At 38.0% G+C, this 144,179-nt stretch overlaps 5 protein-coding genes and 1 pseudogene across 6 annotated transcripts in view; 4 read left to right on the top strand and 2 right to left on the bottom strand.

The window, feature by feature from the left end:
- The window catches only part of LOC140166266 (mediator of RNA polymerase II transcription subunit 23-like), a 52,763-nt gene extending 16,949 nt beyond the window's left edge, over positions 1-35,814 (top strand). Inside the window, exons 15-34 of the mRNA XM_072189673.1 lie at positions 3,241-3,317; positions 4,086-4,254; positions 5,398-5,546; positions 6,483-6,657; positions 9,475-9,638; positions 11,207-11,404; positions 13,191-13,254; positions 13,889-14,051; positions 15,718-15,789; positions 16,696-16,866; positions 17,295-17,411; positions 18,911-19,010; positions 26,365-26,500; positions 26,874-26,980; positions 29,230-29,395; positions 30,030-30,102; positions 30,571-30,800; positions 31,617-31,737; positions 32,994-33,079; positions 33,708-35,814. Coding sequence (XP_072045774.1) covers positions 3,241-3,317; positions 4,086-4,254; positions 5,398-5,546; positions 6,483-6,657; positions 9,475-9,638; positions 11,207-11,404; positions 13,191-13,254; positions 13,889-14,051; positions 15,718-15,789; positions 16,696-16,866; positions 17,295-17,411; positions 18,911-19,010; positions 26,365-26,500; positions 26,874-26,980; positions 29,230-29,395; positions 30,030-30,102; positions 30,571-30,800; positions 31,617-31,737; positions 32,994-33,079; positions 33,708-33,900 — 2,731 coding nt within the window. The 3' untranslated portion in view covers positions 33,901-35,814. The remainder of the gene's footprint in view (positions 1-3,240; positions 3,318-4,085; positions 4,255-5,397; positions 5,547-6,482; positions 6,658-9,474; positions 9,639-11,206; positions 11,405-13,190; positions 13,255-13,888; positions 14,052-15,717; positions 15,790-16,695; positions 16,867-17,294; positions 17,412-18,910; positions 19,011-26,364; positions 26,501-26,873; positions 26,981-29,229; positions 29,396-30,029; positions 30,103-30,570; positions 30,801-31,616; positions 31,738-32,993; positions 33,080-33,707) is intronic.
- On the top strand, positions 1,597-1,771 carry LOC140167051 (U2 spliceosomal RNA; annotated as a pseudogene).
- Positions 35,815-49,667: 13,853 nt separating the features above from the next.
- LOC140166265 (hephaestin-like protein) lies at positions 49,668-73,860 on the top strand. The gene is made up of 22 exons (XM_072189672.1): positions 49,668-49,969; positions 50,992-51,236; positions 52,212-52,424; positions 55,369-55,521; positions 56,128-56,282; positions 56,647-56,770; positions 57,248-57,416; positions 58,560-58,843; positions 60,540-60,745; positions 61,450-61,603; positions 62,018-62,230; positions 62,674-62,866; positions 63,045-63,679; positions 64,187-64,369; positions 64,625-64,741; positions 65,119-65,357; positions 65,843-66,016; positions 66,614-67,325; positions 68,009-68,319; positions 68,985-69,129; positions 71,018-71,157; positions 73,325-73,860. The coding sequence occupies exons 2-22, from the start codon at positions 51,128-51,130 to the stop codon at positions 73,532-73,534; spliced, it is 4,839 nt and encodes a 1,612-aa protein (XP_072045773.1). The 5' UTR covers positions 49,668-49,969; positions 50,992-51,127; the 3' UTR covers positions 73,535-73,860.
- Positions 73,861-86,130: 12,270 nt separating this feature from the next.
- Positions 86,131-107,955, bottom strand: LOC140166263 (hephaestin-like protein). The gene is made up of 19 exons (XM_072189671.1): positions 107,807-107,955; positions 107,428-107,582; positions 106,950-107,073; positions 106,330-106,498; positions 105,377-105,660; positions 104,011-104,216; positions 103,335-103,488; positions 99,596-99,808; positions 98,676-98,868; positions 97,860-98,494; positions 97,048-97,230; positions 95,811-95,927; positions 94,070-94,302; positions 93,416-93,589; positions 92,216-92,921; positions 89,871-90,181; positions 89,219-89,363; positions 88,339-88,484; positions 86,131-86,667 (listed from the first exon to the last, which is right to left on the bottom strand). The coding sequence occupies exons 1-19, from the start codon at positions 107,889-107,891 to the stop codon at positions 86,467-86,469; spliced, it is 4,434 nt and encodes a 1,477-aa protein (XP_072045772.1). The 5' UTR covers positions 107,892-107,955; the 3' UTR covers positions 86,131-86,466.
- A 1,042-nt stretch (positions 107,956-108,997) lies between these two features.
- LOC140166829 (hephaestin-like) lies at positions 108,998-113,891 on the bottom strand. Its single transcript, XM_072190317.1, has 3 exons — positions 113,594-113,891; positions 112,305-112,549; positions 108,998-109,224 (listed from the first exon to the last, which is right to left on the bottom strand). Exons 1-3 carry the CDS (start codon positions 113,776-113,778, stop codon positions 108,998-109,000), a joined length of 657 nt encoding a protein of 218 aa, XP_072046418.1. The 5' UTR covers positions 113,779-113,891.
- A 6,853-nt stretch (positions 113,892-120,744) lies between these two features.
- LOC140166261 (kelch-like protein 21) lies at positions 120,745-143,628 on the top strand. 2 transcript variants are annotated; one of them, XM_072189668.1, is made up of 7 exons: positions 120,745-120,780; positions 129,666-129,940; positions 131,212-131,870; positions 132,778-133,011; positions 134,334-134,623; positions 140,550-140,699; positions 141,651-143,628. In XM_072189668.1, the coding sequence occupies exons 1-7, from the start codon at positions 120,765-120,767 to the stop codon at positions 141,905-141,907; spliced, it is 1,881 nt and encodes a 626-aa protein (XP_072045769.1). In that variant the 5' UTR covers positions 120,745-120,764; the 3' UTR covers positions 141,908-143,628. The 2 variants fall into 2 exon arrangements, with proteins under 2 accessions (XP_072045769.1, XP_072045770.1); XM_072189669.1 differs by lacking the exon at positions 120,745-120,780 and having other exon boundaries at positions 129,784-129,899.
- The last annotated feature ends 551 nt before the right edge of the window (positions 143,629-144,179 follow it).

The following is a 144,179-nucleotide window of genomic DNA, read 5'->3' as shown; positions in this document are numbered from 1 at the left end:
GATCCAACACATAATAATGATAAAATTGGATGCTTTACGCCCAATATTTATTGGTCTCGCTATCAGTTGTAAAATATAAAAACTCATAGCTCGACCAATAAATACGGGCTCAACCTATCCAATTTTATATCATAAGAATATACCTTCATTTTTATTTTACTTCCTCGCATCAATTTTAAGTACAAAAAATATTTCATTGTGAAGAAGAGTAAAATTGTTTAAAAATTGTAAAACTCACCCCAGAAACAACTTTCTTTGAGGTTTTCTATAATTAAGTGTAAGAATTTCTGGTTTATAAATCCGTACATGGCAGCTTTTAAAAACAGTACTCTGCAAGGTAAAAAAATATTGTCTGACAAACAACATCTTAAAACTGTGTGGTCTTCATATGTATCAAAGTGTTATTAGAAATTATTTTATCATGAAGAAAATTTATTTTTATTTTGCTTCATTTTATCAATTTTAATTTTAACAGGAAAAAAACTGAAGAAGAGTAAATTTGTAGCAATTATTGAGATTGTAAATATTTGCTTTTCCCCGGCTTTTTCACTATTAAACACCAATTTTTGGATGAATTTTGTAAAAAAAAATATTAACCGACAAACAACATTTTAAAACAGTGTGGCCTTTCTACAGCGTAATGTACAGTGTGCATGTACACATTAGTAGCCACGCCCCATTGTGTGGTTTGCGATAAGCCACACCTCCTCATTAATAATCCATATTTTACTCCCACCCACAGCATAGTGCAATTCCTAACATCTGTCTTCGAAGTGTAAAGCCCAAAAGGAAATAAATTTGAAGTTAAAACTAATGAAAACGTAACAAATGTTAACAAATATGTAACATTATCAAATTAAATGACAGATAAGTAACATTCTGGGAGATTTTTCACGATTTAAATCGATAAGATGAAAGACTAAATTTGACACCATGAGTTGTATGAATATTGACACCACAGAATATATATTTTATTTTGAATTAGGTCAAATTTTCGACTTATTACATTATCGCTTAAAACACATAAGTTGTTTGTAAATCTATTATCATGAGTAGAATCAAACAGGAACTTACTTTGAATACCAATGATGAACAATGGCAAAAATTGAAAGGATGTTTTTAAATAATTATTTTCTATAAAATAGTGTTTTAAAACACACACGAAGGACATGCCACCTGTATAATAAGAACTGTTTATTGCACTATGCATGACTCATCTCAAAAATAAGATGATTGCTCAACACGTAACTACAATAAGATACTTACTGTCAGAGCCTACTTTACAACTGTAACAAGGCAGATTTATGTTTCACTAATTTCAAACAATTGAACTCTTATTTTCAATTTTCACACAGATATAATTTATTGTAAAACCACAGGTATGTTAATATAATCTTGGAATGTACTTTTCATTTCAATTAAATGTAACCTTTGATCCACTTTACTATGTATAGAATGTATAAACATGTCAACATTTTGTACTGATTATAAGAAAATACTTTATTGTGAAAAATGAGAAAACAGTAGAATATAATGATAATAAATGCACTAGATACCGAAAGGTGCCTGGTGAAATGCAAAAAAAAAAAAAAAAAAAAAAAAAGATCATGTGTAGTATCTGTTCTTTTCAGCTTAATATCTGAAACGTCCCTCATTGAGGGACTTGTATATTAAACTGATTTTTGAACTTGGGCCATGGAATAGGAGCTTGCTCCGTCCTGGCCACGGGTTGGCCCGGTATTGCACTACCTCCGGGATCGGCCCACTCCCTTAGGGGAGAATAAACAATACAAAGATAGAATCATGAACAAACTTCCCTATGTGCCATCTAGTGTGTCTTTATCTTTGGACAATGAGTAAAAGGTTGTCATGTCTCAGTACTTTCACTAAGGTTGTCTAATTATTTATTCATTAAAGGAAACCAAATTGTTAAAGATACGGAATACCTTAGTAGCTGGAGAAGAAATAAAAATCTATCCACTTCAGGAGAGTACTGCAGAATGTGTCTGATTGTCATTGTGTGATAAAAGAGCATTATATTTCCGGACCTCTTTAATATGCATCTCTGTTTGTTTGTTTGTTTGTTTGTTTGTTTGTTTATTTATATATATTATTCTTTCTTTATCCAGGGCCCCCATCTTTTCAGTATCTTGTACTGGTCTTCAAGAAGGCCATGCACTTAATTACAAATATATAAAATGATATAGAATAATCAAAATAAAACCTACACTGTCTACTTTCTAATACATAAATAACCGAAACATAAAGTAAGAAACAAACAAAAGCAGTGTTTGGTGATTTTTTGATAGACAAATCCAATGTTTTTTACTCACTTTTCTGAGCTTTCGATGACTGGTTATGTCATCTTGTTCACAGATGTCCACGCTCACTGCACTTCCCGCTGTGGGTCTTGGTAGTCTCATTCCCACAGGTTGGTGATTGGTTAAGTAGTGAGTCAAAGATGCGATCCAGAGAATACATCCTATGTCTCGATTCATGTTTTTGTCGCCCCTTCTCCTGATCTACATGGTTTCACAGATTTTTCTAGTGAATTGGTTTGAGTCTTTGTCTATTATCTTTGCCCCCTCCCAGAGCAGAAACTACACCAGAGCCAAAAGAAAAGAATCTCTTAACAAAAACAAAACAAATCCGCCATAACGGGCCATATCGTGCAAGAAAACCATGTTATCAACTGGGTAATCTCCACATATTTATTATTGTGCTGTTGTGCCAATTACAAAGCATCTGACATTTAGTGCCCCTTGAGCGCTCTTAATTGAGTGGATATGTGCCTTGTCGCTATTATTATTATTATTCGATACAAAATTACACATGCAGTATTCTGCCTGATTAACATCTGTCTCCTAGTAAGCGCCCCCTACATGATTTTGTCAAGTGACAACTGTCTGAAAGTATCCCCCACAAGTTATATTTACTAGTCGTCGGTCGCAAAGGTTTAGAGCCAGCTATATTCTATACTATTAACTAAAAGATACAGTTTAATAGTTTGAACCTAAAACTTCAATTTCAAATGGAATCGGGCCACTGAGAGATAATAGTGGAGGAGTATGGACTCTGTTATTAATAACATATCCTTCAAACACATCCATTATGTGTTGCGACCGACAAAGTATGTATGATGTCAAGTATTGCCCAGCCATAAACCATACTAACTGTTCCCAATTATGCAAATTAGATGTCTAATTTGCATATTTTTATCAATACTCTATCAATATGCAGATTTTTACAGCAGGCATCCAAGTCAGCCCAACAGCTTCCATTGACGGATTTCAGGATTGCATTGTTATGCAATGCATGTGAGTATTAGTATTGTACAATCAGTCATTATCATGTACTCTCTTTTTCTCACCCAACGTATGACTTAATCAATGCCAGTTGAAATGCATTTTTTGTATGTTTATTGGAAATGATGTTTTAAAACAACTATAGTAGAAATTTATTTTGACTGAAAACAGCTGCCAACAGCGTGGCGATTGTCTGCATACACTGTGTTATGAACGCGCACGTGTGACGTGTATGGTGAATCTAACCCACTCGTGATTGATTAGTAAATAGCAAGGTCTTGTGTTTGCATTGTATTTTGAAATTAGATACAATTTCTACTGGGAATTTCTGTTCAATTTTAATTTTAACAATAATGATAAAGTAAATATTAATTAACAGTCAGGAATTCCATATTCGTTCTAAGCCAAATTATGCAGCTGGCATTTGAACGTACATTACCTTTACTTAACCAAGGCTGCTGAGAGCTGGCCCAAGCCCAGGTGGTAGATGAAAATTTAGGTGTCTAAAAGGCAATTGGGCACACTTTTGGCCTTTGTGTTTCTTACGGTAGCAGTCTGATGCCCAGGGGTGGGGGTTTCCCTTTTACCTCCTAGTATAACTGCAAGTGCTCAGCAATTGAGCTAAACAGTCTTCTTAGCATTATTGATTTATTAGTTGCCTTACTTAATTCTTGAAAGCGCCCTCTGATTGGTCTGTCCGTCTATATGTGTACAGGTCTGTCTGTTTGTCTAACTATCACTATTTTTGTGATTTTTGTGATGAATTCTTTGCTTTTACAGTTAGCACCAATCAGGAGCTATTCTCTAAGCCAGTGAGTGTGCTGTATGCTAGTGTCTATATTGTAGGCAAGAACACAGTGCCTATGCCTGGGTCATGTGTGGCATCAGTACCAACTGCACCACTGCCACTCAACTTCTTAGACTCCCTCACAATCCATGCCAGAATGAGGTAAGAAGAGGCTACTGCTCTACTTTTTAGACTCTCTCACAGTTAATGTCAAAGAATGAGGTTAAAATACTCTACCATTCATTTTCTCAGACACGGTCACTGTCCATGCCGTAATGAAGTAACAACAGGGTTTCCAATTTAGGCTGGTCTGGTGGCAATTGCCAGCTGAAAATGTTGCGAACCAGTCCTATGAGGCCAGCAAAGTACTGTTTTACCCAGTAGTAGATTTTAGAAGATTAGCATAAAGACTTCAATCCACACTATTATTAAGTGGGAATGAAGGCTTTAATATGTGGTAGTAGTAGGCCTGTTATCAACTGTCGTATGTGTCGTATTATCGTCAATATGACCCTAAATCCGACATGTCAAAATAAGCTGTCCTTTTTCGACACTTTACGACACATATCAAAAAGAAGAAAAAATGAAATTTCCATGCAATTTTGTCGAATAAGCTTACCGTACGATCACGTTTTAATCGGAAAGTCGAAAATTACCTCCCGAAGTTGACCTGAACCCGGAAGTAGAACAAATCAGGAAGTATATTTATACTGGAAGTCGGCAATCGTAACTCATATCGGCATGATTTTTAGCTTATCTATCAACTTTTTTCAGCATTTTAAAATCCCATTACGAGTTTCGACATGTGTCGATTGTCGTATTTTTGTCACCAACGAAGTGTTGAATTAGAAATCATGTGTCGATAACAGGCCTAGGTACTAGGAAGCATGCATAGATAAGGTTAACACTAGTTTTCTGCACTCACCTAGTTTTGTGCTGTGTCAGCGTATCCATACTCCATTCTCAATGGTTTGTTGAGTTGGACTGACGATTAACTCACAGCTGATGAGGTTACTGAATTCTTGACAATGCCAGCATCAGACCGGTTCATAGGGAGGAGAGGCCGATGCTCCAAAGGGAGACTAACCTCTCCTTGGATCTAAGATCTATGTCTCTAAGGGAGTCTATCGTCAGGCCATCTCAAACCATTGCTGAAACGTCTGGAACAAAATTTGGTCCAAAATGCCATCACTGCTTATTGTGAAAATATCAGGTATTTTAGCCAAAAATAATGACAGGTTGTTGAGCAAATCTTACACATGTAAATCTTTTAATTTAGATCTTTTCTTATTAATTTTTTTTTAGTTTAATTCATCACATTTCTAATAAAGTGGTGTCTCACAGCAGACCCAACATGGCACCTAACATAGGCTTGTCACCGGCTTTGGTTGAGACCTACAGCAGACTATTGGTTTATATCGAGATTGAATCGCTGGGAATCAAGGGATTTATAAGTGAGTACTTCAAAATACCGCAATAATTTTATGGGATTTAAACAATTTTATCCTGTTTTGCCAAGTGAAATATATCCTTAATCCTAAAAGTCAAAATTGTGTATTTTGTATTTTTGCAATAAAAAGGGCAAAAATTCAAAGACTTAACACAAGTCTAAGCACCAAGATCTGGATTATAGGCTAAGATATTATTTGTAATTTTGCTATTTTATGTTAATTTTTTAATAATTGGTTATAGTTAAGTCTTGAGCTGAGGCTTCATTGTCATCTCATACACAAAACACCAAACATTGCATGTTTTTGGCCAAATCTTAAAATTTACATTTATTGCCAGTTACTTCCAACTGAAGGATTAGGATTGAGCTGTGTTATATTTGGCACAACAACAGGATAGTATTTTTTTAATCCCCCAAAATTGTGTTTGTAATACTGTATTTTCCTGGAATCAGGATCAGTTAGTTTACAAACAGTCTGCCACAACCAGTGATGGTGATTGTAGGTGAGCACCCCAAAGAGATTAGACAGAAAGAATACCAACTCAAACTTGCCCTGTGTGTAATACTATGGTAAATCCCAAAGAGATTATACCAAAGAGTACCAACTCACAATTGCCCCATGGGTAAGGCTATGGTAAATCCACCATAGAGACTATACCCAAAGAGTACCAACTCAAAATTGCCCTGTGTGTAATGCTATGGTAAATCCCAAAGAGATTATAGCCAAAGAATACCGACTCAAAATTGCCCTGTGTGTAAATCCGTCATTTTGGTTTGTTGCTCATGGATGGCAAATAGTTATCTAGCTTTTATCGGTGCTTACATTCTCATTTTCCTTGGAGCCTTTTCAGCTGGAAAATTGAAGAATGATATTATCTTTTTCATGCATGTTTGCTAAATTGGAAGATTTAAATCCCCTTTTCAACCATTAATTATGCAGGTCAAATTTTGCCAAAGGTTTGTGAGCACAACGCATGGGGAATACTACACACCATGTTGGAACTCTTCAGCTTTCGATTACATCATGTACAGCCTCATTTCAGGGTGTCACTGCTGACTTATTTACACACAATCAACAAGATGACACAGTCTAATCACAACCAACTCTTCCAGTGGTAAGTAACAGATGAGAGATGCAGGGAGCAAGTGGAAAGGGGAGGGGGAAGGGTGCTTTGGCAGGGTGTCAGTCAATAAGATGACACAGTCTAATCACAACCAACTCTTCCAGTGGTAAGTAACAGATGAGAGATGCAGGGAGGAAGTGGAAAGGGGAGGGGGAAGGGTGCTTTGGCAGGGTGTCAGTCAATAAGATGACACAGTCTAATCACAACCAACTCTTCCAATGGTAAGTAACAGATGAGAGATGCAGGGAGGAAGTGAAAAGGGAGGGGAAGGGTGCTTTGGCAGGGTGTCAGTCAATAAGATGACACAGTCTAATCACAACCAACTCTTCCAGTGGTAAGTAACAGATGAGAGATGCAGGGAGGAAGTGAAAAGGGGAGGGGGAAGGGTGCTTTGGCAGGGTGTCAGTCAATAAGATGACACAGTCTAATCACAACCAACTCTTCCAGTGGTAAGTAACAGATGAGAGATGCAGGGAGCAAGTGGAAAGGGAGGGGAAGGGTGCTTTGGCAGGGTGTCAGTCAATAAGATGACACAGTCTAATCACAACCAACTCTTCCAGTGGTAAGTAACAGATGAGAGATGCAGGGAGCAAGTGGAAAGGGGAGGGGGAAGGGTGCTTTGGCAGGGTGTCAGTCAATAAGATGACACAGTCTAATCACAACCAACTCTTCCAGTGGTAAGTAACAGATGAGAGATGCAGGGAGGAAGTGAAAAGGGAGGGGAAGGGTGCTTTGGCAGGGTGTCAGTCAATAAGATGACACAGTCTAATCACAACCAACTCTTCCAGTGGTAAGTAACAGATGAGAGATGCAGGGAGGAAGTGAAAAGGGGAGGGGGAAGGGTGCTTTGGCAGGGTGTCAGTCAATAAGATGACACAGTCTAATCACAACCAACTCTTCCAATGGTAAGTAATGGATGAGAGATGCAGGGAGGAAGTGAAAAGGGGAGGGGGAAGGGTGCTTTGGCAGGGTGTCAGTCAATAAGATGACACAGTCTAATCACAACCAACTCTTCCAGTGGTAAGTAATGGATGAGAGATGCAGGAAGGAAGTGGAAAGGGGAGGGGGAAGGGTGCTTTGGCAGGGTGTCAGTCAATAAGATGACACAGTCTAATCACAACCAACTCTTCCAATGGTAAGTAACAGATGAGAGGGATGCAGGGAGGAAGTGAAAAGGGGAGGGGGAAGGGTGCTTTGGCAGGGTGTCAGTCAATAAGATGACACAGTCTAATCACAACCAACTCTTCCAATGGTAAGTAATGGATGAGAGATGCAGGGAGGAATGAAGGGTGCTTTGGCAGGGTGTCAGTCAATAAGATGACACAGTCTAATCACAACCAACTCTTCCAATGGTAAGTAACAGATGAGAGATGCAGGGAGGAAGTGAAAAGGGGAGGGGGAAGGGTGCTTTGGCAGGGTGTCAGTCAATAAGATGACACAGTCTAATCACAACCAACTCTTCCAGTGGTAAGTAACAGATGAGAGATGCAGGGAGGAAGTGAAAAGGGGAGGGGGAAGGGTGCTTTGTCAGGGTGTCAGTCAATAAGATGACACAGTCTAATCACAACCAACTCTTCCAATGGTAAGTAATGGATGAGAGATGCAGGGAGGAAGTGAAGGGGGAAGGGTGCTTTGGCAGGGTGTCAGTCAATAAGATGACACAGTCTAATCACAACCAACTCTTCCAATTAGAGAATAAGCGATAGGAATTTTTATTTTGCCTATCCTCTACCGTGTGATAGAGCGACAGGCAGGTCCAATATTTTGAGTAGTGGATGCCGGCGCAGCGGTATCCACTACGATAAAAATATTGGACCTGCCTGTAAATCTATCATAGGTAGAGGATAAAAAAAAAAATTCCTATCGTTTATTCTCATTCTTAGTCAGTTAAATATTATTTTAATAACTGTAAACAATTTTTAAAGCAAAAACTAAGTTACCGCCATAAAAACTCCCTCATTATAAAATGAAGCGAAACTTGTTTACAACTTCACGTATTCTGTTGCGCGTACTGCCAGCGCGTTTGCGTATTTCGCACTAGTCTACGCATCCAGCGCGATACCTACGCGCACCTCTACACGCGTGTGGCGCATTATCAAGACGCATGATGACGTGGGGGCGTCTACGGCCTGATAGACGGCACCTGAAATCATTCGATTGTCCAATCAGAAACGTGTCTACGAACTAGACCACTCCCACTGACTAAGAATGGTAAGTAATGGATGAGAGATGCAGGGAACAAGTGGAAAGGGGAGGGGGAAGGGTGCTTTGTCAGGGTGTCAATCAAGGGAAAGGTAAAGTAGAGAAGAGAAGAAAGGGAAGGGAATTAAGGAAGGGGAGAAAGCAAAGGGGAGGGGGAGGGAATGAGAAAAGAAAAGAGGGAATGGATGGATGAAGGTAGAAAATAGTAAACAAGGGAAGCAAGGGAGGATTAAGGAGGTAAAGAAGAGGGAAGAAGAGTGTGGTTGGAAGTGGAATGGATGGAAGGGAGAAATTGGGAAGGGAAGGGGAGGGTGGAAAACGGATGACCAAAAGGAATGTGATAAGTAAATGAATACAGAATGTGAAAAGAGAAAATAATGTATATTTATACCATGTCACCTTGTCACCTTGTACTGTTTACTTTGGTAAGAAAGCATACTGTCGTGTTTGTCAAGAACATCGTATCTGCTGTATTTTGGTTGTATTTTGCAGATATCAAATAATTGATCTCGGTCTCTTCCATGATTTGTCTTAAGCAACCAAGTCTACTCATGTTTGTCAATATTTTCCTGTTGTCTGATGTCATCATTTTTTGTTCATCCATAGCATTGAAAGCACAGCCCTTCGGATCATCACAGGCCTTGGCAGTGCTGAGGTACAGCCTCAGCTGTCCAGATTTCTGCAGGACCCCAAGCAGTTATTGTCTTCTGACTCAGAGGAATTGAACAGAGCATTGGTGCTAACATTGGCAAGGGCCATGCATGTCACAGGTAGGGACAAATTAAATCTTAATCAGAGATTAATAAACGTAGGGATAGATCCCTTGGCAAAGTCCTGCCAATTACCAACAGATGTATTACGAATTGTGTAGACGACATTGCATTATTATGTATCGGTTCTCTACTGTATAACATAAAGTAATTCTGCCTATACATATTAGGTATCTAGTGTGTCAGTCCTTGTTTGGTCAATGCATGGTCACCATATCTAACTCCCAGTGGCTGCTTTATGTCACACATGTTTTCTTAGGTAAAATCAAATTCTTGGTTGACTAATCTGACTTATTTATTCAAACGTTTCCATATATGGCATGCAAGAGGGCTAAATAAGTATATGGTAAAAATTCAAGATATTTGAGAATGAAGATAATGCCGGGCAAGTGATTTATAGTTTAGGCTGTCCAGATCTAATTGTTTTGAAAAAATATGTTTGAAATTGAGATCGGGGGGGGGGGGGTAAATGCATTTTCCAGTGCATTGCCAACCCTACCTGAGTGCACCAATTCCAAAATAATTGCTGAAGTTCACTGTACCTTTGCAAGAGGAATAGAATAATTATGATCAGGCCTGTAAAAAAATGGCAATTTGACAATCTCTTTGCTGGGAAATTTAGTAATTTGGAGGGAAATTTTGCTCTTCTGGATAAAGAAATGCATAAGAAATGGTGGGAAATCCTGCTAAGTTGGAGGGAAATTTATCTCTCTTGCTGGGAAATGAACATATTCTCCAGGCCTGAATATGATATGGAATCTTTGGTCTATGTAGTTCATTCAGCATGTTTCAATGCTACAAGTTCATGTATATAGTTCAGTTGGGAGAAATGTTGTTAGTGAGATCCAGAGGTTTCAGGTTCAAATCACAGCCAGAGATATTTTTTTCTTCATTGAGGGACATAAAGTTAGGAATACTTCATGATCAAAAATGAACAATATTTTCAAAAATTCCAATGTGTTTTGTTGCCAAATCCCATATTTGTATATGGATATGTATCCTGTGATTTGTCCTCAGAGGGTCTTAGGCTACATGCACAGAGAGAAAATAACTCATCACACAGCCAATTTATGATACCACCCAATTAACTTTTATTTTTATGCGGAAATAGCTGAAACGGTCAGAGCACCACTCTGATGCAAACGAACCTGACCGCTTCAGCCGAGAAAGTGAATGAGGAGGAAAGGGAAAAAAACGTGAAGTACCAGACACTCGCTAACAAGAGATCTGATTGGTCCAAGCCTGGCAAGGTCGTAAGGCAGCCAATCAAGAAGGGGAACAGCCCCGCTGCAGTTACTACCTCATGAGGGTGACATTACTGATATGGCTTGAGCTGGGGCAATTAATACACACTGCCTTACTCCCCCCGAACAGCGAGAAAAAACCCAGCCAAAACAAAACCAAACAGAGAGACCCCATGAAAACAAAAACGCTTTTGAATATACAAGCTATTCAAAACCGCACATAATTTGAATAATAATAATTTGATGGAATTTTGAGGAAGGAAAGATTGTTTCATTTACTAATCAGTGGATCACTGTGTTGAATTTGCTTCTTATGTTCTCCAGGTTCTGAAACCCTTTCAGGCAACTGGTGCAAGGACATCCTAGCTACCCTGTTCAGTAACACCCCACACAATTGGGCAACTCATACCCTACACTGCTTCCCATCAGCTCTGCAGCAATTCTTTCATGATAACCAGGCAACTGCTGAGAACAGGTCCTTCTTGAAGAAAACTGTAGAAGATGAGTACAGGAAGTGGAAAGGTAAGCGGAAAGTTAGGTGTATAAGTTAGACTAGTGTAAAGACTCCATTTAGGAATTAAGCAGCTTAAGGAATAAAAGCGGTATAATCCTTCAATACAAGATTTCTGTGCTGCTAGGCTAATTCCGTGTGGTTTTTCACACAGGATAAACTGAAAGTTAGGTATCATGCTACATAGTGGACACGTGACGTTGCTTCTCTTCTTTGTCAAATTCTTTTATGGAGATTGAAGAATCGAAGAACTGCTAAAAACAAACCTGGTTTTAAAATGAAAAATTTGCATTTGCCTGTCCTGTAACAATGCACCGACATGCTATCAATGGTGATTCCCCTTCACCTGATCACTCGGCCTGGTTGAGGTTTGTCATCTTTTTCCAACTGATTGCAGCTGTTAATGCTTAGGTATGGTTGATATTAAAAAGTATGACATGATCTGATCCAACTATACCAAAAAAGTGAGTTTGATAACAAAAGAGTTGTCATCGCCCCTTACAGCATGAAATCCTTGTATCCCTAGTATACTTGGTTGCAAAGTTATGAACTTTTACAAGGCTTATGTATCTATGTTTCCTATTTATGTTACTGTTTCTGCTCAGAGTTACAATCTAAGTTACAGGCCAGCCGGGCCTGTAACTCTGAAAAATTACAGGCCCAGGTGAAAAGTTACCGGCCCAAACATTTTGGATTTTTAAACAGGAAATTAAGCTGGGACACATATATCTACATATTTTGGTCAATTACAAGTTTCTTTTTATGCTGGGACAGCCGGGCGTGTATTAGGCTTAGTCTTCAGTGTGTTTTTTAGCTGGTAGGGTGGCCCACCCCCTGCTGCGAAAATTGGCATTATGATTCTGGATGAACTTAATGAATGATTATACAGTAGATGTGGTTCTTATTTATTTTGTACAGCATGATCACAAAAGAGCTCATATCACACGGGCTCCATTAGCCTCCGTTTAAAAGGGCATTTCGTGATCCACAGCCTCATCCCCCCACTTTTCTCAAAAAAAGTTGAGATTTTTATACCACTGGAAACCTCTGGCTGCCTATTAATGTTTATGTACAAAAAATTTCTTGCAGATTAATTTGTTTCGCAAAGATATTGTGAAATTTGAATTTCGTTCTGGTATACCAGAACAAAATTACAACACATTCTCTGTGGAGCAGTGTAATACACATAATCATGCATAACTCGCAAACGCAAAATCGGAATCAACTGAAATTTTGGGAATGAGCTTTTTTCGTGGATATCTACTGAATAATATCATAAAAAGAGGATGCTAGGATCACGAAATACTCCTTTAAGAAATGTCCGACTATGCTGATTCTGACTCGCCTTGCCTATTCTTCTATGCGTGAAGTCTCTAGTTTCAGAGAACCATTGACCAAAGCATACAGGCTGTTGAAAACGGGTATCTCGTTAATACAAATCAAGTATGCTAAATATGCTGATGCGAACGTTGTTTCTATTTTGAACAATATTTCTGCTCCTTATTTTTGCCTGTATCACAATTGCTGTCTTTGCTCTGGTTGTCTCAAATCACATACATCAGAATCATAAGTGTTAAATAATATAGACCATTGTACCCAACCAGAGTTTACTAATACCAAACCAAAGGAGTGATTTTATAGAATGTTGTATCGGTTTGAATGGAAAGGGGTCCATCAGCATAATTTATAATCATTACTCATTATTATCATCAAAATTTAGTAGAAATTTGAGATTTTACACAGCAGTTTTCTTAATGTTCAATTGTGTTTGTTCTTATTCCATTGTTATCATTGCAGGTATGACCAATGATGCCGATATAATGACTCACTTCATGCAGAGTCAACCTCCACTGTTCCTTTGGTAAGAATCAGGGACATTTTTAAAAGTTGGGGAGGGGGTGGGGGAAAATTGCACTGATCCATTACTCAAATGGCTTTACTGGGATATATGCACATAACAAATACAAACAGTTGCTAACTGTTACGCTGGTATTTTGAGACAGATGGGGTGTCCTGAATCTCCAATCTTCCAAAACGAGGTTCTCCCATGCAAACGCATGCACAAAAAATGCATTTTTGTTTGGTATGCTTTTCTTTAAAACTGTAAGTCTGACTGATGTGTTCTACAGCCTGTGGAGGAAAACAAAACCAATCATGTGCTGTACACACTATTGTGCAGAAGAGATTAATGTAGCACAGAAGGACCTAGGGGGATAATGCAAGGGACCCCATGTGACAGTTTATTTCAGAATTACAGCCAATATTATTTTTTTTGCATGGCTTTGGTCTTTGCTCCTCCTAATGCTAATTTTATATTGGACAATATCAATACAGGCAAAGATTCACATGTTATCCATTATTATCCGTCAATTAATTAATTTCATAAAAAATAAGGATCAACCAAGCAACCAAGTTCGGAAGATCGAACCAGTTTGTTTATATTGCCTAAATGGTGTTAAAATGATTTCTGGGTTTCCTCCTTTTATTGTCAATAGCCTTGTGTGGAAGATGTTACTGGACACAGAGAGAATGCGACCAGTGACCATCAAGATCCTAGAGCGTATTGGACCAAGAGCTCTGGCAAGTCACATCAGAACATTTGCAGACTTCTTGGTTTATGAGTTCTCAACATCTGCAGGAGGACAGCATGTTAACAAGGTATGAAGATGTTGTAATTTGTTCCACAACCGTAGACGGCAGGGATTGCCCGCGTAAATTTATATATTTGGAAGGACATTGATGCGGTGACGTAGCAAAGTTACACTCTTATTTGGTTGGAAGCTTTCGACTTTATTTAGTCTTCATCAGCCAATATACATACCTGTACAAAAACACACACAAAATACCTAATGATAGAATACCTTATGATATACCATGAGATAATATTTTTCTTAAAAACAGTCTAATTATACATGATAAAGTGAAATGTGATAGCATATAAACAATAACATAGGATAGCGTATAAACAATAGCATGATGATAATTATGACAGACGACCGGAGCGATGGCTAGACGGAGGATGCTGTAGTATTATATACACGTAACAGCTTGAGCAAGCAAACAGTAGATTAGGGTCTTATGTGAAATACAAAAGATGAAAAGAGGTGATTGACTAGAACTTAGTGATGCGATGATGAAGAAAACCAGGTGGTTCAAAAAGAACTGACCCAAAGAAATTAGTGAGGAATACGGTAGTACCAAAAATATTATGACCACTCAGGTGAAAAGCCGAAAAAAATGGTGTGTGAACCATCAGCACAAATTAAGCATTCAACATTAATTCTGTTCGGGTGAAGAGTTTGCAGTTGTAATAGGATTCTCTCAGGATTGTTTGTGAATTTTTTCTATGCCCATGATGGCGATATCGTTGAGTCGAGTGATCTGGAAGATTAAAGTGGCGGCCGGTGGGGAGGTTCTTGCCTTTTGATGTTGAATGTAGCTTGATGTCACTCTTGCGGTTGGTAAATCTTGTGTAGAGAGTGTTCTTGGTTTTACCCACGTATTGTTTGCTACACTTCCTGTAAGTGATGAGATAGATAAGCCAGCTCATTTGACAGTGAATGTATGTATTTATGGAGAACCGTTGATGTGTGACAGTGCTGGTGAAATAGTTTACTTCCGTTATCAAGGCTCTTACCAAACATTTTTTTGCAGGGCATGAGGTGAAGCCTGGGGTTTCTTCCTGGATGTTTGTCTTACTAGAACGTGGTAATTTGGTGGAGACCAGGAGGTCCCTTAAGTTCCTTGATCTTCTAAATGATCTTCTAAAATACGCTCTACAAGAGCACATGCCGTTATTACACCAATTGGACAAAATAAAACATGTCTTCAAAGAACCATCACTTGTTGCATTTATTTTGGCCCATGATCAGGGGTGAATTTTTATGGAAAAGGGGCTCCTTGCTCCTTTTCTTTGCCTTTGCCCTCCAGATTTTCTCTTTCATTTCTTGTCAGAGAGGCACTTTTGTCTTCTCTTCTCTTCTCTTCTCTTCTCTTCTCTTTCTCTCTCTCCTCTTTATCCTTCTTCCTCTTCTCTTCCCCTTTCTTTTCTCTCCTATTTTTTTTTTTTTTTCACCCGGGGGGCGCGTGCCCCCTACGCCCCTCCCCCAGGATACGCGCCTGAAACAGCTGCCTAAACGCATGGACATCACTGCCACATCAGGGTGACAAATGGTACTGTCATTAGGTAATAAGTAGCATTCATTTGGTAATAAGTTCCAGATATTTGTAGTTACTTACTGTCACCCAAATGAATGACTTCCCTGTTTTAGTAATTGTACTTTTAATCAATCTCTCACAAGGTTTATAAATAATTGTTTTTCAGTGCATTGAAACACTCAATGACATGGTATGGAAGCTGAATCTGGTGACACTAGATAGACTGGTGCTAAGCCTGGTAAGTTGCAAAATGTTGCTCTTTATTCTGTTAGGCATTATGTAGACTATTGTCAAGTCTTGTAATATCATAGCTTGGCTTATCGAGTGCTCAGTGCCAGAAGTGGGTAAATGCAATTGCTACCCTGTGAACATTTTGGCAATTTACACTGTATATTGTACTCATCTACACATGGCATCAGCTATTGCACTTACCCACTTCTGACACAGAGCAGTCTTTGTGTATTGTGATGTAAAAGACCCGATTGGTAGCCCTTTCTAAAAGCCAAAACAGTGAAATAATTATTTTTTTGGGTCAAAAAACAAAACCAATCCTGTTCTTTGGGTGGATGAACTTTCCAAGTCATAACATGCTCAATCTGAGGCTATTGACGGACGTGTTGATACTACACTTTATTCCGTACAGTATGTGTATTGTTATAGAGGGCTGTACTACAGGCTGTATGCATTGTTGTACAAATAGTAGCCTGGGTTCGGAACAGTAACCTCAGATCGTGCACTGTCTATTACAAGTAGTGTAGGTTGATCAGGACTTTTTTCTCGAAGGGGTTAAATGACCCTAACAAATCACAGAAAGCTTGAAAAATCTTAAAAAAAAATTGCAAACATATTTTGAAAAATTTTCAGTCAAAATGAATCCACTTAGGCAAATAAAAATGCTGCTCATACAGCTTAATAAAAACCCAAAACGAAGACAACATCTGGGTTGGTTGGACCGGTAGAACAGGTTTTTTTTTTCATCACGTAAGTGTTGAAGGTTCAAGTATCTGAATAACCTTAAGACATAAATGAAAAAATAACCATGTCTAAATGACCATACAAACACAGTATTAAAAAGTGAGAATGTGAGAAAGGAAATGGTACAAGTAGCAACATTATTGATTTAAGATTTTTTCCCACTAAATAGGCTTTGAGGAGTCATGAGGGCAATGAAGCTCAGGTTTGTTTCTTTATCGTGCAACTCCTGCTGCTCAAACCAAGCGAGTTCAGGAATCGTGTGAATGAGTTCATCAAAGAAGCACCGTCGGATCACTGGACGCAGAGCGATTGGCACAACAAACATATCAACTACCACAGGGTGAGTTATCGTAGCCTACTGAGGGCAAACTTTGACTTTGGTTTATTTAGACTTGTAAAAATTAAGCATTACTAAGTGATACACTTTGTACAGGCTCAATACCCTAATTAATCTAGACCTAAAATAACCGTCACAGCCAGGATCACTTGACATGCCAAATGTCGGAATAATATTTGACTTGTATCACAATGTTTTATATGAAAACTGATATTTCAATTTTGACAGAAACTTTGCTTTAGGAGAGAATGAAAGAAATGAAGAAACAAACAACAGGCCCAATGCCCTATTTAATCTAGACCTAAAATAACCGTCACAGCCAGGATCTGCTTCGTAAGCCATTGTATGGGTAGACATATCCATATGGGATTGCTTTTAAAGATGATACTCAAGTATGTGATTCTTTCTTGATTTTGATTTTTTTTTCCCAGAAATTTCCTGAGAAGTTTTTCTATGAGGGTTTACTAGAGCAGACAGGAGCCAAGCTGAGTACTCCACAGCATTATCTTCCCATCTACTTCAGCAATGTCTGCCTCAGATTTCTACCGGTAAGTATATATAATTAAAGACAGGGATAAAAAGAATTTATCGCGTCTGATGTCACTGTCAATTACGATCTTTGATTGGTTTACACAGGTTAATAGCGCGTAAAAGGAAGACCGATCTATCTGGTACTGATTGGAGAAAAGGAATAGCAGCAAATGGCAAAAAATTACGTACTTTTACAAGGCAAAAAGCAGCTTTTCTAGGCATTGTTGACATGGTGCCTTCGCCAAAGAAAGTTTCCTACTATCAAGACCTAACTTTTGAGATGGTTTGCATGTTTGAAGGTGCAAAATTAACAATAAGGCGCCCGGTTGTACCGCCGCGTTCAGCAAGTCATCATCACGACACTTGTAAACAAACCGTGCTCGAATTTGATTGACAGGTGACGTCAGACGCGATAAATTCTTTTTATCTCTGTCTTTAATTATAGGTGGTTTCTTGTTGTCATGGAAGAAAACAGGGTTAGTCATGGAAATTCCATGAAATAATATTACAGGTCAGATATTTCTTAAGGGCTCAGATAGTGACGTTTTCACATATCTTTGTAGGACGGGAGAGCACATCAGACATATCAAATTGCATTTTTGAAACGAAGAACGTCCTTCTGCAGGATATCAAATAATTTAGATTTGTGAAATTCACAATATAATACACATTTTATGGCATATGATTAGAAATTGATATTTTTGAAATTTAACAGTCCTCGAAATAAATTGTATAAGTCTAATGATTGTAGCTTGGATGAAAAGCTGTCCTTTTTCTCGAAAAGGTGTGTGTATACAGCGGAATCGTTAAGCCTTATTGAACTGGGGCGATGATGTCGGTACATCTGCTAGTGGAGAGGTTGTTTAGTCTCTCCTCACAGGTCAAGAATACATAGCCAATTCAAGATCAGTAGGCCTGATGATGTGTCATGGATATGACGTGATACCGTAGCCATCAAAACAGTAATTCCAGTTGAACAGAATTATAATTTAGTCCAGCTATTTTTTTCTACCTGGATGATTGATAATATTCATCAATATATCTCATTACTAAATTATGGAATAATGTTGATAACAACATTAAAAGTTTATCATCGGTCAATCAATTCCACGATGTATTTAAAATGTATCTACTTTAAAGTTACTATTAATTCCAATTGTCTTTGTTTTATATGACCACATTGGATATTCATATTTATTTATACTATTTAGTGCATTTTCATGAGTTCCTATTGTTTATTTTATATTTCATACAGGTTAATTCATATTAGGATATGACAGCTTGTTGTTAGTTATTCACTGAACTGACAGTCTGCTGCCATGTCCATTGATGAATTAACCAAACAAGGTTTCACAGACTTTCAAGCCTCCATGTGTGCTTTCCTGTGATTCCCTCACTCTCACACATTGCATTTGTGATTTTTTAAAATATTATGTGTTCTATTATTATTATTATTATGAATGATATGAGGGAAAGTAAATGAATGAATGGATGTTATTTTTCCAATTTCTTTAAGGTGTTTGATATCTTGATCCATCGATTCCTGGAATTACCACCCGTCTCCAAGTCTCTAGAAACACTGCTTGACCACCTAGGAGGACTCTACAAATTCCATGGTAAGTTACTAATTCAATTATTTTATTATCAATCGTGACCCGCTCTGGCAAAACTAGGAACAAGTTGCATTTTTGACATTTCATGATTTGAATACAAATGTATGCACTAGAAAATAAGCTTTAAAATGAGACTGAAATTATATAAATAGCATCAATACTTCTTAAGATATGGATAATTTTGTAAATGATACCTTGATATTTTTGCCAAATTGCTCTTCTGAGTAATGGGCCAATTAGTTTCCTGCATTACACAGGATTGATTAGGTATTATCATAGTTCAACTGTTGTTTATTGATTGAATAAATCTCTTTTTGATAAGTACTTTCTAGGATTTGAAAGTCCACTTAATCCCACAGTCAAATACCATGAAATTAAGAATTCCAAAATTTGATTTTTTTTATGGGAATGCTATCTTTAAAGGCGTATAACTCAAAAACATGTCTGGTGACTTGTTCCGGGTTTTGTTGGAGCTGGTCACAATTTTACCATATATCAGTTATTGTCCCTGACAAAGTGGTTTAGTTTAATAGGACAACACACTGACATGATGAGGACCTCATTCACAACAAGGACATAAACATGCAGCCTCCGAACTGTAGTCCTCAGAAAATGTTGAAAAACTGGGTCCTATACCCTACTACCCCCTGCTAATGTCCTATGAGCGTTAATGTTGCGAGATGTATTTGGAGACATTTGCAATGTCCAGGCAATGATGAAAATGTGTTAAATATACTAATTTATGCAAATTTATATTAATTGTTATTGAATCAAGCTAAATAGTATGTTTAATTCAATAAAAATGAACATTTAAAAAAAATTCAAGTCTTGATAGCTGCCCAAAAAGTGAAGTAAAATGACATAAATTTGGGAAGGCCACTATCTCTCATCTCCAAAAAGCAACTACAACCTGAGATTTGGTACTGTGTACATTTGCAATTACCCAGGCCTTCTTACAGCACAAGGCTCCAGACCCTTGAGATTCCCACCATTCTTTCTCGTTTTGATTATCTTTGCATTATGTTTGCTGTTGGGTATCTGTGGAATAAATGCAGTATTAGCTGGTCTGACTATATCAAGCATAATACTCTTTTCTCCAGGCAAACAAAAAAATGCTAATTTCCCGGGAAGCAAGCTAAATTTCCCCAAATTAATAACATTTTTTTATTCGAGCCATATGAGTCAACATCTCAACTAGACTGATGCTTTCCATAATCCTCTTTGTCCCATTCCCTAGGTTATGGTCCATCTTATCAAATGATGTCTCTAGTGAAATTGTCTTCAATTTGTTTTCTTTTTGTCTAGTTAGTTTGCTTAAAAGTTACCTTTTTCAGAGTCTTGGTTAGCAGCCACGTAGCTTGCGACACCATCATGGCGTCTTCATTCAGCGTAGTGTTTACAATCCTCCGGTCACATGACCACCCAATGAAGACGCCGTGATGGTGTCGCAAGCTACGTCGCTGCAAACCAAGACTCTGAAAAAGGTAACTTTTTAAGCAAATGTCAAGAATGACAGAGTCCAATATCAGTATCCATGCTGCTGTCTAGTTAATTGTATGTATCAGCAATATGTTGTTTTTTGTTGTTTTTAGAAATTATTTTTCTTTTTCGTCAACGGGCTGTCGGATACCCAATTTAAAGTGATTTAGTTTGCTATTATTGAATCCACCCTCTTGACTATATTTTTCTGCTTTTGTATGTTTGCTTGCATGGATTATCAATAAATCAAAATCAAATTAAATCATGTTTATGCTGCAATTTGGCTATTCTAGTTGAAATTCTTACACTCTCTATGGACGACATGACCTTACTCTCCCACTCAGGGGGTGTAGATTTCAAATGTAGTCACCCATTCAGGTAATCTCATTTGATAGTCTAGGAGCAAGGGGTTTTGAAAAATGGTTGAGTTCAACACCCATGTCAACCAATCTTTGATACCATGGGGTGTTAATTTAGGGCAAAATGGTAGCAAATTGTTTGTGTAGCTGAATAGATTCAGACAAAAGTATAGTTTTGCCTATCTACTGTGTTCACTTACTGAGATAAAGTGCAAACAAGGTCAAAGGACGGTGGCCGGTGGCCATAGGCCACCGTTGATCTCTGATTTCTTTTGCACATAACAAGTAAAGTAAACAGTTTGAAGGTAAGTTCTATACCGTTTCTTGATTCTTATATCAAGATGAGCAATTTGCTACCATTTTTGCCCAAATCGAAGTAAGTTGAAATTTTGACTCCTGTATAGCCTAAAACATGTCATTTTATCTAAAAATTAGGTTTTTGTAGAATAACTCAATAACGATAGGTAGTAGATAGTACAAACTCTACATTTTTTTAATCCTTATCATCAGACGAGTAATTTGATATATCTTTCAACAATATTGAAGCAATGTGGGTTTTTGTGAAAAACGTACCCTACAATTTGAGTCCACTACCCACTAGCAGTGATCTAGAGGGTCTATCCTAACACCTCATGGTATTAAACATTGGTTGACATGGGTGTTGAACTCAAACTTTAACTATAGTATAAGGCCTGTATGAGATTTAGCTCCTAGACTATGGAATTCACACACCTCTGTGTGGGAGATTAAGGCCATGTCTTCCACAGGGTGTATGGATTTCAACTGTAATAGCCCAATGACAGTTTTTGCATGAGGAAAATGAGTTTGACCTGTTTGTTTCATGATGTGTGAAATTGTTTAAGACATGACGGAGTAGTCATGGTTGTTCAACTCTCCAAAAAACCCACCAATTTTCATCGTGTAGAATAGGGGATTAATGAAAAGTTGTAAACATTGTTTATATAATGTGGTTCTAGAGATATGTGTTGTATATGAGGATGTTTCATATCGACACTTGATATTTTTTTATATATAAAATGCTAGAGTGAACAATAGCCCATGAGGAGTGACACAGGTCAAGAACTTAAATATGCACCTAGGCACTATAAAAAACAACCACATGGGCCAATCAGTGGTTCACACTCTTTACATCATAACTTAAGAACCACAAGACCTGCAAAAGTGCAGCTGTGATATTTGAATTCCTCACCATGCCTGATTCAAAATAAGGCCAAAAAAAGACTTGTATTGCCCTTTTAGACCAACTCTAAAATCTGAAGAAATAGGATTACGTTTTTGAATTTTCATATTTGGTATAAAATACACAAAAATGTTTTGAAAATGTTTTGCCTGTTTGTAATTTGAACCGCACAACTCAGATAGATTAAGAACAAGTGTAAAAAACTGTATAAATCATTGTTTATCGTGGTATTTTGTGATGAACAGTGCATTTCTTGATATTGTATGTGGCTAAAAAAAAAAAAAAAAAAAGACCTAAATCTCCTAGCCACAGAATTTTTGCCAGAGGTCGTTACTATTCACAGGATACTATGATTCAACCAATTCACAACAGTCGCAAGGACTACAACTACTGCACTGGAAATTTTATTTCAACACAGACAACAGTTGTGGAGTTACAGTCAAAAATGAGGAAAACCAATATTTGATCAATAAATCAATAACTTGAGTTGCTGAATTTTCAGTGCAGTAGTTATAGTCCTTGCCCCTATAATATACATATCTTACTTGTCACCAATACACTATAATGTTTGAGAAAAATGCAGAAATAGGCTTAAAATTGGCCAGGGGTGTAGTACCCCCTTAATAAGTCAGAAAATATGATTGTTTGATGTGAAGTAGTTTGTTTTAAAGTTCACAGTGGAACAGATAGAGTATACAATGGATTAGATGGCTAATTGAGACTTGTGTGACCATGGTACCATGCACAATTGCACATGCACAATAAATGAAACAAATGATATGGCCTTGCCATGACCTGAAGGGAATTGTGGTGGGTGATTCTCAGACATAAATTTTGAATTAAATCTTTTTCTGGAACTTACTTTTACAACTTGCGTGTAGCTGCCTCAGATACAACACTCTTGCAGGAAAATAGCTCCTGTGTCAAATCAATCTGGTCTATTCATTTAAATCTTCAATCATAAGGCCAAAAAAAAAAAGGTTTGTTCTCCAAATACCATGAAAAAAGTCGGGAATAAAAAAAAAAAAAATAAAATAAAAAAATCGCATTTCGCATTTGTTTTCAAACCACTCGTGAGCTTTGAGACAAACCATTATTTTTTTTGGCTTAACAAAGAAAAGTATTTTCCCCACCTATTTTAAGAGTCTTATAAGAATTGTAACAATTCTTATGTTTTTCTTCATTTTGTGATAATTCCCTAAATTTGGACAGTTTTTGATTTTAGTAGCCCACAAGGAAGGTGCTATGGTCATCAAACATTCAGGGATGGTAAATAAGTTTAATACTTAAATTCTCTTGCCAGGATATTTGGATAAAGTGTTTACTTTTTGGAAAAAAAAAAATCCATTTTTTATTTTAGGGAATGTTAGAAACACTACCTTAAAATAGAAACACTTATTTGGAAAAAAGCTGGTGAGAGAATTTAGATATTAATCTTACTTACCACCCCTGAAAGTTTGGTAACCATAGCACCTTCCCTGTTGGCTAATAAAATCCTAGAATTTTGGTAATTTAGTGTTTCTAAAAAAAATCAAGAAGATACAAAAAAGTACCAACATTCCTTTTAAATAATAATTAAGTTTAAATACAAAGTTACCAAATTAACTTGGTTTGTATTATTCTGTGATATATTGGCAGCAAAATGAAACTTAAATCATTTATATACAACTGTCATAAAGGAGAGAAAAATCTGTTTTAATAAAATCTTTAGTTTTCAAAAGTTTGGCTATGTTGAGAAATTGGCAAAGTGCCAAAAACCCTTCCCTGTAGTAATTCAATGGGATTTTGAGATGACAAAAAAATTGCGCAAGTCAAAAACGCTTTTTTGGAAAAAATTAAAACTTGGCAAGTAAGGTTTTCTCATCAATAGACACATCCTATATCATTTTCAAGGAGTTCCGTGCATGGCACCGTAGCCAATAAAGCCACCTTGACGACTGGATGACTGAGAATATTCACTATTTTGATTCACAGACATATTGGTGGGAAAATGATATACTGACCAACCTGCTTTGTTTCTTAGCTTTCACAGAAATAGAAATATTTTAGAATTGTTGAAATTGAGTTTTAGTGTTACTAGCACACCATATTACTTATCAAAGCACTAATTTGATACAGATTGCAAAAGCAATCAGGTACCAGTTATGATAACCCCTGTATATCCTAAACAAAGATTAATATGTCAAAATTAAAACCGGCAGCCAATTACCTCTGATACAGCGGTCGAATTCGATGGTATCGCATCGCATTTGCCTCAAAAGTCCCCCAATACATCGCTATTTGCGAGGCAAATTCCACGACACGTCGCATTTTAATACCTCAAAACACATCTGGATGATCTGGAATTCCCCGAAAATCAAAAACATCACACAGTCGGTATTTGCTAATTCTTGTTACATCTAAGATATGCTGTATTCCGTTGCAAAAATAAGACAAAGCAATGTTGGGTACCATATTGCGGAATCTGTCGTGGTTGATTGCTTATGTCATGCTTATGTTTACTAGCGTTACTCCCCCCAATTATGCGAGAGAATGTCGGCATTGCACGCACTAACTATACACAAACTCATAACACGTGTTCCTGGTGAAGGGAGTTTACCAAAACCATAAGATCAGCGACCTTCGGAAGCTTGCAATATTTTTACTGGGATGAGATAATGTCGAGATAATGTTGAACAAAAATTAGGTGAAGAGTTTACTGAAGACCTAATCTGGTTTTATCGTTTTTGAAGGTTTTCTTTTCATCTGTGGTATTTTTGCTGTTCTTTATGGTCGTGGAGCGACATTACCAGGTTTGCAAAATTGCAACATTATTTTTCAATGCTCATTCCTCGCGGTAAAAGTATAGGCCTACACTTTTTTTTCAAATGCTATGATCCTGCTTCGCGCATATACATGTAATTATATTTCGTAATTGCTCTCAAACTATGCCCTCGAGCGTGACATGTGATCGTCTGGGGGCTTTATAGACGAGATTTGATGACAATGGCAGAAGTTGTAGATTCGCTATGCAAATACAAATATTGCATCGCAATATGCTACGCATTTTTCTTCTTTTGCATAGCAAAATAACTGCTATGCAAAATTTGGAAACTGCTATACAAACATGTGTTTTGCATCGCACAAACAGCTATGCAAAAAAATGGACTGAATTCGAACCCTGCTCTGATATAAGACCTCATTTGTTGAAAATGGTTAAGAATTAAAACAGTGATGAGAACAAAATCAAAACACATTTGGAGTATGAATTTCAGATGTAATTAGCACATTAGGCAGCTCCATTTGATTTCCATACACCCTCTGAGAAAGATTCAACCTGAAGCTTCCACAGAGGGAGGATGAATTTCAAATAGAGTTAATGTGCTAATTCCATTTGAAATCCATACTCCCCTTGTGGAAGATATTTCCAAAATCTTCCACAGGGGTAGTGTGGATTTTAAATGGAATAACCCAATTTACCAGGACTCTCAGGAGGTATGGTCCCACAAACTTTTCATTAATCCTTTCATCGTTGTCGCCGTCGATCTACTCATATATATCTGAGTATTTGTGACCTTTCTGATGAAGTTTCTCCACTCATGTCAATCTTGTGCTTTGGTGTAACAGCAGTAAATTAACATTTTGGTTAACGAGATAATCCCATCTGTCCACCTGAGTCTCTGTCTTCCTTTGCTTCTTTTCCCCTCAACTTTTCCAAACTTACTCCTTTACCATTCAAAGGACTTGTGGTACAATATTAATGTATTAAATATCTATAATGTGATTAAAAAACAACAACACTTAAACTTGGATAAAATGATTGAATAAAAATAATTGTCACTTACATGATTCTGTAATACTCAAAGCCCACTTCTTGCTAGCAACCCACTTTTAAGCACAGTGATTTATAGTGCGCTGCGCACAGGCATAATGTTTAGACGTTGATCCACAAGCCTTAGCAGACTTTACAGGTTGTCACTGACCACTAGGCCCCACATCATTCCATAAACCATTTAACAACAACACAGGGACTTTGCAGCTTCAAGAGCGCACACCCTAGACATTCCACAAATGACCATCACAACCTGGATCAGCTCCCCAAGTTTTGTACGGGTTACAACAAGACAATTAGCAGTAAGTTCCTTGTCCAGGGGAATTTCAAGCTAAGAGCGTACTAAACCACTGCCAGGGTTCAAACCTGCAATCTCTCGCACCCTAGTCGAACGCCTTACTGATTGAGCTAACTTGACTGCTTAATCAAAAAAAAAAAAAAAAAAAGAAAAAAAGGAAAATTGCACCGACATCATATCTGACTCGACTTAATTTTTCTTGTTTGCAGACCAACCTGTGACATACCTGTACAACACATTGCACTACTACGAGAAAAGGTTACGCCATGCAGAGCGCCCTCTACTGAAAAGGAAATTGATCAGTGCAATAATTGGTGCGCAGAAAGGTATCAAACCTCCAGGATGGTAAGTGACATGTTGAAGGCAGCAGTATTAAAGAAGTTTTTTTTTTCAGATCCAGATTTTGATTCAGATTTATTTTTTTATTCAAAACACCCCCCAAAAAACTTTAAAAAATCCACCTAGATTTGTAGATGATCTGCACAAAGCTTGTTTTATTTTAAGGATTGGAATAACATTATTTTGCTTACCAATTGTGTAGGATAGAGGTTTGACAGAAATCTGAATTTAACCCTCCTGCAAGGGCTCATAATTAGTGCACAGTTGTTTATGTCCAAAGGACTTGATTAATATAAAACACCCTGGGCTGTAAGAATGTCTAACACAGTAATGTAAACTTGTATCATTTGAAAGAGCTTCAATATTTTATCTTCTTCAGGTGTCTCTCCCTAGCCTACTTGGATTACATCAACAGGACAGGTGATGATGTGACATGGGAACCTGAGCATGAGTACTATGTCAAAATTATTGGCAGGCTTGTGGACAATATCCTTTTTTTAATGATTACCGTACTCTAGTAATACGTTTGTGAAGATTATCATTCTTCCAGGTAGTTAAGAATAATAATATTTGTACTATAGTCTAGTCAACTGGACTTAATATTTTTGAGTGGGATCTTCTGGCGGTAAGAGTTCATTGTCCTGTGAAGCGGATGTTTTTGTATCATAGGTCACATACCGTCTATTCGCATTTTTTGGACATTTCCAAACATTTGTTTGACAACAAGGATGTTAAAATCTGGGACAGAGAAAGCAGATGGTTTAAGAGAGGGGTCAAAGAAGCAATTGTGACGTGTCATGTCAAAAGGAGACACTTTTGGGCAGGTTATCAATTTTGAGGTTTTTACATATCTTAAATATAGAGATATTTTAGTCCACAACGCCATTTTCCCCAATGAAATTGGACATTCCTAAGCGAAGATATTGAGTTCATAAGTTTTGGTATTATAAAATTGAAAATTGAGATATCGTCCTTTAAAAATATCATTGACAATGTTGAAAGTAGGAATTACCTTGAGAAATGTCTCAAAAAGTACCAGATGCCAGTTATATTCTGAAACTATCAGACAATATTTTTAACATTAATAACATCACAAATTTGCAACAAACCCAAATTGTGAAAAATCTCCCCCGGGCAGATTTTTGGCTATTTCTCCATTTACGATCCTGCCCAAAAGTGTCTCCTTTTGACATGACACGTCACAATTTATGTGGACAGTTGACTAGCTATAGTACAAATATTATTATTGTACACTAGAAATATTTTGTTATGGGATCAATTCTTCTTATTTACATACGTTAGTTGCATGAAACATGGATTAGATATATAGAAGCAGACAAAGAAATGGTATCCTCCCTTTTATGTGGTGATGGGGGAGGTCCCCTGGGCTTTAATGGGATGTGGCGCACTCAAAACATTTTCTGGCTCCCTACGCATGCCAAAATTAGTGGACCAACATTTTTCCTAGGTTGTGAAAAAACTGAAACTCTTTAGGAAACAAACAATTTTAACATATACTGACCCCCCTCTTCCCCAAAGTGGAAAGTGGAATTATGGATTGAGGAACACTCGCTTTGATAAACTCATTGTAAGAGTGCACACCAGTAAATACAAGTCTCCTACACCCTGGGAGAAAAAAATCAGTGTTTCAAATGAGGAAACGTGCAATACGACTGAATTAAATCCATTAGAAAAGGCTTAAAACCCAACTATTAGGCCCTGATTCATATTTAATCCTCATTTAGGCCTGGGAAATAGATCATCTGTGAAAAATGAGCAGGATCTGACTTTTTATTACAATTTGGCTAAACTTTCAAAATGTGTTACATTTCAGAAACACCAAGCTATTTGTAAGGTGGCGTATGCTGTATGGGCTATAGGGTGATCTAGTCGGCATTTTTCTGGAAAAAAATGCTGGACTCGTATATAATTTCTACAATAGATGACTTCATCTGACCTTTGACTTGCAGAAAGGGTAAGTTTTGAAGAACTGAGTCGCTCTGGAGTCAAGAAAATAACGTTTTCCTGGACCCTGTTTGTACAGAAAGTCAATGGGAGCTATTTACTGGTGTGCACCCTGTAATCAGGCCATAGCCCTTACCATCTGCATGGTTTTATTAAAATAATTGCACATATACTATAACTTTTACGATGCTCTGTGATTAAGAAACAGGCGCATAGCAAGCGGGGGGACAGGGTGGACGAAGTCCATGGGCCCCGAGGGTTCAGGGGCCCCGAGCACAAAAGCGAAAATTAAATAAGGGCTGATAATGGAGAACAGGACCGGAATTTTATACCAAAATTGCCCTATGCATCTTTCTTTAAACCCCTATAACAGCATGTTTTTTGGTCAAAATAGGGCAAAATTGTAAAAATTTTCGTGCTTTGCACGCATTCAAATACCAAAATTTATGTTGATCTGAGGCTGAAATTGAATTGAACAAAATATGTTAGTCCCCCTTGGTCCCCCATTAGTTAAACCAAAACTTGGCCACTGACTTAAGTGGACATACCTTCCTCGGCACGTGATTTGGGGCCTCCAAATTTTGGCCTGGCCCAGGGCCCCAATAAGGTAGGCTAAATCCTGCCCTGCATGGTTAAAAGGGCCCGTACTGCTCCTTGTCCATGGGCCCCTGATGCTCTTGCTACGCCCCTGTTAAGAAAATGCATTTTCTTTCAAAATTGAATGCAGTTTTTAGTAATATTTCAGTGAATTTGCCTTAACAAAGCATCACCGATTGCTGGGAAGATTCCATCACCATTTCCTGCCATGGATTGGCGCTTCAATGAGTTCCCTAATCCAACAGCTCATGCCCTCTATGTGTCGTGTGTTGAATTGATGGCCCTACCTGGTACTGGGGAAACAGTCGGCAATGCACTCCTGGATGTTGTACTAAAAAGGTAGTGTATTCTCCCTTTCTCCTCATCCCTCGTTTTCTTCTTTCTCTTTCCCTGAGAGAGGGGTTGTTGAAAAGATACGTTTTGTGAAATGTTCTCAATTCATTCTTTTCAAAAAGTTTTAAAAACTTTTTTTTTTTTGTAACTTGATCGTAAAAAGATCATAACTCAGTCACTTGATAGCATACTTTTGAATGCTCAAAGTTACAATAGGCTACCAAATATTTGTAAGAGATCTATTAAAATTCTATATGGGGGTATTTTATGAATAATAAAGATTGGGAAGTCTGGTTGCTTTCACCTCACAATGAGTCATTTTTTTGCATGATTTTCCTCTTGATGTCTCCCCTAATTGTGCAAATATTGAATCAGTCATAAGTGGCTGATGAAGTCAAGTCAATCAGAGGTTTTTCCTAGATTTTGTCTTAGTTTGCAAGAATCTAAATCCATCATAGTCACTGCACTTACTGTATGATACAATGAGAGTAGTTAATTCTCTTAACCGAATCTTATGAGAATCATTATGAGAATCGAATCTGTGATTCTCGTCGAAGTCTAGGCCCTGGAGTGACCATGGTATGCATTCATAATTTCTTCACTGTTGTATCTAAATGTTATTATTTTATTTTGATAACAGTCCAGCAGAGGTCCCACATGATGATGTGATGAGCTGGATGAATGCAGTTGCTTTGGTCATAACTGCACTGCCAGTAAGTATCTTGGGTTTCCTAGTGTGTATATTAGTTTAGCCTAAATGAACCATTATAAAGTACAGATACTCTTTGCTTATTATTGTAACTTTACAATGCACATGAACTTCTAATGCCCCCCAAATTATGATGTTAACCACAGAGCAAATCAGTCATATCATTGGCGTGGAGTCGAGATTGGAAAATTATATTCAAATTACTGGGGAGTGAGAGGCTCAAATTGGTTGAAATGTGTAGGCTAATTATGCAGATTTACAGGGGGACTAGAGCTTGCACAAGACACCCCTTGATACACTCCCGGTACAAGTCACTTTAGCCAAATAAAATATGGTAGGCATCATGATTCAAACTGATGTTTATACATTGGCAAAACCGTTTTGCCAGTGTGCCATATAGTGTTTTATTTTCATTTAAGGAAAGTTTGATAGTTTACTCAGTTGTGTGTATATCTTGCTCTCAATTTCTTAGGAATGCTACTGGAAAGTCATAAACGACAAAATTCTTGAAGTCCTGAGTACGGATATACCATCAGTAAAGACCGCCTTCAGCGGCGATCATTCTTTAGATCGCATATTCTCGGTGTACAACTTCTCTGGAAGTCACGCTTCCCATACTGAGCTGATGTGTTCGTACGTGTTGGCACTTACCCATGCTGTGTGGCATCACTCCAATATTGGACAGCTTACACTTCTTCCACCGTAAGTTTGAATTTATTTGAATAAAATAAAACTGATATAACAATGCACTGGAGTTTTGCATTCACTAAAATTAAGAGTACAATGCCTGTGTAATTGGGCCATTCCATTTGAAATCCACCACCCCCCTGTGAAAGATGTCACTGTTATCTGAACTCTAGTTGAAATACAGTGTGCAAAAGAATTAAGGTACCAGTTAAGTTCACACCCTGTATATCCGAAACAAAGACAACTAAGACATAATTGGAACCAGCAGCCAATAGCTGCATCGTTTAGCTCGAATTTAAGACCTCATTTGTTGAAATCGTTCAAGAAATAATGACACAGTGATCCAAAAGCCCAAGGAAGATGCAAATTCAAAGTTGCAGTTTGCTCCATTGCATGCCCTATTGATTTGTGCAAAAAGTGTTCTCAAACAAGAGAACTAGCGCCATGCTTTCCATTGATTAGCACATTAAAACTAGGACGGTGCTTTCATTGATTAGAACACAAAAGTGCAGCTTTTGATTTTGTTCCTTCCTTAGGTTTTAGATCAGTGCCCCCTGGGCCCTAGATGACTTTGACTTCACACCTGTTGACATCACACATGTCAATATACCCAAGGGTCATTGTGTCCAAGTTCCATCAAAATCCATCAAAGTATGTGTGAGAAATCAACAAAAGAAGCTAGGGTTAACATAACAAGGTCAACATTTTCATACATCAGAGCTGGTTTTATAGTCCGCTTTCCAAACTTCATTTGGTGGGGACAATAGAAGTAGCAACAAACTTTCTGAACATAAACATCAAGATTTGTATCCCTTGTCCTTCTTTTTGTAGATTCTTGAGAGACCATGTCAAGCCAATTGTGCAGACAGAGGAGCAATTCCTGTATGTGTGTCACCTTGTGGGACCATTTCTTCACAGATTCCATCTAGAAAGAACTCGCTGTTTACTCGAGGTAAAGTTCATTCATATCTGATCAATATCTCTTTATTTGTATTTGCTAAAGATGCCCATATTTGCACATTTCTGGGTGTTGTCATAGTTCTAAATTGTCTAATAACCCTAACTCTTATAAATCTTACAATTAAGCAAAACTACATGCAATCAGCCCAAATCATAAATAGGCACCCTTTTGTTGGCTGGGCAGCGACAGACCTATTACTACAGGTTGTGATCTAGTGCTTGGCACCTGAGGGGTCCAAGGGTCGAATGTCGGGGGTGCCAAGGAACCTCTTTGGTCATCTTCTCTCCTCTTTCATTCCTTCTTTCCTTTCCGATACCCAAAAGCCACTTACAAATACGATAAATCTACACAGCCTTTTTGACCAAGCTGTATTCTTGTTCATATACACAATAGCCCATTACCTCTTACGCATTTTTGTTTACTTCCTTTATCGATTGGCTTTGTGCAGTCAGTGCCCCTAAATGCTTAGTCTGTGTAAACAACTAAGATGTTACATGAAGCACTGTAGTAAATTTTGCTCCGATTTTGAATTCACAATTTCTTCTTTATTTAACAATCCCGGGATCTAAATCCGGAAAGCCCTCATTTGTGAGGAAAATTCACTCAAGAAAACAAAGCGATTAGATGGCGCTGATATTGAAGATATACATTTTTCCCAAAGAGACCTAATTTTTTTGATGTTTTGGGGAAAAAATCCATATCTTCAATGTGAGAGATCAAATCAATCATCTGCTTTTCATCCAAGCTTCATACACTTAAAGTACATATCCTTAGATTTATAAAGTTTACTTAGAGGAATTTTTATTCATTTGTAAAATGTGTATTATATCGCAAATTTCAAAAAAATCAAAATTATTTGATATCATCAGGAGATTCTTATGCAATTTGATATGTCTGATATATGCTCTCATGTCCCACAAAAATACTGTACCCCACCCCTTAATGTGCCAGTATATGAAACTGTTTAACTGTCTGATTATATGAATTCAGGGGTTTGATTCTTCAGGATTTTTCTTGATTTCAGGATTTTTTGTGGTCAATATTTTCACATTTTTATTGATTTTCAGGTCATTTTGGGGGGGGTATTTTAGTCCAATTTCACACTGTTTTTCAGAATTTTCTACTACTTTCAGGATATTTCACAACTTTGAATCACACCCTTGTATGATTAAAAAAACTTGACATTTATAGAGAACTAAAAGTTCACATAGTCTTGACAATAAAATCATTTTTCTTTTCATTTTCAGATTGCAGTGGAGTTGTATGAGATGTTGCAGACAGTAGACCAGTCTAGCACACAGATTGTACATGCAGACACCATCAGTGATTTTCTGTATCCTTATATCATTGTTGTTCTTGGTTTCCATTATTTCCTTGTTTCTGTTTTTCTTGTAATTGTAATGGTTTGTCTACGCTGTAAATCAAAGTATACTATACTCCGCCAAAAAAGTATCTTTACACTTGGAAAAAAAATTCTTATTTTAAAACTAAAAAATACTTAAATTTATCTAATCCTGCACATTATGACACCCCATTGAACAGAATATTGTTAAGGTTTGACACTATTTTAAACTGTTACGATTTGGTAGTTCACAGCATCTTGTGAATGTAGTCAGCTTTGGCAAAAATCGCATTGCTCATTTCATAGCGAGTGTGTAGAAGAATTAAAATATCATATACTTTTGTAGGTCCTGTGGTTCTTGAGTTATGTTGTAGTAGGGCTGAAACGCCTGCAACACTTACATAACTCATTAGCAACGATAAATCAAGCAAGGTTTGAAAGTATTTGGTTTGTAGAATGAACTTTTGCAAAACATCAAAGTGTTATTTTTCAATAATATATTGATTTACATAATGAAAATCGATATTTTTTGGCTGCTTCGATCAACAGTACCTTGTCTACCCTTAAAAAAAGAATAAAAAACCTGAAATGTTTTAAACCTTAACTAACATCTACCCAGCTACCACATCAAGTACATGTTTACAGGTGATAGTATCAAAGGAGACGCTGAGAGGGTCATCAAAGGTCTGCGTGCGTCATTACAGAAACGATTACGATTCATTGCCAAAGGACCAGAAGTGACAGGAGCAGCACCCCGGCTGCGTCGTAGCAGTGCTCATCAAGGAAAGAAGAATAAACTGATTTTGAACTAAAGAAGGCTCTGCTCTTTTTAGCATTGAGAGTGATAGCCAGTATAATGAGCACCTAGTGCAGTGTAGGCAATTTTGCAGTAATTCCAACTAGACAGCCGGACAGGATGGTCTTGAAAAGATATTCATCCTTGTTGAAAGTTCCCAACCACATCATTATTCGTCATGGCAGATGGGGGTGGTTGTAGGAGGGGTAGGGTAAATGCTTCTACACAAACTTAGGCTTTGTGCCCCTTTGTCCCCCAATCAGAACAAAAAATAACTGAAAATTGTCAAAACTTTGGGTAAAAATTGCCCGATTTAAGCAAATTTGGTGATTTTGACCACCCTTGGAGAGCCACTTTAGACCCGTGACCATCACAAAGGGATATGCTTTCAGAAAGAAAGAAATGAAAATGTGACATAAAAGTTTCCTGTGGTAGTTGTTTGCCAAGTTAAGGTTGAAAGCCTCAGCAGAAATATTTATTGAGAGCTCTATGTGGATTAAAATGAAGTATGATTGTGTATACCCAATATTGTAGCACAATTAACTCAGAAGTGCAGGGTTTTTGTCCATTATTCACCAGAAAAGGGACTATTTTGAGTGACTTCACCGATTTGGACCGCTGGCAGAGAGTGAAGGGCATAATGACAACCTCATGCATCAACTTTGCACCATCAAAGTTGAGTTTGGTGTCGACCAAAGAAAGCTCATTATTTTTTATATGTACCATAAGTTTAAAACTTAGGTCTACAAAAAGTGCAAGAAAGGTGGCACCTTAACAGCATGTATCATTGTGATAGAGTTTTACATCTAGACTCTAAACCACAGGAGTAGTTGAACTCAAAACTTGGAATAAGAATGCTTGAGTGATGAACCTACAAACAAACAAAAAACCTGCGATAAGAATTTGATCACCCATCTTTACATTAGTAATATTTTGGCACAGTTTTATGCATTTTATCATAATAATAGTCAAAGTTAAAATCATGAAATGAAAGAAATGTTGCTTTGGCTGTGAATATGTGAAAGGGTCAATAAGTTTCGAAGATTAGTTGTAAATGAAATTGGACAAATAGATGGTTTTGAGCAGCACTTGGTACTGGCTAACTTACCAGAAACTTGGCGAGACAATGTTGTTCTATGTGATCACTTGAAATGTGCTCAATCAGAGAAAGCAAAATTAAAATTCTACGCTACTCAAATTTGGTACAATCACCCGAGTGCTTTCATTGGTTCAACTGGCGTCTTCAGCGGATGTTATTGTGTTCTCAATCATGTTTTCAGGTTTCAAAAACCTTTCATTATTTGTATTTTTACAAATAATTTGTGAATTTGTATTTGCTCAGAACTAGGAGCCTAAACTTGTGTAGGGTTACTGGTATGTAACATTTATGGAGGGTGGGGTTAAGAAAGGGCAGTGATGCTGCAGAATTCACATTTTTTCTTGACAACTGAGAGATCAAATATTAAAGGGGTATTTTGTGATTTTTGCATCCTCTCTTTTAGGCATGACTCAATAGATGTCAACAAAAAAGTTTATATCCACAATTTCATTTGATTTGGACAATGAATTCGTGAGCTACATGTACAATTACAGCATTCCATAGGCTACTTTGTTCTAATTTCGGATTTTTGACAGGCCTGAAATACAAATTGGACGATATCTTTATTGAACAACAGAATTTGCCAGAAAGCTTATGCACACACACATGATGTAGTCATAGTTTTCTGATGGTATTTTTGGAGGGGAGATGAGGCTGTGGATTACGAAGTACCCCTTTAAAAAATGTGGTTAAATTGTCACCCAAAAGGAAATACACATACCCTACATGAAACAACAGTTTTAAACTTTATAATGTATACAATACTTGCAAACATCATGTGTTGGAAAGAATTATCTGTGCATTAATAAATGGCTGTTATTAATAATAAAAGTTTGGCACTGCAACTCTTTATAATATATGTTTATATTGTTTCTTTACCTTATTTAGTCGTATATTTCGATAACTTAATAATGTGTTCTGATGTTATAATTACATTACATGAGTAGGCACCAGATCAGCTTTGTGAAAGGTAATGAATATGGCCTATTGGGCTATTCTATTAAAATCCACACTACCCCTGTGTGAAGCTGTCCACAGAGGGAGTATAAGTTTTGAATAGAATAGACAATTGGGTAATATCCAGACAATTGGTAAATACTCCAGTTATGAAAGATATAGCTCAAGCCATAATAAGGGGGATAGTGGGTTTCAAAATGATTAAACTCCATCATGTTCATACACACTAAGCCAAAAAAGAATTCTGTGCATCAAAATGAACCAAAATTACACACAGGATTACTTCAATACGCTGCTCTAAACACATGTCAGTAACCAAGCAGTTGTGCAACTGACACGACAGCAAAATGCACGGACATTGAACAGCTTCCTTGACAATATTCAGTCCAGTAATTGGCACCCAGCACAAGAAATCTGTGAGAATGCGTATAAGATCCTTACACAGATGACAATTTCCAAAGAGTAAGTGGAATAGTGTGGAAAAGGGCTGATTTCTTCTTGTCACACATTCCTTTTTCAAGAAACAGGTCTGGTCTTGTTCTACACTATTCCACTTAAAGTGCAAATATTCTTTAAATGAATTATGTTTGCAAAACGAACAATTTTAGACAATTTTGGTCAAAATCAGACAATCTGTAGAGCCTAACATTTGACCCTTTGGCTTATAACTCAGGAATCGTACATCACAGATATGGCAAACTATATTCATTACTCGTTGATGGTCGATAAACGTCCCAATAAATCGGACTTAGTCACCGGTCAGTTCTACAGCATAGATATCCATGGCTAACGATGGTTAACTATGGAAACATGTTAAAGGACATCAAGAAAATTTTCTAAGTTATTTATTTTGAGCTCTTTCGAGACGAGTAATGGATATATTCTGTAGATTTAGGTTTTGTCTGTGACTGCTAATGTGAGGCCGTCGTAGGTCGTAAACGGGGCTCAAACTTCGGTGGGTGGGTGGGTGTAGTTCTGTCCTGGCAAGAAGAAGTTTATGTTCGTTAAGTCATCCGACCCGGGGCCCCCTCAAGGGGTCATTTGAGGTCAAATGACTAAAACTGCCATATGGGCATGAAACTAGGTGATACGGGACTCAAACTCGGTGGGTGGGTGTAGTTCTGTCCTGGCAAGAAGATGTTTGTGTTCGTTAAGTCATCCGACCCCGGGGCCCCCTCCCAGGGTTCATTTGAGGTAAAATGACTAAAAACTGTCATAGGGGCATGAAACTAGATCGTACGGGGCTCAAACTCGGTGGGTGGGTGTAGTTCTGTCCTGTCAAGAAGATGTTTATGTTCGTTTTAAAGTCATCTGACACGGGGTCCGCTCCCAGGGGTCATCTGAGGTCAAATTACTAAAAAGTGTCGTATGGGCATGAAACTTGGTAGGTACAGTCAACATTTAAAACAACATTTTTTGAGGGTCATTTTGGGGTCATTCAAGTTCACTAGGGGATATCTGAGGTGAAATTAGTAAAAACTCATATATGGGCATGAAACTTGGTGGGTACAGTCAACATTTAGAGTTATAAGTTTAGATCATTTTGGGGTCATCCAAGGTCACCCAGGGGTCATCTGAGGTCAAATTACTAAAAACTGTCGTATGGGCATGAAACTTGGTTGGTACAGTCAACATTTAGAGCCAAATTTTTGGAAGGTCATTTTGGGGTCGCCAGGGGTCATTTGAGGTCAAATTAGTAAAAACTGTCATATGGACATGTCACCATCAGCCTGGTAATCGCGCCCAGCCGAGAACCGCCAAATATGGTAACCGCCTAGTCTATTTTAAAACTGATGCATCAATGACTATGTTCATCATGTCATTATTGTATCATTCTCACTTACAGTAGGAAATGAATTTGGAGAAAAGAGGCCTTGCATGTGACATATCATCCCGTAAATATGGCGGACTACTCAAATGCATTCAACAAAAGCATGATTGCAATCAAATAGGTTGATGACAACATTTGATTGAATGGACTGCACTCCGCCATAACTACGGTGACGGACACCGGCTCAAATCCTTTGTTTGGAGCCAATCGATAATTTCATGTAGGGCCTCTATACCCGGGCTCTATACTTTCTGTTAATAAAATACTATGCTGACCTCACACTCCAGTAATTTCAGATCATTGAGCTCAGTAATACATCAAAGAATGTCTTCCAATTCATGAAAACAAATAGCTAATCTGCATATCGGATTAAAAGCTTGAGGCATTTCAATACGCTGGCGAAGTTACGTAATAATCGGATTAACTACCATAGCAATAGGTGAAAACAATTTTTGAATATACCGCGCTGCACTGATACTTTCACGCGGTACCTCTGCATTGAACCATATCATGCTGATCACTTGCACCTGTAAGATTAGTATCTTTGAAAAGACCAGTATTGTGTTCAATCTATGATTGCAGACATACACAGGTGATTAGTTCAATCTGCTTGTAGTGCAGCGCGATATGTTCAAAATTGTTTTCACCTATTGCTATGGTAATTAATCAGATTTATTACGTAACTTCGCTCAACGTATTGCAAGGCCCATTACTTATACACCAACAACAACATAGGCCTACAAGTGTATATAATGTAGCATGTGCACACATTATCATGTTGTGGATGGTGAATCAAGCTGCAGTGCCTACCCATTCCCAAATAAATGCAGTGACCAACCGGTGTTCACTCATGATTGACGTACTGATCATTATGTATGATTTAAACTCATAGGTTTTGGTAATTTGGGAGGGGGTGGGTTCAAAATGACCCCATAGGATTATACGGGGGTAAAAATTTCAAATTGCTCAAATACCCCTTTCAAATATATCAAATTATTTAAATAAATAAATGAATGAATGAATGAATGAATGAATGAATGAATGAATGAATGAATGAATGAATGAATGAATGAATGAATGAATGAATGAATAAATAAATAAATAAATAAATGAAAAAAATTGAACAAATTGTAGCGTAGCATTAAAATCATAATAACCATTGCTGACAGGCGGATTCGAACCAACGATATTGACATTACCAGTCTGATGCTCTAACACTGAGCTATGCCATCATCTAGTAATGAGGGTCGAGTTTTTAGCGTGTGAAAATGCCGCCTTGTGAAATAAATAAATATAAAGTCTCAATTGTTAATTTAAATTTATTTGATAAGTTTCTAACCTATATTTTCTTTAGAGCAGGGACAAATATTTCCCCTTTTATCCAATTTGGCCGCTAAATAAGAATCTACTTCTTTTATTACTGATTTAATTCCGCGATTTGTTCCATTCAGCAATATCAAAGATTAATGTCAAGCATCTCACGACAGATATTTAGTTGGCTTAGTGGTTTTGCACAGTGCTTTTTAACCGGGAGGTACCGAGATCGATTCCCACCTCTGCCTGCAATTTTTTTCAAGACTGGGAAATAATAACCTGACATTCGCCGCTGACATTCGTACTGCAGAAGCGGAGTTGTAACTTGTTAAACTTTGCTCCTTCCGTAAAAGGGTACATTATTTTGGCACTACATTATTTCTTTTTTTCCACATTGCTGGTAGGCCCCTATTAAATATCAAATGGTCATAATTGGCGGTCACTTCAAATCATCGCCAACTGAACGAGGTTCAGGAATGTACTCTCATTGTTAATTGTTGGTTAATCCACCACTTGAACAGGACTTAACCAAAGCAAACAAAGACTTAAGCTTTTTTACGAATGCTATACATAAGTATAAGCGTATTATCCTCTTCAACAATAGGATTAAAGATTGGTGCTTGACTGGAATTACGTGCTAGTGTCATTGGTTATTGTTAAAAGGCAATAAGGTGTGTAATTGCAATATTTCCTCTGAATAAGAAAGACTCTCTACATCGAACCATGGATGCTGGTGGTTCGAATTAAGCCCGATCCTGACTCCACTTCGCAGCGGTATGCGATGCTGCGATGCTTTTCAAACATCTCAGCATCCCGCGATGAAATTAAAATGTACAGGTGGAGTCAGTATCGGGCTTTAGGAATAAAAACTCAATTCGAAATGATGCGCTTGAGAATTCAACAATATAAATAATGGTAGCTCTATTATAATACACATTAATGATAAAATTCCAAAATATAATACGTTTTCTGTCTTTGCTTGTCACGTGGTAGCGATTATATTTTTAAATAAGTTTCAAATTAAATAACAACAAGACAAGTGGTCGAGTGGTCTAAGGCGCTAGGCTCATAGAGTACTAAGCGTTGCGCCGTGAGTTCGAACCCCGCCTCTGCCAAACTTTAAAAGAAGTAAATTAAAATTTGACTTTTTTAATTTCATATTTGGGAAATGTGACTGGGAGAATTTATGTATGGTGTGGAGTGGTGTGATAGGGCATGTACTTTAACTGGCCGGCGCGGTCCGGTGACTAAGTCTTTATTGGGCGTTTTATCGGCAGTCAACGAGTAATGTTTTCTGAAACCTTATGACAAGAGGAATAATTTGGTATAGTTTTTAGAATGATTAGAGCAATTTTGAAATTGGTCACGTGTATGACCTTTTCCTGCCAAAAACTAGATTTCCACCAAGTATATGTGAATTCAAGGGGGTAGGCTCCCTCTGCAGAGTGTCCTGCCCATATGCAGTAATGTTTTGAAGGAACAAGCTTTCAAATGAGACCAAATTCATTACCGTGCAACAAAGTAGCATACATTTACACTTTTTGACCACCCCTCGTACGTGCCAAAAATCTTAATTTTTCTAACTTCTGAACAAAATCATGATGTTTCCTCGATAAGATATTTCCTCGCTGGATTATCAAAGGTGGTAAAATGGCTACGTGATGCGCAACCTTGCTTTGCTCTGCTTACCTAACCCCTCTTTCTCCTTGCATGTCCTTGCCTTTCTCCTGCATGCTACTTACCCTTCGTTTGCTTTTGCTATTCTCATTATACAATAACATTGTAGGCATAGGAGGCATTTCCACCAGTCCTGTTCCTAATCGACTCTCTTTAGGTACTAACCCCCACGTTCACCAAGATTGCAAGTCAATCGCGTACCACCTGTTACGGCTTTGCCTTGCGATAGAGTTAACAGACAGGGGCTCTGGGGACAATATTCTGTGACATGGAAAGCCGTTGGAGTAGTTTGGAGAGATACAGAGTATTTTCAGCTGTATAACATCTTCAAGAACACCAAGCCTATGCCTCCAGGATTATCTACACAAGAAGGAGAGTAAGGGGGAGGTAACCCTGGCAGGAAATCTCAATCGACAACACGCCCTGCCAGCGCGTCGATTTAAGACAAAATACCCTCCAAGCATTATGGATATTACTGACACAAGAAGCCGTAAAGGCCGTGGCCGAAATGAGCACCGAAGTTGTAGCAATAGATCCAGGGACCGCTCATGAGCCCATGCTTTGGATGAAACCGTACAGTCAAAGCCGAACGGAAGCTGTGAGGTAAAAGAAAGTATGGAAACTGGAAAACTGACTACAATTCACGTATGTACTTAATGTTAGAACGTTGAAAGATGAAGAAAAGCTGGAAATCCTAATGGAAGACCTAGAGGGTTTCATGTGGAATGTTATTGGTCTGGCAGAAACAAGACGGGAAGGCTAAGGACTAATACAACTAAAGGGAGGTGTATGGCTTTTCAACCATTGTAAAACAGGACAAAGTAAATGCAAGAGGAGAGGGTTTTCTCATCAACCCTAATTTCAAAGATTATACACAGGAAATTAAAAGCTATTCAAACAGGATGGTAGCTTTAAATATTCAGCCAGATTAAATCAAGTAAATTGAAAAGTACAAAAGGCATTTGAAAGCTAAGACTGCGCCCTTGACGTTGATAGCTGTATGTCACAACAGTATTTCCTAATTGCCAAAATTGTTTTTGAGACAGGCTGTAGAATGATTAGTGCAACAATATGCATCAACACTAAGCTTGCAAGGCTTAAGGTTATTAATTATTTTTAACTGTTGTGATTTGGTAGTTAACAGCATCTTACGAACAGTAGTAAGCTTTGGCAAAAACTGCATTGCTCAATTCATAGCGAGCGTGTAGAAGAATTAAAATATTACAGATATACTTTTATAGGTGCTGCGGTTCTTGAGTTACGTTGTAAAGAGGGCTGAAACAACAACACTTTTGTAAAACGTACATAACTCATTAACAACAATAAATTAAGCAAGTTTGCAAAGTATACGATTTGTAGAATGGACGTTTGCAAAACATCAAGGTGTTAATTTTCAATAATATATTGAACTAGATAATTAAAATCGATTTTTAGGTTGCTTCGACCAACAATACCTCGTCTACCTTTAAATTCATCAATAATAAAAAGGAGAAAAGAATTGACATTCTAAAGTTGGAAGAGAGGAAAGAGGAATTCCAACTGAATTTGAAGAACCGCTTTGCTGGTCTGGAGATAGATATGGATACAAGATGCGATCACCCAATAACATCACGGTTGGAGGAAGAAGCATAGCACCGTCAAAGAAGAGGATGGAATCAAATCTGAGGAGCTCCTCTGATTTGATTCCATCCTCTTTCTTTGACGGTAATATAGGCAGTTGAAGACCTTGATACAAGATGGGAAGCTCTCAGAATAATATCAACTAAATTAAGAGCTGAGAAGATTGAATACGCTGAAATTGTAAAAACAGTAAGGAAGAAGAGAAAACAAAGAAAGAAAAAGTATTCAAGCATATTCAAGATTTTGCAAAATGGAAAAAGCCCCAAAACTATCATAAAACAAGACCGCAAAAAGTCAAGAATGAATAAATTAAAGTACAACGATGGAACTGTTACATCAGACAGGTCAAAAATTCTGCAAATGTGCAGAGTTCTACCAAGACCTGTATACCCAACTTCAACAAAAACTACAGAAACTCAAGAGAAAGCCAAACCAAAAAGACATTAATACAAGCGTTGAAGCAACGGAAGCTAACAGAGGTACCTCCAATTCTACAGAATGAGGTAGTAGATGCCTTAAGACAAATGAAGGACAACAAGGCACATGGCACTGATGAAGCTACAAGCGACACAATCAAAGCCAGAGGAAAAGAGTCAATATCACAGCTAACAAAACTTTACAATGAAATACTGGAAACAAAGAAGATACCAAAGAAATTGAAAGAAGCTAAAATTATTTTACTTCACAAAAAGGAGGACAAGGCAGACATAAAAACTACCGCCCAAACAACCTTCTGTCACATGTGTATAACAAGATATTCACGAAAATCATCCAAATCAGATTTAGAGGTACGTTAGAGCAAACAGGTTTTAGGAGAAATTCTCAACCACAGATCACTAATGCAGACAATAAATGAACTGATTGAAAAATCAAATGAATACGAGCTCGATTTATTCTTGGATTTATAGACTTCCAAAAGGCATTTGACTCCATAGAGCATATGGCTATGTTTGATGCACTGAGGAACATCGGAATATATGGAAGTTACATCTGCATCCTAGAAGATATATACATAGATAATGATGTTTCTAAGGAGGTGAGAATAGAGAGAGAGGAGTGAGACATGGAGATACAAGTTTCGAGATGTAAGATTTGTTGTAGATGAAATTGGCATAATAGAACAGATGTCTTTGAGCAGCACTTGATGCAAGCTTAACAGAAACTTGGTGAGACAAATGTTGTTCTATGTGATCACTTGAAATGTGCTCAATCAGAGAAAGCAAAATTAAAATTCTACGCTACTCAAATTTGGTACAATCACCCGAGTGCTTTCATTGGTTCAACTGGCGTCTTCAGCGGACGTTATTGTGTTCTCAATCATGTTTTCAGGTTTCAAAAACCTTTCATTATTTGTATTTTTACAAATAATTTGTGAATTTGTATTTGCTCAGAACTAGGAGCCTAAACTTGTGTAGGGTTACTGGTATGTAACATTTATGGAGGGTGGGGTTAAGAAAGGGCAGTGATGCTGCAGAATTCACATTTTTTCTTGACAACTGAGAGATCAAATATTAAAGGGGTATTTCGTGATTTTAGCATCCTCTCTTTTAGGCATGGCTCAATAGATATCAACAAAAAAGCTTATATCCACAATTTCATTTGATTTGGACAATGAATTCGTGAGCTACATGTACAATTACAGCATTCCATAGGCTACTTTGTTCTAATTTCGGATTTTTGACAGGCCTGAAATACAAATTGGACGATATCTTTATTGAACAACAGAATTTGCCAGAAAGCTTATGCAGTATGCACACATACATGATGTAGTCATAGTTTTCTGATGGTATTTTTGGAGGGGGATGAGGCTGTGGATTACGAAGTACCCCTTTAAAAAATGTGGTTAAATTGTCACCCAAAAGGAAATACACATACCCTAATGAAACAACAGTTTTAAACTTTATAATGTATACAATACTTGCAAACATCATATGTTGGAAAGAATTATCTGTGCATTAATAAATGGCTGTTATTAATAATAAAAGTTTGGCACTGCAACTCTTTATAATATATGTTTATATTGTTTCTTTACCTTATTTAGTTGTATATTTCGACAACTTAATAATGTGTTCTGATGTTATAATTACATTACATGAGTAGGCACCAGATCAGCTTTGTGAAAGGTAATGAATAATGGCCTATTGGGCTATTCTATTAAAATCCACACTACCCCTGTGTGAAGCCGTCCACAGAGGGAGTATAAGTTTTGAATAGAATAGACAATTGGGTAATATCCAGACAATTGGTAAATACTCCAGTTGTGAAAGATATAGCTCAAGCCATAATAAGGGGGATAGTGGGTTTCAAAATGATTAAACTCCAATTACATTTGAAAAACATACTCCCCTGTGATGTATATTTCAAAATCTTCCACATGAGGAGTGTGGATTTTAATTGGAATAGCCCATTGCAGGGATCCTCAACTAAATCCTTTAGTGACACTTAAAATGTAGAGAATTCTAAAGTACCACTATATTCATGAGAGCGGAGAGGATTGACTTTCATCATGTTCATACACACTAAGCCAAAAAAGAATTCTGTGCATCAAAATGAACCAAAATTACACACAAGATTACTTCAATACGCTGCTCTAAACACATGTCAGTAACCAAGCAGTTGTGCAACTGACACAACAGCACGGACATTGAACAGCTTCCTTGACAATATTTAGTCCAATAATTGGCACCCAGCACCCAGCACAAGAAATCTGTGAGAATGCGTATAAGATCCTTACACAGATGACAATTTCCAAAGAGTAAGTGGAATAGTGTGGAAAAGGGCTGATTTCTTCATGTCACACATTCCTTTTTCAAGAAACAGGTCTGGTCTTGTTCTACACTATTCCACTTACTAGTGCAAATATTCTTTAAATGAATTATGATGGCAAAACGAACAATTTTGGTCAAAATCAGACAATTTGTAGAGCCTAACATTTGACGCTTTGGCTTATAACTCAGGAATCGTACATCACAGATATGGCAAACTATATTTTTTTCTGAAACCTTATGACAAGAGGAATAATTTGGTATAGTTTTTAGAATGATTAGAGCAATTTTGAAATTGGTCACGTGTATGACCTTTTCCTGCCAAAAACTAGATTTCCACCAAGTATATGTGAATTCAAGGGGGTAGGCTTCCTCTGCAGAGTGTCCTGCCCATATGCAGTAATGTTTTGAAGGAACAAGCTTTCAAATGAGACCAAATTCATTACCGTGCAACAAAGTAGCATACATTTACACTTTTTGACCACCCCTCGTACGTGCCAAAAATCTTAATTTTTCTAACTTCTGAACAAAACCATGATGTTTCCTCGATAAGATATTTCCTCGCTGGATTATCAAAGGTGGTAAAATGGCTACGTGATGCGCAACCTTGCTTTGCTCTGCTTACCTAACCCTCTTTCTCCTTGCATGTCCTTGCCTTTCTCCTGCATGCTACTTACCCTTCGTTTGCTTTTGCTATTCTCATTATACAATAACATAGGAGGCATTTCCACCAGTCCTGTTCCTAATCGACTCTCTTTAGGTACTAACCCCCACGTTCACCAAGATTGCAAGTCAATCGCGTACCACCTGTTACGGCTTTGCCTTGCGATAGAGTTAAGAGATAGGGGCTCTGGGAACAATATTCTGTGACCTGGAAAGCCGTTGGAGCAGTTTGGAGAGATACAGAGTATTTCCAGCTGTATAACATCTTCAAGAACACCAAGCCTATGCCTCCAGGATTATCTACACAAGAAGGAGAGTAAGGGGGAGGTAACCCTGGCAGAAAATCTCAATCGACAACACGCCCTGCCAGCGCGTCGATTTAAGACAAAATACCCTTCAAGCATTATGGATATTACTGACACAAGAAGCCGTAAAGGCCGTGGCCGAAATGAGCACCGAAGTTGTAGCAATAGATCCAGGGACCGCTCATGAGCCCATGCTTTGGATGAAACCGTACAGTCAAAGCCGAACGGAAGCTGTGAGGTAAAAAGAAAGTATGGAAACTGGAAAACTGACTACAATTCACGTATGTACTTAATGTTAGAACGTTGAAAGATGAAGAAAAGCTGGAAATCCTAATGGAAGACCTAGAGGGTTTCATGTGGAATGTTATTGGTCTGGCAGAAACAAGACGGGAAGGCTAAGGACTAATACAACTAATGGGAGGCGTATGGCTTTTCAACCATTGTAAAACATGACAAAGTAAATGCAAGAGGAGAGGGTTTTCTCATCAACCCTAATTTCAAAGATTATACACAGGAAATTAAAAGCTATTCAAACAGGATGGTAGCTTTAAATATTCAGCAAGATTAAATCAAGTAAATTGAAAAGTACAAAAGGCATTTGAAAGCTAAGACTGCGCCCTTGACGTTGATAGCTGTATGTCACAACAGTATTTCCTAATTGCCAAAATTGTTTTTGAGACAGGCTGTAGAATGTTTAGTGCAACAATATGCATCAACACTAAGCTTGCAAGGCTTAAGGTTATTAATTATTTTTAACTGTTGTGATTTGGTAGTTAACAGTATCTTACGAATAGTAGTGAGCTTTGGCAAAAACTGCATTGCTCAATTCATAGCGAGCGTGTAGAAGAATTAAAATATTACAGATATACTTTTATAACTCATTAACAACAATAAATTAAGCGAGTTTGCAAAGTATACGATTTGTAGAATGGACTTTTGCAAAATATCAAGGTGTTAATTTTCAATAATATATTGAACTAGATAATTAAAATCGATTTTCCAACTGAATTTGAAGAACCGCTTTGCTGGTCTGGAGATAGATATGGATACAAGATGCGATCACCCAATAACATCACGGTTGGAGGAAGCAGCATAGCACCGTCAAAGAAAGAGGATGGAATCAAATCTGAGGAGCTCCTCTGATTTGATTCCATCCTCTTTCTTTGACGGTAATATATAGGCAGTTGAAGACCTTGATACAAGATGGGAAGCTCTCAGAATAATAACAACCAAATTAAGAGCTGAGAAGATTGAATACGCTGAAATTGTAAAAACAGTAAGGAAGAAGAGAAAACAAAGAAAGAAAAAGTATTCAAGCATATTCAAGATTTTGCAAAATGGAAAAAGGCCCAAAACTATCATAAAACAAGACCGCAAAAAGTCGAGAATGAATAAAATAAAGTACAACGATGGAACTGTTACATCAGATAGGTCAAAAATTCTGCAAATGTGCAGAGTTCTACCAAGACCTGTATACCCAACTTCAACAAAAACTACAGAAACTCAAGAGAAAGCCAAACCAAAAGACATTAATACAAGCGTTGAAGCAACGGAAGCTAACAGAGGTACCTCCAATTCTACAGAATGAGGTAGTAGATGCCTTAAGACAAATGAAGGACAACAAGGCACATGGCACTGATGAAGCTACAAGCGACACAATCAAAGCCAGAGGAAAAGAGTCAATATCACAGCTAACAAAACTTTACAATGAAATACTGGAAACAAAGAAGATACCAAAGAAATTGAAAGAAGCTAAAATTATTTTACTTCACAAAAAGGAGGACAAGGCAGACATAAAAACTACCGCCCAAACAACCTTCTTTCACATGTGTATAATAAGATATTCATGAAAATCATCCAAATCAGATTTAGAGGTACGTTAGAGCAAACAGGTTTTAGGAGAAATTCTCAACCACAGATCACTAATGCAGACAATAAATGAACTGATTGAAAAATCAAATGAATAAGAGCTCGATTTATTCTTGGATTTATAGACTTCCAAAAGGCATTTGACTCCATAGAGCATATGGCTATGTTTGATGCACTGAGGAACATCGGAATATATGGAAGTTACATCCGCATCCTAGAAGATATATACATAGATAATGATGTTTCTACGGAGGTGAGAATAGAGAGAGAGGAGTGAGACATGGAGATACACTATCACCAAAGATTAACACAGTAACACTGGAAGAGGTTTTCAAAAAGTCCATAGAGTGAACAGGAATCAACATTGACGGGTAGATGCTAACGGATCTTAGATTTGCAGATAATGTTGCCCTAACTACAACATCGGTGAAGAATATGGAAGATCAATTGAACAGCTTGTGCAAAGAAAGTATACATGTTGGACTGTAAATGCACAAAAGAAAACACAGTTTATGACAAACAAGTTGAAACAAAAGAAACAATCGCAATAGTAAATCACCAGATCGAGAAAGTTGACAAAAAGTACCTAGGACAGACATTGAGAATGGATACCAACACAACTGAAGAGATCCTAATTCGCGCACATACACCTACTAAGAAATATTCAACCTGAATCTTCCCTTGAGGGAGAGTGAGTTTCAAATGGAGCTGATAATGTGTTAATTCCATTTGAAATTCATAATCCCCGTGGAAGATTTTGGAAATAGCTACAATCTCTACAGCACATGGCATCATGTTGTGACGTCATTTGGTGAATTTACCCCCACTACTTTCCTAAAATGTTAGAATTGTAATATTTTTATGCTTAGCAATACATCCACAGAGCATAACTTTCACAAAAAATGAGCACATCAGCGTTCATTCTAAACTTTTTTCCCATTAAAATCAACCAGTGTGGTCAGCGAATGGAAACACTTACTCATTATTTAAGACTTATTCTCACGAGAAGGGTAATTGCAACTCACCCTGGCTATTAAGTCAGATAGGCGGGGACCTGATTTAGTGGTGTGACCACGCGTAGCTCGGTCATGGTTTTCAACTTGGTTAAATAAGTGCGGCCTGACTGATATCGTCATGGTCCTGGTTTCAATCAAATTTGTACAATAACGATATTTTTAAAATTCTGTAGTGAGCTTAGTTTTTCTTAATCTTTTATTGGTTCATTATTAAATCGGGTTGCCACACCCGCGTTTTGGTAACCCAATTAGGCGACTTTAAACTATATCGTGCCGCGACTTGACAAAAATATCCCTTGCGATTTCGCGACTTTTGGGCTACTTTTGAACTCGGGCGGGAAAACGTTAATTTTTGCTCATTTTCTGTTAAGTTTACACCAAAAACTTCAAATTATTTATGAAGTTTTTGAAGATGATTTTTTTGGATAAAATTTGTAAAAAATAATACAGTTTTAGACAAACTTTGCCCTCAAATCGTGGTCTCGAATGCCCTCTAAAAATGATCCTGACAAGCTATATGTTGGGCGTATTTTTGTAAATTTGTGCAGGGAGGTAAATAGCAAGTGAAATCATACATCTGGGTGGGCAGCTCCATTGTTAAAAAATTGTTCCCACGATGTTGAAAGATCTCAAGTGTTCTTTACCTGCGTGGTCCACGGCAAACCAGTTTAGAAGCATTTAGCGTGTTCAGTAGCACATACTTGCAGAAAGAACTATAGATATTCATACGAAGGCTGGAAATAAACTTAAACGCTGCAGTTTAAATAGCGTTTTCTAACATGGCACTGCGTTTCGGCGCAGAATTACTGCTGCTGGCGACGATCTTACTACATTATCCGGTATGCGCCCAGAGGCAGCAGGCTAAACATGGGAATGAACGGGTGTTTTCATTGCAACAACCGACATCGTATGGGACTATGCTCCATTGGGACGAAACGGAATCACAGGGCAACCATTTGATGAAAATGGGTATGTCGAGATATTTTCAATATTTGCCATATTTTTTGCCTTAGAGTTTCATATTTCAATCATTGTCAACCAAATAGAAAGGTTATAACAGCTATCTAGGCGCCAACCCGTCAGCTTTACCGTATACGCGTAATGATAAAAGTGGCTAATATTCCTTGACAGGTCTTGAATAGAAATGCCAGTGCAGGATATGCCAGTGACCTTGCCATTCAATAAAGTGTGGAAACCGTGCAATGAATGAGCCCGTAAAATCGTTCACTTAGCGAAGAAATCACACTTATCAACTTTTCCAAGAAATAATCGTTTTTTGTATCTTAAAAGTAAGCATTAGACTTGATAACTTCAGACAAGTAGAACAAAAGTACACTTTATCCTGTCCTAAATTTAAATCTTAAAAAATATATTAAAATTTCGATATAGTGTATATAAGTACATTTTTCGAATTTTACAGTCACGACTTTCAAATCGAGCAAAATATGGACACAGTCATATTAAACGTTTCCGTCATATGATATTTATGTTCTAGATAATGTTACCAGTATACGTGCAAAATTATTTAGGTGAGACTCGTTTGTTCGAAGAAATGGACGTTTTTGTAACACGCAATTCACTTCTAGTAGGCCTATAGTTTAATTTCTGCACTTCCCACCATAGGTTGATCGGCTAATCAACACTAGGGCGCGTTTAGGTTTTTTTTCTTCAAAATGTTCTCGATTTTATCAGAAAAATTATAGATCATTGTCCACTAAAATGTTGGTGACTCTGAAACAAACTGTTCAGTTGGACTGTGCATTGTCCACTGAAAGGTAAGGTTGGTGGCTCTGAAGAGAGTTGTTCACAGTAAGCGCCCATTTAATTCCATCTAAAGATGTGTTGGCTCTGAAAAGAGCCGTTCAAGTGGACTATCACGTCTCAACTGAAAAATCGCTGTTTCTTGAAAAGAGTTGAAAAAAGTCGCAAAAATGATATTCTTTTTTTATATTTTATTTGTTATAATGAATGATTTTGTCTTTCTTTTTTAGACCAGAAGCTGAATTTGTTCTTCCAGGACCTAACAGAATCGGCAGGGAATATAAAAAGGCCGTCTACCGGGAGTACACCGATGATACATACACTGAGCAAATTCCTCCGCCAGAATGGCACGGGTTATTAGGTCCGATGCTGCATGCTGAAGTTGGAGATGTAATAAAAATTCATTTCAAGAATCTTGCATCGTATCCTTTTACATTGCATCCACATGGAGTGTTTTATCGGAAAGACAGTGAAGGTAATTAGCAAATGCCAATAAACATAAATATCTTGTTATAACAGGTGACAATGGATATTAAGCTGCGCCAGCCTAGGGCTGTTGTCGACAAGGTTGTTGTCGACAAATATGGTCAACAAAGCTATTTTCCTGATTGTTGACAAGCATGTCGAACAATTGTCGACAAAAAACTAGTCACTAAAATATTAGAGACAAGCTTAGGTATGACACCATTATTTACCATAAAATCACTGCATCAGCATGATCAGTCTTCTATTTCATTTGAAAGTGCTGCAGATTAACTTTTCATTACAATCACATATTCTGATGATGCGTATGTGTATAAACGACAAAATGAACTTAATATTTGTCGACAACTTGTCGACGTCGGATCATGAGATTTGACGATTGTCGAAAATGTAAATTCTACTCAATAGTCAAGCTGCAGTTCAGTCGCTACCTAAAAAAAATCACGACCTAATCACGAACTCACGTGGTTCTTAGCCCATTGAAAAGATTTCTATAATTATTGAAATTCATAAACCAATCAGCGATTGTTATTTCGAGGCTGTTGCCAGACGGTTTGTTTAGTGACGAAGGAGCATAAACCGCCTGGGACCGAGACTATATCGCTCTTTGTCTCCCATTTCAGAGACCGCTCCCACTAAAAAAATTGACGAAACGGTTGCGAACTCAAATCTAACATGTTGATCATGTCGAAATCAGGTTCAATTTCCCCTTTTAAAAATAACTCAATAAATGTTTTGCTGTTCCAAATTCATAAGGTAGGGGGGGGGGGCCTATGTCAGATGTGTCACTTGACTTCATATAGAAGTAACACTATAGGCCTACATGCAATATCTCAATGGGTACGATTGTATTCGGTCAATGGCACATGAGGACTTTGCGAACTGGCAATGAGCTCATTGTCACTGCGCGAGGAAAAAAAGGATGATACGAGAGATTTTAATTGTTTGTTTTGTGATTTTTCTATAGGAGCAATGTATCCTGATGGTACAAGAGGAGCTGACAAACTAGATGACAAGGTCCTTCCTGGGGCAAACCACACATATACATGGAAGGTACCTAAAAGGGCAGGCCCTACTGATGATGGGCCGAACTGTATTCCATGGCAGTATCATTCACATTACCATGCTGGACCAGAAACCAATTCGGGGACTGTAGGAGTAATGGTAATTTGCAGAAAAGGTGGGTATTTGTAACATGTTTAGATACATTTTTCCCCCAAAGACCCAATTTTTTTGTGTGTGTTTTGGGGAAAATCCATATCGTCAATACGAAAGGTCAAAATTTTCAATTGATCGTCGGCTTTTCATCCCAGCTCCATACACTTAAAGTACATTATCATTAGTTCAGAAAGTTTACTTTGAGGACTTTTTGATATCAAATATATCAAATTTTTAATCATTTGCCATAGAATGTGTATTATATCGCGAATTTCAAAATTATTTGATATCAGAAGGACATTCTCCATATCCACAAAAATACTGTCCAAACGTTCATACCCCAGCCCCTAACCCACCACTAAATTGCAACAGAATCCATTTAATACCCATTTATTTCAGAAAAGCGTATTTAATAACACATGAAAGTCCCCAAAATCCAAGTAGTGGAACAGTCCCTAATTTGCATAAATTCAAAATGGCCGCTTCTGCAGAGGCGAAATTTCAAAGTTGGTCAAATCTTCTTAACAACCATACCAATGTATTTCTCTCATTATACATGTTATAAGGATTAAGAAAAAGTATACTTTGACCAGTAACCGACGATATAGTTTTTGAGTTATAGGCAAAAAGGTCAAATGTCAAATTGTGGGGCTCACGGGCATTTACAATTAACATGTGCTCCAATTTTAATCCAACTGTTTTGTAACATAGGTAACACCACAAAATAGGTCAAGGTCAATACGCATTAATGGAATTTGATCTATTTTGCCATGTTACCAAGGTAACAAACCACCTGAGATATGGCAAACTATTCTTTTTATTAAATGTTTTTCCAAGCGGAACAATATGAGAACATTTTTTATCAAAATCAGAGAATGTTTCATTTTTTGTCCCCCTGTGGAGTCCAAATTTTGAAATTTGACCTTTCCCCATATAACTCAAGATTGGTATGGCCGTGTGTACTGAACTCGCCACCCTTAGCGTTACATGACAAATATTATGAATTTTTACACCAACCGGGTTTCTAATTAGATTATCTCGACAATCATCAACCCTAAACTAGCAAAAATATACATTTTTGGAAAGCTGAAGGCATAAGCAATTCAAATATATACATTTTTAACTCATTATACAGGGTGACCTGCAAGTTATACAGGGTGGAATAAAAAAGATTTTGATAAAAAAATGGGTCACTCAATGCATTGCTTATTACCAACTTACAGTAATAAACTGGAAGTAAACAACATTCATTTGGTTAGAGGATATGGAGAGCCAACTGACTTTGGAAGAAACCAAAATCACAGCTGTTTGGTAATCTAGGAATATAGGGTGTCCCAAAGTATGTTAGATCTTTTTACAATTCAACATATTTTGAACCTAAACATTTTCCCCCTAACCCATACAGAAAAAATATGTCCATATTTAGATTCCTCGTCAAATTTCCCTTCAGAAAATTTTTACAGTAACTTTTAGATTTTGATGACATCTGCATTACTTACTACAGTGTTTAATATGACAACGGGTAGTTTTGTATAGAAAAGTTTGTATTTTCTAGACTAAACCAATCATAAATTATTAAAAACAATTAGTAGAATTGTTTAGCTGTAAGACCATGAGTGGTTTAGATGTTAAATAGAGTCCAAATCCAATTTACAGCCTTTACAGAAGCAGATTACGCACTAAAAATACCAATCCCATAGAGTTTGTGTGTTACACATCCCCACCACCACATCCCCACCACCGCCACCCTGCCCATTCTGAATTCTATGAAGCACAGTGTCAGTAAAAAGTTCAAGTATTTCTTTTTACAAGGTTGAAAGTGCATTTTATTTAGCAATAAAATGAGACCACAAGCATGACAATACCTTCTTGCTTGACAGAGGTATCATTATTTGCTTTGAGTCGACTTTGGCAAAATGTAACGTCGAGCTCAAGACACACGACCGTATAGTTTTAACCAAATTTGAAATTGCACTTCTCCATAAGCGGCTTTATGCAAATTAGGCACTGTTCCACTACTTGGGATTTTTTGGGACTTTTGATATGTTTCTGTGTGAGCTTTTGGGAGATGAACGCATGCGAAATGGAATCTGTTGTTATTACTGGTGGGTGATTTTTTAATCTGACGATCCTACAATAGAAAAATTCGAGCCAGGTATACCAACTTGGTGTGGGGAACAAAGACAAAGACAAGATAAAAACTTGTACATGAACTGTTACGTCTGCATTAGAAAAAATCCAAAACCGCAAGGTATGGTAGACAAAGTTATTAAAATACAACCAACGTTTCGAGCAGATAAACTGCTCTTCTTCAGGGAAAGACAACAAAATATAAAAGCAAACAACGAAAACTACATACTGTAGTTTAAAAAAAAATTAAAAATAAAATTCAAGTCAAAAACTGAAGGCAAGTTCAAATACAATACAAAGTTAGTGATACATTTATACACTGATCGAATGGTTGGTTAATATTCGACGATGAAGAGATGCTATAGGCCCGTATAGGCCAAAGCAAAATCAGTAGCGTAGCCAGGGGTGGGTCAGGTGGGACCTGACAAAAAATGACAGAAAAAAGTGCCACTCTGACAAAAAATGAAAGAGAAAATCAGGAGGGCAAAAAAAAAAAAAAAAGGACAAGGCGCCGCTTTTCTGGCAAAATTCAGGGCCAAAATAGTGTAAAATACAAAATTGTCCGCGTTACGCTCGCACATTGTAACGACAAAGCCCTTTTCAACCGGATAGGCCCTAATGGGCGAAAATAGTGTAAAATACCATTTTTTCGCGCTACGCGCGCACATCATCCAAATAAGGCCTATTTTGGGAAGCTCGAAGGCATACAGTCTCTATGTATTGTATGATGCAACTGCATTTTTTTCTTCTGTGCCCCCGAAATTTTATTTTGCCCCCCGACCAAGAAAGCTGGATATACGCCCCTGATCAAAATCGTCTTAATCTTTTTTGTTCAGGCTTCTTGGATTCAACTGGCCGTAGTCGTACTGACGTGGATAAAGAGTATGTTCTTATGTTTACACAAATGGATGAGAATAGGAGTTATTACCTACATGACAACTTACTTACTTATTTAAACAGGACGGACGGAGGCGGCATCCCCCCTAAAGGTAAGAATTACTGATTTGCGGACATGATCCAATTCAATAATTCAAGAACTTGCTTACTGCGGGACCTTACTTGCTTAAAAGGTGGAATGGGATGACGGGAGTCCGGTATTTCTAGTTATAGTTTTAGCAAAAAAAACTTACATTTCCATATTTCTTGAATTAAGGTGGTACTACATCCCCTCATAAATTTGGTGACTAATTTTGCATTTTTCTCAAAAAATAACTACACACTGGTATCAAAAGTTATGTATATTATAGGGGCAAGGAATCCAGTTACTACATTGAAATTTCAGTGATTCAAGACAAGTGGTTCATTATATATGTTAAAAAATGAGGTACATTCTAACAGTACCTCATTTCTTATCATAAATAACGTACTTCTTGTCTTGAGTCACTGAAATTCCATTGTAGTGAGTAACTGGATTCCTTGCCCTATAATATACATAACTTTTGTTTTTGAGAAAAATGCAAAAATAGTCACAAATTTATCAAGGGGTGTAGTACCACCTTAAGGACAATAATTAAGCATTATGTATAAATTACAGATCGCAGAGCAATAGTTTTATCCACCCGACTTCTTTTATCATTTTCCTCCATGTTATTTAGGTGTTGATAGTAACCGGATGGATGGAATTAATGGTTACGTGTATGGTAATCTTCCTGGAGTCGAGATGTGTCAGGGGGATAGAGTAGCTTGGCATCTTCTTGGCATGGGGACACAAGAAGATGTACATACTGCTTTCTGGCACGGAAATACATTGGTGAGTATTTTGCACAGTCTGATATTCATTTTAAGGAAAGTCACTGACATAGTACGTTCATAACACAAGAAAGGTATGAATTTTCCTTTTTCTATAGTTTGTACCTATAAATTTCCACGGTCCAGACAGTGGCATGGCTAGGATGTTGAGAGGGGGGCGGTGGGTTCAAGGAGGGTAAAATTTGATCAAAATGGGCAAAAAAGGCTTACAAATCTAACATATCTCAGCGGCCATCATCCCAAAGAGGTGGCAGGAGCGAACCCGATGTTTATATTGGCAACACTACAACATAGATTACATTTTACCGAAACATTGAAAATACAAAACTGTTTTGCTATTTGTATGTTTCTCGCTGTTTCTGTAGCTCATGGATGACCATCGTATAGATTCCATAGGTGTAATGCCTGCAACCTTCAAAACAGCGATGATGAAGGCCGACAATCCCGGCATATGGCTGATAGCGTCAGAGGTTTCGGATCATCTAGCAGGTACTTCTTTGAAATTGAATTTTTTCCAGAGCAATTTTCAGGTCTAAAGAGGTTCTTTCTAGCCTTGACAGCTTTGCAGTTCTTTCTAGCATAGTTAAAGGTTCTACATATACAGGACTTTTTATGATGTTTTAATGACATCATACTTGTGTCTATCCGTTGTAAACATGGTAAAGATGCAAACAAGATTTAGGATAAATAGCGCCATCAGTGTTCAACTATGTTTAAAAATGAATACATTTCTACATTCCATCAAAGACAATGCATGCAATCCAAAGCTTATTATTATCTCGGGTCACTTGTTTGGACACAGTAGGCCCTTGGCCTAATATAGGTCTTATGTATAATAAACTTATTGTTTTACTGGTATATTTGAGCCTTTTTGAAATTTTATATTATTTTAAATTCTTTGACCGTGAGCAGTATTATTTTGGTATTTTCAATATTTTTCTTTGATATTGTGTTTTATATTGGTAGCCGGTTCACAGGGTTTGTACACTGTACAGTCCTCATGTGGTCACCCAGTAGAGTTGGAATTGAGTGGAGTCGAACGGGAGTTCTTTATTCAGGCAGAGGAATATGTGTGGGACTATGCCCCACTTGGAAGAGATAACTGGAATGGACAAGACTTATCAACTCCAGGAGGGTAGGTGGCTCCTTTTGTATTCACGGTGGGTGGGGGGGGGCACTTTAATATGAAATGGATTTAGGTGTAGGGCTGGCACTTTAAGCAAGCAAATTTAATAAAACAGCAAAAAGAATTTAAAAAAGATGGCGGAGATGTAACAAAAGGCTAAAGCCTGAATTAAGCGTTACACCTTAAAAGAGATTTTATAGGCTAATTATTATAATACTAGAATTAAGAATTACACACATTTACACAAAAACAGATGTTTTAAGCAATATCGCAAGTAATAGAGGAAAGTACAAAAATAAATCGTTTGATCAATAAGTCAAATTTGTGATAAGAACACTGCACAGTTTCAACAAATCCTAACTACTAGGGGAGCTAGGACCACCTCCTTTGCACCCCTAAAGAACGTACCGTTCTTGAGTTACAACCAAAAAGGTCAAAGGTCACGTCTTTGGCTCTATGGGGATCAAAAACATCAAAGTGCTCCGATTTTGACAAAAGATGGTGTCAAAATGTTCTTTTTGATAAAACAATTCAAGTAAGGATAGGATGTTTTGATACCTAGGATGTTTTGAAGATCCTGATTATGTTTTTGGGTCATCTCAGTAACCTAAAAAGGTTAGTTTGGTTCGATTCTGTGGAGGTTCAAAGGAGGTAGCCCTAGCTCCCCTAGTAAACCAATTATATATGTATCAAACACTGGTACTCTGTGAGAGCTACTGGTATTCTGTGGGAGCAAAATATAAAAAGAATATGGTGTCATTGGGTGAGAATATAACCTGTTTTTAAATGGGATATCCCACATGCCACAAACATTGACTTTTTAGTTCTAAATTGTTTGAAATTGCTTTGTTATTTAAATGAAAGTTGCTGTTCAAATTATTGTAAAATAAGGACCTTTGGGTGTCAGATCGAATAAGGGGTCTATGGGTAACAGAGTCTGTTTTCGAGAAAAAAATGGGGTCTTGGTGACGGCGATGCTGAAAAAGGGATCTTAGCAGCTCTACATATTATACGCATCACCTCCAAAGTGAACAACGCTAATAGGCCTTACTCGATGACCGGTCGTGGAACAGGTATGTTATGCGCTTCCTAAATGCACTTGAAGTCATTTTATCCATCAGTTTACCTTTCTTTTTTTCTCCTCTGCTTTAGTGAAGCTTTCACTTATTTCGAAACGGGCCATGGGGACCGAATCGGTGGATCCTACATAAAAGCGAGATATAGGTTGTACACAGACGACACTTTCGTTCATCCCGTAGAACGCGCTCCAGAAGAGGAACACCTGGGCATTCTTGGTCCCGTAATTCGCGCTGAAGTTGGTGATACTTTGAAGATTACTTTCAGAAACGGCGCTAGTCGGCCTTACTCAATGACCCCTCACGGGGTGTGGTACGATAAGTCTAATGAAGGACGGGCATACGAAGACGGGAATACAGGTATTTTAAATTTCATTGTTTCTGAATAACTATTTTGGCTTATAAATCCGGCATTTAATTAAAGGAGTATTTCGTGATCCTAGCTTACTCCCAAAATTTCAGTTGATTCCGATTTTGCGTTTGCGAGTTAGGCATGAGTATTACACTGCGCTAGAGGCCACTGTTGTAATTTCGTTAGCCAGAGGTTACCAGTGGTATAAAGTTCTCAACTCTTTTTTGAAAAAAGTGGGGGATGAGGCTGTGGATCACTAAATGCTCTTTTAAATAGGCCTATAATATCAAAATACAAGACATTTATCCAATGCTGATGAATGTGGTAACATCAACCAGACAAGCAAGATGTAAATAATTTGACAGAAAAGAGCAAGACAGCCAAAAGCAAGGGATGGTAGCCGAATTGAAAGCTATACAGACACCGGTTCTTTTACACTTGATGGAATTGGAGCAGCCACAACAAGGAAGTGGAAAAATAATAATAATTAAAAAAAAATGTTGGTATTTATACAGCGCCTTTCACATGTGCACATGTACCAAAGCGCTTTACATTTTTGAAACCAATCTGATATACCAATACCGAAGAAAGGAAACATTGACTACCTGGCCCTCATGACTAACTGCAGATATAATATACTGCTATTGCAATTGTACAACAGAATCAGACTAGTCTGCTCCTTACAAAGAATCAGGGAGAGTTTAGGAATAGACGTGGCAGCGTTGACAAAATTCACATTCAAAGATGAATTATGGAAGGCGCAGCCTCACAACAGCTACTACTTTTAAATACTTTTGTGGAATTCCAAAAAGTTTTTGATTTTGTCGATCTTAAAGCGATGTTCACCATTCTTAAACACTTGAGAACGTTCCTGCAATCTCATTGGTTCTTACTCGTGTGATATGACACGATATCATACGGGTCAGCGCGTGTGCATCAACGCGATATGCGTGCTCGCTATTTGAACCAATAGGAGGCGCGTAGCAACAACGGGACTGATCGATTTTAAGCCACAGGTAGGTCCTTGTAAAATGTAGGATTTAATTTGATTAAAATTTGTAATACTTAAAATAATATTTCTATTTGAATTGAAGTGTAAGAATGAGAAAAAGGTATTGTTTTTAGCCGCTGTCGCGAGTGCATTTATCGTCTCATATAACACGGGCCACATCATTATTTTTGGATTGAAGTGTAAGAATTTTTGGCTTCGCTTCGTTGTTTTGCTTAAAATAATGATGTCGCCCGTGTTATATGAGACGATAGATGCATTCCAGTGGCTAAAACCAATACCTTTATTCTCTAATTCTTTGTCTTTATGGCAATCCAGAAGCTCCAGAATCTCAGAGAGTTATCTTTGTAGATGCTGTAGCATCTGGTGATCGGAACATCATTCATCCAGAAAAACTGATATACCTTGTAATGAAGATCTACTCTGTATAAAATTATCACCAAACGCGTAAATAACTTTAAGTATCTCGGGTCAATGATGGCACGGCACTTAATTTGTTATTCGGAATTATACAAAAATTTTAAAGTAGCAAAATATGGTTGTTCGCATTTACTGTATAAATTCCAAAGAAATCAAACCACTGGGAATGAACAAGCTGAATTATGATACACGCTTACTCAAAGTCGGTATTTTGAGATAAAAGTCTCCAAAAAGTTCCATTGTTTATCTTGCAATATTATTCGGCTTGTGTACAGATACCAGTGACGAAAATGTACAGCCTGGAGACACTCTGACGTACACCTGGAAGGTACCAGAAGCCGTCGCCCCTGGACATAACGATGATCAATGCGTAACCTGGACATACTTCTCTTCAGTTGATCCGGAAAGGGATGTTTATTCAGGATTGATCGGTCCACTTCTTGTCTGCCGAGATGGGAGTCTTGATGAAAACGGGAAACAGGTATTTACGACAAATCAGTGCCGCACTTTTTCTGAGGGTGGGCAAAGGGGGGAAGGAGACAATTTTTTTTTTTTGGGGGAGAACTTTGACGAAAATGGTCAAAAATGGGAAAAATGGGCTAAAATACAAAAAAGGCCTACAAATCTTAAAAACCAGGGCAGCCAGCATCCCACAGGGGGGCAAGGGGGGGGGGGCAAGACTTCACATGGGGGACAGCTGCCCCCTTTGCCCCTCCTCTTGGCTACGCCACTGCGACAAATCAGTGAGCAACAAAGGCTCATTAGGAAGTCATACAAAGTCTTGGAGAAGCGGCAGAAACCAAAGAAGAAGACGTAAAGGAAGACGCAATCAGCATTAGGGGAAGTAGAAACGGAAGAAATAGTATAAGTATAAGTATCAGAAGAAGACAGAAGAAGCAGAAAGTAAAAGAAGGAGGAGAAGAAGAAGCAGTATCAATGGAAGAAAAAGAAGGAAAAAGTAGGAGGAGAAAAAGAAATACTATTAAAGAAGAATGGGAAGAATGATGATTAAACGAAGGAAAAAGGAGAAGAAGTGAAAGAAGAAGAAAAGGGTCGTCATACAATAATAATATATCATTAAGTATCTGACAGTATTGGAATCAGATTTTAATCTCTATTACAAAAGCTAAAGAAAGATTCTCTCTGCCTCTTATTTACCTTATTTTTCTGCTAATTACTTTGCAGAAAAACGTGGACCATGAATATATTCTATTATTCGTGTTCCTGGATGAAAACAGAAGCTGGTATTTGCAGGCTACCGCTGATGCTTCTGAATATGAGAATATCGAGATCCATTCAAACCCAAATGACCCGTTTTATCGGTCTAATAAAATGGCGAGTAAGTTTGTAAACCTAGCTTTCTTTGTTTTGAAATACTTAGAATAAATAAACCTAAAAGGATTCTCCTGCCGATGCTTTGATACAAGATTTCTTATAAGACATTTATAAAACATTTTACATTTTACATTTTACACCTATTTGTATTAAAATACAAATAGGTGTACACTTGGTTAACATTGGTTAATATTATTTACCCCCATTTATCTCACCCCACCCAGGTGTAAATGTAATGGGTAGCAGGGAATCGTAATCTGTATGCAGGGTCAGGGAGTTTGCTTCACTACGGTAGCGCACCTTTTGATCGGAAATTATCCGTTGTCATGTCAGTGGTAGTGGAATAATTATTTTTATTTGCTACAGCCTACATGTTTAAGATTATATTTTCGTGTTAATTAACTCTACCTCCCCACAGGTATAAACGGCTACATGTTCGCTAACATTGAAGGACTCACCATGTGTGCCGGCGACACCGTTAGCTGGCATATGTTTGCTGCAGGATATTTTTTTGACGCTCATGGTGCTTACTTCAGGGGCAATACTTTTGTCGTCGATGGGCGCCGACGAGACACGCTAGTATTGTTTCCAGGGATAGCACAGACAGCGATTATGAAGCCAGATAGTATTGGTAAATTTAAACATGTAAACACTCCAATGGATGAATTATTTTCTGCAGCACTATCCGATTTCATGTTATTAGTCACCTCATTTCCAAGGGTGTCCTACAGGCAATCTTTGACTAAATAAATGATTACAATTGGTTTAGCTGAAAAGCCTGAGCATTTATCCTTCTTTTGAAGTATTAGGACTCCTCCTCAGTATAATAAAAACGCCAGATGATGATGATCTACAATAAATATAAATTACACAAGCTGTGTTGAAAAGTTTCTTCAGAGGGAATATATATATTGTCATTCTTGAAGGAAATCAACTAAACAATAAATGTTGCGGGAAATGTTGATTCCATGGAAAGGGAAAACCAACTAGTGAATGCCATTCAAATGAACTTAGTTTGGTGAAAAAACAGAAGTTTCAAAGTCCTATGTAACGTATGTTTTTATAATTAACCAGGAACATGGTCCGTCGAGTGTCAAATGCATAGTCATTTCGACGCTGGAATGAAAGGTTTTTATGAAGTACAAGACTGTGGCCAATTTCAGGAGGAAGCTCTTAATGGTGTTGAGAGAAAGTACTATATAGCAGCCGTCGAGATGGAATGGGATTATGCTCCGAAGAAATCAGAAGATCTTCTGAATCCAAGAAGGTAGGTGAAAACAAATCAAATCAAACCTAAAGATGTGATATAATTTGATCTATTCCGTTGCTGACGCTATTCGAGACTCTCCGACATTACATCAAAGCTTTTGTTAAGATCTAAGCGAATCGGTTTGAGACTTTCGATATAACATGGCTGTTCATTTTTGATCTTGGTTTCTTTACAGCTTTGGATACCGATACACCCACCAAGGAGACACCACCATTGGAAGCAAATACAAGAAGGCTCTGTATCGAGAATTCACCGACGAGACGTTTACGATGGAAAAAGTACGTAGCATAGAGGATCTGCATCTCGGTGCGTTGGGACCATTCATCCGCGCAGAGGTTGGCGATAAAATTACAGTTGTCTTCAAAAACATGGCCACTTCTCACAGATACTCAATACATCCCCACGGAGTTCTTTACAAGAAAACTTCAGGAGGATCATTGTACAACGACGGTGTTAATGATACTGGCATCGTTGGACCAGGGGAAACGTACACGTATAAGTGGTTTGTGCCTACGAGATCAGGACCAACAGAAACTGGTGCTAATTGCGTTGTGTATCCGTATTACTCGTGTGTGGACTGCCGCAAAGATCCATACACGGGTCTCACAGGACCACTTGTGATTTGCCGACTAGGAACCTTAGGTAGCGATGGACGTCGTGACGATGTTGACCATGAATATGTTCTTCAGTTTTATATTTATGAAGAATTCAGAAGTCATTATTACCAGGAGAACATTGATACGTATACATTACACCCAGATGAAGCACACACGAGTAATCACAACAATAAAGAACCAAATCGAATGCATGGTAATTATCTACACATTAAAAAAAAGAAGCATCATTAAATTTGCAAAGAACATTTTACACTAAGAAAGTAAGCTTTGCGTTGGGGTCATTCATATCTGATAGCTGATATGAACTAGTATTACGTTATTAAAGTAGAAAAGGTTCTTTTTAAGATCCAAATAATCTGGTACTCACTCAGAAATATTTCAATTCCTATCAGTAATCTTGATCACTCTGTTGTGGTGTTTCTAGATGTTTGGTCTTGATGATGTTTGCAAACGTCCTGGCTGCCGTTTGTTGATGAGTTGATCGTAGATCTTGTCTAGTTTGTAAGCCCCTTCGTCTCTGTTCTATTATCAAGTTACTCTCTTTTCTACTGGGCAAATCCGTTTTTACCTTGGTCGCTTCTAGCGCTAGGTGATTCGCGTAAAACACTTAACGTACTGTTAAGGAGCGGTTTACTGAGTATGAAATCACGACAAAATGTATACTGAATATTAAACAGGTACACGTTTACTCTATTTTCAGCCATCAACGGTTACGTATATTTTAATCTCAAGCATCTTGAGATGAATCTAGGTCAGCATACATCATGGTATGTCATCGGACTAGGTGATGAGGTAGATGTACATCCTGTTCACTTCCACGGCCAAGACGTTACTTTTTACACTGACGTTGAGCACCGAGCTGATGTATACGATCTTCTACCAGGTAATGAATTTATTAATTTTCTCCACCGCCGGCGTTTTGCAATTATTAACAATAACAATTCGCCAATACCTTACAATTACCGTTCGAAGCCCGGCAGGACCTGAAATGACTTGAACATGGCGCAGGATCATTCTGTGAGCTGTTCGTGACATTAATAGCTATTGCATATACACCATCACATTATTGTAAACTGATGTTTCTAAATAGTAACGATATACATAGAACTCTGACATATCTGCTTTTATATTTTCCCAGGAGAATTTGCGACTTTGGAAATGTTTAATGATGATCCCGGTGAATGGCTCATTCATTGTCATTCAAATTTTCACAAAGATGCTGGGATGTTAACCACATTTAAAGTGTTTGACAATGGTATGTAATGGCAGCACGTCATTTTCCACTTTATAGCAGGAAGTCACTCGACAATTCTCGAGACGGACAAAACCACTGTAGTAGAACAGTATTGTGAAGATATTTCTTTTTAAAACATTCGATGGAAGAAAATGGTAATACAAGCCTAAATTGTCTGGTGCAATGACATTCAATTAATGCAATGACGGCTGAGGACAATAAAGCAAAAGTAAACATGACGTCATTGCCCTAGAGAGTCGGAGTCCGGGAGCTTGTTTTAAATAAAACTACGTGAATCGTGCTTAATAATTAATTTTCTACATATAAGGCACAATGTTGTGATTGCCGGAGACCTCCTTTAATGTCAAGTTTGCACAAATCTTTTTTAATCTCAACAGTTGCTGCCAGTGAGCATGAGCACGGCGACCACGAATGTGTCCGTGAGTGTAAGTGGCCTCCGGAACCCAAGACCTGTCACTATGTGTTCACCGTGGAATGGCTTCAGTCAATGTCAGCTGCCTGCTTTGATTGTCCCTTCAACATGACCGATTGTGATCGTCCTGGATGTATTCCAATCGATGGAGTTCAACGTCCAATAGTTACAGTGAATAGACAGATTCCTGGTCCTCCTATACAGGTAGGAACAGAAATGTTGAACATTGATTTATGTATACTGCCGAATATCCTATGACTATAAACAGATAAATCCGCGACGTGTCTTACATGTCTATGTGATTCGCCTAACGCAAGTAGCGACCACGGTATAAACTGCCTATGCACAGCTGGAAACTCGATACCGTCGCCCTCTAGAGTCTATATAATACAAACGGGACGGTTGGACGGTTTATAGTTTTCCGGTATTAGGCAGTATGGGAAATCAAGGCAAGCAAATATTTTGTCGAGCTATATACACGTTGAAAGCAAAGCAAAGTAAAAGCTACAGATTCGCTTTTATATTTTATAATAGTTATTTAAAGGTATGCAAAGTAATTTGAACATGTTCAAACAAACCTATTAAAAGTCAAGCTTGAACATCTTTTATAAAATAAGTATTAAAGATGTCTTTCATGAATTGCACTTTTTATCGTGATAGTATATTGATTGTATTGGTGCCCTTTTTAGGTTTGCGAAGAAGATGAAGTCGAAGTGAAAGTGTGGAATCGTCTCGGCAACTCCGAAGGTAGTTCAATCCATTGGCATGGCATACATCAGCGTGGCACACCATACATGGATGGTGCAGCTATGATAACTCAATGTCCTATTTCACCGCAGTCCAGTTTTACCTATAAATTTAAGGTAGGTATAATGAAAACATTTGTTTTATTGACATAGGTTTGTGAAGATACAATCGAAGTGAAAATTTGGAATCGTCTCGGCAACTTAGAAGGTACCTCATTTCATTGATGGTGCGGCTATAATAACTCAATGTCTTATTTCACCACAAACTATACCTGCAAGTTCAAGATTCTCTCTTCAATTTATTGCATATATCTCGAAAATCACGACAAAAATAAAATTGTACATTGTTCTAGCAATGGAAGTGAGTGTATGGTAGATGACTTCCAAAGTTACATTTGATCAGCACTAGTATAATGAACATTGTCCTAATTGCATCACGGCAATACTCAATTTACTTCTCAGCTAGATCAATATCTGGAGACGATATTTCTAAGACCAATAAGCTGCCAGTTGACACTTTGAAAACAGTCACAACAAAATGCACTGCCAAGATATTATTATAAATTCTGTCTTCTTGATTCGCAGTGCCTATATTTTGTCACTTTCTTAGCATGACGCACGACGTCAAAATATTGGTTATAAAACAATTTTCACAAGTATGGTGTTCTTGTACAGTATACCTGTATTAACTTAAGCGTGTTGCTTTTATTTCAGGCTTCTCCTGCTGGCACCCATTGGTGGCATTCGCATTCAAATCTGCACCGTCAAGATGGCGCCTTCGGTGCTTTTATCGTTAAACAGGCACCAGAACGAGATGTCAACAACGGATATTATGACTACGACCTGCCCGAACACGTGGTCTTCATCCAAGACTGGCCGCATGATCCCACTATAAGTAGAGCTGCAGCATTCCCGCCTATCACATCTGCCTCAGACACTTTAGTAATCAATGCTAAAGGCGTGTCTAGGCATTTCACCGATGGCAACAGCACCGCGATTACTCCGCGTGAGGTGTTTGAAGTTAAACGGGGAGCACGGTATCGCTTCCGGGTCATCGGAAATAATATCTGCCATCTGACCGTTGCCGTTGAACATCACGAACTTACTGTAATCGCTTCAGATGGTATGCAGATTAAACCAGTTTTAGTGGATCAAATAGGGCTTTCTAGTGGAGAAAGATACGACTTTGTACTTACTGCCGATAAAGATGTGGCAAACTATTGGTTTCATGTGCATACAACTGATCCTTTTTGCTCGACAGCTGTTAACGAAGAATTTGCCGTTCTGAGGTATGAAGGCGCGCCTGACGAAGAACCGGCAAATGTCTTTCATGATGGTGATGATAATGGACATGATATTTTGCTGAATCCACGATCTCAACTTGAGACACCAGACGGGATTGGTGTAGTCCGACTGGAATCACAAGGTATACCATGGTATACAGGGTGGCTTAAAATAATTTGTAGTGTTACATGCTATAACCATTCAATAACATCCCAGACAAGCCTGACAAGACTTTAAATTTAAAATATGAGCACATTCAGAACGCATCCGATGTGTTCAAATGTGATACAAACACATCCGGACGTGTTCTGAGTTTTTATCGTCGTCTTTGGAAACTTTATCCAGACATCTTTAGTATTTTCTTTTCAAACAGTATCTTCAACCCACAAAGACTGGGATAAAGTGAAATAACTTGATATTATTACTAGGCTTAATCATGAAATCGCCTTTAGAAGATTTCCATCTTTTAAACACTTAAAGCCGCACGCAGAAGTGTTCTTAGAAATTTGCAGTGTAGTCATATTAACGTTAGTTTATGTGTGGCGCCTCGTGGTTCGAAAGTCAGGTAAAGCTGTTGGTCCCGTGCACATGTACAAAAGAGTCATCCCTGTGCACGTTAAGTCATCCTTGTGCACGTCAAAGTTTCTGTTTCTAAAAAGAAGGGGACCATCACCGGTTCTAATACATGTATCCTACTCCAATGGAAGCCAATGCAAATACGATTTACGAGAAGCTTTCTTGTGTCATCGAACATATATAAAAACAGTTTCTATAAAAAAGATGAAAATGATGATAAGCTTATATCTGTTTCCTCTTTCATTCAAGTTTCTGATGATGAAAAACTACTCGGGGAACCAGACGTCCGCTACTATTTGGCAGTTGGTATCAACGCAGTTGCTGAATATAGTATGTATGATCATACAGACTACCCCCATCCTAGATTATCGGTGTTGAAGCGGTATACTCCCCAACTCAATTACCATAGCTTTCACACACCACCATCTCCACTGCTGACACAGGTTGGCGATATTCCAGAGGAGGAATTCTGTGACGCAGATGAAACTTTGGCTACTAAGGATGAGTGTATCGAGCATTATTGCGCATGCACACAGATCATTAAAGTTGATCTCGGGCAGGTAAATAAGAATTAATCGACGGTATTCGTTTCAAAACTACCGTTTTCTCCATAAAAATATTAAATTTAGACTTCCGCTCAACCCATGGTACATGGGTAAAGGGATCATGGGGAGTCCCCAACCTTCGCAGAAGACTTTGGTTTCATGAACAGAGAGCCATATCTGACATGTAGCTCGCAGCAGTGGAGCATGCAAAGTTGGGGGGAGGGGAGGGGGTGTGCACTGTTAGTTAGGAAAAAATCCGGTCGGGAGAACTGAATATATACTTTTGAAAAGTTTGATCGTCGAGCCACTACCTCACTTCGAAAAGAGTAGAATGTTATTTTGATAGGCATCGATGAGTATAGTCGTGGAGGGAGTGATCTGATTATGAATATTTTAAAAGAAACGTTTTAGTTTTGATTCGCATCGGTAGATATGATGTAAATCTGGAAAATGTATTATTGATACTAAAAGGTCTCCGAATTTGCTACAATTATACAATTGAATCGGTTAGCGCATTTTCCATCCGGAGTTATTTATTTTAGGTAAAAATATTTTAAAGGTAACACTAACAAAAAAAATACAAAAGAACCATTATAGCTACTAAACTATATCTAACTTAGAGGGCGTTCTATACCGCAATTACATAAATGGATAAATGGGACACCGATTTCCTTTTGTAGGTGGTAGAACTGGTCCTGGTTGGTGAAGATTTCTCTGGAGCCGATCATCCTATGAGTATTCATGGTTATTCCTTCCGAGTAGTGGCAATGGGCAAACTACCAAGAGGAACCACTGTTGAAGATGTTATTCAATTGGATCAACACGGTAACTTACGTTTATATAATGGCTTTTAAAATTTTAGTGGGAATTGGAAGGACACGCGCAAAAATACTGTAAACAAAGGGGGAAATTAATAATGCAGGCTCTTGGTAGTACGTTTGCAAAACACCTTTTTTGCAGGAGACGGGTCAGTTGACGGATATTTCTTGGAAATAGTTGTAAATGTATTTAATTCTTATGAAACAAATTGTTTGGTCGTAATCTTGGGATATGATCAAATATTGTTTCTGTTGATTGGGTGCATTAGAGATGTGTGTTTGAATAATACGCCATTACTAGATCTTGGCTTTTCCGGGTTTTTACTGGCATGCTAAGGAATATAGTGCTTGCATGTATTACCTGGGGCGTAAAAATGCGGGGGAAAAGACGAAAAAACTTTCCTGGTTGCATCTTTTTGATCCGGTATTATCGGCGAGACATAATATTATATTCTGTTTTTAGAGAGACTCAACATGTAAAGTCTTCGAGTTTCTTTAAAAAAAAAAGGGATTTATTTGGACATTCCAAAGCGTGCAAAAAGTTGATTCTCTACATTATTTTGACCCATGATAGGGTGACTTTTGTTGGGAAATGGGCTCTTTTCCTTTCTTTCCTTTGCCTTCCAGACTTTCTCGTTACAAAAGTCAAAGCATTCAAAATCTTGAGTATGCCAAAATATTGCCTGAAATAAGTCTTAGTACAAGTCTTTGAGCCCTTATTACCAAACATATTAAAATTGACTGTTATTGCCAGGATTAGATTTTAGCTGTGTTTCATTTGGCAAAACAGGATAATATTTTATAATCCCGTCAAAATTAATGCTGTATTTTTCTGGAATAGGGAGTAGTTCTGAAATGAATTCCCGTACTGTCCTTGATATAACCAGGTTACCATGTTCTCATGCAGCCAAAGGTATGATATAGTGCAGCTCTCCAGGAAGTGTTCGATGACCGTTGGCTTGAGGCAATTTGTTGTCAAATGTTTATGGTTAAGTCTATGGAAAACGTTGAAAAAATCTTTTTTATTTTGTAATTTCAGAATTGGTTATAAATTTGCTTATGCCAATGACGTAATAAAAATTCGTAGTTTATTTGACATATTATTGCAATGGTTCAAGCATGCCTCAAAATGAGTGTGTGTTTTTTTGACGAAAGAGACGGACGACAGAAAAATATTACATTACATTGGTCTTACAATAATACATGTTTGTACAGCCGCCTGTATCAGTAATATAGTTCGTCGCTGGGATGACATAGTGACGTATCACGAAAATGGCCATTTTGAGATAATCGCATTTAAAGTTTTTTACAACTTTCACTCGTTTGTCATAAATTACCTCGATTAAAGTGTCCCCATTTGTTAAATGGATATGAAAAAATGAATATTAAAGTTACACCAGTAATACGCCAGTAATCCAAATTTCTTGAAAAATAATCCTCCATTTAAAATTGACATACGACATGTGAAAAATGTTTGAATTCATATCCGTATTAGCCATACAGTGGAATGTTACCGAAATAACGGCGTATGTCACATATTTACGACATAGTGGCGTATGTCACTGATACGCCGCTATGTCGTCCAAAACATGGGGAACTTTGTACACAATTTTCCCATTGAGTGAGATATGCCAAACCTAATTAGTGATTATATCGAATTAATTAATGACATGCGTGTCTTGAAAGTTTGTCAAAATGTAGAGCTTGATACATAGATTAATTCATTTTGTCAAAATGGCTGATACGCCGGTATGTCATCCGAGCATTGCTCAAACATTTTTGTGGAGGGTATCTGCCTTTCGTGTCTCTTGTCAAAAAAACCTTTCATTTAGATGCATATGCTTGTGTATTTCTACGATATGTATTAAATATCTATTATGCATTTTGGTTCACAGGTAACATCACAAGAAAACTAGAGAATGCCGTGCTCAAAGACACAGTACAAGTGCAGGGCGATGGCTATACCATTATAAGATTTAAGGCGGACAATCCTGGATGGTGGTTACTCCATTCTAATAAAATCTTCCAAATTGACGTAAGTAGTAGTGGCGTGATTGTGTAAGTAGTGCAGTTGAAGTAATATTATAGGTTCTGCAGTCCCCCAAGTGTGACATCCTCTCCACTTTCCCCCTCTTGCTGATGTTGTTGTTATTGTTGGTATTGTTGTTGGTGTTGTTGTTGATGATGATGGTAGTGGAATGGTAGGCCTGCACATCATAAACCTATTTTATGGGACACACATTGCACAGTTTTCCAGATCAGTGCTTTAAAAAAGTAGTCAAATGGCCGTTCACGGCCAGTTTCACTTAGCGCAGTATTGCTGACTATGCAGCCTTTACGCCCAAGGTCAGAACTATCCGAACGCGAGCTTCTTAGTTCTAGGATTAAAGAGGATGGTCTTACGCACAACCCTGGCTTATAGATGGTTGAAATCAATCAAAGGATCGACGAGATTTCAAGTTCTTATTTATAAGTATTTCAAACATTCTTATGTAATTGACATCACAATTTACTACTAAATGTATATACTTGTTTGATCTACACTAAAAGCTTTATGGCATTATCTCAAAGCGGGAACCATTTTTATACTGTAAAAATGAGGCATTGTAACATAGTATTATATTTTCATTAAAAAACGACGGTTTAGAATTGTCAAAAGATTTGTTTCTTGCATAATTAGAAATAGTGGGCACCCCATGATGCAGTCATGTCTACAGTAGAATTTACCACGACCTTTGCAGGACTTAAACCCCATTAAAAGCTATTAAACCAAGATAACACTCATTGAAAACAGCTCAACTGATTAAATCAGATCTTCTCTGGTTGTGCACATGTGTCTGTTTTAGCTGTGCGGTATCGCAATGAGCTGGTATTATAGTTTCAGTTGGGTAACCGATTATAAAGGAAACGCAAGGTAACAATGGTATGTGAGCCTTTGTTCACGAAATGAGACAATGGTCTGCTTATTGTAACCAGCATTCTTGAAAATGAGCAACATAATGATTGTTGACTTAACACGGTTTGGAAATAATTTCTTCATATTTTTTGGTGTTATCTGTTGTTTACATATCCTTCCTAAAACACAAAAGTGCGAATACTTCCAAACACCTAAATTAGCTAAAAATTTAAGACATGTTACAAAACTATATTTTCTAGAATTTCATAGAATACTTTAAATGTAGCTTGTACCGTTTTTTTGTGTGGCATCCTTCAGAAGTGAGCGGTCAGTTACCAATATTTTCGGTCAAATCTCCATTTGATTAACACGGGGAGTTGGCAAGCTATGAGCTAGCTATGCCTTGCCCTCACTCATATTTTACCAAAGTGCGACTATTTCTGAACATCTAACTTAGCTGTAATTGTAGGTCATGTTAGAGAAATATATTTGCTAGAAGTTTGGAGAATACTTTAAATATTGGCCGGTTATTTTTCACACAGTGATGTTAACTAGGCAAATGCCTATCCTTCTAACATAAACTATTTGTAAAGGTCGCGCGTCAATGGTGAGAGCACTGTGTATTGTGTATAGGAAAACGGACAGTAACTGCAGTATGCTTAATTACCAAAGTACCTGCAAGTTAAATCTAAACTGAGCTCAAAAAGAAACTTATAATTTTTCTGTAACCAAGCAGTAATCCAACTGACACAACAGCAAAATGCACTGTCATGGGACAGCTTCCTGGACTTCCTTCACTTTCGCAGCCCAACATTTGGCACCCAGGACAAAAATTCTGGGAGAATGCACACAAGATCCTTGCACAGATGATAAAACGGTGCTGCTTTCTGCTTTTCATACACTTTTTTCATGAAACAGGGCTGGGCTGTGAATTGGGTCCAGGAAGCTGTCCCATGTCAGTGCATTTTGCTGTTGTGTCAGTTGGATTACTGCTTGGTTACAGACATGTTTTAAGAGTAGAGTATTGAAGTAAATCTGTGTGTAATTTTGGTTCAATTTAATGGACAGGATTTCAAGATATGACCTTGTGAAAAATTATAAGTTTATTTTTGAGCTCAGTTTAGATGAAAAGAAACAGTTAAACTGTAGTGTACCAAAAAGTATTGTTGTGTGCACTAGGCCGCAATATTCAGTATGCGTGTAGAATTGCAATGAATGAGTTTGAAATGAGCGGTAATAGTGTACACCTGTTGAAAAGTAAACATTGACGTTTGTAATCCGTTTTAATTACCCACTATGTGTACAGGATGGTATGGCTATCACTATTCATGTCGGCGAATCATCGGATCTTCCGCCAGTCCCAGAGAAATTTCCTCGTTGTGGCTCATGGTCTCCTAATAGTGATGAGCATGAAGATGAGCATGAAGATGAAGATGAGGATGAAGAAGCCTCTAGCAAGGAAAGGAAAGAAGGGGTCCGCAATGACAGACCGGATAGACCGAGAAAGAGTCAATAATAAAAGAACATTAACGTTAGCCCTATTCGCCATTGAAGTATGTGTAGTCTGATTATCACTATGTCAACTGGATTACGCTTTTGAGTCCTGGACCACGATCAGAATGATCGCCACACAAAGTCTACCGGCCGCACTGGATCTTTGTGTAGACTTTTGTACTTACGCAGACTTACGTAATCACTTCCCTGTATAATTGGGAGCTATTGGACAGTTATGGCATAGACACAAATCATCAAGAGATGACCTCAGTGTCAATAAAATTCGCGAATGAACAAAGCTATAGTTATAAAGTACCGTAGAATTCCGTCTACAAGCTTATATATGCTTCTATACAGGTAACACAACTTCTAAGTTCCCCCCTAATACTTTTTATAATAAGTCGAAAAATATTTTATAAAATGTAAAATTTTAAAAAGATATGTATAGCCCTGTTTGTTTTACCCATGTGGACCAATTTATAGCGTCACACATCATTGCGTTCAGTCACAATGGTTAATTATGTAAGAAAATAGGCCATTTTAAAAGTTGCACCTGAGCCCATAGCACAAGTTGTAAGTTCCCCCTAAATACTTTTTTAAATAAATCGAAAAATATTTGACAAAATGCAAACTTGTAAAAAGACATGTGTAGCCTAATTTGTTTTACACCTATGGAACAAATTATAGCGTCACACGTTATTGCGTTCAGTCGCAATGGTTCATTATGTAAAAAAAGAGACCGTTTTAAACTGTGTTAAAAGTTGCATTTGAGTCCATAGGAGTCAACTCTCAAACAATTCAGCAGGCCAGGTCTATTCATGTGTTTGTTCAACAATTTTTCCTTTACCTTTTACAGGCGCCAATCGTTGTTAATCCGTGATGAATCCACAATTTGCCAGTAACGTATACGCGAACGCAAGTTATTGGAAGCGCGTATACGCGATACGCGTCAGAAATTTGCCATACTTGGAACTTGTGTGCGCTACATGATGTTTTCATTATTTTGGAGGAAGCGGCTAAATACTCCTCTTTTATTCTGTAGTTCTTTAGCTGCTATCATCAGGAAATCATCGATCTTCTTGTGTTTAGTGACAATGACTAAACTGGTCATTCCTCATGAAATAATCGTGTGAATTACACGACCGTTAGCTTTTTTCCGTTGTTGAAAGGGATTCGATTATTTTCGCCGTTGTTTATCATCGAGTAACAGCGATGCGTCTGCGTAGTCTGCGTGGTTTATTTCGCGAGGGCAGCTAAAGCTAAAGCTAAAGCTGTCCTCGCGAAGTAAACCACGCAAACGACGCAGACGCACCGTTGTTAATCGGTGATGAACAACGGTGACACATGATTGAATCCCTAAATACAGAAACCCTGACTGCTATGGGCTCAGGTGCAACTTTTAAAACGGCCTCTTTTCTTACATAATTGACCATTGTGACTGAATGCAATGATGTGTGACGCTATAAATTGGTCGACAGGGGTGAAACAAACAGGGCTATACATATCTTTTTACATTTTTACATTTCGTAAAATATTTGTCGACTTATTTTCAAAAGTATTAGGGGGAACTTAGAAGTTGTGTTACCTGTATAAGTGTTTTATTGACAAAAGAGTGGAAAAGAAGACAACCTCCAGAAAAACATTGCAATAGATTGGTCTTATATCAATACTTGCTTGTATACAGCCACCTACCTGAGTAATATAATTGCTCAAACTCCAAATAATGATTTTGTAACGGGGTCTGACTTTCGTCACAAACAAACAAACAAACAAACAAACAAACAAACAAACAAACAAACAAACAAACAAACAAACAAACAAAAACAAAAACTCATAAGTTTCGAACGTGCTCATCCTTGCCGCCCAAAACGTGGACAGACTGGCACCCTCTGAGTTCCCCAGTGCCCACAACTGAGATTCATGACTCCATAATCATTTCCATTTTCACTTTTATCTCTCTTTTGTATCCACCCCTGGTGTAGATAATATTAATGAAGAAAGGGCTATAACACGAAAAAGTTGTAAATATGATATACACCCAGAAGTTTAACCTAATACAACATAATACCCAGAAGTCTTTCATATCGTTATGGTTTTTCATATTGACGAATATGAATTTTTCTATGTATTATTAATAAATACAAGGTGTCCCAAAAAAAGGTTACATGTAGAAAATGGACCGCATTTTGTGATGGTAAAACAAAACAATGTCATTTTTTCAGATATTATTTATTCATCCTTCTTGTAACTGTTTGCTAAGTAACTTAACTTATGAGCGCAAGATGACAGGGGTGTCAAACGTGACTAACCATCAAAATATCGCACAACGAAAGTTGAACACACGCACACCTTTGTTTTCAGATTTTTTCTTTATTACTTTTTATGTTTCTCTTATTTTTCATTGTTGAACTTATTGCACAAAAGAAACATATTAAAACATTAAATGTTGTGCACTGAAAATAAATCAGTTTTAGAACTTCTTGACTCTTGGTGGGAACAAAATAATAAAGGAAAATGGTCATTAGAGAAGAACACCTTTTTGGTGAAAGCAATTCTGCACGCTGTATCTCCTGTCATCAACATAGTGAAATGAATAACAATCTTTTGCATTTATGCCTTGTTTGGATTTTGGGGACTTGAAAGCGCTGTTGTTTATTTTAATATTTCTGACCAAACTCTTGAAATAAAACAGAACAAGTTTTATTCTTTGTTTATCAGAATAAAATACTGCATCTGCCATGATATGGCCGGCCTACTTAAGTCCCCCGCCAATTGCCCAAATGCACGGTGGCTGTGACGGTGGTATAATGAACCTTAAGAGCTTGTTCAGGAATTTGTGGAATGCGGACTAAGTACGTAGGTTGTGAACTTGACATTTACAGTGGTACTAGTAGTAGAGGATAGGATATTTATACCTATTAACATTAACTTACATTAAAAATCTACATGTAACCTTTTTTTTGGGACACCCGGTATGTTAATATGATTATAAACCCGTTGATTTTAAAATGAAATAAAAGCTAAAATGTATTCAAAATTATGAAAATATATTTGTCCAAAAACCTTTTGACGTATTATAGAGTATAATATTCTGATTTTGACGTTAAAAAGGGCTTATTTCTACATGTACTATATGGCATGAGTTATAAATAAAATTATACCGACATGGCAGAATACACTTGTTTATAATCATAATAAATGCGAGGGGCGGTCAGTATGTAATGAGAGTTGACTTTTGACCCCATTTCTCTATGATCACATAAACACTGTACTTTTGTCTTTCAAACAACACGTGTAAAAATTATATCACACACTTGATCACGTAACCGCATTAGCGCAAACTTAATGATCTACTGGCTGAAAATTAGTAGTTTTTGGAAAATAATAGGGAAATAAGAGGCTGAAATGAGGTATTGTTGTATATTTTTGATTTTCTCGGGAACTAAAGTATGGAGAGTGCTGTTTTTTTGGAATAGTAGTAGAACATAAACTTTCATCTTATAAAATCATCTTTGTCGGGCTGGAAAGGTTCATTTGAAGTCTCATGTTTTACCAAAGACAGACCCAGGACCTAGTGTTTATTCCTGCCAAAAACTAGCCATGTGCATGATTCACTTTTGCTGCTCTCGGACGTTTTAAATACGGGCCTTTGATGTAATTTAAAAAGCCCGCCATTTTGCGTGATTTGCCAGTGTCCCTAGTCTTATACTAATGCTGTTACGTAGTCAAGTATAATTATGGTATCATTTACACATACTAGTATGTGGTTTGAAAGACAAAGGTACAGTCTTTATGTGTTCATCAAGAAATTCCATTCAAATATTCAATATATCGGGTCAAAAGTCAACTTTCATTACATACTGACCGCCCCACGTATGTGCACTATAATATAGTTGGACTACATTTTATATACAGTACTGTAAAACAAAATTAAGTTTCATTGAAACAGACAACTTATCTAAAGACCCATTCAGTGATCACAGCGCAAGTGTAAAAAAAATAAAGTTGCAAGTGTAATAAAAATAAAATTATTTATAAATTGCTTAAAAGTCAAGGATAAGTCTTTCAAATTGTCATTTGGTATTTTTGAAATGAAAAATTTGGCAAAAAGCGGTGAAAACAGCAGTATTGACGAAGTTAAATCCCAATTCAAATACATGTAGCTAATTTATATACTTAAAAAAATAAGTTCTGGAACAGATCCAAAAGAAATGAAAGTACTCACTAGATATATTTCAGTTTCTATCAGGAAGCTTGTTCACTCTGCAATGACTGTAGTGTTTCTTGATGTCGGCAGTCCTTGGTTGCTGTGATGGTGTTGCCACATTTGTAGGTTGTCGTTTTGAGATGGTCTGGTCATAGATTCTGTCCAATTTGTATGCCCCCTCGTCCTTGTTCATAGTATTTTAGCCCCTGCTCCTGATCCAGATGGCTTCTTTTAGCCAATGCGTGGTTTTGTCTGCCTCTTGATCTATGATTGTTGCCTCGTCCTAGTTGATAACATGATTGCTGGCTGCGACGAGCTCAGTTATTGACGATTTGTGAATTTGGGATGTGTATGACTTTCTTTGTGATCTGGTAAATTTTTGGAACTTATTTTTTCGGCTTCACTTTTGTCTTCAAACAGTCTAGTTTTGATTCAGCTGTTTGGAGGAGGCCCGTTTGCTTTTGTCTACCTATTTTTTTCGGGTGCTGTTTCTGCTCCTTTACCTTGTCGATGGCCCAACTCGGGTAACCACATTGTGTCAGCGCTTCATTGATCTTTCTTTTCATCCTCTTCTTTATCTGCCTCCTCAGTGACAACAGCATCTTTGGAGGAGGTCTCGTTTGTCTTTTGGGTGCACGAATATATAGCGAAAGGTGCTATGCGGCTTCATGGCTGTCGAGAAACCGTGTTTTTGAAGACTCTCGACATCCTCTTAGAAAGGCTCTCGACATAGGAAACGACGGCAGAACCCTTTGTTTTTTCTTTGGTGGCTTTTGTCTCCCTATTTCTGGTTTTCGGATGCTGTTTCTGCTCCTTTACCTTGTCGATGGCCCAACTCGGGTAACCACATTGCGTCAGCGCTTCATTGATCTTCCTTTATTCCTCTTCTTTATCTGCCTCCTCAGTAACAATAGCATCTTTGAAGAAGGTCCCGTTTGTCTTGGGTGCACGAGCATATTGCGAAGGGTGCTGTGCGGCTTCATGGCTGTCGAGAAACCGTGTTTTTTTGAAGACTCTCGACATCCTCTCAGAAAGGCTCTCGACATAGGGAACGACGACAGAACCCTTGTTTTTTCTTTGGGGTCTTTTGTCTCTCTATTTCTGGTTTTCGGTTGTTGTTTCTGTTCCTTTATCTTGTCGATGGCCCAACTCGGGTAACCACATTGCGTCAGCGCTTCATTGATCATCCTTTCTTCCTCTTCTTTATCTACCTCAGTGACAATAGCATCTTTTCAGTCTAAAAGGGTTCTTACAACTCCCAACTTTTTGGTGTAAAGGGGTGGTGGGACTGGAATTGCAGATATTGATTGGTGTGCATGGGTTTTCGGTAGATAGATAATTTGGTGGTGCCATCCGGTTTCCTGGTAATTTGGGCGTCCAAGAAAGGGATGCTGCCATCAATCTCCTCTTCATACGTGAACTTGATGCTGCCAATGGGGTCTATTTGGTTGAGGTGATCTGTCAAGTTATACATTACAACATTATAGCCAATGGAGTCCGTATAGTCTATAATAGGGCGCAACGGGTTCTCCTTCTTGTGGATTTTCGGGCTACTATAGATGCGGGTGATGATCTCTGCCGTCGGATACAAAAATTTGCCGTCGGATACAAATTGGACAGAATCTATCACCAGATCGTCTCAAAACGGCAACCTACAAATGTGGCAACACCATCACAGCCACCAAGGACTGCCGACATCTAGAAACACTACAGTCATTGCAGAGTGAACAAGGTTCCTGATAGGAACTGAAATATATCTAGTGAGTACTTTCATTTCTATTGGATCTGTACCAGAACTTGACTTGACTTTAAACGATCCTGATGAATCTCATCAATAATTTATAAATGCCTTATTTTGTCTTAAATACACAGCTTTCGGCTGAACCACTAGCAGGCTATGTTAGCACATCTATGACAATAAACATAAAACACAAAAACAGTTAGCAATTGTAACTACAGTACATTTTGTACAACAGAACGGCCTCAAAGCAATGAAAATTGATGGGGGTGGGGGTGGGGGTGGGTTGTGGAGGTGAGTCCGACGTTGCCATTTTAATAAGGGGTCAAAATAACCCATTTTTACAGTACCTGAAGAGACCTGTACCAAATCGATGTAAACGGTATGACATAAACGTTCTTCCGAATTCATTTTAATTCCATGATAAAACAAGATAATCTCTTACCTACCCATCTCTTTATTTCTATATCAATTCTCCATGTTCTCTTTTTTCTTTTTTTTTTTCCTTCCCTCTTTTGCTCTCTGTATCTGTGTGGATACTAAACAACGCTCCATGAGTGCGTGCGGAACAAGACGAGCCATCGGCATTGGAAGTTTGCAATGCATTGTGGGACAATTTTTGCAGTTTTGGGACACTTTGTCCTTTGACCTATTTGGAAAATTCAGAAATATTTGGTTTTTAAACGAACAAAATATAATCTAAAATGTTTAACAATAATTGAAACAAATATAAAAAATATTATTATTTTATAAATTAATTATTTAAGGGGGTACTACACCCCTGCCCAATTTTGTGCCTATTTTTGCATTTTTCTCAAAAATTATAGCACATTGGTGACAAGTAAGATATGTATATTATAAGGGCACGGACTACAACTAATGTACTGAAAATTCAGCAACTCAAAGCAAGTAGTTATTGATTTATTGATCAAATATTGGTTTTCCTCATTTTTACTGTAACTCCACAACTGTTGTCTGTGCCGGAATAAAATTTCCAGTGCAGTAGTTGTAGTCCTTGCCCCTATAATATACATATCTTACTTGTCCCCAATGCGCTATAATTTTTGAGAAAAATGCAAAAATGGGCACAAAATTGGGCAGGGGTGTAGTACCCCCTTAAGTATTTTGAATGATAACATTATGACAATAATAAGTAAATTAATAATAATTACGTCAATTTCTCCGATATGTCAGAGGCCAAAGTGTCCCAAAACTGCTCTCAAAAACAGGAAGTTAGAATGGCGATTGGGCTTGATGTGCGCATGAAAAGATGCTTATTGCTTTTGGTATGCTTGCACAGCTTTGAAGCTGGTTGAGTCTTGTATTTGAATTATAGCCCTGCGGGGCAAGATTGTTTCCACCCGGATCCTGACGTTCCCCGAATAATACCAACCCGACCCGATTCGTCCTGAAAAAAATTAGAACAAACCTGCCCGATTCGGACCGATTCATTTTTTTTTTGCACAATGGACCTGAGACGAATATTCGTCTCAGCAATGGACCGCTCGATCCAAACTTCTATTCACCCCGTCCCGATCCGTTCTAGCTTTTCCAAATCCGATCCGAACTTTCAAATCGGGATCCGATCAATGTTAAATGAAAACTTAAGAATGTATGCAATCATCCCTTTCTGCTACAGACCAGACAGACTATATTTCATATGAAAAGGTTTGACTACAAAAACGATTCTCTTATAAATGCATCTATGCACAGTTTCCACCTCGACACACCCGATATATAACCTTATTTTGTAAATTAAATCTAATACTGGAACTAAAAATTTGCAACTCACTTTGCTATACGTTGCGTCCGAAAACATCGGACTTCGTCAGGCATAACGGCTTCCTGCACGGGGGAGGCTCGTGCATGTCAAGGACAAACCCCCAGACACAAACAGTGCAATCTAATTTATGGCATTACCTGTGCTGCCCCAGACTGTGGTGACACCTATGTAAACAAAACAAAACAATCTCTACGAGCGCGTTTGAACCAACACATGCGCCCAAGTTCCAGCGAAGCTCAAAACTCTGAAGCCGTTATCCTAGATAAGGAGGAGAGGTGGTTCGAGAAAGGATTTAGAGAATCCATATGAGAGAGCCCGTGGAGGAGCCCGCCATTAACAAGAAAGGGTGACTCCGCTTCCAGTTATCACACGCATGGGACCCGGCGTTACGAGACATTTCTCGCCGTCTGAAGTCATCACATCATTATTGACCGCCGCCTCCTTCGTCAACAATGAGTGATCCAAGAAAGTTGAAAGTGTTAACCTCTATGTCCTCTCCATCAGCCTTTAACTGCTGGTCTGCTTTCCCTCCACAAATCATGACCTTTGTCTTTTGACACTTAAAGGAGGATTTCGTGATCCTAGCATCCTCTTTTCATGACATTTTTCAGTAGATATCCACGGAAAAAGCTTATTTCCAAAATTTCAGTTGATTCCGATTTTGCGTTTGCGAGTTATGCATGATTATGTGTATTACACTGCTCCATAGACAATGTGTTGTAATTTCGTTCTGGTGCACCAGAACGAAATTTAAAATTGCCGATATTTTTGCTAAACGAATTAATCTGCAAGAAATATTTGGTACATACACATTATGTAGCCAGAGGTATCCAGTGGTGTAAAAATCTCAACTTTTTTTGGGAAAAATGGGGGGGGATGAGGCTGTGGATCACGAAATGCCCCTTTAAGTAAAGGAAGCTAGTGAGGAGTATGGACTTGTCTTAGTGACACTAAGAAAAGTCCATACTCCTCACTAGCTTCCTTTACACTGTTTATTAAGTCGCTTTTCTTGCAATGAGCATAATGTGGGTGCTGCCATCAGCGTACCTAAGGTTATTCATTCGTCTACCTCCGATTGATACTATTCAGTAGTCATTATACTGTGCATAGATATTAAAAAGATAGGGTGATAAAATACATCCCGGACGTACTCCTTGGCCAATTGTAAACCAGTCTCCACACTCAGTTCTTACTTAAAGGATAAACTATATCACCTTCAACACGGTTTTATAAAAGGTCTGTCCACAGTTAGTTCTTTGAGGTATTGCATGAGATCAGTTCTATCACCGACAACGCTGAGCAGCATGGTGTACTTAGATTATTCTGAAGCTTTATTCTGAAGCTTTATTTCATAGCATTTCTCACAAACTCCTCATTCACAAACTTCGCTCTTGTGGCTTCCACTTCGATCTTTTGCTTAGGTTAAACCGATATACACTACTAAAGCTGTTCACTTTATAGTGAGCTTTCGACACGACGACTCTGTGTCTTGGTTGTCTAGGATTTTGTCATGACCCAGCAAATATTGTAGTACTGGGCCAATACTGGGCCAATAATGTCCAATACTGGACATTGGGTCAATAAATGTTTACACACCGGCGTCGAATTAGGCCACTACTAAGCTGGACAAATTGATATTTTCTGGCTGAACTTGCCAATATGTAGGGAAGAGAGTCGGATTCATGAAAGAGTAAGAGAGAAAGGGTGAAAAGAGAGAGCAAGCTTAAAATGGTTTTACTTGTCCAGTTTAGCACCAGTACTGGCCCAGTCCGATGCCGGTGCGCAAATATGAATTTGCCCAATCACGGGGATCCAGTATTGGCCCAGTTAATTAATGTTTGATGGGGCGAAAGTGGCCCAACTTGGTCCTCAAAACTGACAGGCACAATAAAGTTACACCTATTTTATACTACAATATTACACGATGGTTAACTATGATATTAAAGAAGTTACCGAGAAACCGCTCTAAAACTGCATGGAGAGGCCGTAAGTGATTATACCTCCGTTCGTCCATGCATGTGGCAAAATGTGACAGCTGTCGGTTAAATCAACAGTAGACTTCGGTTGTATATATAAATGCGCTTTTATAAATGCGCACGCGACCAGATGGCCAGCGCCATATTTGCATTACATCACTGTCAATCACTGAAGTGGCGACCATTGAAGGAGTGGGTACAGTTGTGACCTTGTTTCGTGGCTAGCACTGGCAAGGAACATTGGCTGGAGGTTCGATGCTATAAATTTGCAAGGATAAATCATGGATATCAAAGGATCATGATTATTGCACAGCACCCCCCATGTACAAACATAACTAATGTTTATTTATATATTTTTATTTATTTATTTATTTATTTATTTATTTATTTATTTATTTATTTATTTATTTATTTATTTATTTATTTATTTATTTATTTATTTATTTATGCGACGAAAAACGAAAAGCATGTTCTATTTTGAACAAATTGGGAAACAAATTTTTCCTGTACAAATGAATGCCGACCCCAAATTTCGGAAATTTCAGGACAATTTTTTTTTATTTTTTTAAATTGAAATTTATTTACAGATTTTTTTTATTTTTTTGGGTTATTTAAAATCTTTAAAAAATACCAACCGACCGACCGACCCTACTTGAAAGGTCCGTTCGCCCGTAGAACAGAGTTTCTCTCTTTCTCGCCTTACTTATAATTTTATAAATATTATTTGCCCCCCCTTCCCCAAAACCACCCCTCCCCTTTTACACTCATAAAGTAATTGTTTTTTGCTAACTTTCCCTTCCGTGTAAAGTAAAACTTTATAAGCCGGTTGAATCAAACTGAACAAAATTGATGTATACAATTACAATATACCATGACAATAATGTGTATGACGAGATCTAACTTACTAGCTGAATAAACCTCAAACCATGCATCACATACGTGATTGTACGTCATATTGTCATATAACGTATGAGCGTGATGTATAGTATACGAGTCTTCCTCAACATCTTCCAGCCGGGATGATTAGATCATGTATAGTCATCTACGTGTTTATACTCTAAATTGTACGTCAAAGGGTGACAAAGGGTGTACAGATTACCGATTTAGCATGGGGGACACAAAAAGGTGCTTAAAAACACATTTTGAATTTGTTTTTTGTCCATTTGCGAGCGAATGAGTAAGTTAGAATTGAGGAGGTCGGGCGGGGACATCTAGCCAATTAGTTTGAGAGGGTCATTATACCGAAAAGGGCTAAAGTTATAGTTTCATCAATTTACGTTATAATTAGAGTTAACATTAGGGTCAGAGTTATGTTCATTGGCGGCGCTACGGGGGGGGGTACTTATCTTGACTCCCAAATAAATAAATCCATGACCCCTTCCTTACGAAGAAAATGACAGCCCCCTAAGTTCCCTACGTGCAAACATTATCAAATAACATCATCGGCAGCTTGCCAGTTCTGACCTTAATGCCAGTAAGAATCACATTTCGTCATCAATATGGCCAATTGCCACGCCCATTTAGCACGGAAATAATGAAATATAACTTTTTAAATCAGCTATATCTAGCTTTTCCGTCATAATTTTTTTTTCCGTAATGGAAAATCCAAATAAAGAGTTTATGTTTCGGGTCAAATTATTTTGCCCTTTGCAATCAATGCCACTATTTTGCAAAACCAATTTTCCTTGTAACCTGTCATTTTCGCCTATACTTTTGCGTGTGGAATTTGTGCACATCCGGGTACCTTACATCGTTGAACACGGTATGGCGACTTGCAGATGTCACGTGCGCATTTATAAATGCGCATTTATATATATATACCCGAAGTCCACTGATCAATGAAAAAGGAAATAGAAGAGAGTGAGAAAAAAGAGGGAAAGAGGAGAAAAAAGAACATGGAGAATGGAGGGAAAGAAGGAAGTACTTAATACTTTTCATAATTTTATCAGCCTTTATTTCACTTCAAATTCAACGCATTTTTATACAATATTTTCCCCTTCAAAATAACACATTTACATTATTTAAGTATTTCAGAAAAGTCTTTTTTATTTCTCTTCACATCTGCACATTTTATAATATATATACATAGAAAATAAAAATTCAAAGGACAGACTTTATTCAAAAGATAGTCTAACTATAAGTAAAAAGTTGTTACATAGAAAATATTCATACTCGTCAATATGAAAAACCATAACGATATGAAAGACTTCTGGGTATATGTTATATCAAGCACGAATCACATTGTTTTATTTAAAACAAACTCATATTGACCATAAAAACGAATAAAAACAGTCGGCTCTCAACACGCGATATTCAAAATTCCCGCGCCGAAATAGTCTAAGTGCAATGACGTAATGGTTGTTTGTGCTCAATTGTCGTCAGCCTTCATTGTATTACTGGGACGTCATTGCACTCGACAATTACAGCGCCCGGGAATTTTGAATATCGCGTGTTGAGAGACGGATGTTTTTATTCGTTTTTATGGTGACTATGAGTTTGTTTTAAATAAAACCACGGGATTCATGCTTGATAATTATTTTTCTTACATATAAGGCATAATGGTGTGATTGCCGGAGACTCCCTTTAAGGATATACGATGTATTGTAGTTTACATCATCTTGCAAATGGTAGTGAGCTTTAGCAAAAAATGCATTGCTCAATTCATAGCGAGCGTGTAGAAGAATTTAAATATCACAGATATACTTTTGTAGGTCCTGTGGTTCTTGAGTTATGTTGTAAAGAGGGTTGAAACAACAACACTTGTAAAACGTACATAACTCATTAACAACAATAAATTTAGCAAGTTTTCAAAGTATATGATTTGTAGAATGAACGTTTGCAAAACACCAAAGTATTATTATTCAATAATATATTGCTTCAGATAATGAAAATCAATTAGATCTAAAAATTAATTAGAGCTTGTAGAAGGGGTTCCATGGTACTTTGTAACTATAGCTTTGTTCATGGGCGAATTTGATTGACACTGTCTTGGGGACTCGGATTTGCGTATATTTGTCATTTAATGTCCCAATAGCTCCAAATTAGACCGGGAAGTGGGTACGTAAGTCTACGTAAATACACAAAGTCTACCGGTCGCACTGGTCCGACCGGATTCAGTGGGACCGGTAGACTTTGTGTGGCGATCATTTTGATCGTTATTCAGCAATCAAAAGAGTGACGCAGTTGGCATAGTGATAATCAGATTATACATAATTCAATGGCGAATAGGACTAACGTTAATGTTCTTTTATTATTGACTCTTCCTCGGTCTATCCGGTCTAACAACGCGGCTTCCACCTTTCCTTTGCTTCTCATTAGACTCTTCTTCATCCTCGTCTTCATCTTCATTCTCATCACTACTAGGAGACCATGAGCCACAACGAGGAAAGTTCTCTGGGACTGGCGGAAGATCCGATGATTCGCCGACCTTTATAGTGATGGCCATACCATCCTGTACACATAGAGAGAATATGGATTAGAAAAACGTCAATGTTTACTTTTCAACAGTATACACTTCCACTCCCGCTTCCACTATTACCGCTCATTTCAAACCCATTCATTGCAATTCTACATGCATAGTAAATTATTCGACCTAGTGCACGTTTTGGGCGCACTACAGTCTAAAGCCATTTTGTAACATTCACATAAAAATAGATCAGTATTTCTTTACCATAAAATGTTAGCTTTTACTGTCAGATTTATCCCCTTTTACTTTTGGAATTTTCTACCAGCGCCAATGTCGTCAATGCGCGTCACTCCATCGGCACGTGCTACGGCACGTTCCTTTGATGTGTGTATGAGGATCATCCCGCACGCGATGTCCGTACTGTGTTATGAACATCGAGTGCGTGTGCGACTAATATTTCCATCGTAATCATTAAACGTCAATTCCTGCGTTTTATTCGAAATCTCAGATTTTGACTAAAACTACAGCACCTAGAGTTTTGATTTTTGCTGGGTATGTTAGTTTATTATAATCATGTAAAAGCACGAATTTTGAAAAACATTGGGGGCGTCCTCCTAAGCAAATGTTACAATATGGCTTTAACTATGGCAAATTTGGCTTGAAACTCCTAATGAATCAATATTTCTTTTCATCTAGATTTAAGTTACAGATACTTTAGTGATTAAGGGGGTACTACACCCCTGGCCAATTTTGTGCCTATTTTTACATTTTTCTCAAAAATTATAGCATATTGGTGACAAGTAAGATATGTATATTATAGGGGCAAGGACTACAACTACTGTACTGAAAATTCAGCAACTCAAGGTAAATAGTTATTGATTTATTGATCAAATAATAGGTTTTCCCTCATTTTGGACTTTAACTCCACAAATGTCGTACGGTGCTGAAATAAAGTTTCCAGTGCAGTAGTTGTAGTCCTTGCCCCTATATTATACATATCTTACTTGTCACCAATGCGCTATAATTTTGAAGAAAAATGCAAAAATAGGCACAAAATTGGGCAGGGGTGTAGTACCCCCTTAAGGGTGCCCACTCTGTTTAATTATGCAAGAAGCAAATCTTTTGACAATTCTAAACCGTCGTCTTTTAATGAAAATATAATAATACTATGTTGTATGCCTAATTGTCACAGTATAAAAATGGTTCCCGCTTTGATATAATGCCATAATCCTTTTTAGTGTAAATCAAACAAGTATATGCATTTAGTAGTAGGTTTGCGGTGTCAATTACATAATGTTTGAAATACTTGAATACTTGAATGAATATGAGGTGGAAACACATCCTTTGATTGATTTCAACCCATCTATAAGACATGGATGGGCGTAAGGCTATCCTCTTTAAATATAGCAGGTCACGTTCGTATAGTTCTAACCTTGGGCTGAAAGGCTGCATAAGCAGCAATACTGTGCTAAGTGCAGCAGAACATGAACGACCATTTGACTACTTTCTCTAAACTACTGAACTGGAAACTGTGCAATGTGTTTCATAGAATAAGTTAGGGCTACCACTTCCGCTACCTCCACACCACCAATAATAATAACAACAACAGCAATAACAACGCCAACAACAGGGGGAGAAGACGCATGGGGGATTGCAGGGCCTATAATATTACTCAAATGTACTACTTACACACAATTACAGCACTACTACTACCACACTCGTACTTACGTCAAAGATTTTATTAGAATGGAGTAACCACCATCCAGGATTGTCCGCCTTAAATCTTATAATGGTATAGCCATCACCCTGGACCTGTACTGTGTCTTTGAGCACGGCATTCTCTAGTTTTCTTGTGATGTTACCTGTGAACCAAAATGCATAATAAATATTATGTAATACATATTGTAGAATTACACAAGCATATGCCTCTAAATGAGTGTTACTGTGACAAGAGAGACGAAAGGCAGATACTATCCACAAAAACATTACTTGGAGTTTGGAGTTTAAGCAACTATATTATCGATACAGGCGGCTGTACAAATATGTATTACTGTAAGGCCAATGTAACATTTTTAAGGATGGTGTATCTCTTTCGTTTCTTTCGTCACAAAAAACCGTTCACTTTGAGATATATGCTTGAACCATTTCAACAATAAGTTAAATAAACTACGAACTTTCATTACGTCATTAGCATAAACAATCTTATAACCAATTCTGAAACTACAACATAAAAAATATTTTAACCGTTAACATTTGACAACCAATTGCCTCAAGGCAACGGACATCGGTCAATTGCTGGAAAGCTGGACGGCATCATACCTTTTTATTGTATGATAAATTGGTAAATCGGTTATCTCAAGGATAGTGAGGGAATTAATTTCAGAACGACTCCTTATTCCAGAAAAATACCTCTAACGCAGCCAAACAATTTGTTTCCAAGGAAAAAACTACATTTACAACTATTGCAAAAAGGGTGTTTCGCAACCATGCTACCAAAAACGTGCATTTCCCCCGCATGTGTACAGCATTTTTGTGCGTGTTCTTCCATTTCCCACCCCACTGAAAATTTTAAAACCCATATATAAACGTAAGCTACCGTGTTGATCCAATCGAATAAAATCTGCAACAGTGGTTCCTCTTGGTAGTTTGCCCATTGCCACTACTCGGAAGGAATAACCATGAATACTCATAGGATGATCGGCTCCAGAGAAATCTTCACCAACCAGGACCAGTTCTACCACCTACAAAAGGATAATCAGTGTCCCATGTAATGGCGCTATAAGAAGCCCCCTAAGTTAAATATAGTTTAGAAGTTATAGTTGTTCGTTTGTAAATTGTTACCGTCAGTGTTACTTTAAAATTATTTTAACTAAAATAATAACTTCGTGTGGAAAATGCACCAAGCAATTGGTTCAATTCTATAATTGTAGCAAATTTGGTGACCATTTAGTATGAAGAATACATTTTCAAGATTTACATTATCTCTACCGATGCGAATCTTATCAAAACTATTTAGATATCATAATCAGGTCACTCTCTCCACGACTATACTCATTGATGGATATCGAAATAACACTCTACTCTTTTCGACGATCAAATCAAGACTATAAAATATAATCAATTCCCACGACTGGAATGTTTCCCAATTAACAGTGCACCCCCTCACCATCACCTTTGCGTACTCCACACTGCGAGCTATAGTGCTGAAACGAATATTGAAAGTAATACCGTCGATTGATTCTTATTACCTGCCCGAGATCAACTTTAATGATTTGCGTGCATGCGCAATATTGCTCGATACACTCATCCTTAGTAGCAAGAGTTTCATCTGCGTCACAGAATTCCTCTTCTGGAATATCGCCAACCTGTGTCAGCAGTGGAGATGGTGGTGTGTGAAAGCTATGGTAATTGAGTTGGGAAGTATACCGCTTCAACACCGACAAGCTAGGATTAGGGTAGTCTGTAGGATCGTACATACTCCAGTCAGCAACTGCGTTGATACCAACTGCCAAATAGTAGCGGACGTCTGGTTCCCCGAGTAGTTTTTCATCATCAGAAACTTGTATGAAGGAAGAAACAGATATTAGCTTATCATCATTTGGTTACGTCGTTTTACAGAAAGTTTTAGTTTTTTATATGACCCACGAAAAACCTCTCGTGAAGCGTATATCCATTGGGAACCACTGATGTATGATACATGTATTAGAACCGATGATAGTCCCCTTCTTTTTAGAAACAGAAACATTGACTTGCACAGGGATGTACATGTGCACGGGACCAACAGCTTGACTTTTGAACCACGAGACGCCAGACATACTAACGTTAACATGACTACACTGCAAAATTCTCATACCACTTCTGTGTGCGTCTATAAAAGTAGGTATGTCACAGTGGCTGCACAATAATTCTGCTACACTGTGCATGCAAGCATAACAGTGAATTGAAAAGGGCGCGCTTCAAATTTGGCCAATTTTAGAAAACATCCATGTCGATAAATGAATTTCTTCATACGCTTCATTTATCCAAATTGTTTAAATTTTTAATATATGGTGTGTGAAGCCTTTCCGAGGCTAACATCGGGTCCTTAAATAAAAAAATAGTTTTGTTTAAGAGCTACTGCCTGTTTTTATGGATTTTTGAAGATCGCTCATAAATCAGTAAATATAGGCCTATTGAAGTAAAGGAACTACCACCATTTAGCTGAAATACTAATCTTTCTTAGCATGTAAATTAATTCCGTCGACAACGAATGAAACACTTCCCTAATACTAGTTGAAGCAAAACATTAATCAATGATATTTTTAGGGAGTAATTTTCCAAACCACAATAGCTCTAAGCCATTGTGTGTGTCCAAGGCCATACTATTTTTGTATACGCGGTACAGTAAAATGGCTTTTGCTTTTACCGATTATCCTCCCATATTAATCCAGATGACAAAATGTTAATTTAAAGTCTCATTGCAACTGAATTTTAATTTTTACTTTTCGGACTTGGCTTTGAGTAATGGTGACACATACCATGTTTACAGTAAAATGAAAATTATATTCCAGACACCGTCAAAATGTCAAACTTTTTATGTTTTTGTATTGTTTTTAAATAATTAACTGCAGTTCATTTATTCAACCTCATAACAGGATCATACTTAAAAATTTATGATGAATGAACAGACGTTCATTAAATATTGAAAAAAAACCTAAAATTACTCATGCCTAATTTGCATAATAATATCATAAATACATAATTAGCTGTAATTACCTAATTTGCATAATTAATTACTTTTTGTGTATTTTTTGTTATCATTTGAAAGAACTTTGTATACATATGTGTGCAAAAAAAAAACCGCACCTTTATATCATGTACGGTTTTCTATTGGCATCAATTTTGCATATTAATTAGCTGAACTTAGTCATTTTTGAGATTTAATTTGTCTGCAGATTGGCCGAAATTGCTAAAATAGTATATTTGGTTAATTTATTATAATTATTCAATGATAGATTTTTAAATTTTGTTTTCTGTAACGAAGTCAGGAAAGATATGCATTTAACATGTGATATTTAAATTAACGCTGCTTTTTCAAGCAAGCGTCCAAATATACCTTCAAAATTTTAAATTGTGCCAATTTTGTCATTACAGCCATTTGTGGCAGGATTTCATTCCATCTACGAGCATCTTTAAATTGACACTACGTCACAATGCATTGACCGATTTCAATTCTGTTTTTTGATTTTTGATGCTTTAATAAAGCTCAATAATGTAGGAACATAAAAATAACATGTTTCTGCTGCGATTATTTTTGAGGTGATATGCCTAATAAAAGTGTTTATAAATTCTAGCAATAATATGAAGTTATTTGAAGTCTTTGAAGTTATGAAGTCTTTGTGGGTTGAAGATACTGTTTGAAAAAGAAAATACTAAAGATGTCTGGATAAGGGTTCCAAAGACGACGATAAAAAATCAGAACACGTCCGGATGTGTTTATACGACATTTTGAAAACATCGGACGGGTTCAGAATGTGCTAATATTTTAAGTGTTGCGAGGCTTGTCTAGGATGGAGGGTTATAGCACTACAAATTATTTAACCACCCAGTATACCTTGTGATTCAAGTTGGACTACACTAATCCCGCCTGGTGTATCAAGTTGAGATCGTGGATTCAGCAAAACATCATGTCCCTTTTCTTCACCATCATTGGAGACCTTTGACGGTTCTTCTTCAGACGAGCCTTCATACCTCAGAACAGCAAATTCTTCTTTAACCGAGCAAAAAGGATCAGTCGTATACAGACGAAACCAATAGTTTGCCACAGCTTTATCGGCAGTAAGTACAAAGTCGTATCTTTCTCCACTAGAAAGCCCTATTTGATCCACTACAACTGGTTTGATCGGAACACCATCTGAAGCGATTACAGTAAGTTCGTGATTTTCAACGGCAACGGTCAGATGGCAGATATTATTTCCGATGACCCGGAAGCGATACCGTGCCCCTGGTTTGACATCAAACACTTCACGCGGAGTAATCCCGGTGCTGTTACCATCGGTGAAATTCCTAGACACGCCTTTAGCATTAATTACTAAAGTGTCTGAAGCAGATGTGATAGGCGGGAACGCTGTAGCTCTACTTATAGTGGGATCATGAGGCCAGTCTTGGATGAAGACCACGTGTTCGGGCAGGTCGTAGTCATAGTATCCGTTGTTGACATCTCGTTCTGGTGCATGTTTAACGATAAAAGCACCGAAGGCGCCATCTTGACGTTGCAGATTTGAATGCGAATGCCACCAATGGGTGCCAGCAGGAGAAGCCTGAAATAAAAGCAACACACTCAGGTTAATGCAGGTATACTGTACAAGAACACCATACTTGTGAAAATTGATCTATAACCCTTTTTTGAAATCATGCAAAGAAAGTGACAACACATAAGCACTGCGAATCAAGAAGACATTATGTAATCTTGGCAGTGCATTTTGTTGTGAATATTTTTGGTCTTAGAAACATCGTCTCCAGACATTGGTCTAGTCGAGCAGTAAATTGGGGATTGTCGTGATGCAATTAGGACAATGTTCAATACCAGTGCTTATCAAGCGTAATTTTGAGATTTCTGCAATAAATTTAAGAGAGAACCTTGAATTTGCAGGTATAGTTTATGGTGAAATAGGACATTGAGTTATTATAGCCGCACCATCAATGAAATGCGGTACCTTCTAAGTTGCCGAGACGATTTCACATTTTCACTTCGATGGTATCTTCTTCGCAAACATATGTCAATAAAACACATTAACTTATTCATTATACCTACCTTGAATTTATAGGTAAAACTGGACTGTGGTGAAATAGGACATTGAGTTATCATAGCTGCACCATCCATGTATGGTGTGCCACGCTGATGTATGCCATGCCAATGGATTGAAGTACCTTCCGAATTGCCGAGACGATTCCACACTTTAACTTCGACTTCATCTTCTTCGCAAACCTAAACAGGACACCAATACAATAAATATATTAACACGATAAAAACGTGCAATTCATGGAAGACATTTAATACTTGTTTTAAGATGTTAAAGCTTGACTTTTAATAGGTTTGTGTTCAAATTAATGTCCATACCTTTCAATAAATATTATAAAATATAATAGAGAATCTGCAGCTTTAAAATGTACTTTGCTTTCAATCTTTGCTTTGCTTTTAACGTGTATAGAGCTCGACAAAATATCTGTTTGCCTTGATTTCCCATACTGCCTAACATAAACCGTCCAACCGTCCCGTTTGTATTATAGTGACTCTAGAGGTCGACGGTATCGAATTTCCAGCTGTGCATAGGCAGGTTTTACCATGGTCGCTACTTGCGTTCGGCGAATCACATACACATGTAAGACACGTCGCGGGTTTAAGTGTTTATAGTCATAGGATATTCGGCAGTACGCATAAATCAATGTTTAGCATTTCTGTTCCTACCTGTATAGGAGGACCAGGAATCTGTCTATTCACTGTAACTATTGGACGTTGAACTCCATCGATTGGAATACATCCAGGGCGATCACAATCGGTCATGTTGAAGGGACAATCAAAGCAGGCAGCTGACATTGACTGAAGCCATTCCACGGTGAACACATAGTGGCAGGTCTTGGGTTCTGGAGGCCACTTACACTCACGGGCACATTCGTGGTCGCCGTTCTCACTGGCAGCAACTGTAATTGAGGTTGTATAAACTTGACATTGTAATCACAACATTATGCCTATGTTAGAAAATTAATTATCAAGCACGAATCACATGGTTTTATTTAAAACAAACTCATATTTGCCATAAAAACTGCTGCCTCTCAACACGCGATATTCAAAACTTCCGACTCCGACTGACTGGGAATTTTGAATATCGCGTGTTGAGAGACGGATGTTTTTATTCGTTTTTATGGTCAATATGAGTTTGTTTTAAATGTGGTTCGTGCTTGATAAGGCAATAGAAACAAATTAGTTCGATCTTTGGTTGATTCATATTATTCATGAAATCAATTGATTTACTATTGTTAATAGTGATAAAATACTAATAGTAATTTGAGCCTACAGTGATATTGACCAATATAAATTTAGCGTTAATTTTGATTAATTAGCTGATTTGAGGTAATATCATAAACTTCGTCAGCAATTGTCATTCATCAGAGAAATGCACTTGTAATGTATCAATTTTTTTTAGCATGGGAGGAGCTTAAAATATGGCTCTTAAACGTGTCACTCAGAAAGTTTGAATTCCCTCCGGATCAAATGTTATAAATTTACGGTACAAAAAAACTGGGCGGATTCTTGTTTGTCCAAGCTGTTTCTTTGTGTACTTAAAACTTTCTGAGTGCGTACCACCTTTAAGATTCAAATTTTTAAAAGCCCCTCCCACTTTCAAAAACTGACCAACACTTATTGGTATTTAGTTTCAGTAAATACAACCTCAATGATCAAGAAACTTGATAATATCAGAACAATGTTGCCCAAATTCAGAAATATTTCTCCCACAAAATTCAAATTTAGTCTCCTTAAATCCACAATTTTATGCTAATTCACTATATTATGATGAGCACCATATTGGCTCAGTGGCTCAATATAAAAACGGCGCATGGCAAATAGTCATTCTATTTTACTTCTAGCAATAAAAGAGGACTGTTTACTGCAATTAGCAATTCACATGAAAATCTCAATTTTTACACAAATGTGTCATCATGGTCAAGCGCCGTTTTTATGCTGAGTATTAATTGTAAACTCGTGGAAAGCACACTTTCTTTCAAAAATTATTTGACACCAACTCCCGACACACCCCAAATATTTAGCCTGTGTGGTTTCTGCAGACTCCTTTTAGACTAGTCTTGGCACTTCGTGAAGAAATATCCCATTTACTGAATGTCAAGTCTGCATTATCGATTTAACGTATCTTGTTCCATATGTCTTGATTTCATCACCACATTCATGGGACGTTTTCAGAGTGATGTTGAAGCGTTAAATTTGGTCACGAGAAAATAAATGACATTCCCTTAAAATTTATTAAAACGGGTTTTGTTGAATTGTATGACAATTTTCTTCCATCGAATGTTTAAAAAAGAAAATATAGTATATACACAATATTATGTTCTACTACAGTGGTTTTGTCCGTCTCGAGAATAATATTAAGTCACTTCCTGTTGTAAAATGGAAAATGGCGAGCTGCCATACATACCATTGTCAAACACTTTAAATGTTGTTTCCATCCCAGCATCTTTATGGAAATTGGAATGACAATGAAGTAACCATTCACCGGGATCATCATTAAACATTTCCAAAGTCGCAAATTCTCCTGCAAAAATATAAAAGCAGAATTGTCTAATTATGTATATCGTTACTATTTAGAAATATCAGTTTACAACAAATGTGGTGGTGTATAAGCAAGTGTGCCAAGGATCATGTGCCATTTTCGAATTCCTTCAAGGTCCTGCCGGGCCTCGAACCCATGATGTCGTGGTAAAAAGACAAGCGCGCCAGTGTAATGACCAAAAAGGACTTCCCTGTAATTTGGTCTATGGCACTAACTTACTTATACCTCCGTGGTAATATGATGAGCAAAGGATGTAGCTAAAAGTGAGTAATATTATAAACATAATTATACCAAAAATACCCCTTCATAAAAGACCATTACTCCAAAATAGGCGAGGCAAATTCTTTATGTATGGGATGTGAAGTTGCGTCCAGATGTATTTTGTTATATTAAGGGTGGTCTTAACCACTTGAATTATAGAAAATTGTTGCTCTAAAGAATATAAAAGTTAACATTTTTAGAATGGCAAAGGCGTGATGAATTCTGCGAGGTCACATTTGGGCCAAAATGCTCATTTTGGAGAAAATCCCCAAAAATGTTTTTTTCATTAATTTTTAAACTTTTTTTTTTGAATTTTGACCAACTTTGAGAATTTTGCAACAAACATTGTCAAAAAATGCTCAATATTCCAAACAAATCATAAAAAGCCTGATTTTTGCCCAAATTTTGAATATACGGTATTTGGTGAAGTTGGTCAAAGTTGCAACTTATATCCAAATGCTTAAAAACACTGGTTCACAACATATAAGTTAAGAGTTTCACAAAATTATCCCTATCAACCCCTACATGACCTTTGGCCCATATCTATTATATAGCAAGCTCAGGTTTGTGGATCTATTTTAGTATTTTAAAGATTTTCACTAATAACTCCTACATGACATTTCACCATCTGTGGACAACTTAGAAAAATCTTGGTGGCCAGGTTTGGTCGAGATTAGCGGAAGTATCTGACACAAGGAGCATTTTAAAATGGTTATAAGATGAAAGAATCGTAAGAAGTGGAAGCAGATTAGATAGCTCAACAGTACTCAGTCAACTTAACAGTCGCCTATTAATGACGCCGCCACAGCATCGCCAGCGATTGATTCAACCAAATCATTACCTGGTAGAAGATCGTATACATCAGCTCGGTGCTCAACGTCAGTGTAAAAAGTAACCACCTGGCCGTGGAAGTGAACAGGATGGACATCTACCTCATGACCAAGTCCTATGACATACCATGATGTGCGCTGTCCTAGGTTCATTTCAAGATGCTTGAGATTAAAATATATGTAACCGTTGATGGCTGAAAATACAGTAAACGTTTACCTGTTTAATACTCAGTATACATTTCATCGTGATTTTATACTCAGTAAACAGCTCCTTAACCATGTTAACAGTACATATATCTTTTACGAGAATCACCAAGCGCTAGAAGCGAATTTGCGCTGTAGTAAAGAGAGATTTCCTTTTGATATGTTTAATCAAAATGGAAGGCCGTAAAATTTGAAGAAGTTTGTACTGTGCTTGATATCTCATCTCAAGTAACTTAATACTATTTCATATCAGCAAAGCCTAGTTTCTTAGTGTAAAATGTCCTCTTCAGTGGCGTAAATTTCTATTTTACATTGGGGGATAGGGTTGAAAAAAATTCTTGAAGTACAGTGAATCCAGCACTTTTTGGCGACAGAATACATTAATGGTACCAATGAGCGCCAAGCGTGCGAAAACATTTACCATATTTAAGCCAAACTGGTAAAATATGGTGCAAAAGTGGACATTTGGGGGTTAAAATGGTCAAATATGAGGTTAATTTGGTCAGAAACCCACACACAGCTGGGGGGGTGATTGTATCCCCTCTACGGCCTCTGGATCTACGCCTGTGGTTCTTTTCAAATGTAATGATGCGTTGTGTAAAATTGTGTAGATAATTACCATGCATTCGATTTGTTTCTCTATGGAAGGGATCTCTCGTGTCCACTTTATCTGGGGTCAATGTATACGTATCAATGTTCTCCTGGTAATAATGACTTCTGAATTCTTCATAAATATAAAACTGAAGAACATATTCATGGTCAGCATCGTCACGACGTCCATCGCTACCCAATGTTCCTGGTCGGCAAATCACAAGTGGCCCTGTGAGACCTGTGTATGGATCAACGCGGCAATCCACACACGAGTAATACGAATACACAACGCAATTAGCACCAGTTTCTGTTGGTCCTGATCTCATAGGCGCAAACCACTTATACGTGTATGTTTCTCCAGGTTCAACGATCCCAGTATCATTAACACCGTCGTTGTACAAAGAACCTTCTGAAGTTTTCTTGTAAAGAACTCCGTGGGGATGTATTGAGTATGTCTTAGAAGCAGCCATGTTTTTGAAGACAACTGTAATTTTATCGCCAACCTCTGCGCGGATGAATGGTCCCAACGCACCTAGATGCATATCCTCAATGCTACGTACTTTTTCCATCGTAAACGTCTCGTCGGTGAATTCTCGATACAGAGCCTTCTTGTATTTGCTTCCAATGGTGGTGTCTCCTTGGTGGGTGTATCGGTATCCAAAGCTGTAAAGAAACCAAGATCAAAATAAATAGCCATGTAATATCGAAAGTATTAAACCGATTCGATTGGATCTTAACAAGATCTTTGATGTAATGTCTCCAATAGCATCACCAATGGACCAGTGGTATATGGTTCGAAGTATATGTCATATCTTTAGGTTTGATTTTGTTTGTTTTAACCTACCTTCTAGGATTCAGAAGATCTTCTGATTTCTCTGGAGCATAATCCCATTCCATCTCGACGGCTGCTATGTAATACTTTCTCTCAACACCATTAAGAGCTTCTTCCTGAAATTGGCCACAATCTTGTACTTCATAAAAACCTTTCATTCCAGCGACGAAATGACCATGCATTTGACACTCGACGGACCACGTTCCTGATTAATTATAAAAATATACGTTATATGGGACTTTAAAACTTATGTTTTTACACCAAACTATAAATAGATAAATCCAAGATATACATCCAAGATGGTTGATGGGTAAAGTACTCAACCAAAATGGGAGCTAAATAATTAATTTGGAAGGCTGTATCAACACAAGTCCAAATTAATTACAACAAACTATAGCAATTCATTTGAATGGCATTCAGCAATTGATCTTCCCTTCCCATGGAATCAACATTCCCCGCAACATTTATTGATTTGTTGAATTCCTTCAAGAATGACAAGCTATATTCCCTCTGAATAAACTTTTCAACACAGATTGTGTAATTCATGTTTATTGTGTGGATGGATCATCACCATTTGGCGTTTTATAATATATTGAGGAGGAGTCCCAATACTTCCAAAGAAGGATGAATACTCCGGCTTTTCAGCTAAACCGATTGTAATTATTTATTTAGTCAAAGATTACCTGTAGCACACCCTTGAGCAATAAGGAACAAGGTGTAATGTGATGATTCATTGTCATTTTATACCCCTGGTTGTATGAGGACCTGATTATGTAGTCACCTCTATGATAGAATATATAACTGAAGTTTTAAGGAAAAAATGCAAACTTTGTTTAGGACAGAAGTAACGTATATAATGGAAATGAGGTGAGTAATAACATGAAATCAGATGGTGCTGCAGAAAATAATTCAACCATCGGAGTGTAATTTACCAATACTATCTGGCTTCATAATCGCTGTCTGTGCTATCCCTGGAAACAATATTATCGTGTCTCGTCGGCGCCCATCGACGACAAAAGTATTGCCCCGGAAGTAAACAGGATGAGAGTCAAAAAAATATCCTACAGAAAACAGGTGCCAGCTAACGGTGTCGCCGGCACACATGGTGAGTCCTTCAATGTTAGCGAACATGTAGCCGTTTATACCTGTAGAGAGGTAGAGTTAATTAACACGAGAATATAAGCATGTAGGCTGTAGCAAATAAATTATTCCGCTGCCACTGACATAATTTGCGATCAAAAGGTGCGCAACCTCTTGACCCTGCATATAGATTACGATTCCTCGCTCCCCATTACATTAAATTGAGGGGCACGTTGCCTTGTAATCGGTGGATTGTGAGTTCGAGCCCCGGCGCACAGTGGGCCAGGGCGGAATCAAAGTGTGCCAAAATTCAAATTTGGTGAATGTGGAATTTCTAATTTTTTCCAGTTGTTTGAGAAAGAAAACATTCTCAAGTATATTGTTTGGCCCATAATTTATATTTCGATGGATTTCATAAGTGTCGTTCACTCATGAATTTCACCCAAAAGTGTCATATTTTCTCTACAAAGGTAGAAGTGTGAATTTTGAAAACAACTAATGTAACGTTAGTAAATGAGAAACTGTTGTCTTGCCATTTTGCATATGTCATACCTAGTAGAAGTCAAACCAGATCATTAAAGTCAAAATATAAATAATTGTATTAATCAGGAGTAACGAGGGGGCAAAAATAGAAATTTAGTTTGGATTCCTGTCGATTCCTGTACAGAAATTAATTTTATCATTTGCAGACAAGTCTTAGAACTATGTGGATGGCAATTTTTGTTGCAAATATTTGCCATCCTGCATTCCATGGTCCATCAAATGTACCCTATTTGCTCACTTTTCAGCTGATTTTGATGGATCACAGCGTACGGGTATAATTGGAAAATTGGTTTATAGATGGGTTGTAAATTAGGGCAAAAACTACGTTTAAGACAATGGTGACGGTTTGGAGTCCGGCAGGAAGAATCACGTACACATTTAGGAGAAAAATTAACCCCCAACATTTTATTTAGTCTTGTTATTTATTTGCTTATATTATTAAAATGTCAGCATTTTATTGATGTATGCCTTGGAAAATGGCTCTATGGGATACCACAGTCCTTAAAACTCCAGATTTGAAAGTTTTTATAATAATTCTTACACAAGCATTTGAATAACTGTGAGAGGAATATTTGACCAATCACATATCAGTATATTAATGACGTCATACGCTTTCCAAAATGTCATCATTGAATTTCGTACCCTTCGAACCCCTATTTTTTTTTCAATTAAAATTTCAACATATATCATTTGAAATACTGTTGCAAATATAATCGACCAATCACCGTTCAGCATTTTGATGACGTCATACATTTTAAAAAATCACTCCATTGAATTCTGCATCCACAAAAACACCTGGTTTAGTCATTTTATCGTGTTTTATACGTTTGATTGTCAGTTTATCATTTTGGCACACTTGATTCTGGCCCAGCAGTGGACTTCGGTTGTATATATAAATGCGCATATATAAATGCGCACGTGACATCTACAAGTCGCCATACCGTATTTAACGATATAAGGTACCCGGATGTACATAAACTCCCCGTGCAAAAGTATAGGGGAAAATGACAGGTCGCAAGGAAAATTGCTTTTGCAAAATAGTGGCATTGATTGCAAAGGGTAAAATAACTTGACCCGAAAGATAAACTCTTTATTAACGTTTTCCATCACGGAAAAAAAAATTAACTACGGAAAAGCTAGATATAGCTGATTTACACACTTATATTTCATAATTTCCGTGCTAAATGGGCGTGCCAATTGGCCATATCTATGACGTAGTGCTGGTTTTGTGGGGTTCATTATCGAACCCCAACGGTTTTAGCTTGTATTTATATTATTTATCAACATAGGCCTATTTGTTTGTGATATTTCAAGCGTTTTAAAATTTCAAAATAATCCCATTCAATTACACGGTTGACGATGAAAATTTAATGAATTTAGAGAATGCAATGCGGCCACCACCTGGAACTGTGGTCGCAATTTCAGTGATTGACAGTGAGGTAACACGAACATGGCACTGGCCATCTGGTCACGTGCGCATTTATATATGCGCATTTATATATACAACCGAAGTCCACTGCCCAGTGTGCGGCGGTGCCATCGTTATGTGCTCCTCTTGGGCAAAGCGCTTTACCTTACTTGTTTCTCTCTACCCAAGGGTGAACTGGGGAACTGTTATGAATATTGTCCATTGAGCGCCGCCCAAAGGTATGAGTATGCCCTGGGTATTGTATGGCAGCTGACATATTCTAACGACAGCGGAATAAATGTAAAGCGCTTTGTACATGTGTACATGTGAAAGGCGCTGTATAAATACCAACATTTTTTATTTTTTAAAATTTTATTTAACACCTGAGTGGGGTGAGATAAGTGGGGGTATTAAAATAACATTAGCCAATTTTAACCAAGTGTAGACTTGTTTGTATTGTGATGTGCCCTGAGTAATTTAATTTAATCATTTAACTTTGTTTACAAGCTGAAAGTATTTCATGAGATGGGAAACTCCCTTGTACGTGCAAGATAGTGATGTGGAAAGTCATTCTGGAATTCCCCCCAAATTGTTGTAAACAAAGTCAGATCTATGTTTGGAACTTGGAAATCCCCAGTTCAGCATTAGTGCACCATAGAGAAAAACACCCAGGAAGTGATGTAATGAGAAAGGTTAATGTGTATAATTAATCTTGGGAAATCCCAAGCTTGCATCATCTGTGAAGATGTGAATGAAGTGATGGTTTATTAATAGATCTTGGGTTTTCTGGAGTATAAAAATATGAGAGCTTGAGTTTGCTAATTACAGAATGTCATGGGAGATTGTGAAACTCCACATGTGTGTGATGGTCTTCGTGCTTCAAAAAAGAAGTACATTTTAACCAGTTTATGTAGCCAATAATTGAGCTATTTTAATACAGCAACGAAGGAGATAGCGAGCAAACAAATGTGCTCTTCCTTATCAAAGGATTAAAGTTCTTCTGTCGAATTGCTGGAGTTTGCTGGGTTTGTGAAGGCCACGCATCTGTCAAAAACAGCGGAACTGTGTTAAAGAAACCTGTTCCCGGGAAAAAGAGAAATTGGTGAAGGAAACACCATTTTTGGAGAAAGCAGCGCAAGGATATATATATTGTGGAGAAAGCAGCGCAAGAAGATAAGTAATAGGAGCAAGCAGCATCATTTTCGTGTGAGGATTTCATACGCAAGGATATTTATAAACGCAAGTGTACACTGGACTTCGCTGATTTTCGCAGGACAAGTGAATAAGGATATATTACATCAGTCGTCCAGAACATTGCAAGAACTCTAGAATCACCAACAAGAAGACCGCTGGTTAAGTACCAATAGAATAAAACTGATTGTGTGATTTTAGTGTATATTGTTGTTATATGTACCAAGCATACTTTGTTTTCAATTAAAGACTTAGATTATGTTAGTTTAATCAAACAGTGTATTTGTGTTGTGCATTCGTGTGAGTTCGGGTAAAAGGTGATTTTGGCCTTGAGTCAGTACGACTCGTAACAGTATTAATGTTTTTCTTTGCTGTCTTATACGAAATCCTTTTATGTTTATTTATTCTAATGTATTTCAAAACAAAGAAAGCTATATTTACACACTTACTCGACATTTGATTAGACCAATAAAACGGAACATGTGGATTTGAAGTGATCTCGATATTTTCATATTCAGAAGCATCTACGGTAGCCTGCAGATACCAGCTTCTGTTCTCATCCAGGAACACGAATAAAAGAATATATTCATGGTCCACGTTTTTCTGCAAAGTAATTAGTAGAAAAAAATGGTAAATGAGAGGTAGAGAGAAACTTTAGCTTTTGTAATTGGGATTAAAATTTGATTCCAATACTGTCAGATATTTAATGTTACATTAAAGTTCACACCGACCTTTGTCTCTTCTTCTTTCACATCTTCTCCTCCTTAGTTTCCTTTGTTTCATCATCATTCGTTCCATTCTTCTTTAATTGTATTTCTGTTTCTCATCCTATTTTTTTCTCTTCTTCTTCCACTGATGCTGCTTCTCCTCCTCCTCTTCCTCCTCCTTCTTCTTTTACTTCTGCTTCTTCTGTCTTCTTCTGTTACTTCTACTTCTACTATTTCTTCCGCTTCTTCTTCACCTAATGCTGATTGTGTCATTTTCTTCTGTTTTTACCAATGCTTCTGTATCCTCTTCTTCTGCTTTTGCTTCCTTTACGTCTTCTTCTTTGGTGTCTACCGCTTCTCCAAGACTTCGTATGACTTCCTAATGAGCCTTTGTTGCTCACTGATTTATCGTAAATACCTGTTTCCCGTTTTCATCAAGACTCCCATCTCGGCAGACAAGAAGTGGACCGATCAATCCTGAATAAATATCCCTTTCCGGATCAACTGAAGAGAAGTATGTCCAGGTTATGCATTGATCATCGTTATCTCCAGGGGCGACGGCTTCTGGTACCTTCCACGTGTAAGTGACGGTGTCTCCAGGCTGTACATTCTCGTCACTGGCATCTGTACACAGGACGAATAATATTTCAAGATTATTGAAGATAAAACAATGAAACAATTTTTGAAACTCTTATCTCAGAATACTGACTTTGAGTAATTGTGTATCATATTAAGTCAGCTTGTTCATTCCCTGTGATTTAATTTTTTGAAGTACAGTAAATACAGACAACCATATTTTGCTATATACTTTAAAACATAATTTTTTAGTCCGAATAAAAGTTTAATAACACAGGATGTGCCATGCCATCATTTATCCGATCGAGATACTTGAAGTTATTTACACGTTTGGTGATAACTTTGATGATACAGGGTAAATCTTCATTACAAGGTATATTGGACATCAGTTCTGTTTTTCCTGGATGAAAAATGTTCCGATCAACAGATCCTACAGCATCTACAAAGATAACTCTGTGAGATTCTGGAGCTTCTGGATTGCCATAAAGACAGGGAATGGTGAACATCGTTTTAAGATCGATAGAATCAATAACATTCCACAAAAGTATTTAAAAGTAGTAGCTGTTGTGAGGCTGCGCCTTCCATAACTCGTCTTTGGTTGTGAATTTGGTCAACGCCACCCCGTCTATTCCTAAACCCTCCCTGATTCTTTGTGAGGAGCAGATCAGCGACTAGTCTGATTCTGTTGTACAATTTTAATAACAGTATAAGGGACTGTATACTTGTTAGGGGGCCTGATGCAAAAAGGGGGCCCTGAATTTTTGACCCTCCTAAGGGGGGGGGCTGAAAAAATGACCACAAATTTCCTGGGAAAATTGAGTTTATATGCTTTTCTATGGGGTTGACCCATAATTTTCATGTCAAAAGGGGGCCCCTGAAATTAAAAAAAAAATTTTCGCAACGAAATTTGTTTGCATCAGGCCCCCTAACAAGTGTTTGTGAACGGTCCCTAATTATAGACATTAGTGTAATGCCTCTGTAGTTCATAAGGGACAGGTAGCCAAGGTTTCCTGTGTTCGGTATTGGTTTATCAGATTTTTTTGTGGCTGCTCCAATTCCATCAAATGTAAAAGAACCGATGTCTGTATATATAGGGGGATTCCGCCCTGCCGGATGATCAGTAATAGTTCTGCCAGGTAGATCTAGGCCGGCATTCACAAGGTTTGCGAAACAATATTGCTATTCTAAACGATGAAATTTAAAAATACCTGTATCCCCGTCTTCGTATGCTCGTCCTTCATTAGACTTGTCGTACCACACCCCATGAGGGGTCATTGAGTAAGGCCGACTAGCGTTGTTCCTGAAAGTAATCTTCAAAGTATCACCGACTTCAGCGCGAATTACGGGACCAAGAATGCCCAGGTATTCCTCTTCTTGAGCGCGTTCTATGGGATGGACAAAAGTGTCGTCCGTGTACAACCTATATCTCGCTTTTATGTAGGATCCACCGATTCGGTCCCCTCGGCCCGTCTCGAAATAAGTGAAAGCTTCACTAAAATCAGAGGAGGAAAATAACAAGAAATGTAAACTGATGAATTAAGTGACTTCAATTGCATTTAGAAAGCATAACATACCGGTTCCGTTGTCTTCAAAACGTACTAAACTCTGCGAGCGGTCATCGAGTAAAGCCGACTAGCGTTGTTCACTTTGGAGGCGATGCGTATAATACATGTATGTAGGGCTGCTAAGATCCCCCCTTTTTCAGCATCGCCATCACCAAGACCACATTTTTTTCTCGAACATAGGCTCTGTTACCCATAGACCCCTTATTCGATCTGACACCCAGGGTCCTTATTTTATAAATAATGACCCCATACCCAGTGGGCACACCTGACGTTGAAATCACGGTGAAATCACGTTGAAATTTCGACGTCAAAATGAATTTCGACATCATGACTTCAACCTGATATTTCAACATTGTATCAACGTCGAAATTTCAACCTGATTTCAACTAACCTGTAGGTTGAAATCAGGTTAGGTTGAAACTTCGACGTTGTATCAACGTTAATTCAACGTCGAAATCCTAGCCTGTGCCCACTGGGTATTCTTTTTATATTTTGATCTCACAGAAAGCCCCCGTGCTGTGAAAGTGCCAGCCCTACACCTAAATCCACTTCATAATGAAGTGCCCCCCCCGTGAATACAAAAATGAGTCACTTACCCTCCTGGAGTTGATAAGTCTTGTCCATTCCAGTTATCTCTTCCAAGTGGGGCATAGTTCCACACATATTCCTCTGCCTGAATAAAGAATTCCCGTTCGACTCCACTCAACTCCAACTCTGCTGGGTCACCACATGAGGACTGTACAGTGTACAAACCCTGAGCACCGGCTACCAATATAAAAACACATTATCAAAGAAAAAATATATAGCCTACTGCTGATGGTCAAATAATTTATAAGAAATATAAATATTCATTCCATTTCGAGTTATATAATAACATGATAAACCATGATAAGGTAAGGTTCAAGTATGCCGGAAAACAAGAAGTTTTTCAAGAAGCACCTCGGCTATTGGAGGGGGGGGGGGGTGGTCGCTATATAGATTTGGACGTTAGCCGATAGTCATTTCTTAAGGGCCCCCAAACGGACCCAGTAACATTTTACACTTGTAACAACCCAGCAAACACAAAAAATATTTTGGTAAAAACGTTTGAATAACATTAAATATCGGGTTATGTAAAGTTCATGAAACCATTTTTGGTTCTGTCAATTTTTTTAAGAAGTTTCTCTTAATAAGGGTTCTACACACAGGACAGCCAAGAACACTTTTCTAAGAGTACCTGCTCGATGTTCAGCAACTTCTGATGCTATGAGCCATATGCCGGGGTTGTCGGCCGTCATTATCGCTGTTTTGAAGCTTGCAGGCATTACACCCATGGAATCTATACGATGGTCATCCATGAGCTATAGAAAAATGAAAATACTATTAAATAGCAAAACTGTGTTATAGTTTTAATGTTTTGGTAAAATGTATCCAATGTCGATACTGTTGTCAATATAAACATCATGTCCGCTCCTGGCACCTCTTTGGGATGATGGCCGCCGAGATATTTTATTTGCATATAAAGTGCTGGAAGTTCTTAATTATTTATGCATCTAAATATAAACACGTATTTGGTGTAAAAAAGCACACATTTTGGAGAAAATCACAAAGAACAACACTATAGAAAAAGGAAAATTCGTACCTTTCTTGTGTTATGAACGTACTATGTTAGTGACTTTCCTTAAAATGAATATCAGACTATGCAAAATACTTACCAATGTATTTCCGTGCCAGAAAGCAGTATGTACATCTTCCTGAGTCCCCATGCCAAGAAGATGCCAAGCTACTCTATCACCTTGACACATATCGACTCCAGGAAGATTACCATACACGTAACCATTAATTCCATTCATCCGGTTGCTATCAAAACCTAAATAACATGGAGGAAAATGACAGAAATAGTTGGGTGGATAAAACTATTGCTCCGCGATCTGAAAGATATCCTCAGTAAATAAAAAGGCTATATTATTGGCATTAACTCAGGAAAATATTAAAGCTAGAATTAGAAATTTCGCCTTAAGCAAGCAAGGTATCGCAATAAGCAAGGTCCTGCTTTATTGTATTGGATCATGTCCACAAGTCAGCCATTCTTACCTAAAGGGGGGATGCCGCCTCCGTCCGTCCTGTTTAAATAAGTAAGCAAGTTATCATTTAGGTAATAACTTCTATTCTCATCCATTTCTGTGAAGAGAAGAACATACTCTTTATCCACGTCGGTACGATTACGGCCGGTTGAATCCAAGAAGCCTGAATAAAAAGGATTAAAACGATCAGTGGCGGATTTAAGGAAGAGTGCCCTGTCAGCAAAATAACCGGGGCCAATGGTAAGGAGTTCAAACATGTGGCGTTTTTGGAGTTTTGTCGGGGGCAGAGAAAAAATGTCCAGTGAGCATTAGTATGGCCCAATTTTACCGAGATATTTTTAGTGCGCGGAGAGTGCGTGAAACTTGTCCGTTTCATACTATTAGTGAAGTAAAATGTTAAGAAGCCGCTTTATAGCAATTGGGGCCATGTGGCTAAATATTCGAACTATGAAGCTCATGTACGCACAATATGTAAAGTTAGGCATAGTTCAGTTATACTGCACAGCAAACATGATTCGACCTTTGCAGTACTTAATCCTGGTTAACAGGAAATTATTCTAGCAAAATCAATCATTTAAGTCTAGTCTACCCTCCACATTGAATGGTGCACTGCACTTATGCCCAAATATGGCACTTGCCAATCAATAATCACCCACTTGAAATCCCATGGCTCGCTGCACTGACCAAAGTTTAGGACAGATATGGACGCTGTTTTTGCTGTTATCTGTCATTTGCATATCAGAGAGGTACGACCATTTGCAGATGTCCTACCTACTCAGTTTTTAGCCTACATCTAATGTATACATTAATCTTGATTGACATCAAGTACAAAAAATATCCGTCTGGCTTTAATGCCCTTCGGAAGAGAGCGGTCTACAAGTGACTGATAGTCACTAAAAGTTGTATTCGATTTACACAGGAAATTTTGCAGCAAAGTGCGAATATTTCCAAATAATCTAAATTAGCTAAAAATTTAGGACATTTTACAAAACTATATTTCCTAGAATTTCAGAGAGTACAATAAATATTGGCCGGTTATTTTTTCACACAGTGACGTTAACTAGGAAATGCCCTATTCCTCTAATATACACTGTTTGTAGAGGTCACACCTCAATGGTGAGAGCACTGTGTATTGTGTATAGGAAAATGAACAGTAACTGCAGTATGGCTATAGTACTGCTCAAGTGTTATATGTTAAATGTTAAAAATACTCGCCTTTCCTGCAAATTACCATTGCTCCTACAGCCCCAGAGTTGGTTTCTATTCCAGCACGAAAATGTGAATGATACTGCCATGGAATACAGTTCGGCCCATCATCAGTAGGGCCTGCCCTTTTAGGTACCTCCCATGTATATGTGTGGTTTGCCCCGGGAGGGACCATGTCATCTAGTTTGTCAGCTCCTTTGGTACCATCGGTATACAATGCTCCTTTAGAGAAATCACCAAACAAACATTTAAAATCTCGCATATCATCGGTTTTTTTCTACGAATTTGCGAAGTCCCCAAGTGCCATCGACCGAATACAATCCTAGTACCCATTGAGATATCGCTATTAGTCCTATAGTGTTACTTGTATATGAAGTCAAGTGACACATCTGACACACCTTGTGAATTTGAAACAAAACAATTATTGAGTCATTTTTAAAAGGGGAATTGAACCTCTGATTTCAACCTGATTTCAACATCATGATCAACATCGATTCCACGTCGACTCTACGTCGACTCCACGTCGACTCCACGTTGACGTTATCATGTTGATAACCTGATTTCAAATAAACGATTGTTAATTGTTTTTGTTTTATTGTTTGTTTTTTGGGTGTGTTTCTTTCTTAAATACTCAGTGCAATTAGGGCCGAATTTACCATTGGACCAGATGGGCCCGGACCCAGTGCCCCCCAAAATTGCCCTATGCCGGCATCGCTTTTTTAAACCCCAAAACAGGGTAAAATTGCAATATCTGGGCGCGTCGCGCGCACTGGCCGGTGATATAGCAAAGATCACCTTCATTATTGGCTAAAATAATCTGAAATTGATTTTTTTTAGCGCGCTTCCTAGTAAAATCTAAGCTCGTCTGCTTCTATATTGTAATGCTCTTGCCGCCACTGTCGATCTAAACCTAAACCAAACTTTGCCGCTTGCGTGTACGTGCCTTCCTCATGGTGAGTGTGGGGCCTCCAAATGTTGGTCTGCCCCAGGGCCCCCCAAAAGGTAAATCCAGGTCTGAGTGCAATTTAATATATCAAGAGAGGACTCCAACCATCAACCATTTCTTTTTGCAGGTTTTCTATGATCAAAAAACTTGCTAAAGATGGCACTGTATACGTACACCGTCATTTTCATACTATGATATTTATCAAGAGAGGGCTCTCTTTATGTTACTCTAAGATTTGAGTTCGCTCCCGTTTGATATTTTTCGGGAGAGCGGTAACTGGAATGGGAGAGGGAGAGCCATAGATTAATAAACACACAGATTGGAATCTTCCATGCCTGTGACCTCTAAATTCAGCTAACGCCGGTACAGCGATCAAACCTGACGATATCGCTCATCATACGCGCGAAGTTTCGTTTGAGTACGCTCGAGTTATTTGCGCTATTTTTTAGTTCACTCAAGCAAACTTGACTTAGCATCGACCCCCAACAGGCAACATGCCTACTTTCCGCGGTATGGGGAGAGCGATACTCAAATAAAAGGTAGCCCTTTCTTGACAGTATGAATGTGGAGAAATCAATGGTGTGCTTTAATTGGGAGCGCTATAAGCTGCTATAGTGGTATATATAATACGTTATTTCGTAAAACAGACAGTAGTGATGATAGATCATCATGCAGTTATTATTAACTACATGTATGCACACAACACAGGGGCACTCACATAGGTATTTGACCCGTGCTAGTAGCGCTGTGCTGTGGGTATAGGAGATGAACTAGTTAGCGTCATATATCAAAAAGTATAAAAGCTCTGATTTTAGTACTTGCTCAATGTTTCAATTACTTATTCTTTTCAAAATATCTGAATTTTTAATCCGGTGCAAGCTTTAATAACGGGGGAGCATGCATTTGTATGAGAAAGTAAATCTACCATCTTATCCAAACTCCCGTGTTAATCCAATGCACATTTTGCTTCATCGGGCCGCCCTGACTTGGTCGCGTTTGGAAGAGGAGTGCCACCAAACCGTAATAGGTACAAATTTAGTATTTTCTGTCAATCAAGTATGGTTTATTTTCAACATGTCAATATTTAAATTATTAGCATAGTCCTTATAATAACGGTGGAGCGCCTTGATGAGTAAATGATAGCAAGCCAGTGAAAAATCTCAGTCAGTGGAGCTCCACCCGTACATGTCAATAGCGTCATTATCGATTAGATTAGTCGACCGTAGCGGACAATTCGATCGCTCATTGGATTAATATTATCACGTGGTAAGAAATGTTCATTGGACAATCGATTACTATAATGGTTTAGTACTGCATATTTCGGTTTAATCTTCACTAAGCGGGTTTATGGCTGAAAAGGTCACGGTGAATTTGCCGTGGACAAAACTGCACTATGTCCAGATTGAAAGAAGTGAAAATAACGATGTACGTGAAGCAGTGATTAAAACGTGACTGTAGTATTGCCAAGGTCAGACAAAATAATGCCGAGATCACACAAAATAAAGTGAAAAATAAATATAAAAAGGACCACATATCGACTATAGCATAGTCTAGACTTCAGCATGATCAACATCGTCATGCATCGAGTCCACGTTGACGTATCAATTGGTCGATCATCAACCTGATTCAACCTAGTTGAAATGTAGTTGAAATCGTGTCCACCTTTAACCAGCACCGACCCGTTTTCAATTACATTTAGAACGAAGCTGAAATATAAATATGATCGATATCTGTTGAAAATATGCACGTACATGGACGTTGAAACAACGTTTATTTGACATTGACGCAAACTTTCAACTCCAACCGTCATTTCAACGTTGAAATTCACTGCGACGTCGATTCAACGTTGATAATGAATCCATCGTATGTGATTCCGCTATTATAAATCGTGGATTTATAAGAGGTAGCGACTGAATTGCAGCCTGACTAGGGCTATTGTCGAGTAGAATGTACATTGTCGACAATCATCAAATCTCATGATCTGACGTCGACAAGTTGTCGACAAAGCAATACATCAATAAAGTCAATATATGAAGTTCAGAGACCACATGGTGTCGTTTAAACACATACGCACCATCAGAATATTGTGATTGTAATGAAAAGATAGTCTGCACACCTTACGAATGAAATAGAAAATCATGCTGATGCAGTTATCTTATGGTAAATAATGGCGATACCTAAGCCTGTCTTTAATATTCTAGTGACAATTGTTCGACATGCTTGTCGACAATCAGGAATATTGCTGTGTTGACAATATATGACGACAATAACTTTGTCGACAACAGCCCTAGGCTGGCGCAGCTTCATAGCCATTGTCACCTGTTATAGCGAGATATTTATGTTTATTGCTAATTACCTTCACTGTCTTTCCGATAAAACACTCCATGTGGATGCATTGTAAAAGGATACGATGCAAGATTCTTGAAATGAATTTTTATTACATCTCCAACTTCAGCATGCAGCAACGGACCTAATAACCCGTGCCATTCTGGCGGAGGAATTTGCTCAGTGTATGTATCATCGGTGTACTCCCGGTAGACGGCCTTTTTATATTCCCTGCCGATTCTATTGGGTCCTGGGAGAACAAATTCAGCTTCTGGTCTGAAAAAGAAAGACAAAATCACTCATTATAATGAGTAAAATATAAAAAAAACCCTATTTTCAAGAAACAGCGATTTTTCAGTAGGCAAGAGGCAGTCCATTTGAACGGCTCCTTTCAGAGCCAATACATCTTTACATGGAATTAAAGGGGCACCTTCTTCTTCATAGCCACCAACCTTTCAGTGGACAAGGTACAGTCCGATTGAACAGTTGGTTTTAGAGTCATTTTGAAAAGTTTTGAAAAAAGGACCGATTCATATACCAAAATTTACCTAGAAAAAGGGGTCATTGCCGAAAATGATACCCATGTTTGCAGCACGTCCCCATACAGTCATTTGTACTGAGTACCACCCGGGGGTCTAACTCCCGCGTCCCTCGCCTATGGCATGCTATGCTCAACCTGGAGCAATCTATGGTGAGGAGTACGTGCAGAAGTAAAACTACCGGAAGTAAATTTACGTGTAAAAATCTAAATAATAATAATAATGATAGGTGGGTAACATTGTCTAGAACATAAAATATCAAAGCGGAAAGGTTTAGATATGACTGTGTCCGTATTTTGCTCGATCTGCAAGTCGTGGCTGTAAAAATCGAAAAATGTACTAATATATACATCATATAATCGAAATTTTAATATCATTTTAAACAGGATAAACCGTTGAATTTTGAACAGTTTAAACCGTACTTTTGTTATATTTGTCTGAAATAAGCAAGTCTATAGCTTACTTTTAAGATACTCTTAAGATATTTGGTGTGACTTCTTCGCTATATTTTGCGGGCTCATTAATGGCAAGGTCTCCCCGCTTTATTGAATTTCGAGGTCACTGGCTGGTTGGCAGTGTTTAGCCTGCATTGGCATTAGTGTCTTGTTTAAAAAAAAAATGCTATCAATACCTGTTCAAGGAATTAACAACCTTTATCATTACGCATATACTGTTAAGCTGACGGGTTGGCGCCTAGATAGCTGTTATAACCTTTGTATTAGTTGAAATATAAAACTCTAAGTTCACAAAGATGACAAATATTGGAAATTTCTTGACATACCCATTTTCATCAAATGGTTGCCCTGTGATTCCGTTTCGTCCCAAAGGAGCATAGTCCCATACGATATCGGTTGTTGCAATGTAAAACACCCGCTCATTCCCGTGTTTAGCCTGCCCCTGGATGCATACCGGATAGTATAAGATCGTCGCCACCAGCAGTAATTCTGCGCCAAAACGCAGTGCCATGTCGAAATAAGCTATTTAATCTGCAGCGTTTAAGTTCATTTCAAGCCTTCGTATGAATAGTTCTTTCTGCAACTAAGTGTTGCTGAACAATCATGCGGCTCAATGATTCTGAACTGTTTTGGCGTTACCACACAGGTAAATAACACTTGAGATCTTTTTAATTGCGTGGGAAACAACAATGGAGCTGCCCACCCAGATGTATGATTTCACTTGCTATTTACCTCCCTGTACACAAATACGCCCAAAATATAACTTGTCAGAATCAATTTTAGAGGGCATTTGAGACCTGGAAGTTGAGACAAGGTTTGTCTAAAACCGTATTACTTTCTGCCAATTTTATCAAAAAATCATCTTCAAAAACTTAAGTTTTTGTTGTAAATGAGCAAAAATTAACGTTTTCTTGCCCGAGTTCAAAAGTAGCTGAAAAGTCGCAAAATCGGGCAGGGAGTCGCGACAAGATATAGTGTGAAAGTCTCCTAAATTGGGCTACTAAAACGCGGTGTGGCAATCCGATTTAATATATGAACCAACAAAAGATTTTGAAAAAAATAAACTCACCACAGAATCAGAAAATATCGTTATTGTACAAAGCAGGACAATGACAATATCAGTCAGGCAGCACTAATTTAACGAAGTTAAAAACCACACCACTAAACCTGACAAAGCAAATAACAGTCAGGGTATTTAAGTTACCCTTCTTGAATCCTGAATAAGTCTTAAATGTGTCTACCAGTGCTTCCATTCGCTGATAACCACACTGGTTGACTTTAAATTGGGGAAAAGTTTAGAATAAAGGCTTATGTGGCCATTTTTTTTGTAAAGGTTGTGTTTGTGAATGTTTTGCTCACTATCTTAGCATTAAAAAGATTCAAAATATTACAATTCTGAAATTTAGGAACATTTTGGGGTTACATTCACCAAATGACGTTACAACATTGATGCCATGTGCTGTAGAGTTTGGTAACCAGGGCTTGTGCCTAACTTTCAGATATATTCCATTGAACCACCAATTAAAGGGGAGGGAAAAATACCCAGCATGGATTAATTAAAATTTGTGAAATATGCAAATCAGCTCACTGTAATTTACCCAAATACTGCATCCCATACACTTAGATCGAACTTAGATTATACATGTAACAGTCGGTGAATATGACAGAATGCATTGAAAATATGTTATAAAATATTAATTTAATGTTATGACACAACAGATTTGAAGTTGACCATGATAGTGAATTGACATATATGAAAATATAATTAAAATATAAAGGTCTGTAATAAGTGACCTATATAAATATTGCTTGTTTGTCAGTTAAGTGCATGACTCTCACAGAATAACAACCTAATGTGGAAGTCAAGGTGAAGTAAATAAGTATATTGCAGTTTGTTTTAACCCTTCTTGTGCTTATATGCAATGGATAATTCAAATCGACAAAAAAGCGTTCAAAACAGAATTCTTTTATGCCTTTCCACACATGAAATAATTGGAACTTGATTTAGTGGTGCGATCCTACATACCGGTACGTACTATGAATCTGGTACTTTGAACCCAGTGTGGCCATGCATGACTGAGCACTTCAAACACTTATTCGGTTGCATTGGGATATTCAATTTAAAATCCACGCTCCCCCTGTGGAAGATTTTGGAAATAGCTTCCACAGCTCAGAGGGAATATGAATTTCAATTGGATTAGCAGCTCCATTTGAAACTCACTCAATGGAAGCTTCAGGTTGAATTGTTCTCAGAGGGTGTTTGTGCACGAATTAGGATCACTTCAGATGTGTTGGTATCCATTCGCAAGGTCTGTCCTAGGTACTTTTTTTTGTTGTCATAAACTGTGTTTTTCCTTTGTGCATTTGCAGTCCAACATGTATACTTTCTTTGCACAAGCTGTTCAGTTGATCTTCCATTTCCTTCACCGATGTTGTAGTTAGGGCAACACCATCTGCAAATCTAAGATCCGTTAACATCTACCCGTCAATGTTGATTCCTTTTCCCTCTTGGGACTTTTTGAAAACCTGTTCCAGTGCTACTGTGAAAATCTTTGGTGATAGTGTATCTCCCTGTCTCACTCCTCTCTCTATTCTCACCTCCTTGGAAACATCATTATCTATGTGTATTTTGGGGACGGCTTTGTGTATTATTATCTTCTAGGATGTAGATGTAACATTTATTCCGATCTTCCTCAATGCATCAAACATAGCCGTATGCTCTATGGAGTCAAATGCCTTTTGGTAGTCCTATAAAATCCAAGACATAAATCGAGCTGGTATTCATTTGAATCAGTTGATTTAATGCCTGTAAGTGATATGTGGTTGAGAATTTCCGCTAAAACCTGCTTGCTCTAATCTGATTAGGATGATTTTAGTGAATATTTTGTTATACACTGTGAGAGAAGGCTGATTGGGCCGTAGTTTTTATGTGTACCTTGTTCTCCTTTTGGTGAAGTAAAATAATATCAGCTTCTTTCCATTTCTTTGGTATCTTCTTTGTTTCCAGCATTTGATTGTGAACTGTAGTTTGGACTCTTCTCCTCCGGCTTTGATTATATCACTGACTTGTAGCTTGATCAAAGCCAGGTGCCTTGCTGTCCTTCATTTGTCTTAAGGCCTCTCCTACCTCATTCTGTAGTGTTTGAGGTACCTTTGTAGCGTCAACGCTTGTATTAATGTCTTTTGGTTTGACTTTCTCTTGAGTTTTCGTTGAAGTATATAGGTCTTGGTAGAACTCTGCACATATTTGCAGAATTTCTGACCTGTCTGATGTAACAATTCCATCTGTGTACTTTAATTCTTTAATTCCTGACTTTTTGCGGTCTTGTGTTATGATAGTTTTTGGGCCTTTTCCACTTTGCAAAATCTTGAATATGCTTGCATGCTTTTTTTTCTTTCTTCTTCTTTGTATTCTCTTCTTCCTTACTGTTTTTACAATTTCAGCGTATTCAATCTTCTCAGCTCTTAAATTTGGTTGTTATTTTTCTGAGTACTTTCCATCTCTATCAATGTCTTCAATAATTGTTTTATCCATAGCACCGTCAAAGAAAGAGGATGGAATCAAATCTGAGGAGCTCCTCAGATTTTATTCCATCCTCTTTCTTTGACGGTGCTCTACTGCTTCCTCCAACCGTAATGTTGTTAGGTCATCGCATCTTGTATTCATAGCTATCTTCAGACCAGCAAAGCGGTTCTTCAACTTCAATTGGAATTCACCTTTCATCTCTTCCAACTTTAGAATGTCAATTCTTTTCTTCTTTTTATTATTGATGAATTTAAGCCTTGCAAGCTTATTCACAATTCCTTTTGGCTGCATAATAATTACTCCATTTGGACTTTCCAACATGTATGTCCAATGCCTCTTTTTTGAAGAATGTGTTGGCTATCATGAGTTTCTGCGGCAAACTCAAGGAGCATTTCTCCTCGTCTATTTCTTTCCGATTTTGCCCAAGACTGATTCTTCTGCATTTTTGCATTCTACAACGTTGGCATTGAGATCACTCATAACAATGGTTTAATTGCCTTTGTTGTCTTTAATGGCTTTAACGTCTTCATAAGAACTCCTCTACTTCTACGTCTTCGTATAGTTAGTGGTAGGGGCGTAAACCTGTATACGGACATCTGGTCCTTTCTGACAAGCTGAATATTTAAAGCTACCATTTTCATGGTTTTACCATGTTTGAAAATCCACGCGCTTCCATTTAGTTGTATTAGTCCTTCGCTTTCCCGTCTTGATTGTGCCAGACCAATAACATTCCACTTGAAACCTTCTAGGTCTTTCATAAGGTTTTCCAGCTTTTCTTCATCTTTCAACGTTCTAACATTATAGGTAAATTTTAATCAGTTTTCCAGTTTCCATACTCCCTTTTACCTCGCAGCTTCCTTTCGGCTTTAACTGTACGGTTTCATCCAAAGCATGGGCTCCTAAGCGATCCCTGGATCTGTTGCTACAATTTCGGTGCCCATTTCGGCCATGGCCTTTACGGCCTTTCAGTCTTCTCCATAACGCTTGAAGGGTATTTTGCCTTAAATCCACGCGCTGGCAGGGCGTGTTGTCGATTGAGGTTTTCTGTCATGATTACCTCCCCCTTATTCTCCTTCTTATGTAGATAACCCTGGAGACTTAGGCTTGGTGTTCTTGAAGATGTCCTATAGCTGACAATACTCTGTAACTTTCCAAACACTCCAACAGCCTTTCAGGTCACAGAATATTACCTGCAGAGAGGCGATTATGGAACAGGTGGACTGATGGAAATGTCTCTTGTTCCTACAACCGTTGTATAGTAAGAATAGCAAAAGCAAACAAAGGGTAACGTAGCATGCAGGAGAAAGGCAAGGGCGTGCAGGGAGAAAGACCCGGAGAAAGAGGGATTAGGTAAGCAGAGCAAAGCAAGGTTGAAATTGCGCAAGCAGCCACTTTACCACCTTTGATGATCCAGCGAGGAAGTATCCAGGGGGAGCGAACGTCATGGTTATGCTCTGAAGCTAGAAAAAAATAGATTTTCGTCACGTACGAGGTGGTGGTCAAAAAGTTCGAATAATATAATGCTACTTTGTCGCACGGTAACGAATTTGGTCTCATTTGAAAGCGTGTTCCTTCAAAACATGCAAAAATATTCGATTTTGCATCACTGCATATGGGCAGGACACTCTGTAGAGCCCACCTCCTTAAATTCACAGGTATTGCCACCATGGCCTGGCAGTAAGCAACGGCCATTATGGAAATTTCTTCTGACGGTGGTGAAAACTCAAAAGAAATTTAACAATGTACAGTTGCTGTAAATGGTAGGCCTAATGAAGTCGTTGATATTCAACAGCATCGAAATTAAATGGTCCTTAGAGTTCAAGGATGGAATGAGCGTCATTTGAAGGTTCAAAAGGCCACAAAATATGACAACTCTGATCTGATGAAAGTGTTTTCAACATAATTGTTTTCAACATAAATCTGATGAAAGTGTTTTCAACATGAATCCATTAACATAAATCCATTATTAACGTTAAAACATAAATTCATTAACATTGAAACGCAGTCTTGGTCATATTTAGCTTAAGCTTGTTACTGGTGAGCCAAGCTTGTAGCTCACGAATGCAGTTGGAAAGTTTGAACAATGTACAAGCTGCATGCATCACCCGGGATGGCTGGATTGAAGCCCGGGGGGGCACTTCAATATGAAATGGATATAGGTGTAGGGCTGGCACTTTCGCACTAAAATGTATAAAATATGGGGTCATTGGGTGAGAACATGACCTTTTTTAATTGAAATTTTTGAGTGAGAGGCGAAACAGCGCCACAAAAACCTCGAAAATCGAATTTCTAGTTCAAAATGGCTTCAAATTTCATTGCTTTTTCAAAATAAGTAACAAAATCAGTGATAAATCAAAGTTGCTGCTCAAATTGAACTTGTGTAGGGGTGGTGCAATAATTATGTATACCCCGGGGGTGAATTATAGGGGGTAACGATTTTTGGCAGGTCAAAAGGGGGTCAAGCGATTTTTGGCAGGTCGAAAGGGGGGGGCAAGCAATTTTGGCACAGATATTTTGGGTACCGTTTCTACATTACGCCCCAAAAAGGCATAGGAAAACGTTAGGAACACATTCAAATATGCAAGTTCCTGCTCGCTGCGCTCGCATTATATGATAAGACAATTTAAGGTTTTAAATTCGGGTTCCCCAAATCTTGCATGTGTAAGGGGGGGGCAAAGATTTTTTGGCACGTCAAAAGGGGGGGCAAAGGTTTTTGGCACGTCGAAAGGGGGGGGGGCCAGCGTTTTTTGGCAGACCATTTTGAGAATTCACCCCCAGGAGTACACATAATTATTGCACCACCTCTAAGGGTCTTTCGGTGACAGATCAAATGGAAAAATAGGGTTTTTTCGGGTGACAGAGCATGTGTTCGTAAAAAAATATGGGGTCTTTGGGTGACAGCGATGCTGAAAAAGGGGGTCTTAACAGCCCTACATACGCGTCACCTCCAAAGTTGGAGTGCCCCCCCCCGGGGGGATTGAAGGTGATAATCAGCTGGACATCATCGGCCGCTAGAGGTGATATTGGAGGCCGTGACCACATGTCACCGATGGCATCAGTGTAATAGGCGAACAATATCGGGTCAATTACCGATCCCTGGGGGACACCAAGCCAGATGAACCTTATCAGAATAGCATCCCTTCACAAAGACCTGAGTACTGGCATCAGTGTAATAGGCGAACAATAATTAATTTTCTTAAATGGCCGGCCGTTTTACGTCCCAAAGAAATTTGAAACATCACCTTCTTTAAAGGCTGTTTAACCTACCCCTATTATATTAAGCCGAGACTACATTCTTAAAACGATCTAATCATTTTTGAATATAAATTTGTGTCAAGTTTGACAAGGGAAACTATTCGGATGGGGATATAATAGATTTCTCTTCGATATATTTCTCTACAAAATGAATCGGATATTCTCATCAACATGACAAAAAACTCAAGAATTTTGAATAATTTGGGGGATATAATAGAACCTTTTCAAATTAAAATGGATAGGCTTGTCAAATAATGAGTTCGAGATCTTTTCAATTTAAATAGTTACTTGTTAAAATTAAACGGAAACTATTCATTTTGATAAGATTGTCGGTTCAAAGTGATAATATACCTAATCAAAATGAACAATAAATCTCTTTAAAACGAAATTATTTACAGGATCAAAAACAAAGGAGTAGGGATTCTATTCAGAAAAATGAATAGTGTGATTTTAGAGTAGGGCCTACACTGTGCGAAATTGACCGAGTTGACCGAGTTGACCGAGATTGATTACGCGTGAGCATAGAATAAAAAAAAATTGAAATGAAATAAAAATTTATGATAATAATGAAAACAAAATCATCTTCTTTGAATATTTGATTACCCCTGCGTCCCCAAGCCGCTTGTGGTTACAGTGGTAGGATCATCTTTGTGTAGGACCGAATTTGTGGGGCCGAGTTGATCGGGAGCCGATCATCAGGTCATATTGAGGTCAACATGGCAGCAGCCGAAGGTAAGCTTACTCGAATGCACCGGTATGTAAAATAATTAATTCTTAGTTTAAAAACAAATGTGACAGAATTAAAATTCTAATCTACTTTTACAGTGAATCATCAGAATACTGTACTGGGTCGCATGTCATATATTGGGTACATGAATTTGGTGATGGTGGTGGCTCGGATTACTCCACCAGCAACAAGGAGTGTGACCATGGTGACTGTGTCAGCAGATGCAGATTTACAACATGTACAATAACATTTTCCATCTTTCTCACATGTTCATTTCTTTAGGTATGCCTAAAGTTAATTTTTATTACTTCTGTGGTCCGAAGTTGTGCACCAAGCGTGAGACGAGCATACACACAGAAGAAATAAACAATCACGCTGATTGGTAGCTCGTTCACGTAGCGGTTTCGTTGTCCCACTGGCCTACTAACGTAGATTGCCTGGCGATCGGAGTGTTATCGTCAGAGCACCTCGGACTAGCTGATTGGCTGATCAATGCACTTGACAACAAGCCGGTTCACCCATTGGTCGTCGGCGCGGCGCATAGTAGGTGACCTTGTCACTTCTACGCGATCTCAATTCACCAGCGCGTACCTGGACCACGGAAGTAATGAAAAATTAACTTTATGTGGGGATTATGCACTTTCAGTTTCCCACGCGTACGCGTTTTGGATTGCATTGCGTACTTTCCCAATGTTAATAAGTGAGCATATTTCTCCAACAATATTTTGAGAAGTTGACGTTGAATTTTATATTATGTTTAAAGTTGCAATTTTGTGTTTTTGATCGCAAAGATCAGATATTTTTATTCCCGATTCGAATTCTGAACCCTTCGAAAGGGTGCAGAATTCGGCAGAATGTTGACGATAATTTTGCCTAAAATGCATTTGATCCCTAATTTTGTTTCAACCGAGTCTTAAAGGGACCATTGAAAGAAAAACATATTTGGTATCAAAGTAAAGCTAATATAGAATCCATTTCTAAAATGATAAACGCAATTTTCCTTTATTTTACCCCCCAAATCAGCGAATAAAGATAAAGCGCCCAATGTCGCGTCGTTCCGCCCAATTCATATGTGCAGAGACACGTGGCAACCCCTGTGACGTCAAAGTGGTTATCCTTTCCGCTGCATGGCAACACTGCATAGTTCAGACTTGGTCCTAAACCAACGCATGAACGTGTTTACAGCAATGAACTTTTATGTGCCTTTTAGGCCTAACAAGTATATTAAAAGGATATTATAATATAAATTACAAAGCTACACTTACTATGATAGGCCTATATATAAATTCTAGCTAGGCCTACAAAATTGGCCAACAACGGGGAAACATAAGTAAGTTAGGCCTAGGCCTTCATATTGACAAAGTCAAAGCTGTCAGTGCTAGCTGCTCGGCATTTGCAAGATATTAAGAGAGTATCATTTGTTTTGACTGAGGCATTCTGATATAGCAACTCTTTACTTATATTTCCTCTGAAATATCTGGTGAGGATAGGAAAGAGAAGGCAATGATGTTTCGGGTTAGCCCATGACATGCGACTTAATATATTTAGGCCTAATTAGCCTACCTCCCGGGCGTGCGGCCTAGGTTAGGCCGTATAAAATTAATATTTTGGTTCTCGCCCAGAGGATTTTCATGAATTGATGAGGGAGGAGGTGTTTTTTTCAGTGTAAAATCAGCATTGTCTGCAGTTTTCGGTTTTTTCCAACTGCTCGAGGAATCGATGTCGCACTTTTTTTTTTCAAATGTGCGATTCTGAGGATAAACCCCTAGAGTAGGCCCTACCACAAAAGACTTGGAAGTGGTCCTTGTTCTCTAATAAACTTATTTATAGGCCTATGTATGAAAAATTCATAAATCATTCCAAAGTCTAAAATAATTGAAAAATCTAAAAGTGTGTTGCTTGTTTCTAAACGGTCGCTCCGTGTAGAGACACACTTATGGGACCAGGTTCAAAACAAAAGTCAGGCTCGGGAAGCTTCGGGAGAGCGAGTTGGCGCGGTTGTTTCCTCGCCTTGCACCACTACTGAGGTCCCGGGTTCAACTTCAAGCCCGGCGCGCGGTCCAAAGACTCATGTGAACTTGGTTTATCTCGATCCCGCAGGTTTTCTTCGGGATCTCCAGTTTCCTCCTGCTTCTCCAAAAATCGGTGATTAGTTGTTTGGTTATCAAAAGCTTCCTTCACCCAATGAAATTTGAGGAGCTGAAAAGATAATTGGTGGATGTTACAATCCAAGTGCGGCTAGATTTGCGACAGGTTCGGCAGCATCCAGCCTAGATGATGCGATCTGATTGTGATAAGTACCATGGCAGCGAAATTACAGCGCTTTGTACCCTCCGAGATCTGGGAAAAGGCGTTATTATATAAAAGCCGAAATTTATTTTTATTTATTTTTAAAAGCCTATGAAAAATGAGAAACAAATTTGAAGATAAAGAACCACGAGAGGAACATATAAAGGCCACTCCAATTAACAATCATATGAACAATATTTACTGTCAGCCTTTAGTTTACGTTATAGAAATGCTTGTAGGCCTAATCCAATCTCAACTCCCACTGATACTTGAAAGTGCAAAGTGTCCGAGCGTTTTATCAAAGGTAGGCCTACAGTTACAAAGCTTATGTTGATTGGGTAAATCTTGTAAAATACAGCGCCTGGCTGGATATTTCGTTTTTAGAAATGACTGACATCAATTTCGCATAGCCTAGGCCTACCCGGTCCTAACCATCCATGGATTAAAATAAGTGTAGGCCTATAATATTTCCCATTTGATGTTTGTAGCAGGCCCATTTCCATGTCAACTCCAGGGATGTGCACAGCACCTCTTCAATTTTTTCTTTTTTCTGTGTGGTGGTAGATATTGATGAGAAAAGTAAAATCCTGAAAATTTGAGCTTCATACTCCATTTACATTTTTGATTTTCCGTGGCATCAATTTGAAATTTATGGAGAAGTCAAACCTTACTAATGTGTTGAAGCCATCAAGGCGAAGTTAATAGGTCTCATAAATGTTGTCCAAGAACATATTTCAACATACCTGAAAAGTTGATGGTGGGGCAAATTGTCTGACATTGGTTTTAGAATTCAAATCTGCTAAAAAAGTTTTTGCATGGGTAATATCTCAGCTAAATGTATTCTAATATGCCCTCAATATTGATAAGAGTAATGTCCTACCAAAGGGCTCTGACTGGCAAAAAAAATTGATTTTAAAATTTTTTTTTACTTTTGGAGTTCTGACCCCCAAAGTTGGTCCTGGTTGGACGAAGTTGCATTTTGAGGGCCCTATATCTTTTAAAGTAAAGGAGTAACAAGTTTTCTGATAGCAGATTTGAATTTGACACCAAAAAGTACCCCAGGATACATATGTTTTCACAGTTTTAAAGGGTTCCCTTTATACATTTATGGACCTCCAAACATTATCGTTTGCCTTCTCCTAGAGTTGTACACATTTTTTATTTTGCCCCTAAATTTCAAATTGATGCCACGGAAAACTAAATGGAGTATGAAGCTCAAATTTTCAGGATTTTACTTTCTCATCAATATCTACCACCACACAGAAAATGACAAAAATTGAAGAGGTGCTGCGGTGCACATCCCTGGAGTTGACATGGAATGGGCCAGCATATAGATATAGGCTTTTTGAAGGCCTATGTATGTTTATATGCGCTCCTCGTAATTTATTTCAAGAACAGCTTGCATGTCATATGTTCTTCTGAACCAACTTCTTCATCTGCCGTTCAGCTACTGCCCCAGTGCCAACGGCTCAAATAATATTGGCAAGTCTCCCGTATAACACATGATAGGCCTATAGGGGAATAAATTTGCAAAATAAAAGGGCTTAGGCCTACTTTGCATTGTTTGGGGTATGAAAATAAGCACTTTTGAAAGTTAACTTATGGAAGAAAAAGCTTTTTTATACCAATTGTCAGGTTTGGAAAAAATAATCATTTCTTGAATATTTTTAAGGTAGGTCCTACGGAAAAAAAACATAGGCCTAGGCCTATAATAATAATACCCATGGGTGATGCTCGCGCCAGCACATCATCTGCAATTTATGTGTTGCGACAAATCTTGGCGATATTCCCCTCAACATCGTCACTATATCATAGGCCTAGGCATATGCCTACTCATAATTAGTTTTATGGTTTTATATATATGCCATGTAGGGTCTACATAAAGTCATCGGAATCATGGTCATGTTGACCGGGGTTGAATTTATGAATAAGTAAAATAGGAAGCTGCATATGCTTGATGAAAAAAAACCAATTGATCGTCCTCGCCCGCTTCCTTTCGCATGGCATTGCAATTGAGGGAGTCTGAAATGTTTAATGCTTTTTTCTTTATTATTAGGGAAAACTTCAAAAGTTTATAATATTGTCAATAGTTTAGATTTGCTTCTGTCTAATAAGCATTTCAATTTAGAGGCTTTGTTTTAATCATCCTCTCAGAGAACCATCAAATAACAAGAGCCTCATCCTATCATCCTCCTCTACAAATTACACAACTAGTAATAATGTCCGGGAATAATAGGCCTACATAGGCTTAAATGATCCATTTGCATTGTAAAAATAACCAATAAATTAAATAAAAAGGCCCTCCACTCTTTTTGATAACATGTGGACAATCAAATGGAATTTTGTTTTTACTTGACCTTTAAATAAATATAAGTGGTTGTATTACCATGATTATTGCATCTGATATTTAGATCGCGATCGCTGTTGTCAAATTATCCCGGCAAAATGTCAACGCAACACAAAACGCAGTAACCACAATGACGTCATCAGGAAAGCGCCCAATTTTCTACTTTTGATAAATGACGCGCGATGTAGCGTCGGAAGGGGGTAAATCGAGTATGTTGTTTTCATTGTAATTTTATTTCTAAAATAGGTAGTTCTTCAATTGTTTTAGATATTGATTCTATATTTTATGGGCTTTATTTTGATACTAAATCATATTTTCTTTCAATGGTCCCTTTAAATTAGCAAGCACAATAAAGTTGGTATGGTACCATTTTTATATACATTGATGAAATTTTAAAGATTTTTTTCAAATTTCTGACCTGCGCAAATCGTTAAGTGTGTATTTCCCATTGACATCCAAAAGGCATAAGCCAGTCCTTAATACATAGGCACAGCGTATATACATGTAGGAGTTGGCAAGTCTAGGTATGCCAGGCAAACCTTAATTAACACATTTGCTATAGAAAAATTATTAAATTTGTGTACATCGTGGAACATTCAACTACGCTTGTTACTCCGCGACTAATCATGCTAATACACGCACGTACAGCGCTACTCTATGCGTCCATATTGCGAGGTTATCTGCGTACAACAGCTTACTACGCACAGCCACGTTGTACACGAATTAAGTAATTTTTCTATAGTCAGCCAACTTCGCCTAGAACACAATACATTACATAGAAATTTAAAAGAACAGGTAGGTTAAGGAAACCTACATAAATATGTTATGTTGTCTACTTCACTTGACCCAAATAGGCCTATATGATTTTTTATGGTGATGAGACACTCGCACATGGAATTATAGAGGGATTTTGATAGCAGTTCCACATAGAAAAGCTGCTATCATCATTGAGACTAAGATCTAGAAACACCACCGAAATGCTGTTTTGTTAGCTGAATCTGTTTGATGAAAGTCAATCTTAGACAAGATGTAACTTTGCTACGGAAAGTGCTATGACAAAAAGGTTTTCTTTACTCAAGGTCTTTAATTTGATATATAAAATGATGCAGTTTGATGGCAAATTTGAATTCACCTGGCATACCTAATATAATTTCTTGTCTCACTCTCAATGTTAGGTTCCAAATTATAGTCATAAACGGCCAATAGATAAATGACTATATCATTGGAGACTGAGTTCCGCAGTCTAGTTCCACACAGCCATCCTCTGACAAAATAATTCTAATCACGTATGCAGAAAGACAAATTAAAGTTCTGCGACACAGTCCGAATTTAATTATATGAATATTAATTCATAACCTCATTAATATACGCGAAGCCTGTGATCCCCGGGGGTCACTCGCATTCCAAAGTGGTATGCATGCTCGTCCCCAAAAATGGCGAAAAATTGTCTATATCTGGCCTTGTGGCGTCATCGACGTTTTTAGAAAAAAGGGTGCTTTTCAGCATGTTCAGGTAAAGTGTCAACATTTAGGGTATTTTTTCAACTACAATTCACTCGGTCATGTCAGTCGGACATCCGGGAACATTGTCCCCTTCGTCCCCTTTGCACAAGCGCGCACATAGCAACCAGCTCGACGTGCTGGGACCAGTCAAAAGAAATTGATTACCTGACCGCGCACTAATTGTGAGGTCATTAATATCTCACAATGACTCCTGAGTCCTGATGCTTATAATGACTTAAGGGGTACTACACCCCTGCCCAATTCTGTGCCTCTTTTTCCATTTTTCTCAAAAATTATAGCGTACAGTGACAAGTAAGGTATATTATATAGGGGCAAGGTCTACAACTACTGCACTGGAAATTTTATTTCAGCATAGACAACAGTTGTGGAGTCAAAAATGAGGGAAAACCAATATTTGATCAATAAATCAATAACTACTTGCCTTGAGATGCTGAATTTTTAGTGCAGTAGGCCTAGTTGTAGTCCTTGCCCCTATAAGGCTAATGAAAGTTGATCCCCAGTTTCCCGTTACATAGTTTTTCATGACTGGGTAGGTGACTGTTTCATTATTCATTATTCATTATTTTCAAACTTTCGTTATCGGTGCAAAGTTAATTACGGAATGCTATGTTTTGAGGCCCAAATAAAATAATAAAGTATAGTTAGTAATGACCATGCTTCACTTCAAAACAAATTTTAATTAAGCACATCTTCTTTGGAATCTTCAAATTAACCTATAGGTTGTGCAACATATGAAAGCACCAGAAGTCCATGATAGTCTTTGGAGAACCACTTTTCCATATAAATACACGGTGTCTGTGTGTTCTATTGCACACTACTTTTTACAAACCAAACTTACTCTCCACTAGCACATCTTTGGAAGCAATATTTATACGGAAATTAGTTTGTCTACTTGCACAAACTGGAGGTTGCTGGTAAAAATCATCACAGGGTGCACGTGTTAATAATAAAACAACCATGCAAGAAATTGACAAATAAATCATTTTATTTATAAGTTTATTTTATTAAATACATAAATATTTGTAAGAAAAGCAGAATAAATTTGACTTCAAATTTTGTTTATTTTATTTATTTTGATGTTGTCTATATATAGCGCACTACATAATGCACGGTAGAAATGTTTTCATATTTGTTCATACGCTGGTTCCCATGAACTTGGCTGCCTCTCTTTGTGTTCGGTCTATCCATTTAGTGGTAGGAGAAACTTAGATGCAGGGAATTCCTAGTCTCCAGTAAATGCGCCCTACGATATCGCCATTTTACCACGTAGTTTAACCCAGCGTTTGCAAAGACTATTCGGGCCGGTCAGGGTCGGCGTAAAAGTGCTTAAAATACGTGTCGGACGTGAAAGATGACATTAAAACTATCCCTTTTTTCTTAAAAACTTGAAAAATGTGAAATAATGAAATAATGGAAAATAATGAAATATTTGATCGGCATTTTTTTCTGACCGGAGTCGGGTAACGGGAAACTGGGAGTCAACTTTCATTAGCCTAATATACATATCTTACTTGTCACCAATGTGCTATAATTTTTGAGAACAATGCAAAAATAGGCATAAAATTGGCCAGTGGTGTAGTACCCCCTTAAGGGTGTGCGTCCGTGCATACACTTTATGCACACGCCACGCTGATGCCTCCGCGCTCTGCAATTGGAAGCTCTTCTTGTTGGCGTGAATTCACTTGGTCGATTTTTTTGTAGGGTAGGTAATAACAATAATTAAAACTGGTTATATTTAACAGTGTTTTATGACATAAAATAACATAAAATGCCATTTTGATTTGTTCAAAATATCAGATACGACGGTAACGAATGACAATAATAACTTTGCACCATCTTTTTTGAGTTCTTTGTGTGAAATTGTCGGGTTTTGTTTTGGGCCTCGCAAAATTCAAAGGTCAAATTCAAGGTCAAATTTCTAATGACACCAATTTCAGCTCATTTGGCCATACGGTTACAGAGATAGTCATTGAAAAATCAGCCACTCCTCCATTTTTGCCATAAAATTTTTTGCAAAAAATGCCTAATAGGCAGGTCATTGCAGGAGAACCGTAAGTCTGATTGTGCAGCCAAAATCACCCTATATACCAGATTAGAACAAATTTGAAGGAGGTCAGGTGTTACATGGAATGACCCACTTATTGTAGGCCCTGGAATGAAAGAGCAATTTTCTTCATTTGCTTGGCCTAAAATTAAAAGTGAATTTAAGTGATCAGTGAAAACTAACATTTAAATAGGAATCTATTCTTTATGCAAATCACACATTATTGCTTTAAAAGATTGCAGTCTACACAGGTCTTTCAAAGTCTACCTTATGCTAGTTTCTTAGTGTCTAGAATATGAAAAAATGTAATGTAAGAGGCCTCAAAATATTTGGGGTCAGGGGTCGGCCAGGAACCCTGCACTTTTTCCACAATGTAACCATACTTCATTTTGAAACACCCACAGCGTGCAGGGCAGTTGTATGCCATTGTATCCATGGGCTGTTCCATTTGAAATCCAGGGGGTGTGAATTTCTGGTAATGGGGGTTACCTGAATGGGTGAATCTATTTGAAATCTACACCCCCTGTGTGGGAGATTAAGGTTATGTCTTCCATAGTGGGTATATAGATTTCAACTGGAATTTCCAATTGTTGATGAGCGTGATGAACATGCACAATTAACATGGCTATGGCATAATAAATCAAATATGGTATGGTGTGCAATAAATTGTTTTTGTTTATCTTACAGAATCTGGTGTAACACTTTGGGGAGAATGGGGGGAACTGGGGGATCCGCAAGAGCCACGCGACAACTGCGACTTTCAAAACTACAACCTTCCAAGCAACATATTGTCAGCTTTTAACGAGATGCGACTCAGTGACGAGTTGACTGATGTAGTCCTGACAGCTGGGGGTAGAGACTTCGCCTGTCACAAGACGGTGTTGGCTGCTGGGAGCCCTTACTTTAAAGCTATGTTCACAGGTAGTTTACAAGAGAATGAGTTACACAGCGTAACTTTAAAAGTAAGATTTTATGAAGGTACTATATATTATCTATTCCAGCTCCAGTAACGCCTCATTAATTTCACTGGACTTTTGGATGAATTGAAATAGGTATGAGCATTTTATTTGAATTATGAATACAAGGTGGCTCAGTAGTTACGGCCTTGGACTCATAATCTGAGAGCTTGCTCGACGTGCGTGGGTTTGAGTCCCCGTCCCACCACCGTGTTGCGCCCTTGGACAAAGCGCTTTGCCTCGTTTGCCTTACCCCACCCAGGTATGATGGGAAGCTGTTAGGGGTAGTCACAGTCGTTGTACTGATGAACCCTGCAAACGTGGTTCCGACATATTCTAATGACGATGGAATAAATGTAAAGCGCTTTGAGGCTGTTTACTGCATAAAGCGCTATATATAAATATCTACATTTACTTTTATTTTTTTTAAACTTTTAAAATCATTAAAACCAGTCTAGTGCTAGTTTCCTTACCCTTCCCGTGAACATTGACCTAATCCTACCCAGAAAAATTTGCATGAGGTGTCACTGGAGTTGGAATAGATAATAATACACATATTGCTTGGACGTCTTCAAAACTGGGGGGCATGTGCCCATGGGGGAGGGTCAAATTGACTTATTCAGCATCGATTCTGCGTGCCCTCTAAAGGTTGAAAGTCAAAATTTTTGTGCTCTTCACACACATTTCAACAGGAATTAATTTTTGACCGATATTCAACTTCACTATAACCAAATTTTAGTGGTAGGCCCCATTTGTGCAAATTTTCGAGCACTCTGCATGCAATTATTTTAAGATTTGGGGGAGGCGTCATTATGTATCCTTAGCCCTGGGCACCACAACCCCTACATGTAGCTATGCCACTGCCTGAAGGTTCCAGGCCCGGGTTCCAGGTCAAATCCTGTTTAAGGGTGACTTTCTTATAATTCCTTCACTAATGAAAATAACATCAGTATTCAGTAAAATGAAATGGTCTTCAGGGAAATTTGACGTGGATGACAACTTCGAATTTTAATTCAGCCAATGCCACACACGAGAAACCCACAAGTAATTGCAGAAAAGATGCAGTTTGATAGCACAAAATATTCTTATTTAGTTCGACCAGAGATCCTAAAATAAATAGAATATCTGCTCCTAAGTCTTTCATAGTGACACTAGCACTGAATTGAATTAAAATTGCAATACATTTGTATTGTAAAAGTGTAAGTGGGATCATACTCAAGTTTGTACTCTTTCATATTTTAATGCAAAATTTTTCTTGTTATATCTCTATTCAACAGGAAGTAGACCCAGTAATGCTTGGCTGCGTGATAGACTACCTCTATACTTCACACATTCAAATCACAACAGACAATGTGCAAGATCTCCTAATAGCATCAGATTTCTTTCTACTCAAATGTTTAGTCCACGCCTGTACCGACTTTCTCAAACGTCAACTACATGTGGACAACTGTGTGGAAATCCATAAATTTGCAGAGGAGCGAGGGTGCCCTGAACTCACTCACGCTGCTCTCAGATTTGTTTTAAGAAACTTTGCCGATGTCTCCAGAACTGATGGCTTTTTACAGTGCAACGCGGATGACATAAAAATGTATGTAAGCCATGACAATCTACAGATAGCTTCCGAGAAAGCATTGTACGACATGCTGCAGAGGTGGTTAAATTTTGATCTTATTAATCGTAAAGCCAAATTTCCAGAACTTCTAAAGCTTGTCCGTCTTGTGTACTGTCCTTTTGACAAGTTGCTGGATATTCAAAGAGAACCTACTGTTCAATCATGTCAAGAATGCATGGAAGTGGTGAAGCTCGCTAGGAACTGTTTAAGGGATGTGGAGGTGAAGCCGAGGGAGTGGATTAAACCAAGGAAATCTACAAATCTTGCCAATATGTTGGTAGTTCTAGGAGGGGTGCAGGCGGATAGAACTGTGCATAGAAGTAGGTATGTAATCAAAGAATCTGGACTTCACGATTCCAGACCAAAGATATTAGAACCAACATGTCCTGACTCACCCATGTATGGGTGTCAGTCAGGGCGGGAGTCAGCGAGGACAAAATAATGTACTTCTGGATTATTTCGCTATGTGTGTGGTAAACTTTGATTTGAAGTGCATGCTCGTTTGCATTGTGGGAGTAGTATGTGATGCTGATAAAGCATATTAAGCATGTTAAGTGCTACGCGTGCAAACTTGTAATGTTCAAGCAACTTATAGTTTGATATTGGGCTCCTGTTGATAAATACAGTAAACAAAGGTACATTATTTTAGCCTCCACATGTAACAGTATATGGAAGATTTACAATAGTGTTGCACATGTGGGCAATCCTGCGTCAGTTTTCTTTGGATCCAATCTCTTTCTTCCAGCCTGTAGGTACATGTAAGGCTATGGTTAAGCACCGGAAGAACACACAATCGTGGTATTCACGGTCGCAATTGCGTTTTTTTGGGTGCAATCACATTTGATTTTTTTCAAAAATTGAAAGAAATGAAGAAGTTATAGACTCTAAATTACATGTTATTCAAGGTTGGAAGTGGATAAATACTGACAAGACTCATTTCTGTATGAAACAAGATGAGTAAGAAGTTTCCTATTACTCTCTGTCTTTCCACTAATTTGTGTCCATCGGGGGCCAACTAGGTACGACTATACGTTCATTAGCAGCAACACACATGGTAACAAATGTGTGTTCAAGTGAGCTCAAGATAGGTAAAATTAAATCAGCTGGGTGTGGTATGTGATCAGTAACCCCTGTACAACATTGCATATTCAAACGCAAATTTAAATATCCAAAAAATTATGCTCTTCTGTATCAATTTTCTCACTAAAATCAACGCTGATTTGACTTTCAGTTTGCTCACATACTGCTGTGATCCAAAGGAAGGTTTCATGCACTGGTCCAAGCTAGCAGTGATGCCATATAGCCTTAATAGTGCTGTCATGTACGATGTTGCATCTTTGGCTAATGACATTTATGTGACTGGCGGATATGAAGGGTCTGTTGGTGGTGGTGCTATTGCAAGTGTGTGGAGGTACTATATGCAGAAAGATACATGGGATGGCGAGAATAGTCTGCAGTGTGCAAGGTAAGCAAAGCAATGCATCTAGCATATTGTTATAGGTGGATTGGAGTGGGGTGCTAATTACTGATGGTGAAGGTGCTATTGGGATTATGTGGAGGTACGATACACAGAAAGAAAAGGGGGGGGAGGATGAGAAGAGATGGACCTGTGGAATGGTATTATGATAAGCAAAGCAATTGCATTGTACAACATGTAGTTTTTGCTGGGTGAACCCGGTCATGAATCCAGGGGGATACAGAGGAGGTGCTAGACCCTTGTCAGACAGTGTTCAATGTCTCAGTAGTGAGCTGTACAATGTAGGTGGTACATGTATCTGGCACTGTCTCTATTCAAACCTCTCATGTGATTCCCAGATACCATTGCTAAACCATGATGGGTGAAAGTCAGTTATTTTGGGCTTCACCAGTTGTAATGGAGTGACCAATGGTTTTAGTATACATTCTCTTGGTCGGGCTGACGTCACTAAGGGAAATAGCCTTGTAAAACCAGTGTGCGCATGTGCAGTTCCCCTTTCTTGAGCTGGTTGCTATGCACGCGCTTGTGCAAAGGGGACGAAGGGGACAATGTTCCCAGATGTCCGACCGAGTGAATGGCCCATGGCGACGGCTCTCTCCTTTGAAAATAACCTTCCCTGTTTCATCAGCACTAAGTTTGCATAGCTACATTGACATGATTGATGGACTCAGAACATGTGTTTTTTTACTGACATTTTTTTTTGTGTTGCTAATTTTGTATTTTATGCCTAAGATCCATTACTGCTTACCCGTTAAGTGATGTGTAATTAGAAGAAATGTCTTCCATTAAGCGACAGGATTGACTTTAGAGCAAAGATGAATACAGAAGTGAGATGAAAAGCAAATGTGCACAATTAATATCATAAGAGCATAAAAAACCCTGCTATGCTTACTCTGTATTTATATTTTACATTTGAAACATACTGTAGGTCATTTGAAAACCTATAATGGGCTGTGCAATAATTACGAGCCCTGGGGAGGTTTTAAAGCCAGGGGGATTTTTGGCAAGCTGAAATGGTGCACTTTTAAGCAGTTTTTGGCAATCATTAATGCGGCACTATCTAAATAAAGTAAAAAGGTTTAGGAAAGTATATACGGAAACACTTAATAAATATGCACATTTTCAAATTCAGTTACAAACTGGAATCCCATAAAGTTGGCAAATATAAGTGGGGGGGAGATTTTTGCAGACCGAGGGGGTGGGGAAAGCAATTTTTTGTTCACCGTTTGGAATTGTGGCCCCCTGGACTTGTAGATATTGCAAATCCCCTTATTTGCTTATTGTTGTTGTTCTTTTTCTACCATCTGTAGATACAAACATGCCTCAGCTGTTATGAAAGGGAAATTATACATAGTAGGTGGATTTGATGGCACTCATAAACTAAACCATATGGAGGTCTTTGATCCAGATAAGAAGGAATGGACAACCAAAGAACCAATGATAGAGCCTGTTGCATTTCCAACAGCCACAGCATGGAATGAGAAGCTTTATGTGATTGGTGGATTGAAAGAGGATGATAGTATTTATGAGTGGATGCAGTGTTATGATTTGAAGAGTGAATCATGGTCTGTGATTAAAACATTACAGATACAAACCAAAGGTATATATCAGTTTCTTATTAATTCATTAGATCATAATGTGATCAAGTGTTTCATTCAGTGTACAGACTTTTCTCCTCATGATGCCCAGGACAGGGTGTATGAACAACAAGACATTACTCTGATTGAAGCTGACTATATCATTATGAACTCTAAAGGTCCTAAGATATAAAAATCAACCTAAGGTAAATCCCAGACTAAAATGGGGAATTATCTCTTCAACCCTTTTTGCCTTACTTTAATAGGTCACTAAAGAAGTAAAAATAACAGTACTTCTTAAGAAGTTTTACTTAGGAAGGACTTTACCTAACAAAGGCATCACTTCACTTTTAAGGTTATACACAATTTTGCCATTTTCAGAAGCAAAATGGGATGCACGTAGCTCCCTTTAAACTTATCTATTTCTGGAAATAAATATCGGAGAGAGAAAACGCAACCTACGTCTAAAAGCTGAAAGTGTAAGGGTCATTATTATGCTTGAATTTTCCACGTGGCTCAAAATAAAATGTACTTTTCAAACATTTCAATTTTTTTCAATATCCGAGCATCAAGATTTTTGGGAACACGGCCATAATTTCTCATTGGAAGTGGCGATTTTGTTGGGAACTTCGACGACATTACAAACAAGTCAATAAAAGAATGTGCATATTCATTCTTGATATTGGTTGTCTCGATTTTTTATGTAAGCTTAAAATGTTGGCGAATTTGAAGTAAAATGGCCTCCACTTGTATGTCGCTTTTGTAACCAGTAATAATAATTCCGTGCAAGATTTCATAGACAAAATTCTGACCTACATTATTTCTATAAACCCTCTTCTGCATGCAGGTGCTATTTAAATTTTCATTTCGATAGCAGAAAATTGAGATATTTGCTATTTTTCCGAATCGCTGCTGCCAAATTGTCTAGTTTCGCGATAAAAAGATACAGCGAAATCAATTTTTTTTTCGAACCATTTTACCTCGTTTCGGCTTTTGCTTTGTAGTACACACTTCTAAATTGATATAGTGATTCTATATTTTAAGCTGCTTCATACTGTGTTTTTCTTACCTCTGATTGTCGCTGCTCAAGGCCAAAATTCGAAATTTTTTGGACAGAAGTGACACTCTCATTTCTTTTTAAAACACGTTGTTTACGACATTGTTACGACGGGCTGTATTTGCCAAGTGGTGTTGCCGAGGGCAAGTGGTGTTGCCGAGTTTGGATTTTAAAATATTTAGGTATTTTCTAGCTTAAAATCCAGCGCCAATGCTGCGCTTGCAACAGGTAGATATTTAGAAATCCATTTAAGGTATGGGTATGGGTATGGAAAGGTATGGAAATTGGGGATCCCAAAAAATTGGCATATGCCTATATATAGGCTATATGCAAAGGGATGGGGCATTTTTGGCAGGCCAAGGGGAGGGGGCCACAAAATTTGGCAGTCCAGGGGGTGCGGACAAGCGATTTTCGGCTGGCGAGACGGGAGGCAAGCGATTTTTAGCGAGTCGCTTGGAAATTTTGGCTTATAATTAGTAGGCTAATACCGGTACTGATTGCACAGCCTTTCGAGAAAGCAATTTTTGGCAAGCCGGGCCGGGGAGGGAATAAAATTAAATTTTGGCAGGTCGAAAGGAAGAATGACTTTACCTAGCACACATTAAAGGGGCATTTCGTGATCCACAGCCTCATACAACCCCATAGGCCTACGTCCTTTCTCACAAGTTAAGATTTTTATACCAGTCATCCCGCTCTGGCCACATGTTTAGGCATTTTCACGCAGATCAATTCATTAAGCAATGGAAAATATTGCCAAATTTGAATTTCGTTTTAAAAGCCTACTCCCCATTAAAAAAACCCACTAATTTTGGGGGATTAAAAAAGTTCTATAAAATGAAACAAAAGGCTGCCTCAATCCTAATTATTCATTTAATAGGCCAGGCCTTCATTTCTGAAAATAGCGGGAGCTCAGTTAGTCACTCTCCTATGTGTAGGCCTACTGAGGAGCTTGACAAGGAGCTCAATTATATAATCAATATTAAACCATAGGATTTTCAAGAAGTGAGCAGCTCAATAAATGCCATTAGTAAAATTATTGGGCCTACGATTTTTATATTTTATTTGACTGTGATCCGTTTTTCTATAGGCTATATACATGCCTACACTTAGGCCTACCTTTAAAATTTCTAAAATTGGCGGAATTGAACAAGCTCTAAATTTCTCACACGTCCAGCATAACCAAGGGCAACGGGGCGCCTAGCTATGGCCATATCCGTAGTGGCGGAACCAGAATTTTTTCGGGCATGGGGCCGGGGAAGTGAATTTGAGACGGGGCACTTATTGCACTTGAAATTGCCGCATAAAAAGTGGAAAATTACATAATTGTGGGGATTTTGCCTAAAACTGGATGAGAAAGAAAAAATATTGGGGAAATACTGCCCCCCCCCTAGCGGGCGCCACTGCATATCCATCCATGATGCTAGAATGACGGAAGTTCTGGCGCTGAAATTCAATTTCAATATCACGAAGTTTTTATCAGGGATTTTACCAAGGGAAGGCGATAGTGTAGGATTTTGCTGATATACCAGGCAACACGAGAAAGGTGTGGCTAAATAAGGGAGTGTTCATTATAAATATTTTCCATTATCATACTTTTCACATGGTCACATTATTTTCTGTTGAAAGAGAAAGCACATATGTCTCTGATTAGCTCGGGATTAGCTACTGCTGGCTGCATGTGCTGGTCTGTTGTTGTCAGTGGAAATGGGAAATTTATGAATGAACATCATCACGCAGCGGCGTAGCTGATTTTTTTCCAGGAGGGCAAGACTGTAGGCCCTATGGGCGGGGCCCAAATCCACCAAATTTCCCACTGGGGCGGGGGCCCAAATAGACAATTTTGCCAGGCTTATCATAATCGTGATATGGTAGGCCTATTGAGCTGTATTGCATATCGTTTGGATTCCCCATCTCTCTGCCCCTCCTCTCACCCTCTCCTCTTTTTTCCTCTTTCCCCCCCTTTCCTCTTTTTTTCCTTGCACTGGGGGGCGGGGGCCCAAATAGGCAATTTTTGCAATTGCCCCCCCCCCCGGCAGCTACGCTACTGTCATCACGGTAGACACACGCTGTAGGCCTACAAGCAGGGCTGTCAACTCTCACGCATTGGCCGTGAGTCTCACGCATTGGGTCACTTTCTCACGGTCTCACGCCAAGGTAGTATAATCTCACGCCTAGGTAATAAATCTCAAGCAAAAAGCTGGAAAATGAGTAAAATCTCACGATCGTCCTGAATAATTTGTTGCTCCCCCCCCCACCCCCCCACCCCTTTTCACATTCCCGGCGCCGTGGCTCAAATATTAATGGTTCAAAATGAACATTGAGTCGGCAAATCCTGCACGCCTAGCTCTTTATACAGACAAATATAGTAGGCCTATCAAAATGTTGTATTTTTATATTTTCTGGTGGACTCATGGAGAATATCATGTCATGTAGGTCCCGGCGCTGGGTGGGGGTCTCAAGGCATTTTGGTAGGCCTACCCATGCTTGATTCCGGGAGGTTTTTTAGCAGGCCCGACCATTTTTTAAAATAAAAACACCTCGGGCGGGTCTCTTCAAAACATTTGTACCGCGGGGATCAAAGTCATCCAAATTTGGCCTAATTTGACGCTTTTTTAAGGGCACTTTTGCCAAAATGCGCCCAAAAGTTGGTCCTCGCTGTAAACCCACCCATCATAGTCGTTGAAAAGGTAGGCCTACCCCAAAACTGTGGCACATCCGCGAACCCGAGGGAGAGACCTCCATGGTAAAAACACACCTCTAGCGGGACCAGATTTATAATTTAAAATAGGCCTACATTTTGGAAGCCAGTCATCACGACAAAAGCGGGCCATGGCAGTGTTAATGGTATTAACACTTTGATTTTAGGCTTAAATAACGAGTGTAGGCCTATAAATTACAAATTTGCACACACCGGGGAACCTTCTCAAGCTGGTTTGGGTAAGGATGTGAGGCTGTGACTCCGAAAAACTACGGTACGATTTTAAACCAAATTTGAAGAAAGCAGACCCAAAATTGTATCAACTTTTGGACTGAAAGTTTTCGCAAATTTTTACTTTTTCGAGAAAATTATTGAAAATACCCTTCTTGAACCTAATTTTCATGACACTGAGGGTCAATAAAATCATGGCTAAAAATACAACAGAGTCTAAACTAAATGGCTGAAAATGCACCCCAAATCTGCCGCACATCCCAACGACACATTTCACCTTATAGATTTTGAAAATTGTCGCAATAAAATAGGCCCGAACTTATCCCAAATTATCCCCCGAAAAAATATTTTTTTGCAGGTGAGGTTGGAGTCTTATTATTTTTATTCTCAGAGAGGATATGTGTTGATATTTTTAGCAGGGTACAATTTGTCTTGTTTTTTGACGTTGAAGTTCCAGATTCTTTTTTTATATGTTATTATTCATTTATTTATTTATACCCGGATTTATACCCTGTACGTGGGGAAAAGTACACACGGCAGCTACAGAGAAACCACGAAAAACTCCTGTGAAGTGCATGAAAATGCCCCGAAAATGTGCCAACCGAAACACCAGAACAGGAAGATAAAAAAAAAAACAAAACCAAAAACCCAGGAAATTTCCCGAAATAAGTTCCAAATTATTTGTCCCCCACTAAAATATATGAACACTCCCTTATGAAGTCTGCCCTCTTCCGGCTATTCTGGTAGTAGGCGTTGACAATTACCTTCATATTTTTGAAGCATGTTTGAACCCGATTTGTTCTCTATTCACATTTTTAACGGTGCAAGTAACATTTCAAGACCTCTATTTGTGACAGGTATTTATTATCTTGCTAGAGATGTGCCTAAAGTTGAAATTCAATATTTCGGATCGCAAAGATCGAGAGATATAAAGTTGTTGAATATCAGTTTAACACCATGGATCATATGGGCGTCTTATATGAACGATTACGATAACTAGGCAAAAATGGCTGGGATACAGGTTGTGTAAATACTACATGAATATTCATGAACTATACAGATTCCATTCTTCTCTAATAATAAAGATGTCAATCACTCTCCCAGACGACAGTTGCTTGGCGCTTGTAAACAAATCGAATAATAGTGCTTGATAACAGCTAAAAAATAGGCTAAAAACACATTTTCACACAATTTTTCCGGATTTTTTTATTTCACATGATAAGTAGACATATTTTCTTACGTATAAGGTAATAATATATTTTTTCTGGAGGTAAAGCCCTTCAACACTTTGTTTAACCTTAAAATGGCCATTTCGTTTCAAGTGAGTTTCGTGGGAGTGAAGTGGTTCCATTATTATGTGAAGGTGTCCTAAGATGTTTCTAACTTCAATTCTTTAGTTTCCTAGGGGTAAGTAACAGACAAACATGACAAAGGAGTAGTAGGGGATTTATCTTAGGTTGATTTTTCCATCTTAGGACCTTTTTTGCATTGTGGTGAGGTTTTTTGTCATCTACTGCATCTGCCTCACTATTTCATTCGCCATAGAAGAAGTGATTTAACAGGATTAATTATTATAGCGATGTGTGTCTACAGTATTCACAAACATAATTGGATGCATTGCCCTGCACTAGACATCATAACAACTGTTCCTAAATTATTAAAGAACAAGGATAAAGATCTGGATCATAATTCTGTAGAAATTTGTATGATAATCTTTGCTTATACTCATACTCAAGTGATGAGTGCAGCCTGCTTGTAGTGCTGGGCGGGGGAACCATAAGGTTGTGTAGACACATCGCTGTGTTGAATCTCTTACATCACTACTTCTACAGCGAATACACTTCATGAATTTGATTTCTGTAGTTCAAGTACTGCTGCATGTTTTCATGTATATTGCTAACATAACTATCCAGGTCAAACCTTATTACAAACCTAATTTATATCAATGTGATTTTCTCTGCAGGATGTCTAAGTGTCTTGCTCAACGATCTGATCTATCTTGTTGGGGGTCGAACCAAAGATGTTCATGTATACGACCCAGCTGCAGACAAGACATTGCAAGTGGCACCTTTAAACTGCATACATATGTGTACAGGAATCACTGTAATGGAAGGCAAGTGACAGTTTTATTTTCTATACAGGGAGTGTTTCAAATGGGGTCATCCATTCAGGTAACCCAATTTGAAGTCCACAATCCGTGTGTGGAAGATTACGGTTATGTCTTCCATAGGGGTGTGTGGATATCAGCTGCAATAGCCCATTGCCACCTGCCTATCATCTGTGAATGATGGAAAAAACAAAAATTCCTATCCTTTACTCTCTAAATATAAAAGATAACCACTTGCAAAATTTAGCTTAAAAGTCACTCTGTAGTGAGCATGTATATATTTTGACAAGGTGTTGTGTAGTAATTTTGTATTTTTATATTTAACTTGGGTGAATTCAATGTCAGACACTATTCTCCCATGATGCCCAGGGTAGGGTGTACAGATAGCCAGGGGTTACCAAATGGGAACTGGCTGTGAGATATTTTTAAACCACTCCATCTGCCCCATGCAGTGATGGAGCGAGTGGATAATATTTTTTGTGAATATTTGCATCCACTGGGAATTTAACCAGGGCCTCTAGCAACCGAGACTATTATGTATTCAATTTATCTTAGACACACAGTTAAAATTGTTCATTTGAAAAATGTGGTCATGGGATATCATGAAAATTTGATCATGCTCTCAGGTATCATGAAAGAAAAGTATTTTCATGGGGCTGGACCTATTTTGTTCGGGTAACAGAGTGAAAATTAAATAGGATTGAAGGAAGGAAAAAAATTATTTGATGAACATATTTTAGGCATTGAATTCCACTTCAAAATTTCAATCGGAAACTTGTGACAATAGATGAAAAGTATTTATTTTAGAAATTCACCAGGTATCAGAGTCCGGTTCAAACCATAATTTTTCCCACACAAATTTCAAATGTATTAGCAATTTTATCACAGTAGATTTTGATTAAAATTCTCATCACTGTCACACCCATGATAATAATTCTTTCCTCATTTATTTCACAGGTAAAATCTATATCATTGGTGGTGATAACTTGAAAGACCGCTCATGGGATGTTGTTGAATGCTACGATCCAAGCACTAATACATGGACCGAAGAAGGCAATATGCCACTATCGCTATACTGGCATGGTGTGGTTAGTTTGGTCAAAGATGTGCGTCTCTTAGAATGGCCTAGAGATTGGCCAAAGGACATGAGTGCTGGACCATTTATGTTGTATCGAGGTTATGGGGAAAGAGATGTTAGCTTTGATCCAAGGTAATCGCTCTACTGGCATGATGTGGTTAGTTTGGTCAAAGATGTGCGTCTCTTAGAATGGCCTAGAGATTGGCCAAAGGATATGAGTGCTGGCCCATTTATGTTATATCGAGGTTATGGGGAAAGAGATGTTAGCTTTGATCCAAGGTAATCGCTCTACTGGCATGATGTGGTTAGTTTGGTCAAGGATGTGCGTCTCTTAGAATGGCCTAGAGATTGGCCAAAGGATATGAGTGCTGGCCCATTTATGTTATATCGAGGTTATGGGGAAAGAGATGTTAGCTTTGATCCAAGGTAATTGCTCTGCTGGCATGGTTGACCAGTTAGTTTGGTCAAAGATGCATGTCTCTTGGAATTGCCTAGAGATTGGCCAAAGGACATGAGTGCTGGACCATTTATGTTGTATGGAGGTTATGGGGAAGGAGATGTTAGCTTTGATCCAAGGTAATCGCACTACTGGCATGGTGTGACCAGTTAGTTTGGTCATAACATGTGCGTCTCTTAGAATGGCCTATAGATTGGCCAAAGGACATGAGTACTGGACCATTTATGTTGTATCGAGGTTATGGGGAAGGAGATGTTAGCTTTGATCCAAGGTAATGGCTCAACTGGCATGGTGTGGTTAGTTTGGCTAAGGATGTGCGTCTATTAGAATGGCCTAGAGATTGGCCAAAGGACCCGAGTACTGGGCCATTTATGTTGTAAATCGAGGTTACAGGGAAAGAGACGTTAACTTTGATCCACGGTGGAAGAATACAAAGCATGATGAAGGAATGGCCACTATAATCCAAGACAGAATTAGAAAGACTAGTTTGCGCCTGATGTCACTGTCAATCAACTTGCCCACAAACCTTGTTTGGTTAGTTTGCGGCTGATGTCACTGTCAATCAAATTGCCCACAAACCTTGTTTGGTTAGTAGCACATAAAGTTGATTCATCTGATGCTGAACAGAAAACTATTAAGAAGACCTAACTTTTGAGATCGTTTGTATATTTGAAGGTGCAAATTTATTCATAAGGCAAGCTGGTTTACCATCGCTTTCAGAAACAAAATCATCACAACGCTTGCAAGCAAACCATGCTCGAGTGTGATTGACTGATGATGGCAGATTCAAACTACTCTTTTTAATTCTGTCATTGATTATGTCGGGCTAAAGAGAGCATAGACTGGTGCATTTTTGCTCATGTGTTTGCACAGAGAACTTTGTTTTGGTAGCAAGATAGCAGATCTGTGCAAAGGGTCAATGGGGTATATGTACAACAAGCTGGTACATGCACGCAGGAATTAATAATGAGTGTCAACTGATCTTGTTACCGTTAGTTATAAAAATGTAAAGGTGGACATTTTGTGTTAAATTTACTTCATGCTCACTGCATAACCAGGGCTGTCAACATTTTCATCATTTTCATGCATTTGGGCACTCACGCCCTGATGCCAAGGACAACATTTTTTATACCTTCCATACCACTTTTTAGACTCTTGATCACCCTGGCAAAAAACATTAGGGGAAAACAATTAACCATTTTAAGTCGGCAAACAATATTTCCATCCCGGTATGCCGCTGTTTGACAATATCTCACTCAATCAATTCCGAAAAGTTGACAGAAAGTTGACAGCCCTGCATAACTTTTGTTAAGATATAGGCCTAATTGGTATAACTATAAGGCCAAGAAAAAAAATGTTTGCTTGCCATCCTGTGGGATTTTTGGGGTGGGTCAGCAAGTTTTTTTTAATAATTCGCTACTGTATAGGTCTGTAGGCAATGAATATTGGTCATGTGGAAAGATACATTCAATAGATAGATAGAATCAATCAGAACGACTGCATACTTACAGGCATAAGACGCCAAGTTTATTGGAAACATTGATGCATGAATGGATAGTTTAATGTTATAATGAGTTTACAGTTAATGATTTTCTTTGTAAGAAAAATGTTGTTGGCCAAATTTAGCTTTGAAATGAAATTTAGACACAGGAAAAGTAATAAAAACCCATTAAAATAATAAACTAAAAACTAAAAACTAAAAAAAAAAAAAATTTTTTTTAAAGGGCCGACCTGGATTTTGGCCAAATTTGGGTCTGTCAGTGGAGGGCAAGCAAACAATTTTTTTTTGCCCAATAAGGCATTGAATTGTGCTATTCCAGTTGAAATCCATACACCCCCTGTGGAAGACATGACCTAATCTGTCACACAGGGGATATAGATTTTAAATGGAGTTGTCCATTCCATTTAGGTAGCCACATTTGGAATTCACACTCCCTGAGAGGATTAAGAT

Source organism: Amphiura filiformis, chromosome 12 (genome assembly GCF_039555335.1).
Source record: "Amphiura filiformis chromosome 12, Afil_fr2py, whole genome shotgun sequence".
Taxonomy (NCBI): Eukaryota; Metazoa; Echinodermata; class Ophiuroidea; order Amphilepidida; family Amphiuridae; genus Amphiura; species Amphiura filiformis.
This window is presented reverse-complemented; position numbering and strand designations above follow the sequence as displayed.

What these genes read in the sequence shown, in the direction of transcription:
- LOC140166263 (XM_072189671.1), bottom strand. Translation starts at nt 107,891, where the DNA reads ATGGATGAGAATAGAAGTTATTACCTAAATGATAACTTGCTTACTTAT. An exon ending in GACTTATCAACTCCAGGAGG is followed by an intron (nt 105,661 to 106,329) that starts GTAAGTGACTCA and finishes CTCTGATTTTAG; the next exon opens with TGAAGCTTTCACTTATTTCG. An exon ending in AGTCCAACTTGAATCACAAG is followed by an intron (nt 90,182 to 92,215) that starts GTATACTGGGTG and finishes CCTTCATACAAG; the next exon opens with TTTCTGATGATGAAAAACTA.
- LOC140166265 (XM_072189672.1), top strand. Translation starts at nt 51,128, where the DNA reads ATGCTGCATGCTGAAGTTGGAGATGTAATAAAAATTCATTTCAAGAAT. An exon ending in GACTTATCAACTCCAGGAGG is followed by an intron (nt 57,417 to 58,559) that starts GTAGGTGGCTCC and finishes CCTCTGCTTTAG; the next exon opens with TGAAGCTTTCACTTATTTCG. An exon ending in GATCTTCTGAATCCAAGAAG is followed by an intron (nt 62,867 to 63,044) that starts GTAGGTGAAAAC and finishes GTTTCTTTACAG; the next exon opens with CTTTGGATACCGATACACCC.
- LOC140166829 (XM_072190317.1), bottom strand. Translation starts at nt 113,778, where the DNA reads ATGGCACTGCGTTTTGGCGCAGAATTACTGCTGGTGGCGACGATCTTA. An exon ending in CAACCATTTGATGAAAATGG is followed by an intron (nt 112,550 to 113,593) that starts GTATGTCAAGAA and finishes TTTCTTTTTCAG; the next exon opens with ACCAGAAGCTGAATTTGTTC. An exon ending in TTATCGGAAAGACAGTGAAG is followed by an intron (nt 109,225 to 112,304) that starts GTAATTAGCAAT and finishes ATTTCTCTAAAG; the next exon opens with GAGCATTGTATACCGATGGT.
- LOC140166261 (XM_072189668.1), top strand. An exon ending in TACACAGCGTAACTTTAAAA is followed by an intron (nt 129,941 to 131,211) that starts GTAAGATTTTAT and finishes TCTATTCAACAG; the next exon opens with GAAGTAGACCCAGTAATGCT. An exon ending in AATAGTCTGCAGTGTGCAAG is followed by an intron (nt 133,012 to 134,333) that starts GTAAGCAAAGCA and finishes TACCATCTGTAG; the next exon opens with ATACAAACATGCCTCAGCTG.